At 35.4% G+C, this 108,242-nt stretch overlaps 7 protein-coding genes across 20 annotated transcripts; 3 read left to right on the forward strand and 4 right to left on the reverse strand.

The window, feature by feature from the left end:
* Positions 1–12,025: 12,025 nt before the first annotated feature.
* LOC129809573 (homeobox protein ceh-1) lies at positions 12,026–19,177 on the reverse strand. The gene is made up of 4 exons (XM_055859513.1): positions 19,005–19,177; positions 12,667–12,886; positions 12,413–12,603; positions 12,026–12,341 (listed from the first exon to the last, which is right to left on the reverse strand). Exons 1-4 carry the CDS (start codon positions 19,105–19,107, stop codon positions 12,208–12,210), a joined length of 648 nt encoding a protein of 215 aa, XP_055715488.1. The 5' UTR covers positions 19,108–19,177; the 3' UTR covers positions 12,026–12,207.
* A 73-nt stretch (positions 19,178–19,250) lies between these two features.
* On the reverse strand, positions 19,251–29,868 carry LOC129809571 (folylpolyglutamate synthase, mitochondrial). 2 transcript variants are annotated; one of them, XM_055859511.1, is made up of 5 exons: positions 29,731–29,868; positions 29,479–29,664; positions 28,937–29,116; positions 20,391–20,708; positions 19,251–20,330 (listed from the first exon to the last, which is right to left on the reverse strand). In XM_055859511.1, the coding sequence occupies exons 1-5, from the start codon at positions 29,866–29,868 to the stop codon at positions 19,569–19,571; spliced, it is 1,584 nt and encodes a 527-aa protein (XP_055715486.1). In that variant the 3' UTR covers positions 19,251–19,568. The 2 variants fall into 2 exon arrangements, with proteins under 2 accessions (XP_055715486.1, XP_055715485.1); XM_055859510.1 differs by having other exon boundaries at positions 19,527–20,708.
* Positions 29,869–30,237: 369 nt separating this feature from the next.
* Positions 30,238–31,372, forward strand: LOC129809572 (box C/D snoRNA protein 1). The gene is made up of 2 exons (XM_055859512.1): positions 30,238–30,334; positions 30,445–31,372. Exons 1-2 carry the CDS (start codon positions 30,282–30,284, stop codon positions 31,346–31,348), a joined length of 957 nt encoding a protein of 318 aa, XP_055715487.1. The 5' UTR covers positions 30,238–30,281; the 3' UTR covers positions 31,349–31,372.
* Positions 31,354–36,032, reverse strand: LOC129809575 (vesicle-trafficking protein SEC22b-B). Its single transcript, XM_055859514.1, has 3 exons — positions 35,792–36,032; positions 35,609–35,718; positions 31,354–31,992 (listed from the first exon to the last, which is right to left on the reverse strand). The coding sequence occupies exons 1-3, from the start codon at positions 35,864–35,866 to the stop codon at positions 31,542–31,544; spliced, it is 636 nt and encodes a 211-aa protein (XP_055715489.1). The 5' UTR covers positions 35,867–36,032; the 3' UTR covers positions 31,354–31,541.
* Positions 36,033–36,055: 23 nt separating this feature from the next.
* LOC129809569 (protein transport protein Sec16A) lies at positions 36,056–61,334 on the forward strand. 13 transcript variants are annotated; one of them, XM_055859496.1, is made up of 15 exons: positions 36,056–36,219; positions 36,491–36,579; positions 36,840–39,288; positions 39,349–39,483; positions 39,547–39,708; positions 43,060–43,261; positions 43,639–43,860; positions 44,234–44,657; positions 49,602–50,699; positions 53,303–53,770; positions 53,972–54,091; positions 55,003–55,281; positions 59,973–60,246; positions 60,302–60,471; positions 60,552–61,334. In XM_055859496.1, exons 2-15 carry the CDS (start codon positions 36,505–36,507, stop codon positions 60,600–60,602), a joined length of 6,129 nt encoding a protein of 2,042 aa, XP_055715471.1. In that variant the 5' UTR covers positions 36,056–36,219; positions 36,491–36,504; the 3' UTR covers positions 60,603–61,334. The 13 variants fall into 13 exon arrangements, with proteins under 13 accessions (XP_055715471.1, XP_055715473.1, XP_055715472.1 ...); XM_055859498.1 differs by having other exon boundaries at positions 43,645–43,860; XM_055859497.1 differs by having other exon boundaries at positions 36,056–36,215.
* Positions 61,335–83,497: 22,163 nt separating this feature from the next.
* LOC129809577 (probable cytochrome P450 28a5) lies at positions 83,498–89,803 on the forward strand. The gene is made up of 5 exons (XM_055859516.1): positions 83,498–83,710; positions 83,779–84,541; positions 84,608–84,728; positions 84,791–85,057; positions 89,575–89,803. Exons 1-5 carry the CDS (start codon positions 83,523–83,525, stop codon positions 89,736–89,738), a joined length of 1,503 nt encoding a protein of 500 aa, XP_055715491.1. The 5' UTR covers positions 83,498–83,522; the 3' UTR covers positions 89,739–89,803.
* A 9-nt stretch (positions 89,804–89,812) lies between these two features.
* On the reverse strand, positions 89,813–106,290 carry LOC129809576 (neuroligin-4, X-linked). Its single transcript, XM_055859515.1, has 8 exons — positions 105,454–106,290; positions 98,199–98,393; positions 97,643–98,135; positions 97,440–97,571; positions 97,206–97,373; positions 92,058–92,247; positions 91,847–91,995; positions 89,813–91,774 (listed from the first exon to the last, which is right to left on the reverse strand). The coding sequence occupies exons 1-8, from the start codon at positions 105,830–105,832 to the stop codon at positions 90,091–90,093; spliced, it is 3,390 nt and encodes a 1,129-aa protein (XP_055715490.1). The 5' UTR covers positions 105,833–106,290; the 3' UTR covers positions 89,813–90,090.
* Positions 106,291–108,242: the final 1,952 nt, after the last annotated feature.

The raw sequence follows: 108,242 nt of genomic DNA on the forward strand, positions 1-108,242 counted from the left end.
AACTGGAGTAGAATAGCGTAATTCGGAACCTACTTCAAACGGCAACATTTTTAGCATCGATTAGCACTTGACGAATATTTTTTGTACTTTTTATAAATATTTGTAGATTTTTGTTTGTCTGATAAAGCTTTACAAACTTATGACAAAATTTAACGAACATTTTTTGTGTGTTTACAAACATTTACGAACACGTTTGCAAAAAAAAAAAACAAAAATGCTCGTTAGATGATCATGTTACGAACAATGTTTGTGAAAAAAGTGCAACTATTTACAAACTTTAGTAGGTTTATACGATTTACAAGTATTTTGTAAGTCCCCAGTTGGAATTTACAAACAATTTTACACATTTTTTTCTGTGTAGGGTAAGATGCGATAATTTGGATTCATGTCTAATTTGGAACTGTAAGATTTTCTAACAGTTTTAGATAACAAAAGGAAAAAAACGTCAAAGAAATACTCTTGAATATAAAGACTTGTACTTCGTGGTTCTATTTTTCTCTTTGATCATCTGAAACAGAGAAAATTTGAAAATTCCAAATTACTCCATCTAAATCCCGAGATACAACATTTTGTGTTCGAACGTCGTAGAAAGATCTTAATATTTTGTCATCCAGGGATTAGATAGATAGATAGAGGGATTCACTTTTAACTTACTTTTGGAAATTGCACAATTTTCAAAACATCATCACTGTCTACCCGTTCGTTATTAGAGCTGGAGGCTGAACGGTTAGAGATTGTGACTTAGGGTTCATGGGAGACGTGAGGACCCTACCAAAATTTAACCTACGCCTTATTAAAATACACTTTATTTTTTTACCGCCCCTTCCGGATCCCACCCAGGCATTAATTGCCTAGGTGGACGTTTCATCTACACATGAAAATATTATTGAGCTATTTCTTCTGATCGCTTTTCAAAATGAAAGAATTATTAGCTAACAATCGGTTTCGACTAGTATGATTACTTTTGAAGTATCTTAAAATCCCCGAATTGATAAGTTTGGACCGTTTTCAACTTATAAACTAAATATATTTCATTGACAGTTTATTTTTATAAAACATTAAATTACATTTTGTGCTATTTTGAAAAGGGTGAGAAAAGAAGTGATCGTGTTAAAAGGATTTAAGGTTTGAGGTCCTTAGATAACCCTTTAAAATTTTTTATTAGGGGAGACCGAAGCAGAATTAGTCGAGCATAAAACTAGACACTAGATGGTTATAGGTTTCCTTAGAAAGAATATTGAGCAAACTACTATTCAGAGAATATTTTTCTATATTCCTAATTAAGGATTGTCTTCAGCGGTCGGAAATAGTAGATACAATCGGTGCAGACTATCCGTAAGTACTAGAATTAAAGAAAATCTTACGAACATCAAGGTGGCAAAATCCCCCATATCTACGGTATATAAGATTTATCTTAAACAGTCAGGAAACAACATGTTTTTCCCTGTTGTCAGGTGAGTAAAGCTCGTATTCTCGAAGGCAGGATTTTTGGAAAAATCGGAAAAATTAAGATATGAATTTTTGGAGAATTTTATACAAAAAAAAATTAAAATTTTACACTTATTTGACAACATGCTCCGCACGCTCCGTCTTGTAAAAGGGACAGATAATCCTAACCGGCTTATGTAGGTGAGATTCTTAACGTGAGCTAACTCGGAGTGCATGCAAATTCGATTTGGAGCTGAAATTGTGAGTCGCCATTCAGTTATCTTGAATCAAATTCGTGAAATTATACAAATTTTGTATTTAAACCAAAATATCAAGGATTTGGATGAACTGACAGAAAAGTGTTATATGGGTGAAATGTAGACCAGAATGTTCTCTATAATTTTGCCGTAGAACTTGAACTCATCGATTACTCAGAAGCCAAGATAAGCGAGGTTTTTTGTTTCTTAACTCGTTTTTTGATCCAGAGTTCCCCAAGTAGTCATTTGTTGAACTTCAACTATATCAAAGAATTGTTGTATTTTGCGGGACTTTCCATTTAAAACCCTATTTTAAGTGTCTTGGTGGAGTAGAGGCAGTCAAATTGGCATCTGAGTGATTTCAAAGCGTTATTATTGGAAAAATCAATTTTTTCACACTTAAACGGCAAAATCGGAGTGATAGCGTAGTCTGAGCGGAAAATGATGTATGGACGAAATGTAGAGACAAATGTGCTCTACAATTATGTTGAAGTAATCATCAAAATCGGTTCAGCGACAGTCGAGATAATTGAGGTTATGTGATATTGAAATTGGTTTTTCGACTGTGGCGCCCCTGGTGTTGGTCCCACGAAGTTCAAATATTCTAGAAAGTTGTAGCATTTGGTGAGATCTTTCGTTTAAGCCCTCATTCATCAAAATCGGTCACATAGAACCGGAGATATGATTTTTTGAATTTCGTGAACTTTGATCCCTCATATCTCCAGTTCTATTGAAACCACAGCGCGCATACGCACCATTTTGGAAACGTCCTAGACTGGACTACAACATACTAAAATTTCATTAACTTGCACAATGCCGTTTTTGAGAAAAGTGACTTTGAATTTCGATGAATTTTGATGCTATCACAGCGTCACCTGTGGTGACTTTTTGAACTTCCATCTGAAAGTGCTCATCGAGACGAAACCAAAAAGGTAAAATTTATGTCGCTATGTTAATTATAACCGGAGATAGAGGCCGGTCAATGTTCAAACTTTGACCCCTTATAGCTCGGGTCAGGGGTTTTAGATCGACTTAAGGTTTTTTTTGTTTGATAGGTATAATCAACGGCTACAACATACTAAAATTTCAGCCCGATGCACAATGGAATTTTTGAGTTATTTAACTTATAAGATTTAAAAATTTTCTTTTTAATAATAGCGCCCCTAGCGGTGGTTTTATGAACTTGCCATGTTAGAAGGGGAAGTGGCATTTCACGAGAGCTTTCCAAAAAGCCCTCACTTTTTAAATTCTGACAATTAGAACCGGAGTTATGGCTATTTTAAGAAATTTTTTTTGGACCCTTATAGCTCGGGTCAGGGGGGTCGGGGGACCTTAAGTTTGGTATTGATGGAAAGCTCTAAGGCCCAGCTATAACATACTAAAATTTGAGCCCGATCGATGCCATAGGGGCGGAGCTATTGAGAAAACAAAAAAAGGGGGGTCTTCAAAATGGCGGAAGGAGGGGTGGGGGGTGGGGGGTCGATACACCAAGTTGCAATTTTCACCCGATATATAACCTTTGCCGAAAACCGCAAGTCGATATCTTTTTTAGTTTAGGAGCTATTAAGCTCCAAAGAGCGGCCGGGAACGTAAATTAGCCACATATATATTCGTGATCAGGAAGTGCTGAAACACATTTTGGCCAAGTTTGAGGTCGATCGGACGACATGAAATTTTGTTAGGATTATAGTAGGTGAGATTGTTAAGAATCTCACCTAATAATGATCTGATCAAGGAAATAAACTGAGATTGTAAAGAATTTCAGCTAAAAAGCGTTTGTTCAAGAGGAAATAATCCTTTCTTAAATCGATCTAATAATCTTTGTTTTGATTTAGGGGAAAATGCTTTCCTTTCGAACGTTCATGCCTTCGAATAATGTGAATTTCTTTTGTTTTTCGTAAGAGATTTACCCTAAATTATCATGGAATTATCAACAATTGATGATAAGGCAACTAATATTTAATAGAAATGTGTAAGTCTCTTAGGAAACCTAAAAGAAAATTCACATTATTCGAAGGGAGAGTACTTTCCCCTACTTCGAAAGGAAATTTAATCCTTTAATATGCTATTTTTTATCCTGACAGAAAAATATAGATATAGTTACAGACTCAGGTGAATCAACTCGGAATATAATTTTGACTACTGAGAAGTAAGTTTTTTAAGGTGTCCGAAATTCAAGACTCAACGGCAGAACTTTTGAATGAAAATTTTAGAAAATATATATCATAAGTGCAGGTAACTTTGTCCTCTGCGGGTAACTTTGACACACCCCTGTTCGTAAGCTCTTCTTTATTTTTAGAACTGAAGAATGGTCTTTGTCGATCCGATCTACCATATCTGATGGGAAAAGACCATCTATTAATCTATTAATTCTAGAAATATAGAAAAGTTTACGAACAGGGGGTGTCAAAGTCACCCGCAGGGGACAAAGTCACTCGCATTTACGGTAGTGTAAATGTTATATTAGGTGAGATTCTTAACAATCTCACCTACTATAATCCTAACAAAATTTCATGTCGTCCGATCGACCTCAAACTTGGCCAAAATGTGTTTCGCCACTTCCTGATCACGAATATATATGTGGCTATTTTACGTTCCCGGCCGGCCGGCCGCTCTTTGGAGCTTAATAGCTCCTAAACTAAAAAAGATATCGACTTGCGGTTTTCGGCAAAGGTTATATATCGGGTGAAAATTGCAACTTGGTGCATTGACCCCCCACCCCCCACCCCTCCTTCCGCCATTTTGAAGACCCCCCTTTTTTTGTTTTCTCAATAGCTCAGCCCCTATGGCATCGAGCGGGCTCAAATTTTAGTATGTTATAGCTGGGCCTTAGGGCTTTCCATCAATACCAAACTTAAGGTCCCCCGACCCCCCTGACCCGAGCTATAAGGGTCCAAAAAAAATTTCTTAAAATGACCATAACTCCGGCTATAATTGTCAGAATTTAAAAAGTGAGGGCTTTTTGGAAAGCTCTCGTGAAATGCTACTTCCCCTTCTAACATCGCAAGTTCATAAAACCACCGCTAGGGGCGCTATTATTAAAAAGAAATTTTTTAAATCTTAAAAGTTAAATAACTCAAAAATTCCATTGTGCATCGGGCTGAAAATTTAGTATGTTGTAGCCGTTGATTATACCTATCAAACAAAAAAAACCTTAAGTCGATCTAAAACCCCTGACCCGAGCTATAAGGGGTCAAAGTTCGAACATTGACCGGCCTCTATCTCCGGTTCTAACTAACATAGCGACCTAAATTTTACCTTTTTGGTTTCGTCTCGATGAGCACTTTCAGATGGAAGTTCAAAAAGTCACCACAGGTGGCGCTGTGATAGCGTCAAAATTCATCGAAATTCAAAGTCACTTTTCTCAAAAACGGCATTGTGCAAGTTAATGAAATTTTAGTATGTTGTAGTCCAGTCTAGGACGTTTCCAAAATGGTGCGTATGTGCGCTGTGGTTTCAATAGAACCGGAGATATGAGGGGTCAAAGTTCACGAAATTCAAAAAATCATATCTCCGGTTCTATGTGACCGATTTTGATGAATGAGGGCTTAAACGAAAGATCTCACCAAATACTACAACTTTCTAAAATATTTGAACTTCGTGGGACCAACACCAGGGGCGCCACAGTCGAAAAACCAATTTCAATATCACATAACCTCAATTATATCGACACGTGCTTAACCGATTTTGATGATTACTTCAACATAATTGTAGAGGACATTTGTCTCTACATTTCGTCCATACATCATTTTCCGCTCAGACTACGCTATCACTCATATTTTGCCGTTTAAGTGTGAAAAAATTGATTTTTCCCATAATAACGCTTTGAAATCACTCAGATGCCAATTTGACTGCCTCTACTCCACCAAGACACTTAAAATAGGGTTTTAAATGAAGAGTCTCACAAAATACAACAATTCTTTGATATAGTTGAAGTTCAACAAATGACTACTTGGGGCACTCTGGATGAAAAAACAAGTTAAGAAACAAAAAACCTCGCTTATCTTGGCTTCTGAGTAATCGATGAGATCATGTTCTATAGGAAAATTATAGAGTACATTCTGGTCTACATTTCACCCATATATCACTTTTGTGTCAGTTCATCCAAATCCTTGATATTTTGGTTTAAATACAAAATTTGTATAATTTCACGAATTTGATTCAAGATAACTGAATGGCGACTCACAATTTCAGCTCTAAATCGAATTTGCATGCACTCCGAGCTAGCTCACGTTAAGAATCTCACCTACATAAGCCGGTTAGGATTATCTGTCCCTTTTTTATATATTTAAGAACTTGAGTTATATTTTGTAACCTCTTAAGGACTAAACAAAACATAGAAACCTGTATGTATGCCATATCTCTAGCTTATAAGCTAACGTTTCAGGCACGGTACTGTACGTCGAGACTCAGACATCCAAGATAAATTGGAACTTGTGGTCGAAAAGGGATCTGCTCTTGAGTTGGAAAAGAGTCAAGAAGATGGTTTTTGCAAAACGAGAACGCTTTGTGAAAAATATTCTCTCTGTCTTGTGATATTGTGGTGAGATAACAAGCTTTGCTAATTAATGTCTGGATAAAAAAATATTTAAAGGGCGGAAAATCAGAATTTTTTCCACTGTGAGGTAAAAAAAAGCACTTTTCTTTTGTATGAGCTACATTTTCGCGTCCATTTGAGTGCTTTCTCTTAATAAAGGGAAAAATGTTAGAGATGAATAGCAAGTGCAATTTGCAGAGTTTTATTTTACAAATACAATGTCTATATACATAAGTGGAGTTTATATCATTTATAATTGGATGGGGCGTAGATTTTTGCTCGCTGTTATGATGGTAAATTGGGAAGATATCGAAATTTTCCATATTTGTTGGGGTATTTTTGCGCACGATTATTGCAAAAAAGGGGCGTGTTCTTCGATGTTTTTACCCCATTTCAATTTATTTCCCTTTCTCATGTGTTTACGGTCGAAATGATTGAAATACCACAAAATCGTACAACTTCGAGATGGATTTAATGATTTTTTATTTCTATCAGAGGAAAAAAAATCCTTGGGACAGAAGAAAACTCCTCAAGCTTTGATGGGAGTTCTTTTATTCTGGTGTGCAGGCAGGATCAGTTCAGGAATTGAGGCTCAATTTGAAGTGGTTGTATGTCATTTTGCCCTCATTAAAATTAATATGGCTGGGATACCATTTTTTCTCCTTGAAATCTTCCTCATTACGCGACTTCCTTTTCATCACCACCAATTCACTCCACAATTTTCATGAATTATTCAAATCCATCAAGTACATGTGTGTTCTTTTCATGTGCTGGCATAAATTATATTTCTTTCATTTTTACATTTTCCAACCACTTCTGAGGCGCTTTTTTGCAATCATAAGAAGTTACAAGAGAAAAGAACCAGATCCACTCATTAGAACGTTCTCTTCAGAATAAATATACCTAGCAAAAATGTGTAATTTTAATTGTTTGTTAGGGAAATATATTTGTGGTGATATAAAGAAAATTTATGCAAAAGACTTTTCACAGTTCCCAAATATTCTTTTTTAGTATTTTCATCTCAGCAGGAGTATAAATATTTTCTGTATTGTTTTGCACAGTCAGTGGGCAAATTTAAGGAGGGAACTTTTGATTCCAAATTATTTCTTACCCTCGAGCTACTCGTCGATTTATTTGTCTCTCCACACTTTGTCAAGTGTTTCAACTTGCAAATTGCTTACAAATCTGTCCTGTTTTGTAAGCTGATTCGTTCAGGAGCAAGTTTTTTTCTGGGGAATGAAATTTCACTTGAAAAATATGAAAAGTGTCATGAAAGCATAAATAAAGGAGTTGGTGAATTGCAATTACGATACTAATGAGCATAATTCATCCTATTAGACTCCTTAAACTATTGGAATCCCAAAAAGAGCCATAAATTTAAACAGTAAGACTCTTTACTTCTATGCAAAAGATTTAGTGAAAAAATTAGAAAAATTATTTTATACGAAAAGATCAATGGCCCCATGAGGCTTCTATACAGTGCGATTCCTGTAATGTCAATCTTCAGTTCCAGTATAGTGTAAATCTGGATTCCAAAAGGTCAATATTTCATTCAAATAATATTTTTTAAGTTATAGCACACCGAACAGACTAGGCTTTTTTACATGGTCATTGCTCTTTACGACTTCATTGCTTTTTTACACGTGGAACAAATAATCAAAAAATTGAGGCACCAAACCAATTTTTGCACTAATTTGATATTTTTTACGCCTTCTTATAAGACAATATTCTTTAAAAAGAAAGTGATGTATATTAGTAAAATTGTCCGTTTATTATAAGTACCTTGAGAAAAGAGCAAAGAGCAATTGACCGGTCAATTGCTTTTTGCTCTTGATTCGAGGTGTTTAGATTTGGCAAATTTTACTAAAGGTGTCTACACATTGAGAACAATTTTCGTCAAAAATTGCTTTTTTGAAGGAAATTGGCTGCAGTGCTGTAGGCAGAAACGTCAAAATTCTGTCAAAAATGCAATTTTTGACAAAAATTGCTCCCAATGTGTTGCCTTAATAAATCATTTTCTTTTTAAAGAATATTGTCTCAGAGAATGGAAAAAATATCCAATTGGTGCAAAAATTGGTTTGGTGCCGCAATTTTTTGAATAGTTTTTCCACGTGTAAAAAAGCAATGAAGGCGTAAAAAAGCAATGACCATGTAGAAAAGCCTAGTCTGTTCGGTGTGAATGTGTCTTTTTTGTACCAAAATTTTACTGTTAATATAAAATGATTTGTAGGAATCTAGCACTTTCATGATGAAATTTGGATCCTAACAATTTATGAACGAAAGAGTTTTTTTTTCATAATTTTAAGCCTCTTAACTGTTTATAGAAACTGTAATGTTATGTACGAATATACGCAAGAAACATTGACAGCAAAATACTAAAAGTAGCCCAATAGATATTTTGCGAAAGGTATAATACGAAGAAAAGCCCAGATAAGCTTATGGTAGCTGAGATGTGGAGTTGAATTTTGGGAGTAAAGAATCCCGTCAAGAAAACTGTTCTTGTCGGCCGAAACGGAGAAAATTGGCTAGACTCGATTCTTTACCCCAAAATTTTCAATACACCTAAAATTATTATTCATTGGTTTTGTCACAAAAATTATTACTATTAAATTACTATGGGGTATATTTGTCCCTATCGCCCATAGAGGTTAAAATTACGAGTCCCGGTCAAAATCCCGAAAGCCAAAATCCCGAAAGCCAAAATCCCGAATTCTTAAAAGTGTCATAGCTACTCCCGCGATTTCACTCGCGCTTGCTGGAGGCAAAGGGAAATCTTCTGTGTCTTGGAAAATTATTCTAAACATTTTCCTTCATATAATTTCATCCCTTTCAGGATTTTAAAAATTCGGGATTTTGGCCTTTTCGGGATTTTGGCGTTCGGGATTTTGGCTTTCGGGATTTTGGCTTTCGGGATTATGGCTGCCACCGAAAATTACACCGAATCGTACTCTGTTAGATTTTTAAAAATTAGATTTAAGACGTTTCACTGACTTTGTTTATTAGTTTCATTTTTATTGTTGTTTTTCGGCCAGTCAAAAGTGTCTTGTCCTTTAAGAGTTAAATGTTGGACTCTTACATGTCAGAGCTTGAATTAAGTATTTTTATTAGTTATCTTTAAAAAAAAATGAGAAAAAAATATGCTGTTTTTCTAAAGTCTTTTTGACCCACGTAACCTCTTATTCGATACTACTGGAGCCTCACTGTACTAAATTTAACAACAAAATTATCGTTTTCTCTATTAGAGTTCAAGGGACAGCATAACTAATAATAATACAAAGAATAATATTGGCAAACTTCAAAGGAATTGGTTTCTAGAAATTATCCCTTTGGTACTAACAACTTACGGTCTATCGTTATTGAGGATAAAAAAGTTTCATAAAACATAATTTCTTAAATTCGAAGTTTAAACTAATATAAGTCTCTCCGGGAAGTATAGTGAAGTCGGTCAAGTCAAGACACACCAAGGAAAGACTCCATAAATACCAATGGTGATGGTTTCCCATTACACGAAAAAAATCATTTTATTGCCCTGTAATGGCTTTAAAAAGCTATTACTTTGTGTGTGAGCTCCCAAAACAGTCATACATGAAATCAAAAAATCTTAAGTCATAGATCGACTTTAAGCCGTATTTCATTAAAATCGGTTAGGTCGTTTTCGAGAAATAAAATCTAAATTTTATAAATTTTCAGAAGCATTATCATTAATTTCCCAAGAACTGACAGTCCTTTTTGGCTTGGGTCTCAATAATTATTAAATCACGATACAAGTACCTACAATATGGTTCTAGTCCCATCTCTGCCGAATGATTGGATCAACTCCCATACATTTTTGCTTATTGTTCTTTATGTATTAGAAAAATAATTGAAAAAATATAAATTTTATTTTTTTTAAAATTGTTTTCTTACCATTCGGCCCATTTTTCCGTTGTGCAAATATTTCTTTAGATTAGAAAAAACGAAAAGAGATATTAATGGCTCCGGCACACCTTTTAGATCAGGAAAATTTCATGAAGTCGAAATTCAAAAGCCTTTCTTTCTCACATGTTTTGCATATGATTATCTCATTCTTTCTCATACCAAATTCGATTGAGCTAAATTGAATTTCGTCGGTTCCGAAGAAGACTATTGTAAGTCTACTTACAATAGTATAAAAAGATGGTATCATTGGATGCAGAAAACTTAGATCTATATCACCACAAAATTTTATGTTGATTAAGATATTCCTGCAAAAGTTACAAGAAAAAAACTTAAAATCAGCGTGCCCAATTATTCAGTTTTTTGCCCACAATTTTGCTAAAATTAATTTAAAAGTAGTGTTACCTAGAAGATATTCAATGCGTAAGTATGATAGAATAGTTTTAAAAGCTGAAAGTATACTAATTGCAGTGAAATTAATAAAATATAAATTTTAGCTGTAAAACTTTAAATCTCTTTCCTGAAAAGTTTACATTTTGGACTTACATAGTCTTCTTCGGAACCGACGATTTGAAGTGATGTTTAAAGGCGTCTACACATTGGGAGCGATTTTCGTCAAAAATTGCGTTTTTGACAGAAATTTGACGTTTCCCCCTACAACGCTGCAGGAATTTCCTTCAAAAAAGCAATTTTTGACAAAAATTTCTCCCAATGTGTAGAGGCCATAAGAGAAGAAAAAGAGTGCCAGATAATGAGGGATAGACTATGCAAAACATGTGAGAAAGAAAGGGATACGAATTTCGACTTCATGAAATTTTCCTGATCTAAAAGGTGTGCCGGAGCCATAACTTTTGGTTTTGAAATTTGAATGCCACAAAGTTGCTGATGTTAAATGGATCCCACAAACGTAAAATTACTCCGATTTTGTTTTCTCAGATAACACCAAATTTTAAGTGATATTAGTTTAGGAAAGATAAATAAATTTTTACAGTGTTTTGCATTGAGTCTTTAAATTAACTTTATATTGAACTTTAATTTATTAAAAGAGAAAAAACAGAAAATATACCACGAAAATTGGTTTAAAGACTACAGTTTCTCATTAATTCAGAAAATTAATGAAAATTAATAAATAAAAAATTATTATACATTCTATTTAAGTCAATTTAATTTAATTACCCAGAAAAAGCATTTTAAATCTTAAAATTTTACAAACAAAATTTCTTTCATAAAGTTTTAAATTGCATGCCAACATGAATCCTTTTATCTAAAGTTTTGCCCGAGGTGTATCTTCAACTGAGCTGAGAGTCTGTAAATTAAGATGAGGGTTGGCTCTCAACAATCCGATTTCTGAAACTTCCATTATCCTCCCATTTTCCTTGGTCAAATTGAAGAGGATCTTCTTGGCGGTAAAATTAGAGACTTCACCAGACAGTTCATCCCCCAAAAATTGTTGAATACTTTGTGGAGGGACTGAAGTCGTGACTTTTTACCGTTTTCGAGTAAAAGGGAACTTTACTGGAGAATCAAACCCTAAATCCACTCCTGCTAATTGGCTCTAAACAATTTCAAATTGAGTCGTTATTGTTGTTTTATCTCCTGCTGTGATGTGCAAATTGATAATCTCACACACTTTGAGATTAGAGTTGGGAAGAGTATAGAGAGGGTGTATTGACTAACGATAGGCATGAGTAACATCATCTCATTTGCAAATCCCACCCTTGTGAATAATAGTCTGAACAAGTGGATGATTTTGTCGTCACTGTGGCATGATTTGGTAATTGATCCAATTCATGGGAAAAACACCCAGAATAGAAGCCTTTGTCGGGGGACTCTTTGAGGGTAATTTTAGGGGGATGGATGTTGAAAGAGCAAACAATTTTCTAGCCACATGAATAAGATGTATTTTCTTCTTTAACTAATTTAGACATAACGTTGATAATCTTCTCAATTTAGCTTCTTTTTCTCAATGAAAAGGTTTTATTTGGTTCTTCATCTATCATCCTTATTTTACAATTGCACCCAATTTTGAGACTTTCCCTCGCATTAGTACGATGAGTCAGTTGGTGAGTCTTAGAGAGGGCAACCTGGGACGTATCCTACATTTCGGAAAATTGCTGCAGCCGCTGCACTTGTGAGAAAATTGCACGGAGATTGGGAAAAGGATGAAAGTGATGTCGTGGGACAGCATGAAATTGATGGTTGAGCTTCAAAATCAAATTTAAAAAAAAAGATTAAAATGTAAAACTGACGATTGTAAATTTTATAAATTACTGACCAAGTTGCGATTCACTCCCAATGAGATCCTTCTCCATTGATGCTTGGTGCCGGAGCTGTTCCAAACGTAGCTGATTCTGCCTCTTCCACTTGGTTCTCCGATTCTGATACCATGTTTTCACCTGTGTCTCCGACAGATTCAACGAATCCGCTACATCACTACGGTCCGCCACGGATAAATATTTCTGACATCTGCATGGAGAGCAAATTGCCCGGTAAATTTCCATAATTCAATCAGAAAGGTAGAAAATTTACCGGAATTTGCGTTCGAGGAATGCCAATTGGGCATGTGTGAAGGCTGTTCGTCGTCTCCGAGGTTTCCGGCCCACCTTTCCGTGCAGGATGCCCATTTCAGAGCTCGTGGACACAATTGATGCCTGCGGGAAGTTACCGGTGATGGTGGATTCAGGTGAGGAGCGATCTTCTATATCAATCTCCATGTTGTCTTCATCTGTACATCCTGATTGTTGAGATTCTGTTCAACAAAATTTGGCGGTAAGTTTAATCATTTTAATTTCTTCATGGACTTTCTTAATTTCTCAAGAGCATCACATCTAATAGATCCTAGAAGAACTATTGCAAAATATTATGAGACTCGATATATTAGAGGATAAACATTTTTGGTCTGTAAATTAACAATTTGGTCGGTAAAAAGTCAAAGGACCAGCAAAGAAACATATTTTTTCTCAAAAAATTCTGAATTTTCTCCTTTGTCAAGGATATTCCAGTACCTTATATATCTTAGCCTTTTATTATATACTACTGTATAAATTTAATTTTTACCAATCATTTTTATCAAAATATTAATTTAATATGCTATGCCTATAAAGCAGAGAAAAGTAAATTATTTCTAAAATATGCCAAAATTCCTTTTCTTTGTTGTCATCATCAATCGATAAAATTATTTTTTTTGTCAAATGGTGATGTAGAAACAATATATAACAAAAAGGGGGACCCGAGACATTATTATCCGTACTACCCAAAATTCCAAAAATAGAAAATTGTTCTTTACTCTTACGTAATTAAAGTTACACAGAAATTAACTCCAGGACAATCATCTTATAGATTGATCCCTAATAAAATTTAAAAAAAAATTAAGGACGTAAGGGTGTAGCTAAGTAGGGGAAAAGAGAGGCCGTTACCCCCTGCCCAGAGATATTCAAAAAATAAAAGCTTTAAGGATTTAGCTAAGTCTAAGGACATTTTTAACCAAAGAAAAACACTCTTCTTGTCTTTGGAAAAATCATTTGTTGAATCATTTGAGCTTTTCAAATTATTCGAATTAAAAAGAAAATGGATTATTGATGATTTTTCCAAAGAAAAGTTGCACTAAATCTAATTTAAAACTTTTTAAAAACTGGTTTTTAGGAGACTTACCCCAATTTTGCAGATATTGCATGGGTATTTAAACAAATTTGCTCGTGGTTTTTGTATTATTCGGCCAACATTAAGAAATATGTATTTTTAGATAGCTTTTAACGCACAATTTCAAAATATTTCAGACTGAGTCAATTCCCTTTAGGAAAAAACTGGCCATTAGGTTTTGTGCCTTTATGCAAAACCGTATGGAAAAATGAATATCAAGGGGCACCTGCTTGGACTTATGTTGACCATTTCTTAAGTGGCCAAGGAGCCCTATTATCTATGAATTCTTCACATAGGTCTCTTTCTCTGAAGTCTCTAATTTTAAAAGTCGTAGTGTATGGAGCTCTGGAGCTACCCCGTGTTTACTACTACCCCCGTTTCTCCAACAAGGTTCATTAAGATTTGGTTTAAATTAAAATTTAAAACAGAAAAACAAGAAAAGGACATTTGGAAGGTTTGGAAGTGTTTCTGAAAATTTTGTTGTAAAAATGTTCTTGTCTTTTTCAAATAAATTAGAGATTAGAAAAAATCGAAATGAGTAAATACATTTATGGTGAATTTGAAAAAGAAAAAAAAAACCTTTTAGAAAATTTAAAAAAAAATCAAAAGAAATAAATTGAACTTCTTTTTAATGCCTTTTCCTTTAAAAATAATACTCATTCTTTATTATGATATCATATGAGCTATATCCAAATCATTTAATATTATCAAAATCGGGTTAAAAAAGGATTTATGCTATTTTTTTTCTAGTAAAGTTAAAAAGCATTTTTTCATCAAAGAATTTCTCTTGGGATACTATTCTCAAGTTATAATGGAATTTCCTACAAGAAAAGATACTTACTAACTAGAACGTTTTTTGTACCCCTTTGTCCAAATCTATCAAAATCGTCAAAATTGGTAAAGAAATGGATCAAAGGACAGAATTTTATCAAGAAACAATTCTTTTTGATGATTTTCAATGAACCAATGAACCAATGAAAAACCAATGAAATGATTTCATTGGTTTTTCAAGTTCAAATTTATAAAGATTAGAATAAAATAAGATTTTTTTTTCGAGAAACTGTTGGTTCCTTGCGATAGAAAAACGAAAGATATTACTTCAAAAATATTCTTTCCAAATAAATTCAAATTTGGCCCGCACTTACTAAAATCTTGACTTTAGTCAAATCATTAGAATGGATGGAGATTTCATGAAATGTACATAAAATATTAACAAGATATTTCAAAAAAATTAACTTAGGGAGTTGAGGGAAGCAAATGATTCATTACTTTTTAGAACTTTTAGGAAAACCACCGAAATTTGTTACCTATATTAAGGACTTGGAGGCATTCGGGAACTGGGCCAAACCTCTAGTCTGAAACGCAAGCTCGTGTTATCATGTGAAAGTGTCATGGAACAAATTTTTAGAATCAAATTGATTAGAATTACAAAACGTTTCCAATCTTAAATTAATAGGTGTTCAATTACTCATTCCTTATTTTCGATCAAAAGCATCGGATAAGCCTTATAAATTATTTAACACGAGTTTAAAAAACAACAACATTTCCAAGCTTTATAACTTCATTTAGATTTACATTTTTTTATTAATTTAACTATTATAAACCCTGTCTTTATTTGAAATTAGAAAAAGGGAAAAAAGTAGAAAAAGGAAGTAACCGAAATAACATATAAAACGAATAATGCTATACTTACTAATTTATCACACATTCTAGAATCTAGTAGAGAATATTCCCAAATTAACGCTGAATTTACTGATTTTATTCTTTCCATAACTATTTCATGAACAATGCAAAAACATCTTAAGACAAACATATTTCAAGTAAAACAATTAATGCCATGTCGTGCATGAAAATCCTAGAAATTTATCACGTTCCACCACTTCAGGAGTGGGTTGAAAGAAAAATAGAATCCATTAAAAAATTCACATTGGCACAACAATTGAAGTTGTTTTCCAATTAGAATGACGAAAAAAATCTTTTAAATTCACATTTTCTACACAACATCATTCACATATTGTGTGAGCTCTAACAAAAGGGATTCTGAAGGGAAGTGCGAGATATACGTGGGAATCTTGAAAAGGAAAAGGTTAAGAGAAGCACTTGACTTGAGATACGAAAAAGGGATGTTACGGAAAATACTGCAGAATTTTGATTTCCCATTATATTTCCTCTCTTCTCAATCGCATTTTTCCACTTGTGAGTCCTGTTTTTTTTCTCGGATTCCTTCAAGTGTGTTCACGTGTTAATCTTAGGATTACAATACACGTGTCTTTTGGCATTGTTCCCTGCTGCTTTTGAGTATCTCTAGGGATATGCGAATCAATCAGGTTTTTTCTCTGGATGGATATTTTATTAGCCAATTTATAGAAATTCATGTTCTGAATAAGATATTGAATAGATTAAATTGATTTCAAGTGTAAGGCATTTGAAATGCACTTTGCTATTTAGGGTAGGATCATATTGACCGTCAAATCCTTACATTTGCCTTACATTTGACTATTTTCGTCTATCTCGAAAGGAAAATTACTTTTCAAGAAATGTTTAAAAAAAAGATTTTGTAGAAGTCCTCAAAAACGTTGGGGCAAATATTGATAAGCATGAGGGAATTTGTAGTTTGGATATGTTTAATAAAAAATAGGAAATTTATATGTCTACAACTTTTTCAAACACCACTTTTCTCTATTTTTAAGAAGAATGTGCTATTCAAAGCATTTTTTAGAAGCCTTTTGGCAAGAAAAGTCTCTGCACTGGTTTAAGGCACATAGTGGGAAGTGGGGCACCTTTGTAAGTGAGGCACCTTTGAAATTCGGATTTTTCTCTTATGTTTAAGTGGAACTGAGCCATATCATAATGTAATTTATTTTCTCCATCTATTTGTTTGACTGTTTTTGGATCCTAAGACAATGGTACTAACTCTAAATTGCTTGCATATTTTTACATGAATCGCTTCAAAATATTTCATTTTGATGAAAATTTCTCATAATATGTAAAGCCCATTATGATTTTCTGCACACTATAAGAAATGTTTGTCAATATTTTGTACTTAAAAGATGATTATTTACTCCTGATAGAGGAAACCGTAAATTTTTTTCAATACAGTAGAATCGCTAATTTTGCTCTTTTATTTGAATATTCATAAATCATTGTTTGATTATGATTATCAAATAAAGCAATTATACTCAAATTTGCCATCGTTTGTGTTTGTCTTAGTTTTGATGTGATTTTGCATTATTAAGGGATTTTAATGAAATTAGGGATTTTAATGAAGTTTAAATACTCATAAACTCAATATATGTATGCAGATGAATGAAAAATCGTTGCATTTCAAGAAGTTTGTCACCCAAATTTCTCTCTAATTCGGGTGACATTTTGGACCCAAATTCCCGAATTTGAGAGAGTCTACTGTAATCCAAATATGGGCGTCAATTTCTCTAGTATTATAGGAGCAAATGAGCTTCACAGATTAGATTATGCTTCAAAGAAGATTAAACTGGAAACTAGTGAACCGACAAAGGCCTCCACACATTGGGAATAATTTTCATCAAAAATTGCATTTTCGACAGAATCTTGACATCAACCTGCAACACTGCAAACAATTTCCTTCAAAAAAGCAATTTTTTGACGAAAATTGCTCCCAATGTGTAGATGCCTTTACGCGTTTCTCAAGCCTTCTAACATTTTAACCCAAAAGGTATTTTTTAATTAATGAATTCCTGGATAGAAAATTCTTTGAAAATGCTCAAATGACCTCTCCAAATTTTGAGAAAATTTTGTCAAAATGGAACATTTTGAAGTTGTCGAATTGAAACGTTTCTTTTTGATGAAAATTTCACACATGGAATCAAAGGTGAGCAAGAATCCATTGAAACCGAACAAATGTTAAATGAAAATTGTATGTCAATGGTCAAAACAAAACACTATCTGCTGGACAAACTTATTTTGACATTTATTCGGTTTCAAACGGTTATTGCTCACCCTTGCATGAAATGGACAAAATTTCTGCTACCTCTAAGAAATATTTTGAAAGGAATACTAAATCTTAGTATTTTTATTTTCATAATCCTTGATCAAATCCGCATTGAGTGACAATTGCTTGAATGACTTTCATATGAATTGTCTACTACACTCAGTCCCGGCATTATGCACTTCGGGATTATGCACCTGACGAGATTATGCACATACAATTATGCAAGTTTGCCTATATTTGATTTGGGCGTCAATTTATAAAATAATTTTTGAAATACGCCTGAATGTATACTATTTCGTGACACGGAAAATTTGAAGATATTGTGCTTATTTTTCAGTATAATACTTTAATTTCTTTTATTAAGGTAAAAATTTTAAATATACTAACAATTTATTGAAAGACTCTGCCCAAAGTGTCAGAGTGTTTATTGATGAATTTATTTTAAACAGTTGAATCTTTTTGTTTTGACTATTTTTACTCCGCGAGAAATTCGTTCTACGGCCGATTCATTCAAAAGAAATCTCCTGCGGGTATGCAAATTTTCTCGATGCATAAAGCCATTTCGCGCGTTTTTTTCGATCGCGAAAATGTGCATAATCCCGGGACAGAGTGTATTGGGACCTAATTTATTTATAAAATCATTTTTGAAATGCCCTTTATTTCTTATGAACAATTGGCACTGAAAGTAGGTTGAAAAAGTGATTCCGAGATTTTTTTGCATACTTCGCGGCGTTTTCGTAACTTATTTCAAAGATATCTCATGTAGGTATGTAATTTTTCTGTGTCAGTGAAGTAAATTTATGGGCTCTCTTCGGTCCATAAAATGTCACTTAAAACGGAACTCCCTGTATTTTGAAGGATAGGGGTCAGTGAAGCACCTTTGAATTGGGGTAGCTTTGAAATTGGGTCTTTTCTCTTATTTTTAAATTAAGATGGATCTTATTATGTTTTATTTTAGCTCCACAAATCAATTTTATGAAGCTTAATACATAATGATAAGGCTCAATTCAATTTAAAAATAAGAGAAAAAACCCAATTTCAGAGGTGCACCACTTTCCCCTATTAAACTTTGAAATATTCAATGTGTCACATTTTACCCCAGCGCAGTGTTTTTCTACTGATCAAATTTGATTTTCTATTGAATTCTTAGTTTGATTGTAACACTCACCGTTCTAATAAATTTTCAATAATTTTCTTAATAAATTTTGACGGTGACGATAAGCATTTGACTGTCAATGTGATTGAACCTTAATTCACAAACCTTCATTGGGATTTTCTCGTTGACTCATCAAGTGGCTTCGGTGGGATCCTATTAAATCTCCCAGAAGGTCTCTGATGAGGAAGGACTTTGAACTATCCTGCATTTTAATTTTTATTTCAAAACAAATTTTTCACGAGATTTGCATTAAAAAAAAGCACAATTCCTCAAGAGAAATCACACTGAAGATATATCCTTTTAATCCTTAATCCACTTTGTGAGTTATCCAAGAGTTAGAAGAACGAACTATTCACTTTGTGAGACAATTTATTAATGATGATAAAGTTATTTGACAAAATTGACTTTGGCTGGGAATAGAGAATTTCCATCTCCTTTTTTCGCCTTTCCGTGCACTTTCCCCATGTTTTCTGCCAAAGTATCCATGGCAGGAAAATATTCAAGGGCGGAGCTTGGGAATTCTTTCATGGATCCTATTGGTGTAGCACGAGGACTTTCTATTGGTGCCCTAGTCCAATTGGAATGGGATATATAATGGGGTTCATATATGGAAATGCCATTAAGGAATTTGTATGAAATCTAAAATGTTTTTATTCAACCAAATTGCTCTCACTTTTTACCATCAACATGTTCAAGTGCCAATAAACTAGCGCCCACTAAGTAGAGAGATCCTGTAATAAGAATATCAATATCCTTTTCTTGTCCAAATGTTTTGTCCAAGTAGGTAAAGGCATCGGATACACTGCTTAAGACTTGGGAATTTAATTTCGCAATCCCATTTAGTCCATTTAAACTGTTTTTTGTGTATTTCTCCACAAGGATGTCATACAAGTCCTTCTCGTTTTTCCTGCATCTCTCGAGAGCCTCATTAGTTCCAGTTAGAACAGATGTATTGTCGGTGCTGTGATATGTATTCGAGGCGATATTTGGAGTAAAGATAATTGTTGCAAAGTTAATTTTCTTCAAAAGGATTCTCAGGAGCTTTTTCGTATCCCTCGAACCTGTGACGTTGAATATCAGACACTTTGGATTATTGCTTTTAGTTGTATTATCAGCAAACCAATCTGCACATACTTCAATGCTTTCAACTGTATGTGCCCCATCTAGAAAGATTCTCCTTCGATGGAAGGGAATTACTTGGCATCTTCCTGGCCACTTTGTTCCCTCGATTCCCATTGAGATTTCTTCAGGCATCTCCTTTATGAGATTCACTTTACGCGGTAGACGCGTCAATCGGTGGCGTTGTAGCCAATCGTGGCTCAACTGAATGGCTAGAGATGCATTTAATCGCTGAACATGAGTCTCTACATTTCTCCGAGGAAACTGAGTCCAGCTGTATGTAGAAAAATCTGGTACTACTGTGAAAGTGGCCTGAAAAGCAACGTTTCCTTTATCATTCACCCCAAAGCTAAACTTTAGAATGCAACTCACATTCTTCTCCTGTGCACGCTTTTCAATAACTTCAAGACACCCCGGTGGTTGAGTTACAGTGAATACATGGGATTGTGGCTTTATAATACCAGCTTTCTGCCATGCAATCTCTTCGAGAGTATTACCCAGGATTTGAGTATGATCGTATCCAAGGGACGTAATTCCTACAGTTTTGGTATTCCTCACGATATTAGTACAATCATACTCTCCTCCAATTCCCACTTCCACAATGGCCACGTCCACATTCTCCTCCAGGAAGACATTGAATGCCATGATTGTGAGGAATTTAAAGTACGTGGGCATATCCTTTTCATGCTCCTGTAAACAAACATTTACAGGGTAAATTAAGCTAATATTCAAAATCTGCTCCAAATGGAAATTTTTCGCTACTCCAAATGGAAACGTCATTGTTTTCATGATAAATAGGGTAAGTGTGCCAAATTCCGGCCAGCTTCCAATTTCGGCCACCTTTTTTGTTCCTCGAATTTCTATGAACTTTTAGATTTTACGTACTCTAGAGATTATACAATGCAAAAGAATAACAAAAAAAGTAGCTTCGACAAACGAGATGACGTGAAAAAGATATTGGAAGAATTCCCGAAGGGCAAGAAACTATGAGAATGAAGGTGGCCGAAATAGGGCACCAAAGCTATATCTATATTTTTATTCATTTTAAAATGTATTAAGAATGATTAGAGTAAATCAAGACGGTAAACTCTTTACAAGGTTCCAAGCAACACTTTTTCAGAAGAAAGAATAAAACAAAATCAATTTGTATTTAAAATATTACATTTCAAACTTGAGACTTTGACGCTTGCATGCAACTATGCCGCAATTTGGCACACTTACTCTACAGTATTAAATTATTATATTTATATATTTTCTATACCACAGTTTCATTATTTAGTTAATTTTGCTCCAAATAAAGCGAAAATCCATTTATATTCACTAATTTTAATTTGTTAATTTCTCAGAAAAATTAAAAGTGTACCTTTTCACCATTGAATTTTTCAGCGTTCGACCATGTTTTCCCATGAAAAACACAATAAGGTGACTGTTGTTTATTCATTTCGTTCAACATTTATGTCATATTTCTCACTAATTTTAGTTAAATTAAGTGCTAATCTTTATTGTTAACGGTACGTGAAGTTTTTGAATGAAATAATTACCTATTTCGTGAACAATAAGGATTTTTCTAAAGTGTCTGCAAATGCTTCAATAGGAAACCCCGGAAATATGATTATTTTGGAGAGATTTTCTTACTATTTTAGATGGGAAAGGAAAAAAAGACGAGAAATAAGAACAAATCCTGCACTCAAGAGCAACTCAACAAGGTTTTGGAAGCCTTTCGTCGCGGTTTCACTTACACTGTTTGTGTCCAATTAGAAACTTTCCCTTGTCTCCATTTGGATTAATTTGTTTCCAATAGAAGCATTTTAGGCTCGCGTATTTTTCTTGTATTTAAGAAGTTTTAAAATTATTTCTAAAGAATTTTCACTAAACAGTAACATTCTAGAAGAGTCAAGGAGCAAATTTATGTAATTCTCTTTAGAAAAAATATGAACTTAATGTGTTGAATCTTCTGTCAAAGTTAAAGCGTCTGGAAATGGTTTTGAATTAGGACATTTACCCTAACATATTGTCTTATAGGGCCAATCCATCTCAAGACGACCATAGGGGTACCCTTCATGGTCTTAGATGTTTCTGAATTTTACATATGTTAAAGTACACGATAAAATAATATACCCCTATTTTTTTTTTCGTCTGAAAAAAATTCCTGGCCGGAGATACATGGCGTCAAAGATGGCGCCTCGCGCTTCATTCCTCAATTGCGATTTTTAGCAAATATTTTAAAATGCTCTATTTTGGGAACGGGTTGGGATTTCTTCTTACTCTTTTTTTTATTTGAAAGATAATTTTATACTCTTTAAAACGATATACTTGATTTTGCATTATCTGCTTAAGTTTTTTTGTAACGGTATTTTAAAAAATTTTTAAAAAAATTTAAAAATTAATTTTTCTCAAAAACCCCATTCTCAAAAATTTTGATTTTTTTACTGTTGATCAGTAACATTGAGTACTACATTCCCTGAAAAGGCGAGCTTCCACTTTTGCACTTACTTTTTTTTAAAAATATTTGAAAAATTACCATATTTTCAAAATTAAAAATAACCAGTTAAACTCAAATTTTTGAGTTCAACTTTTCAGGGAATATAGTACTCCACAATACTTATAAACAGCCAAAAAATCAAAATTTTTCGAAATCAAGTTTTTGAAAAAAAAAAAATTTTTTTTGAGTTTTAAATAAAAATGTCTTTTATTGACAAAAATAAGCCTTTAAATCGTATTAAACACATGTACTAATTATGTTTTTTTTGTTTTCTTTTAGTTTTTCAAAAAAAAAAAATATTTTGGAAATTTTTTTGGATTATTTTTGAAAAAATTAAAAAAAAAATTTTTGAAATTCCGTTTAAAAAAAAATCTACATATTGACACATGTGTCAAATGTATCTTAAAGTTTGATTCTCCAGAAAGTTCAAACTTGAAAATTTGTAAACAAGTGTGTTTTTATTACTTAAATTATTGCTTATTGCTGATTAAGAAAATTGTAAAATAAATGAATTGATAAGGTCAATAATAATGAATACCGAAATACCCTAAAATCAATACCAAAATGAGATAAAATCAACACCGAAATACCCTAAAATCAATACCAAAATGGGATAAAATCAACACAGAAATACCCTAAAATCAATATCAAAAAGGGATATAATCAACACCGAAATACCCTAAAATCAATACCAAAATAGGATAAAATCAATACCGAAAAACCATATAATCAATACTGATTGCGATTGAAAATTAATGAAATTATGATACTGAATCAATGACAAAGGATTTCTTGAAATGTATCCCAAAATTCCCTAGAATTTAATACTTACTCACGAGGAATTGGAGCTCTTTTAATACCAAAAGTATCCCAAAAATGTATTGATTCTAGGGTATTTTTTCTCTGTGATGGAATGTAGGAACGAAATATTCGCCTAGCCTAGACACTCTTATAAATCAGACACAAAATTTAAAGAAATCGCTAGAACTGTTTACGAAATATTCTATAGGTGGGATTATATTGGATTCAGATCTTCCGGTATTCGTCAAGGGCAGCTTCTTTTCATCAATCATAAACTCAAAATTTTTCTAGACAAAGTGATTAAGAGTGAACCAACAACAGAAGTTGAAAAGTACTAGTGGTGATGTGTGGAAGTAGGTAAACGTTAGAGGTTTCCCAATTGATTAAAAAATTCTAAATTGACCAACTGAGGAAAACCCATACCAAGGGTCGAAAGCTTTGGAGAAACCAAAGTAAGATAATTTTGGTGCAGCTGGAAGAAGTATGAGAGAAAGAGGGAAAAAACGCTTATAGATATATGCATTTATACTATAAAATAAATTATAACAACATTTATACTATAAAATTTTATAGGAAGGTCACCGAAGAACACAAGGCGATATATCATACCGTTTAGTCCTAGGTTTAAGGCCGAAAGAAAAAACTGTAGTATAAAATTCGAACAAAATAAATCAACTATCGATAGTTTACCGACTTTACCGATTTATTAGTAATTGAGACTAATGTGTTGGAAATTTCAAAACTTTCCTAAAAAAATCCAAATTTCAGCAAATCGGTTAAAAAATCAGCCCTCCAGAATGGCTTGAACTTTCACATTTTACAAATTCGAAATTGAGAATTTTCCAGTGTGAAAAAATATTTGTCTAGGCTAAACCTAATACATTCAAGAACTATTGAAAAAGCGTGAGCTAGTTCTGAGAAAAACTAAAAAAAAATGATTTTAGAGAGGATGGAGAAGGTTAGTGAAAAAAGGGAAGGATACCGTTCGAGATAATGTCTACTTTTAAGGTAAATCACCGAAAATCGGAAGTCGATAATCTCTTACAGTTTATCTCTATCTCGGGAACATGCATACGGCCAAATAAAAAAAAACAATTTACGAAAAAAAATAAATTAATTACCGGTACTTAACCGATTCAAGTAACTTAACCGATTTAAGTAAATTGTCCAGACTAAATAGTTGAACTGTGATTGATCTTAAAAAAATCCAAAAGTCTAGTCTAGAGCATTCTTAAGGAATTGAAAAAATAAATCTAAAAAATGAGCTCCTATCATCTTAAATTATTACCATCAACAACATGGAACTTTTATATTCTCTCCGCTTTTCTTCGCTTATTAATGACTTCTTGTCTGTTCTGTGCGACCATTCTTATTACCCCTATGCAGACGACCAGTAAATATTCTCTAATGAAATCTAAACGATTTCACCGGTACTTTTAACCACCTAAACATAATATTAGATCACATTGAATCCTAGACCATCCATAACACATTCTCAACTATAGAAAAACGATTTAGGATAATTTATTTCTACGCAACTGTGATATCCGGATCGATGCTGGAAAAGTATTTTTAGTAAGTTTATTTAGTTTTTCAATGATTTAGGAAAATAGCCTAACAGGGACATAAGTACATTTTCTTGCTCTTTTCTCGCTTCGTGAAAAGTCATGGAAAGTTTGCACCCGAAATCTTACATTGAAAGTTTGACATTGCCTCGATTTTGATAATATTTTCCTTTATTTTCTTTTCTGATTTGTAGTCTGCACGACAAATTCTTTTCTTAGCTAGTTACAGTATATAAAAAAATATTTCCTATAAATTAATATAAAAAATTGAAATTTAGTAGGGGGAGGTGGGGCTGTTTTGAGCAGTGGAGCTACATTGATATATGATTTTTTTTGCATATTTCTGAAGGATACTAGGCTTTAACGTAATGTAATTTAGATAGACAAAACAATGGTGGAACTACATTAAATTATGGTAAGGCCAGTTTCCTTTCTTTCCACTACACACTAGATAAATTTATGTCCATATTGAAACAAATTCCCCACAGGTTCTCTTCCGGTCTCTTCAAGTCCCTTTAATAAATATATTTCTTCTTTTCCTAACAATCTTCTGTTAATTTTTATGGGACTCATTCGAAAATATGAATATTCTGTCTCAAGTATTTCTTGTACGTTGACTGAATCACACGCCAATTTACGCATTCATTCTCTTGGCCAGACCCGCCAGACCATATTTCTTTCAATAACCAAAAAGTTTACTCTATGCTCAGTCAGAATATTTCAAAGGTAGAGAAAGCATATGCCGATAAATATTCATTTTACTATAAACCTTGTAAACATTGTAAAAAATACTATCAGTAAAAACTAATTTTAATCTTAATTACTTTAATAAACCTTAGTATGTATAAAAATATACTCGCACTATGTTCAGATTGTGATATAGGTAGATAAGTAGGTGCTAAATTTGTTGCGATTGTTGAGATCTTGAGTTGTGAAGTCCAATGAAGCAACCTAAACGTCTCTAATAGAAATTCACAAATGTAGATAATTTACCGTTATCATAGAAAAATCATTCAAGAATTTAGACTTGCTAATTTTTTGGAAATTTATGAATCATGTAAAATAATATTTCCGATTATAAAAGATAAAGTAGGTAAAGAAGTTGTTACGTAAGATGTGGCAATGAAACATATTTATCACATGCTTTTTTCTATTTATCATAATTCTAGAATTCAACAAAATAGATTTATAATCCACTCATTTTTCGGCTTGTTATTGAATAAGAGATAGAACGGTGAGGGAGTGAGGGTTACTAACTTGCGGGATATACTAACCCCTTCTATAACAACAATATTTTAATACACTTTATTTTTCTTTATTTCCCCTATATGCTCTTTTTCACCTTTAAAATGTTTACAATATTCTTTTATTTTTAGTTTTTCGAAAATGGCTGTACATATTTCTTTAATTTTCAAATAGTTTTTACGGATCGGCCGGATAAATGTTTTGTCCGTAAATACCTATCACCGGAATATTCGTTTTTTTAGTTTTTCAAGGTTCAATGTTAATTTCTAAACCGAATTAGACAAATTTGGATTTTTTAAAAGATCTTGAAATTTTGAATTCGGCTGCATCATTCACAATCGGTAATAAATCTATAAAGTATTCGTAATTATACTTTATGCTTCTCTAACATTTTATTTTTCTCTTCGAAAGGTTATTATTGGAATACAGGTCAAACGGGGAGAGATATCGCCTTTCGGGCTTTATCAGCAATAGTTTCAATTGTATGTTTCAAAATTCAATTGAACATTTTATTCATATGTGCCAATGCCCTCAATTCATTTATTCTACCATATTCTTAATAATCAAATATTTAATTAGATCGTGCAAAATTGTTACACAACCAATATGTGCGTGCGGCTTCAATGAAAATGTTCAAAACTTTCGATATTATGTGGAATTATGTGAGAATCACACCTGAATCCACACTTTTCCACCAATTTTTATTTTAAAGTGGATTTCTGTTTATTTATGAGCGAGTTTATTTCATTAACAAACTCAAAAAAATTATAATGGAATGATAATTCATGAAAAACTCTATTTCGTGAGTTCGAGTATTTCGCAAAGCTATTAATAAGTATTGAAAAAAGATCAAATAAGGCGCCCTATTTGGTCATTTCTACTTACAGAGAGTTCCGGCTCAAGTGAAAACCGATTGAAAGAATTTGATATGAATTGCCTTACTATTAACTCATTTATAAAATAATTTTGAAATAATTTTTTGAACCGTTTGCGCTGAAAATAAGCTAAAAAATTGGCGCCGAAAATATTTGGCATAGGGGAAAGTACTCTCCCTTCGAACGTTCATGCCTTCGAATAATGTGATTTTTCTTCAATTTTTCCTAAGAAATTTACGCATTTCTATTAAATATTAGATAGCTTATTATAAATTATCGATAATTAACTGTGTGATAATTATGTACACGTCTCTTAGGAAAAAAAGGGAAATTCACATGATTCGAAGGCATGAACGTTCGAAGGGAGAGTAATTTCTCCTACATCACGGCGTTTCCGTAACTTATTCCACAGACCTCTCCTGTGGGTATGCAAGTTTTCTGTGTCACTGGAGTGAATTCACGGGCTTTCTGTCGGTCCCGAGAGTTTCTTTGAAAGCGAAACTCCCTGTAATTTCCTCGAAAATAATAAAAATAAACACTTCTAAACAATTTCATTTTTAGGTGAGATTCTGTAAAATCTCTTTTCTTTCTTTTCTCATAAAAAATCTCTAGAAGGGAACTGTGAATTAATATAGTCAGCAATTTTATTTAATTTTGTGAATGAAAGATAAAATGAAAACTTTTTTCTGTTCTGTTCCGAATAAACATCAATTTCACTTTAGAAATCTTTACTAATAAGAAATGATTGTGGTAATTCAATGACAAATGAACATTTTTTTACGACTTTACTGTTCTCACGTACTGCAACCTAGACCCCGGCCGCTGCTACATAATCGACTTTTCTTTTTTGGTTCTTGTAACAATTGTTCGTGATTTTGGAACACAACGAGGAATGGGGAAAACAGTTTAGACAGGAACCTACACAGAGGAAAGTCGATAATGTAGAAACACTTGAGAACAGTAAAGTTCCAAGAAAATTTTTCAAGAGAAAGATTTCCCCTTTTCATTTTCATTTGGAATAGCACCATAATATTGTTATTCATTTTATGAATTTGAATAATAAAAAATATATATAACTTTCGGTCAATATAAATCAATAAATAATACTGAAATGAAATCCCTTAACTTGATGATTTTATGAAAATAAAGTACGTCTTGGTTAATTTGTTTAACAACATTCATTGTCATTTGAATTGCCAGAAATCTCAAATATGTGACTTCTGACAATGCCACGTGAGCTAAAATGGCAATGTCACGGCTACAGAATCGCATTTTCGAAAAAAGCTCTCCTAAGATTCGAACCCAATTTGTCACATGGCATTGCCAGAGCGTTACAGAATTCCCCTCCTGGAATGGAATTCTGTAAGAATATGACAATGTCATATGACAAATTAAAAATTAAAATTTGTGATATGACATTCTCATACTGCAGAATTCCCACACTGGTTTATGCTTGGCGCACAATAACTATTGTTTTGCAAACATATTTTTGACATTTTAATGAGAGTGAGTGAGATCTACATCTAGTCATCTCGCTCACTCTCATAGAAAATTTTGAAAACATGTTTATAAATAAAAGTTATTATGCACTGGGCATTATACGCCCTTTGCCGCCTATGAAGGAGTTTTTCCACTGTTTGGCTCTGTGGTTCTGAAGGGTTACCAACTAAACTAAGGGCCTTGACAGACCTGAGGATTAGCCGAGAGACGGCTTAGTATAATTATATTAGAAATAATGGTCAAACTACATTTCCGACATTTTCCACTAAGTCGTCTCTCGGCTTAAATCGTAAGTGTATCTAGGGCATAAGACGGCAGCGAACGCAATAAGCATTTTATCGACGAATAAAATTAACTCTCTGTCTTATCAAATAAAATATTTTCAAGGGTACACAAGAAATTGCAAATTATCCGCCCCTTGCATTCACAGTTTCCATTCATAATACTCACTTGAGATTTACGCAACGTGTTATAAATCCGCCAGAAGTATTTGACAAAATTCTCCTCACTGATAGGAATTCCATTGAGACGAATTCTCTCTGTGGCTGAGATGAGATGAGGTGAGCTGAAGAATCCCGTTCTAATGCCATGGGAGTGGAGAATTGAATCAACAAGAGCACATGTTGAGCCCTACAAATAAAAAAAACATTTTATTCAAAAAATTGCATTATCACGATTATCACTTAAAAATCTCAAGGAAAAGCAAATAAATTGTAAATCCAGAGAGAAAGAGATAAGGATTTATTAGAGCTAAGCTGGGGGCATGCTTAGTATGACCTTCTTTCTAGTTTTCTTTTTAAAGATCTTCTCGAGAGGCGCAATTAATTGTGGCTTGGGATAGAACGAATACATCAGCTTCTGCTGAATCACATTCATAAGCTGGATTGATCTCTTGTGAACCCTAAGATTACTATAGAAATCGCGAGACAATGTTGCTGAAAAGCTGGCTAGAACTGGTTTTGGTAAAAAATAAATGTAGGCTATTTCATCACCTTTCCTTTTGTTCCCGCCACGTGGATCACGGACAAGGTATCCAGCCTTTCGAGGGGGACTCCTGTTTTCTTGAGGAATTTCTCTACTTCTTGAAAACGTTGTTTCTCGAAGTCAGCGGAATTCCTCACTGTCTGCTGGATGGTCTCGGCGTTGCTCTGGAGTGTATTGAGTGTCTTGATAGCTTCCTTCAATAAAAAGATAATACCGTATTAAATCAAACAAACCACTCATCAGGTTCAGGTAGTACTTACGTCATAATTCTCGGCGATTGATTGTGTTTCGGATGCGATGTGTATGGATCTCACTATTCCCACACTTTTGGCAGCATCGAAGACCATCTTGCGGCACCAGATGCTGCTCTCAAGAACGCTCAACACTGAATGCATCATTTTTATTTTTTCCCAGAAAACCTTCCCGCTATGGAAGTGTTTTTTGTTCGCGCGTTTCTAGCGATAACTCTCGCACTCGTAAAGGTCTCTTTTGGAACTGTTTTCACTGATGTCAGTGGTAGGAAATATTGCTGGAAAATCGGGGAATGTCATAGTTCAACACTGATAATTTCTCCTTATCAAATACACTCCTTGTTACCCACAATTTTCCCTGTGAATATTGTCCAGTGACAGTGAGGGAAAGAGCGCGAACTATGCGTTGACTGCGATTTGACGGATTATCACGTGGGCGCGATAAAATCAAAACAAAGCATAAAAAGTTGTTTTTGTCGAATTTTTTGTGGATTTTCACGCTAAAAATAAAGTGATTGCTTGTGAAATTGATGTAAAAAGATATACAGAGCAAACCTACAATGGAAACTTTAGAAATTCACATGGAAAATCCATCAAAATCACTTACAAGTCGGTGAGTAACGTTTCCTTATTTCTCCTTATAAAAACCAACTGATAAACAGTTCTTTTCTTATCAAAATTACATTATAAATTCCACTTAGGCTTGTTTCTTTTATATTGCAGTTTGGGAATGTGCGAGGTTTGCCAGAAGACCGAAGCAAAATATACTTGTCCGAAATGTGAGGTTAGGACATGTTCCCTGCCGTGCCTCAATATTCACAAGAAGGAACTCGAATGCGATGGGATTCGAGACAAAACACGGTATATTCCAATTAAAAAGATGACGACAATGGACTATATGAGTGATTACAATTTTCTCGAAGAGTGCACACGCTTTGTGCATGCGAGAAGACGACCAAATATGAAGAATTTCCATGGTGATTTGCCCAAATACTTGCACCGCCTTCGTGTGATTGCCCGCCAAAGGAGGATTCACTTGCAATTCCTCGGGCAGAATTTCACCAGACGGAAGATGAATAGCACGTTCTTCGATGGGAAGAATCAGAGGATCTTCTGGTGTGTCGAATGGGTTTTTGTCAATGCGGAAAATAGGAAGTTCCTGGAGAGAAAATGCTGCGAAAAAGTGGCCTTGGGGAGCCTTCTTTCCAAGTATATTGGTACTGAAGTCACCGATCCCGATAAGGAGTCCTTAGAGCACTACAGAAGTCGAGGATTTGGCGGAATTAAAGTCCTAATGAAGACTGAAAGAATCCAGAATTGCGGGAAGAAATTTTACGAGATGGATTTGAAGAAATCTCTAGAAGAAAATCTCAGGAAGAAGAATATAATCGAGTTTCCCACATTCCTGGTGATTTTTAGAGAATTGGAAACTGAATTTGATATAATCGATAGCGATGAAGATGAGAAAAAATCCCTGAAAGAGGAAGAAATGGAAAATTCTCCTGAAAAGGTCTCCAAGCCGGAACCGGACCATGTAGGTCGCACGAATTTCCTATTCACAGATGAAAGCCTCTGGAACAACCTCTCATCCGACGAGGAAGATGGCCAACAAAATATTAAAAAATAAATAAATTTCTGAAATGTCTCTCAATATATTTTCTTTTACCTCAAATTGCCCCATTTCGATTGGAACTTTTTACCTCAACTTTTGAAGACAAAATTGTGAATAATGGATATCCCCCCAAAAAATAATTAATGATGAATGATTGCCGATGACTAAGGATGATATTTCAAAATACAATTCATTGGTCAGTGCGATGTTACAGAACCCAGAAATACAGGATGACAAAGATGAGCAGGACCAATCCACAAACAGCTTTAACGTACATCGATTTTCTATTGAGATACGTGGCATCTTTTTTATATTTCTGCGACAGCATCGAAAGATTTTGTGTCTTTGTATCCAGTTCAGAGAGAACTGTACCCCTCTGAAGGACATCATCAATATTCTGAACCATAATTCTCTGGACATCCTGGAGTTGTGTGTTAATGGTATTGATATTCCGGCGACGATCAGTGAGGGATTTCTTGGCTTTCTGGATGTACACATCGAATTCAATGAAGGCATAGGGTCTCGTCACAGAATTCACTTTTCTCCCGTAATTCTTGTGAAATTCCTGCGCAATATCTTCCAAATAGTTGAATGCCAAGCGCTTGGAGTACATTTTATCACATAGAACCAAGTAGCAGACCTCATTTTCTATTAAATAGCTGCAAAAAAAATAGGAAGTAAAACAGACATTGAAATATTGATCAATAAAGCAATGGCATAAGGAAAAGTGGGGCAGATATAAATTAAGGAAAATTTGTAATCGGACTTTTCTCCTAATTTTAGGTGGAATTAAGCCTTATCATAATATAATTTAGCTTTACAATTGATCACAGTAAAATTCAATTCTATTAAAAAGAAAAACGAGAAAAAAACCCTTTTTTTAAGTGCCCCAATTTAAAGATGTTCCACATTTCTCTAAGTAAGATTTTAATTATTCTTGTAAATTGATAAATGCGCGTCCCCTCGGATATATATTTTTAAGTCTTGAAAATTTTTACAATTCCTAGACTTAGCAACACAGCTTAATGTAAAAATATAAAAAAGGTGTAAATCCCTCACGAAGTCTGAGAAAATGCAAGGGGTGACTCATACGGAGGATTCTGTTACATTTGAAATGTTTCAAGAAACTCCATAGAACTCAAGGGGTAACTCATTATCTCTTCGACTAACTTCCGGTTTCTCGGATTTCATGAAACATTCCTCACGGAAACTTTGCAACCCGGGATTCTCCATATGAGTTACTTCTTTTTGAAAAAACGAACAAGTGTAAGAGCAATATTTCAGTACAAGTGTATGCACTTCTTAGCTTTGGAAATTTTTAATTCATTCGTGGCGTTGTTAATCTCATTCATAATACTGGAAGGTCTGAAGAATGCAAACCTCAACGACTAGGAATAGGAAATAGATAAATTGTTCTTGTTCTCTTCCCCGCAATCATGGAGTATGAACAGCAGATGTGCTTAAAGGGATAGGCCATCTCACAGAAAAATTAAATTTTGTCAGTAATAAAAAAGAACATTAAAATGATTAAAACTAATCATGTAAGAATTTGCAAAAAAAAGTTTTTCTTTTCGTTTCAACTTGGATTCATCTTACATGTCAACGATTTCACTCCATATCCACACTATTCTAACACGATTTAATTTTTTAGACCTTTTTTACTCCGTAAGATATGTTGTTCCTGAGATCGAGATCTACATCTCCCGAAAATTTGGTGATCATCCAACGTTTGAATAAGAGATATTCAATATCTTTGAAAAAAAAATAAACAAGCAATTTAGAAATTTGCCAATCTTAAATGGCACTTTTTAAAAAGGACATTGTATAAATGAGAAGTAAAAAATTAAAATTTAGCAGTAACAAAAGAATTTGAAACAGTGATATTACCGTCCAAATTTTGGCAAAGGGATAATAAAGGGCTTTTCATTCAATCTCCAATAATATTAAATGTTTAATGTATAAATTAGGCCCATTTTTTGTAAAGATTTAGGTATTTTACTCACCATAATTAGATATTCTATTGCTCATTTACAATTTTTTACTACACTTTTTGAATCTTTTACTGCTCGTTTGTTTTTTGCCTTTAAAAAGTTGTCATTCTGAGATTGTACACTACGGAATGGAATTGTCAATGCTAACTATAGAGACCCATTTTTGCAAAATGTTAGGAGACCAAAATCTGATATGATATTATATCTGATATATGATTTACTCATGATTAAACTTTGTAATAAAATTAAGAATAATTAATATATGTCGCTCATAATATAAAAAAAATTGAAAATTTCTGCAGAACCCAAGAAACTTTAAAAAATGCAACATTTTGGGGAAACCGGTAAAGTATTTACGGAGGAGTCATCACTTAGGACAGCCTAAATAGTTTGCAAAAATCTTAAGTTCTGACCTAAACAGATTTCAAAAAATCATAATATTTTCAGTTTATGACGTTAATGATGTTATTAAAAATTTTGTGATGTTTCAGAATGTATCTCAGATAAGAACTTTAGATCATTGCAAGCTGTACATAAGTGTAGATGTAAACGTCCATGAGGAATTATTCGATCGTATAATAATTATACGAAACCAGACAATTTCCTGATATTTTACGTGAGACTGTAGATGTAGAGAAATTTTGCGAATTTCGAAAAATCTAAAAAAAAATCAAGTAATCATACAAGGTTAGACACCAACTCTAAGACGACGGTGGACGCTGAAAACTACACGGGATCTCATTAAAACAAAACTGTACTTCGAAAGCATTGTTGATGAATAAATTTATCTATCTGCCCAACGCACAATAACTTTTGTTTAATAAACATGTTTTTGACATTTCAATGAGAGTGAGTGAGATCTAGATCTCGTCATCTCGCTCTATCTCATAAGAAAATTTGAAAACATGCTTACAAACAAAAGTAATTGTGCGCTGGTCATAATTTAAAAAAAAAAACTCAAGTGTTTGTAAAATCTGAGAAATCGTATTACTTTACGAAAAACCGATTTATAACTCTGTGTATATCAAGAAATCAAAAAAAGTCTCGTAAAACTCAAGACAATAAAATGGCGAAACCGGTTAATCCATTAGGAAATCAAATACGTGAAAGCAAAAGCCTTTTTTAAAATTTTAATTAACCCAAAATATTTTATTTAAGAAAATTTTCGTGAAACTTTTCCGGGGTTTAGTAGACTTTTAAAAACTTCAAAAGTCTAATAAACTCGGATGTACCAAAAATCATTATCACTTCGGGGTATGGTTACTCCTTGTGAAAAGATATTATATTATTTTTTTACAATATCCCTTTCACTTGCTTCACGATAAATTTTTATAACAAAAAGGAGCACAAGTAACGCGTGTAAAATATCATTAACTTAAAAAACAACAAATAATCTTTTTTTTTTATTTCAAGGTTGTCAAAATAAGAAATTGCCTTGCAAGATTCATTGCAAGGAGTTCAATGTCTATTCATTGATTAATACCAATAAAGGAATTGGAATTGTAAGCTCATGCTACAAATGTTCAATATCAGTTCTTGGCTCTAACAAGCCTCGGATGATTTTTTTTAAATCGTTAATTTTATCTGGAACGTTTTCTATCAAGCTGAGAGAGAAACAGTTTTAGAAATGCGGAGCCGCATTCTAGAATCGCAAAAGCATGGATTTAAATATAAGAATCATCAATAATTATTGTCAATTTCTCTTTTTAGAAACAGAAACAGCGATAAAACCCCATGTTTCAAATGTTTCTAGAAACAGGACTTAGATGTATCTTTCTTCTTATATGAGCTACCCCTTGAGTTTTACCATTTTAAACAAAATATCACAGCAAAATTTGATATCGTTTTCATTACCAAAAACACTTTTATAGGCAATAAAACTAATCCAATTTCTCATATTTTTACTAAATTAAATCTTTTTGAAGAAATTATTGTAATATTTTTAGAGGTTTCATCATATCAAAATCTGAACAATTTATTTGTCAGATGTGAAATTTTCTAGAGTTTCTGATTGTAACTAAATTTCGTCTAATTCTAATTGCGATATTTTCACAGAAAATTGCTTAGTTACTCAAGCTGAAGGATGAAAAGCCTTTTCTATTTTTCTGGATAAACCGTGGAATAGTTTCAGAGCAAACTTTTCCTTTTTTTGCTTCATGACACAGTATTACTCATTCCATGCATCTCATGTCTCTGATACCCTTCGAGACTAAGTGCTTCAAGCAAAAATCTTTCCCAAATATCTTATAGTTACGCCAGTGCAAGGAGTTTCCGGGAAACTTACTGGAATAAATAGGGTCCTGTCTCAATGGTGCATCGTGCCGGAGAGTGAGGACCTAACTTTCTAAACAGCATCTTTGCCTGATTCTGATACTCAAGTACACTCCGACCAGACTGAAAAATATCAAATTGAAAGAGATTAGATGGATAATCCAATTGGATTTCGAAAATAAAAACAATTTTTTACCTGCTCATCTTCCTGCATTGTCCCCACTAGCGGTAATCCATCGATTACCCGAGCAATCATTGTCATCTGCGCCATGGTGATTAGTTAAACACTTGCCCCACAATTTCACGATACTATCACGGTTGTTTTCTGTGTAAAATTTACCCAAAAAAATATTAAGAAAAATTTCTCAATTAAAATCCCGAACACGTCACGTCATTTTTCAAATTTTTACACGTCACTTGACACCTGACTTTCAGTTTTTATCCACCAGAGTGCAGATGGCAACGACACCTATGTGCAAATTGGAGAAATACAGTGTAAAAATGAAAGTTCCAAGTTGGCAGTGTTCGTGAAAAGGCAAAATTTTCAACATTTTCGTGGTGTTTTGTGAATATTTGTTACTGTTTCCACATAGTAGAATGTTTATTTAAGTGATATTGTTGTGAGTAAGTTTTCCACAGTTGCTATTTCACGTAGTTTTTTCCATTTGCAAAAATCCCCTCCGCAGAGAAGAGAAAATGTGTCAGTGTGACAGATGGTTGTTCGACTTTTTTTTGGGGGAGAGGAAAATTTTCTGAATTATTTTGTTACTTTATAATGGGTTATTTTGGGGATGAATGGGGCTTTAAATTGATCTATGGATTGTTGGTAGAGGAAGAATGAGATATTTGGGTGAAATTGGCTTAACTCATAGTTGCAATTTTGCGGTGTTTTTAGAGAGAGAGAACACAATGTCTTGGCAACCGGGGCTTCCGCCCCCTCAAACTTCGCAGTCTGTGCCACTTGCACCTTTTAATCAGCAGCAGGTAATGGAAAAAATTAAATAATATTGAAAAATACCTTCCGAAATAACTGACTTTCTGGCGGTCGATAGTCGATAGCTAATTAAATTGCGTATAAAAGAGGATTATGCTAATTTGGATCAATTTTATGTGCTGCTTCTTTATCGCTTTTTGAATTTCTCTCCTTTCACTTTCTCGCACACACTGCCATACATTTTTTTTAGACAAATTGATTTATGATTGGGGGTCTTGGGGGGGCTTTTTTTGTTGTGGTCTGGCAGCAGAATCAGTCACAGCAGTGGCAACAGGTGAATCAGCAGCCGGTGAATCCACCTTCTGGGCACCTGTGGCAGGGTAATAGTGGCAATCCCGGCTGGCAGGCAGATCTGCAACGTCAGCAAGTGTCCGGTGGGCTCGTGGCCAAAGCACCACATCAGCAAAACACAACGTCAAACAGTGGTGGTGCACCTTATCAGCCACAGAGCATGACTTCTAAACACTTTCAAACGGTGGATGCTTTTGACAATCCCGGAGATGGTTGGGGCGATTGGGATTGGAATGACAATCAGCAGCAGCCGCACGGACAGCAGAATTACCAACCTTTTCAGCATCAGCAGCAATTTCAGCAAACGCAGCAACCTTCTGTTCAGAGTCCCAATAACAATAGATTCATTCAGTCCGTTCCGGAAGTCAATGCTTTCCCGCAGGCACCTCCGCAGGTGCCACAGGTGCCTCAGAATATGTTCAGTCAGCCACCAGTGAGCTTTACACCGTCTCCACAGCAAAATCCACCACAGAATCCTCAGAGTAATTTTCCCAATCCTCCCGCCTTTGTCCATCAAGTCAATCAGAATGTCATTGAGGATAGTTTTTCCACGGACCATGGCAGTTGGAATTGGAGTCTGGATGCCTCAACGGGTCAGAAGACTTCGCCAAAGACATCACAGTCCAATCACTCGAGAAATGCCTCAATGGGCGGCGGCGGGGAATTGGTGGAGAATCAACAGCAATTGCCGGAAAATATTTTAGCCAGTCTACCTGATGAAGCTAGAAATACTCAGGGAAATCTCCCCAATCCACTTTTGTCGCGTGTCATGAAGAGTGATCATCAATTGACACCACAGTGGTCAACTGAGAGTCAGATGTCCCATTCGTCGAGTGATCGTTCGGGAGAGAGTGAAAATCTAGATTCCAGAAGTAGTATGACAACTTCTGAAGAACCCCATAATGATTCCAGTCGATCATTTTCACCCAAAAAAGTGGAATACAATCATCAGATTTTGGACAAACAGCCTGATAAATTGGATGAGACTCTGATGGCACTCAGTGTAGCCACAGCACCGCCAAAAGTTGATTCGCCCAAAAGTCCTCCACTCGAGAGGCAGACACAGTCTCCAGGAATACTTCCCACGCCGCCTCAGACCAATTTGGCCAGAGCCTCACCAGGTCCACCGCCTCCAGTGGCGTCAGCGCAGAGATCAAATGATAGGAATCCCTTCAAGAGATCCGGAATGGCTGTTCACAAAACACTCCAGTTTCAGGCAGCGTCCAAACCGACAGTTTCTCCAGATAATTTCTATCAGCCACCTCTTCCTGTGTCCCAGGAGACGATAAACCAGGAAACTCTGGTACCGGACAATGCCGAAGTTGTTCCACAGGTCACCAATCAATTTCCCCCAATTCGATCAGGACCAGAAGTTGAAAATCACGAAATTGCTCCAAATAACGATCGCAATCAATTCCTAGAGACCGGGCATTTGGCAGAGGAGAATCTTAGTGTTCCAGCTCCGGCCACAAATTCCCCTCCTTCTGAGGCAGTTGACAGTCTGCCCCCTCCGGGACTCTCCCGATATGTCCTTGGAGAACCCGAAGTGAGACCAAGTGGAGGAATGGATGTGCCTGAACCACCACCAGGACTCGATAGAATGGTTCCCGGAACAGATTTAGCCAATGCATCGAACTTGAGTATGGAACGTCAGGCTGATGGTCAAGTGTCCAATTTACTGTCAACGACCACCAATCGACGGATGGTGCAACAAGTGCCTGATAACACTTCGAGCCTCCAAGAGAGGAATCTCTATCTTGCCTCCAGTGAGACGGAGATTCAGCCCCAGAGTCAGCGAGTTGTTACAGGGGATGAGAGTGGTCGACATACTTTCACACCAATTGTCCAATCGCGTGACCATGAAATGGTGATCAATGATCAGAGGCGGGATCTCGAGGTGGATGGGGAAAATTTGCAGGATCAACAGCCACAGAGAATTGATCGACTGCGTGATGAGCCAATAGAGGGAGCCAATACAGGGGATGATGATCAAACGGGCAATGTTGTTGGCAATAATGCAACAGAAGCCGAATCCGTTGCAACAAATGATACAGGACGCAAGGATGCCTCAAATGTTTCCACATGCGATGACAGTGATAAAGATCGCAATTACTACAAGTCAGGAAGTCGCAGGGATGACAGGAGAAAACCCAAGGAACGGTATGATTCGGAGGATTCGGAGTATGGAAGTGATCATGGACGTCGACGGTATAGGGAGGGTAGTAATCGAGATGATCGCTATGAGAGAGATCGTGATAAGTATGGAAGATACGAGGGGAGATACTCTTCCAGAGAAGAATACAATCGCCGACGCGATGATCGGGATGATATTGATTCACGAAGAGATGAAAAAGGTAGAAGATACAGACGGGAATATGATCGAGATCGCAGAGATGATCGACGCAAAGGTAAAGCTATACGAGCCCTGTGTGAAAATTTCCATCCCTAAAATGCCTATTTTCTTCCAGATGACAGATATAGAGATCGCGATGAAAAGGATCGCGATCGTCGGAGGGGCAGAAGATATGACTACGATGATGATTATTCGAGAAGAGACAGAGATATGGAACGAGAACGAGGAGTTAGAGATGATCGTCGTAAAGGTGAGTTCAATTTTTTTTTCAGAAAGTTTTTTTTATAATTAAACATTTTATTTCCTCATTAAGATGATCGCTATAGAGATCGTGAGGAGAAAGATCGCGATCGTCGACGAGGTGATCGAAGATACGACTATGAAGATCCATATCATAGGAGTGGGAGCAGGAATACTGATCGTGATCGTATGCGTGAAAAAGATCCAAGATATAATCAAGGATACTATCAACAAGGTAAGATTTGTAATTTTTAATTGTTAAAAAAATGATTAGGGGAAAGTGCTCTCCCGTCGAACGTTCATGCCTTCGAATAATGTGAATTTCTTTTGTTTTTCGTAAGAGATTTACACTAAATTATCATGGAATTGTCAACAATTGATGATAAGCCAACTAATATTTAATAGAAATGCTAGGAATGTGTAAGTCTCTTAGGAAACCTAAAAGAAAATTCACATTATTCGAAGGTATGAACGTTCGAAGGGAGAGTACTTTCCCCTATTGCCATTTATGAATTTAATTCACCTCATATATGGGAAAGTGGCCTGCCTTTGAATGCGGCAGCCTTTGAATATTTCAATTTTTCTCTTACTTTCCAAAGCAAAAACCCTTTTCTTTAAACTATAGTCAATACAGCTAACTATCTTTTACACTGAGAGAAATCCGAAAAATTCAAAATAACATTTCGGAAATGGTAATTTTACCCTGCAGTATTGATCCGAAAACGGTGTAAATTTTACCATTTTTAGGTGTATTAGGGGTTAAAGTTACCCTTCTTTCATGTTGATTTTACCCTTAAAATGTGTAAAATTAACATTAAAAAATGTTAATATGTTTTTACACCCAAAAAGTATTAAAGTTATGACGAGAAAAAGTTAATCGTAGCCTCTTTTTTTTCAGTGTATTAACTTCGATTAACAAAATAGAATTTTTGCTTTGGGAAATAAGAGAAAAAAATAAATGTTCAAAGGCTGCCGCATTCAAAGGCAGACCACTTTTCCCTATACGTTCTTGTCCTATTTGGAGTCGAACTGGGTGAGACTTCTTCATATAAACACCTTATTTATTAAAAAAAGGGTTACAGTGACAAAGCGTTCCATATATTGCGAACGGTTCGAACTCGTGATTTAGATCTACACTTCAAAGTACCTTATTGTTTCCTTATTCACAACCGATTTGAACCGATTCATAAATTAACCAAAGTATTTTCCAAAATAGCTTAAGAGCAATAAAATTTATTCTATGACCTTTCCAATGAGGCCAAGCAATGAGTAATTTAATTGAATTTCGGATAAAAATTGGTTACTGGTTATAAATCGGTTTAGAACCGATTTAAAGTGCTTCAGAGCTATTGAAAATTCCAAGACCTTTCCAACTTTGACTGTTGCTTGGAACCTTGTAAAGAGTATACCGTCTTTATTTACTCTAAAATCATTCTTAATATATTTTAAAATGAATAAAAATATAGACATAGCTTTGGTGCCCTATTTTGGCCACCTTCTTCTCATAGTTCCTTGCCCTTCGGGAATTCTTCCAATATCTTTTTCACGTCATCTCGTTTGTCGAAGCTACATTTTTTGTTATTCTTTTGCATTGTATAATCTCTAGAGTACGTAAAATCTAAAAGTTCATGGAAATTCGAGGAACAAAAAAGGTGGCCGAAATTGCAAGCTGGCCGGAATTTGGCACACTTACCCTATGGCACTTTTAAAATGCGATTTTTGATTCTGTATAGTTCGAGTTAGAGGGGCTTCAGATTTTTTTTAGTCAAAAGCATTTTGGCACAGCTATAACATACTAAAATTTGAGATCGACCAAAGCAATACGGGTTGAATTAATGAGAAAAGAAAATTTGGTGATGTTTAATAGCGGAAGGGAACGGGGATGAGGGTTAGGTATGATATCAACAACTTTTAGGCACTTATCGACATTCAAGATGGCGATTTTTTTAAAGTCATATGTGTTCGCCTGGACCACCTCCAAAATATATCCAAAAGTAAAATAAATCGTAGGAGCCGCTTTTGAGAAAAACCGAAAAACATGGTTTCCCCTCAAGAAGGGTAAAAATTTTACGGACAGATAAAAGAATATTTAAAAAATATTGGTCATTTACGGATACTTAACCGATTCATTACCGATTGCCATCGATGTTATCGGGTTGGAAATTTCAAGACCTTTCCAAAAAGTTCAAATTTATCCAAATCGGTTGAGAAATAGACCATCTGAAATAGTAAAAACTTTTTTCTTCAAAAATTTAAGACGGCGATTTTTTAACATCATAGATATGTTTGGACGAAATGTTCGCTTGGACAACCTCTACAATATATCCAAAAATAAAAGAAATCCTCCAAAACAAAAAAAAAATGGTTTTTGGAGGGCGTCAGTGAAGACCGGAAGTTGATATATCTTACCGTTGTTTAAGGTCTAGGACGGTGACAAGTTGAAAAAAAGTTGATAATATAACTGAACTTTTTTGAGTACAATACAAAAAAATGCTCGTCGAGGGCACGTTAACAGTCCTTGAGTCAACTTATGAGGGGGTCCTTCAAAGATCCCAAGTCCCTATCTCTTGCCGCTTAGTCTCTACATGGTAAAACATTTCGGCACATATTTGTTCCAAAAATTAGCTCGTCTACGGACACCATAATTTTTGGCATAATCTTGTTCATTTTACGAGACTCAAAAAGATACCCAATATTAGTAACGAATTTATCTGATTTAATTTATTTATTAAATCTGTGGCAATTTTCGTGCTACATGGTTTCACTTTTTTAATTCGAGATTCCTTTCCCCTCTTGCTGCCAGCACTCGCATATGATTTCGTCATGCACGCGTCTGTATAAAACACTCTTAAGTTGATTTTTATTTGATGTTTCTTATTAACTTTCGCCACTGAAATCCATCTTAACTGAAGTATAGGCCTTAACTGTAAGACGAAATCACTTACACGGATTTGTTCCCGACAATGGGAACAAAAAAAATCCCGATATGAGTAACAATTTCCTTCCAAAAATTACCTCATCCACTGACATCGAAAATTTGTGGAACAAATATGTTACACATGTAGGAATAATATTGTTATAAAAAATATGTACCAATTTATTCCTGACAGTGGGAACAAAACAGCCGAGTGCAACAAATTCTGTTCCAAATTTCAGGAACAAATTTGTATAAAACGAATTCAACTAAAATTTGTAGACATTCCGTCGTATCAAAACGGTTCCAAAAGAAAACTAACAAAATTGTAACTGCATTTCATAACAAAACTATAAAGAAAACTTTTTGGAACAAAAAATATCTTTTCTAGGTGCAAATCGATTTCAAAAAAATTTGTTCCAAGGAAACCTTTTTCCAATATTTTGGTCAGTGTCCAAAAGTTTTTACCGTGTAGGTGTGGTAACGCCTGGACGGACAGACGCACGTGATGTCAAAAAACTCAACACTTCAGATTTCCCAAATTCGACCCCTTGGTTGGTAAAGAGTTGAAATATATATAACTCAAAATCGAGGGTTTATATACTGCTCTCTCTCTGGTCGAACAATGAACATACAAACTTCTTTCAGTTGAATTTTCAATTGCATTTCCAGGCTATGGATATGACTATTCGTACTACTCTCAACAACAGATGCAATACTACGAAGCTCTCCGTCGAACTAATCCCCAAGCCTATGCCGAATGGTATAGGAAATACTATGCTCAGATGCAGCCCCAGATTGCTGTGAGTGATATTCCAACGGATGGGAGAGAATCTGTACATTCCGGACGCAGTTCAGCCAACGATAAGGAGCGGTAAGTTCTCAATTTCCTTTGCTATTTCTTGTTGGATATTTAAGAATTTCTACTGGTTTTTATGTTTCTGTGTCGTGTATTTTTTTAAATTTTTTTTTGAAAAATTTCTTGTGAATGTTTCAATTAACCAAAACACCCATAAAAAATTACAAAATTATACACAGATCAAAAAATGTATTTTGTACATGTGAAAAAAAGAAAAATTGGATCTTTGCACATATTTACACGGACAAAATCTTTATACTAACATCATCATCTCAATCATGATCATCACCTTTCTTTTTTTTCCTTGTTAAATGAAATTGTGAAATTTGTGATGGCATTTAGAAAAAAAAGAAATGAAGAAAATCAATCAAAATTGAATATTGAATCACAAGGTACAGTCGATCGATGCAGCAATTCTATCAGCCGCATGATTATCAGCGATCATTCAGTCAATCGAATAATTCAACAATTATGGATGGGAGCTATGTGGGTGGAAATTCTGGCAGTTTTCATCAGCAGCAGCCTTCGTCTCTTCCCTATCAGCAGCCACAATCATTCTATGTACCGAATTCCGGTCGACAGTTTTATTCTCAAAGTGACTATTCCGAATCCAGGTGCTTGAGAATTCCATTTATTATCTTTATAAACAAAAAAAGTATATTTATATATTCTTTCCTCTTGTAATAGTAAAAAGAAATTTAATATTCAGTGGTAGAATTAATTGGTTAGACATAAAAAAGGGTATATTTATGGTAATTTTAAAAAAAATATCTCTCTGGTTCATTAAATTCATTGTGCTTTACTGCTTTCATTTCTAAATATTTTTTTTTTGATACAATTTATTGGATAATGCTTTCTCTGCTTGATAATATTTTTTAATTAATTTTTTTTTGGAGGCTTTGATTGTTTCAATGAATATCAAACTAACGTGCTTTAAATGGATAAAAAAGGCACTTTACAAATAAACAACAAAAAAAACTGTTACAGATTCGAAAATACTTACAATTTGGAGAAGACATCAGAGAGCGCCGAAGTGGCCAGATTGACCCCAAAGAAGTTTACAAATGAGCACACAAGTGCATCATTGTCAGCTGCTGGATTACTGGTGTGCATTAAGCCACGGTATACAGCAACGGGTGTCAGTAATTTGGTGAAAATTCTCAATTTGGGTGCTAATGATGCAACAAGGAAGCTGTTTCATGCCTATCCGGGTCCACTTGTGCGTGGCACAACACACAAGAAGACTGTTATTGAGTTCTGTGAGGATCAAATACGTCTTGGACCACCGTCGGATGCTGTATTACGCTCCCGCGGTAACTCCATGAGTAGTTTGTGCTCACAGCAATCTGCAAACAGAGCTTCTTTCACGCTGCTTTGGAATCTACTAATTCTTCTGCTCAGACAAAATGGGGTAAGTTTTTTTTCTTATTTATTTATTTTTTTTGTAAAAATAACAGAGGAAAATATCAGATATTTTGCTCAAAAGAGTCTGAAATGGAAGGTTTTTGTAAAATTAAACAACTTTCTAAGATATTTCAAGCTCTACAGATTAATGCCAAGGTCAAATTTCATTGCAAATGCCAAAAACACAATTTTTATAGCACTTTTACTAGCAAAGCAACAGTCATAAAATGCACAAAGACAATTTTTTCAAATTTTAATTATCTGTTGCATTTGAATGTGCCCAGTTTTCATACTTCGCTCATTTGAAGTTAGCAATATAGTACAAGTTTGTAAAGGAGTCTTCTGAAAAGGTCCAAAAAACCAGTGATAGGCCCAGATAAGCTTATAGTAGCTGAGAATCTTTACAGGTGACCTCGAAATTCGTGCAACTCGGGATGCCTGCAATTTGGAATGCGTGAAAATTTGATTGTGAGTTGAATTTCGAAGGTAATGGCTCCGGCACACCTTTTAGATCAGGAAAATTTCATGAACTCGAAATTCGAAACCCTTTCTTTCTCACATGTTTTGCATATGACTATCTCATTTTTTCGCACACCAAATTCGATTGAGCTAAATTGAATTTGGAGTGATGTTTAAGAGAAGAAGAAGAGTGCGAAAGAATAAGTTAGACATATGCAAAACATGTGAAAAGGAAAGGGATCTTCATGAAATTTTCTTGATCTAAATGGTGTGTCCGAGCTATAAGGAATCGCGTCGAGTGAACTGTACTTGTCGGACGAAATGAATAAAATTCGCTCGACGCGATTTTTTACCCCCAAAATTCAACTCACAATCGAATTTTCACGCATTCCGAGTTGCACGCATCCCGAGTTGCACGTATATCGAGGTCACCTGTAAAGAATCTCAGCTGCCATAAGCTTATCTGGGCTTATTTTTAACTTATGACTGATTTTGATTTACAGGAATCATAAAATATAATTGTTACGACGCCCAAGCAACTTTTTGTAAAATTCGTGGATACTGACACTTAAAGCCAAACAGCTGACTACATTGCCAATATATTATCAGAGACTACTAACAAGTACGATGTGCAAAAATTTTTTGCTGTTGTCACTGACAATTGTTCTGTGAATAAAAAGGCATGGAAATCCTTCAACAAAAAAAAATCCTTCAAAACCAAAATAAATTCCAACACTTGGTGTGTTATGGATGTGTTTCGCATTGCCTTAATTTAATACTGACTGATTTTTTTAATTTGCCCATTATAACCGAATATGTGACATAAGGGAAGTCAGTTGTCATGGAAATTAATAAAATCCAAGTAATAAAGGCGACATTGTCCAACTAATCAACAGTAACATTGAAATTACTCGTAAAAAGACATTATTGGCTAAGTTTGCCTGGGTTTCTCAATAGCCTGTTGAGAAATGAAAAAAAAGTCCAGATAAGCATATGGTAGCTGAGATGCTTTGCAGGTGACCTCGAAATGCGTGCAACTCGGGGTGTTTGCAAATCGGAAACTTTAAAAATTTAACTGTAAGTCGAATTTTGGGGGTAAAAAATCACGTCGGACAAACAGATCCCGTCGGCCCAAACGGATAAATTTGGCTCGACGCGGTTCTTTACTTCCAAAGTTCAACTCAAAATCCAATTTTCACGCATTCTGAGTTGCAAGCACCTCAACCTGCAAACATTTCGAGGTGGCCTGTAAGGAATCTCAGCTACCATAAACTTATCTGGGCTTATTACTGGTCATTTTCCATTTTAAATAGTCTGAGTGCGGAAGACCAAGAAGAAAGTTCATTGATATCGGTTAATAAACATTAGAGATACGGTCCGATTAATTTCGATATAGGGTAACGTGTGGTATTTCGGGACACTTTTTAGCACTTTCAAGTTTCAAACAGCTTAACGACTTCTCAAATTATTTTTTTCTTTTTTGATATAAATATTTATGTTCCTTATTCTATCCAGAATAAGATTCTTGTAAAGTAAAAAAAAATGTAAAGTAGTAAGAATAGTATATTTCGGGACAATTGGGTATTTCGGGACAATTGGGTATTTCGGGACAGAGAAAAGTCGCTATTATGCAAATATATTGAACTGAGCCTGGTTATTTACCTTTAAGTAGAAGGTTTAAGCTTCACTTTTTCACAAAAATTTTGTTTAAATTTCATTTGTAAAGTGGCTTAAATAAAAAAAAACTCAGCACTGTTTGTGTTGACATCTATGCAAAATTGACCACACTGACGGTTTTGTAAAAAAAGTGGAATGTGACACTCACAATTCACACGTATTTTACGAAATTAAATAAAATTTCAGAAGTTTTATGTTTATCTGATACGTAGAGCTCAATATTTCATATAGAACTTAAAAATAATAAGAAAATGAATATTTATAGGATTTTTGATGTGTCCAAAAATACCCACATTATGTCCCGAAAAGCACCTTGTCCAGAAATACTACACGTTACCCTAGTGATCTATGAATACCAAATAATTTGGGCACGATCTGACAAGGTGGGATTACACCTGAGACTACAAAAGGTGAGATTGCAAAGAATCTCAGTTAATTAGCTTTCTTTTGGGGAAGCTCTTGACTTTCCTTTTTGCATTGTTTTAGGAAAGCCAAGAGAAAAGCATTGAGGATTTGTTAACAAATTTGAAGAAGAAAGATTCAGGATTTGATTAAGAAACTCTGGAATATACTTTAGAAAGGCTAAAAGTCGATATTCAAGCTTTACCGCAAACCGCATGTCGATATCTCTCTCCATAGTCTCTCCAGAAATGCCACGCAAAATTAATTTTTAGCGCATGTCATAAACGTTATTTAGAAGTCTTAAAATTCGTTTATACAAAGTTTATGCGCGGTCGGCCAAAGTCGCATTTTACCTCGGACTACAGAAGCTGAGATTGTGAAGAATCTCAGATTAAACACTTCATAGAAATCGATTAATAAACCGATGAAACAGATTATAGCATCGGCCTATTTTAAAATAGTAATGGTCATGTACATTTTTATGATGTAGGGCCGAATGCAACTTATCGTTAAAAAAGTCTCGATTTTGGATTTCAGATGCAATACCATAAAACCAGGTGATCAACACCAAAAATATTGTCTGGTCAATTTATATTTGAATACGTTTGCTTCATCCAGGGGTAGGGCAAAGTGTGACCTATCATTAGAAAGATCTCGACTTTAGCTACGATATAGTCGAATTTAATTGAAATCGGTAATAGGGATTTCAAGATATTCGACATTAAATTTTCGAAAATTATGTTTTGGATTTCAGCGAACCTAGTGGTAGTTTTATAACGTTAGGATGTTCTGAACGGTTGTATCTTTTAACGAGCATTAAATTTAATCCAAATATAGTCAAGTGTGCTAATCCGGGCGCTTCGCTATGAGGGGGTGACATTAGCTCTGAAAAGTGCGACCGGTTTTAGTGCATTTTTTCCCTGTTTTCGTACACATTTCACGAGATATCTCCAAAACCACGTAGGTTGACAATTTGAGGTTTTCGGTTGCCTCGTCGTTATTAAATTGGACTTTATTTTGTGTTAGTATTTTTTGCTAATTCATTCTACAACGACAGGAAACAGCTAATAAACTCAAAAGTTTTTTTTTCGGCTCGCTAGAAACATATGGGAATATAGGAAATGTCATGCCCCTGGGATATACGTTTATCGAGCAAATTTCTAAAAGGTAATTTTGTGACTATTCTCAAAAATGCTGGGGCAAATAGTACCAGAATTGGGTATTATCATATTTGGATTCGCTTTATTACGAGCTTCCGTAAATTTGAAAAAAATACCTAGAGAACATATTTTCATAGAAAATTTATTCATCTACACCTTTGTAAAATACCGTTTTCTCTACGAGAAAAGTAAGAAAACGAGAAAAGCGCTTTTCAAGTTATTTTAGTTATCAAGTTATACACACAAGGAACTGCAAATCGTTTGACCAATGCACACAACAAGCGGCGAGACATGATAATGACATTTCTTTTCGCCGTGAGACATCAGAAATTGCTTCGCTTTTTGTTACTTTTTGCTCTATACCTTTTGTTACTTTTTACCCCAAGTGGCCATTTTTAATAAAAGGATTTCTGGAGAAAAGAACTTTTGTAAAATTCTAAAATAGATACCGGATTCGTATTCAAAAAATCCAAAGTATTTAGAAAATATTCACCAATGCATAAATTTTGGAAAATAAGTTGGTAATAATTGTTATCTTCTGCAAGGAAAATATTTCAAAAATAGGGCTAAAAATTTCGATATTTTTTATTTTCTAAATTCCTTGTTCGAATTCTAAGAAACTTATGATATTAAAGAAGGTCTATGGAGGCTATCTTTAGAAAAAAATTTGAGCAGCTATCTTTTTTAACTTGGAAGATATTGAATTTTGAATTTTTCGATTTGTGACTTTTTGCCCCAGTCTCCCCTATTTAATAAATTTTCTTTAATATTTTTGATATTTTTTTTATATTATGTTTCTGAATGAAACAGTGAATAATTCTATGGACTTAGATGAAGTAAAAAAGAATTTCATCAGTTCAAAAACAAGCGTTGGAAAATGATCTAGTTGCCCCACCTTACTATAGAGGTATTTTGCAAAAAAAACCGACTCTATGAAGAGATATCTGAAAATCTAATAATTCCAATAGCGGTTTTAGAGTAGTAATTTGCCTAAATCTATTCTAAATTGTAGACCTTGAGCATTTTACCTTTAGACGTTAAGATCTTCATTGTCGTTTAACCCTTTAACGAAGAGAGAGTCAAAAATCGGGAGTTCGAAAGAAATATTTTTTTCTGACTTTTTTGAGCAAAACGATGAGTTTTTTTTAAAGATAAATAAAATAAATTAACTCCAGATATTTTCCTCTTGCCCTTTGGTATAAGTTTGTACAGCCAACAGGGGTGATTAACTCTTCCCTTACTTTGTCTTTTAGATGGTTGTTGGAACAGATATTTCGGAGTTGTTGATGAAGAATAAGTCCGAATTCCCCTATGAGTTTGATCAGTCACAACCAACTGCAAAAATTTCAAGTGATCGTAATTCTGTGCAATCTGACTCGAAGAAATCTCGTGACAATAGTGATGGTGATGTCGATGAGAGTGCTGATGAGGATGAACGTCAGGCATCGGAAGAGAAGCAAACACTGTCACCGGAGGAAGTTACTAATAAATTTCGCAACTATCTGCTGTACGGAAATGTAAATGAGGCCCTGGATTGGGCAACGGAGAACAATTTATGGGGTCATGCTCTGTTTCTCGCATCGAAAGTTGATCGTCGATCTCATGCCAATGTTATGATGAAATTTGCCAATAAACTTCCACTCAGTGATCCACTGCAGACACTGTATCAACTGATGAGTTTGAGAACACCGTCCTCAGTTACGAGTGCTGTAGATGAAAAATGGGGAGATTGGCGTCCTCATCTGGCTATGATCATCTCAAATACATCGCAGAAGCCAGAGCTCAATATTAAGGCCATTACAACACTCGGTGATTCACTTTACAATCGTGGTGATGTTTTTGGGGCACATTTTTGCTATCTCATGGCTCAGGTGAATTTCGGAAAGTATCGAAATGTCAATCAGGATTCATCAATTATGGCCAATTCATCGACATCACCACGTTTGATCCTTCTGGGATCATCACCACATCGGACTTTTAGGCAATTTGCTACAAATGAAGCGATCATGATGACTGAAATTTACGAATATGCTTGTACGCTGAATGACGAAAAGTTCTCCGTGACGGAATTTCAGCCGTACAAATATATTTTGGCATCGAGAATGATTGACTATGGGATGCAATTGAAGGCATTGTTGTACATGGAACAGATCTCAAGGCATATTCAGAAAGATCCCAGCAAATATGAAGAGGAATTCATTGAGAGAGTGTTTGTTATGGCTGATCGATTGAAGTACTATGATCCTATGCACGAGAAATCACTCGATGATACTTCTCCAGATGCCCAAGAGGGTGGTGTTGATGGACAAAATTGGCTCAGTGATCTCCAATCTGTTTTACGTCAATTCAATGTAAGTGATTTTTTTTTTGATATTTGGTAGATGGGATTCTTATATCTCTCATGAAAAGTCCTTTTTATGCCCTTATTTAAGAAATTATCAGGAAAAAATTAAAAAAAAATTAGCAGTAAAAAGGTAAAAAAGGGCAGTACATAAATTAAAAAGATCAGTGCTTTCAGTAAAAGCGGTCAGTAAAAAATTAAAACTGGGCAGTAAATTTGTAATGTGTTTATAAAGGAAAAGAGATGGCAAAGCGTCCCATCTCACGAGATGCTCGAACTCACGAGATAGAGCTCTCCGTAAATTAATTTTTCGCATGATCTTTTGGTGCTTAACTGATCTTACTAGAAATCAAATTGATTCATAAATCACAAAAGCATTTCATAATCAAAAATTGGTAACTAAAAGATCGTTTTAGAATGTTCTGGCATGAGTTACAAGCATAATGGACAAACAAAAAATGTAAACACGAGAAAAATAAGTCACTCACGGATATTCAACCGATTCATTAAATACTGATTTCAAAACCAGTTAAACTTTGACTTTCGAAAATTCAAGATGGCGATTTTTTGGATGAAATGTTCGCCTGGACCACCTCTAAAACATATCCGAAAATAAAAGAAATCGTAGGAGTCGTTTTCGAGAAAACCAAGAAACATGATTTTTGAGGGAAGGAGGGTGGTGGAGGAAAAATAAAAAAGAAAACGTCTGCTTGGAGATATTGTTTTTTTTTTATTGGGGGTCACCGAAGACCGAAAGTTGATATCTCTCACGGCTTAAGGTCTAGGACGGTGACAAGTTGAAAAAAGTCGATTATATAGCTGCTCTCTCTTTGAGTTCAAGCAGTAAAAATAAAACATGATCAGCAAAAAATAAAAACTGGTCAGTAAAAAAATAAAATACGATCAGTAAAAAGTAAAAGATGATTAGTGAAAAATTAAAAAAAAACAGCAATAAAAAATTAAAATGAGAAGTAAAAACTAAAAAGTGGGCAGCCTAAAATTAAAAATGACATCTAAAAATATTCGGATTGATCATCGAAAATATTAAAAAATGATCAGTAAAAAAATAAAAATCAGTAAAAAATTAAAAGTGGTCAGCAAAAAATTAAAAATGTGCAGTAAAAAATAAAAACTGAACACTTTATTTTTTAGTGACCGCTTTTTATTTTCTACTGACCACATTTTATATTTCTCTGCTCACTTAATTTTTTGCTGAACAATTTTTATATTTTACTGCTCATTATTAATTTTTTGCTGATCAACTGAAATATTTCTATACTGCTCATTTTCAATTTTTGCTGATTACTTTTTCATTTTTATTGCTCAACTTGAGTATTTCTACTGATCGATTCGAAGTTTTTACTGACTAAATTTAACTTTTTACTGACAAAATTGAAAATTCTTACTGATCATTTTAGCTGATCATATTTAATTTTTTGCTGACCTTTGGCTTTTTACTGCTCATTTATTTTTTCCCGTTGAAAATCAATGAAAGAATTTATAGTCTTCTCACGCGTCTTCTCACAAAAAATCAGTTTTACTGCTCGAACTCCACGGAGAGAGCAGCCTATATCGACGGTTCCATTCCATACTATGCTATCTCAGAATGACAACTTTTCAGGAGAGCCATTTGAAGTTTGCGATTTCCTATGCTGTCCGTGTAAATTTTTTTCGAAAAAATTGAATATCTCGTTACCCGAACGCCGGATGACCACCAAATTTTCACCAGTTGTAGATCTCAGGAACAACCTCTCGGAGTAATATAAAGCTAAGTCGACTTAGCATAGTATGGAATGGAGCCGTCGATATAATCCCTCGATATTTTCACCCCCTCAAAATTTTCACCTTCCACGCCCCCCCCCCCCCCCGGAGACCACTTTTGTCAACATATCTTCACGTTTCAGACGATTTTTGAGAAATGTCGTCATACTGTTTGTCCGTCCGGCTGTCGCCAGCTCTAGAGGCCAAACGGTTAGAGATAGCGACTTGGAACCTGAGGGGGATCCCCCTTAAGTCGACCCAAGGATCGTTAACATGCCCTTCATTTTCCCGCACCCCTCCCCTTCCCCTACAAGACCATGTTTTTTGGGATTTCTGGAAAACGCGTCGTGTGATTTTCTTCAAAGTTTTTCAAGGTTTTTCAAACGTTTTTTTTTTAAGGTCAAAGGTTAAAAAGGCACTAGAGAGCGAATTTATCAAGCGAATGGTGTCATGTTTGGGCTCGTTGGAAAGGTCTTGGATTTTCCCATAAAACTGAACCGGTTTAAATCGGTTCTGAACCGGTAATGAACCAGTTCATAGCCGACAACTAATTTTTATCCGAAAATCGATATTTTTAAAACAATTTTGGAGGATATTTTGAATGATATATGAATCGGTTCAAATCGGTTGAGAACCGGTAAATGGTAAATGATGCAAATGTACTTGTGAGGTATATAGAAACTAAGTCACGAGTTTGAGCATTTTGCAAAGCCTGCGATGCTTTGCTACCTCTTTATATAAATTTCATCAAATTTTAATTTCATAGAATTTTTAAGAACTGGCGAAGAATGAGAACCTCTTTTGCCAAAAGTAGAAAAACAATATCAACGAATTGCCTTTAATACTTTCCAGAGTGGAGTTTTGTCATATCATTCGTCTTCTGTGCAGAATTTAACTCATGATCCTCAAGTATCTAAAATTAATACGGGTTATGCTCCAGCTCAGACAGTTGATTACTCCAAGTCTGAAATAGATGAACAATTTAGGGAGATAAATCAGCAATTTAATCAACTGAATCTGCAGTATCAGGCTGAACAGCAGCAGCAGCAGAATCAACCAATTTCTCTGGATTACAGTGCACCGGCGATGAATCCTCCTGTTCCAGATTATCAGTCGCAACAATTGGGAGATCCCTATCAAAATCAGTATCCATCAATGCCCTATGGAGGTGGTGGTGGTGGTATTGATCAAGGAAATCCAGTGGCATCAATGGATAGTCCCAATTACTACGATCCATCGCAATTTGGATCTGTTGCGCAGCACAATGTGGATAATACATCGAATTATGACTACTACGGCCAATCTCAGTCAAATACCGAGGTATAGTGATTTATTTTTAAAGATCATTCACTAATCATTTTGCGATATTGCGTTATTTCTATTTTACATATGCAAACACTCAAAAACAAAAAAAAATAAAAAGAAAAAGAAAAAAGAAAAAAAAAGATGAATTGAAAAAAAAAACATTAAACTTATGACATGACGAAATCATGCTCCAAAAATTTGTACACTCGGACGCAGCCTCTTCCACCATCATCTCAGACACCATCGAGTGTTGAGGGCAAGAGTGGGGAGGAAGTGCCTGAAATTGCGGAATTGCAAGAATCGCCCAAACGGCTCCAGAGACAGCCGGTTGAAGATGTAAGTAGGTGTGTCCTCGTGTGTGACACTAACTCACAACAATTGCGGGGATATCGGCAGGCATCTCTGGCCCTGACACGCTCACAGAGGGTGACGTTTCGGCAAGAGAAGCACGGCGGGGGTGGGATGCAATTGAAAAAAGTGATCTACAATGGGACATATCCTATTGATGATCCGCTATCGAGTCGCTTTGATGAGGGATCGGGAATGGAGTTAGTGCATCACAGGGAGGATGACAATGACAATGATGATGATGATGAGGAAGATGAGAAAGAAAGTATCTCAATTCGCGATTTAATTGAAGATGAGAGTATTGATATAAATTATTCACGCATGAAACTCGAATTTCAGCGAAGTTGTACAGAATTTGAGACATTTTTGAAGAAGCGCGAAATGAAGGAGAAGCAAAAGAAATTTTGGCTAACATTTGATGTTGATACATAGAATAGTGTGTAGCTTGTGTGTGCACTTGCTATAAAAGTTCAGTAGATAGCTTTAAAAAAAACAACTAACGTCTAGAAATTTTTCCCCTTGCAAAAAAGTAGGTATTTACGTGGACAATTGATGTAAGAACCAATAAATTTGCAACCAAAAATAAAGTGGTTACAAATATTGATGATTGAGTTATTTACTGTTTAGTTGATTTTCTTTTGTTCTTGAGTTTGTTTCTTAATCAATAGAATTATACCGCAACAGGACTCAATAGTTAACAAAAAAAGAAAAACACTTCAAAACCAATATAAAGAAAGTTCAGTGATTTATTGATTCGCTTCCATCATGTTCTTGGCACAAAAGCAGGAAGGCTCTCATTTATTAACAGCTGACAAAATATTTGTGTGCTTTTTATTCAGCTAAATACAGAAATAGACTAATAGGTGATTATATGTTGCTCTATCTCTTTCTCTTTGTAGATGCCAAAACCACAAATAACAATGCCAAATTCTTTTTCAAACAAACCCGGCTTCTACGAGGATGGCCCACAGGATCACGACATAAAGGGAAAGCAGAATGATGGTGCTGGAAGTAAGGGTCAAGTGAATGAGAATAATGCAAAAAAGGTGTCTGGAAAGGAGAGTAAGAATGTGGGTCCGCAGAATAATCAATCTAGTGGATGGTTTGGGGGAATATGGGGAAAGTTCTCCCTGAAGCCCAAAAACCAAATGATTCTGCCCGACGATAAAAATCCCACGGTAAGTTTCAATGGAATTTTCACAAAAATTTATATCATTCAATGACTTTTAGCCATTCTAATGCCCAGCGCGCAATAACTTTTGTTTGTAAACATGTTTTCAAAATTTCCTATGAGAGTGAGTGAGATCACTAGATCTAGATCTCACTTACTCCCATTGAAATGTCAAAAACTTATTTACTAAACAAAATTTATTGTGCGTTGGGCATAAACCATCTTACCAGATTTTCATAATCAAATTCCTCAAAGGTTTTACCTTGTCTTTCCCAAAGGAATTCAAAAAAGGAAAGTCAAGAGAAAACGATTAGAATTTTTCTATCCGATCTTCTCCTTCAAATCATATCCTTATCAATGAATGCAAACTGGTCAAGAAAAACCATTCCAGTGAATTTACAGCTCAGTGAAAACAAATAAAAAAATGAAAATAAGTTTAGTTCCCCCAAATGGTATCACCTTCTGTTCGCTAGGTCTTGTAGGCCGAGCTTCGTACAATCCCAAGCTTCATACACTAAAAAAAAAGATGGTGCGATTAACTTTTTTTGCTCATAACTTTAACACTTTTTAGGTGTAAAAATATATCATTTTTTAATGTTAATTTTACACCTTTTTAAGGGTAAAATTAACATGAAAAAGGATATCTTTAACCCCTAAAAAATAGTCAAAAAAAGATAGGCAAAAGTCGATGAATAAAAAAAAGTAAGATGTCCAAAAAAAAAGTTTCTTCCACAAATTATACCCTTTGAGTTCCTCTAACAAATAGTCCTTGTGCGAGAATTGTGGGTTACTCCTGGTCCCAGCAGTAGATGGCCAAAAAAGATGTTGCAAAATGTGTCTTCTTCGACATAAATGGTTCTGAATGACCATAGTTTATCCATAGCAGATTAAGTATACCAGATTCTAAAAGCTAATGAACCAAGCTTTCCAACAATAGTTCACTCATCCAATTATGTTCATTAGGAGCTGAGTTATACCACTCCAAACTTTCGACCTCTTCTAGTGACAGAATATATGTGCTCATCTAATATTTACACAGAGTTTTGGATCAATACTGCAGGGTAAAATTAACATTTCCGGAATGCTATTTTAACTTTTTCGGATTTCTCTCAGTGTAGTGACTAAATTTTTCCTGTGTTTCTTTCAAAATATGACTCCGCAATATAATTTAAAAACTGGGAATTTTCCACTACTTTTTTTTTAAACTACTGATAAGCCTAGATCAGCTTATTGTAGGTAAAATTCTTAAAGTGAGCAAACTCGGATTGCATACAAATTCTATTTGGAACTAAAGATGATAGATATTATACAGCAATTTGGAATCAAATTTCTGCAAAATTGCAAACTTTTTATTTAAATCAAAATATCTAGGATGTAAATGAACTGGCAGAAAGTTGACTGTGGAATATAGACAAGAATCTCCTCTATAATTTTGACTGAAAACTTGATTTTATCTGTTGCTCGGTCGCCGAGATAATTTCAAATTATTTGTTATGGAACACGTTTTTTGACCACAGCGGACTTATTGTCCATGTGACGAACTACGACATTATCGAAGAATGATTGAATTCTGTAAGAATTTTCTTTTAAACCTTTATTTCAAATAACGTAGTCGAGTAAAAGCGGTCATATCAGCACCTGCGTACTTTCGCAGCATTATTGTGGGAAAAAAATCATGTTTTTCACACTAAAACTACAAAATCGAACATATTGCATAAAATCTGAGCAAAAAATAATAATTTGGACGAAATATAGATGTAAATGTCCTCTAAAATTGTGCTCAAATAATCATCAAAATCGTTTGAGCAAGAGTCGAGATAATTGAGTTTATGTACAGTCGAGTTCCTCAAATTTGAACTCCTCAAATTTGAACGACGGTTTGCATTCAAAATGTAAAAGGGACAGATAATCCTAACCGGCTTATGTAGGTGAGAATCTTAACGTGAGCTAACTCGGAATGCATGCAAATTCGATTTAGAGCTGAAGTTGGGGGACGCCATTCAGTTATCTTGAATCAAATTCGTGAAATTTTACAAACTTTGTATTAAAACCAAAATATCAAAGATTTGGATGGAGTGACAGAAAAGTGATATATGGGTGAAATGTAGACCAGAATGTTCTCTATAATTTTGCAGTAGAACTTGATCTCATCGATTAATCAGAAGCCGAGATAATCGAGGTTGTTTGTTTCTGAACTCGTTTTTTCGACCAGAGCGCCCCAAGTGTTCATTTGATGAACTTCAACTATATCCAAATAATTGTTGTATTTTGTGAGACTTTCCATTTAAAACCCTATTTTAAGTGTATTGGTGGAGTAGAGGCAGTCAAATTGGCATCTGAGTGGTTTCAAAGGGTTATTATGGGAAAAATTAATTTTTTCACACTTAAACGGCAAAATCGGACATATTGCATTATCTGATCGAAAAATGATGTATTGACGAAATGTAGACACAAATGTCCTCTACAATTATGCTGAAGTAATCATCAAAATCGGTTCAGTGAAAGTCGAGATAATTGAGGTTATGTGATATTGAAATTGTTTTTTCGACTGTGGCGCCCCTGATGTTGGTCCCACGAAGTTCAAATATTCCAGAAAGTTGTAGCATTTGAAGAGGTCTTTCGTTTAAGCCCTCACTCATGAAAATCGGTCAAATAGAACCGGAGATATGATTTTTTGAATTTTGTGAACTTTGACCCCTCATATCTCCGGTTCTAATATAACCGCAGCGCACTTACGCCACATTTTGGAAACGTACTAGACTAGTCTACAACATTCTAAAATTTGATTAACTTGCACAATGCCGTTTTTGAGAAAAACGAGTTTCAATTTTGATGAATTTTAACGCTATCGCAGCGCCACCTGTGGTGACTTTTTGAACTTCCATCTGAAAGTGCTCATCGAGACGAAACCAAAAAGCCAAAATTTAGGTCGATATGTTAATTAGAACCGGAGATAGAGGCCGATCAATATTCGAACTTTGACCCCTTATAGCTCGGGTCAGGGGTTTTAGATCGACTTAAGGTTTTTTTTGTTTGGTAGGTATAATCAAGGGCTACAACATACTAAAATTTCAGCCCGATGCACAAAGGAATTTTTGAATTATTTAACTTAGAAAATTGAAAAACTTCATTTTAATAATAGCGCCCCTAGCGGTTGTTTTATGAACTTGCGATTAAACTTGCTTTTAAAAATCTAACAATTGGAATCGGAGTTATGGCTATTTTAAGAAATTTTTTTGGACCCTTATAGCTCGGGTCAGGGGGGTCGGGGACCTTAAGTTTGGTATTGATGGAAAGCCCTAAGGCCCAGCTATAACATACTAAAATTTGAGCCCGATCAATGCCATAGGGGCTGAGCTATTGAGAAAACAAAAAAAGGGGGGGTATTCAAAATGGTGGAAGGTGGGGTGGGGGGTGGGGGGTCCATGCACCAAATTGCAATTTTCATACGATATATAACCTTTGCCGAAAACCGCAAGTCGATATCCCTTTTAGTTTAGGAGCTATTAAGCTTCAAAGACCGGACGGACGGACGGGAGCGTAACTTAGCCATCCATATATTCGTGATCAGGAAGTGGCGAAACACATTTTGGCCAAGTTTGAGCGCGATCGGACGACATGAAATTTTGTTAGGATTACAGTAGGTGTGATTATTAAGAATCTCACCTAATATTTAATAGAAATTTGTAGGGGAAAGACTCATAATTTTGTCCAGTTTCTTATTTTGGACACTTTGAGGATAAAATTGGACACTAAAAATAAATTGATTAAAATGATGGATTTTTATTCCAATATTTGATGAATAATGAATTCTATCTAAATATTTGTTCTTTTTGGAAGATTTTGACACTAAATACGTTAAATTTTGAATATGATTTGAGTTGAAATTGCTTTGTTGAAAATTCAGTGTGAAAAATTGCTTACAAGAAACATGACAGAACTTCGTGTTTACTTCAGTTTTATTTAGCTGTGGTGAAGTACTAACAATGTTTCTTCGCTTTTTTTGAGTGATATTATTGAATATTCATTGAAAATTGTGTTGATTCCGTTGTTTTTACGTTCCTATAGGGGAAAGTACTCTCCCTTCGAACGTTCATGCCTTTGAATCATGTGAATTTATCTTATTATTCCTTAGAGATTTATACATAATTATCACATAATTATCGATAATTGATAATAAGCTAACTAATATTTAATAGAAATGCGTAAATTTCTTAGGATAAATTGAAGAAAAATCACATTATTCGAAGGCATGAACGTCCGAAGGGAAAGATACTTTCCCCTACCATCCTCAAATTAAATTTATTCTTTAACGACACTGAGAAAAAATGGGGGTGCAATTAACATTTTTTCCTCAGAAATTTATCACTTTTTAAGTGTAAAAATATATCACCATTTTTAATGTTAATTTTACACCTTTTTAAGGGTAAAATTAACATGAAAAGGGTAACTTTAACCCCTAATACACCTAAAAAGGGTAATATTTACACCGATTTTGGATCAATACTGCAGGGTAAAATAAACATTTCCGGAATGTTATTTTAAATTTTTCGAATTTCTCTCAGTGGATCCAAATAAACTTAATCCTAAACGCATTTTAAACTCATTAAAATTCAGTAATTACATTTACTATAGAAATGTTTTAGGATTTATCTTTGGGCTTTTAATTAATTTTGTGTAAAAATTTCCTTGGAATAGATTGTTTGGGATCCTGAAAAGAAGAAATGGGTTAACACTGATGGAGAAGCTGATGAAGGGGAAAGCTTTAAGCCTCCGCCCAAAATGTCTGATCTTGCTCCACAATCCAATCATGAATATTCAATTCCACACCAAGATGCACATCCACCACAGATTTCTCAGCCTATTGCTCAGACTACACCAGTTCCAGCTGCAACACCTGCAACAGATGGGACTCCGGTGCCCAAAGGCAATAATCTTCAGTCGAATATGTTCAAGATGCAGCGAAATAGGAGTAAGATTCACTCAGAATTATTTTTATGTTTTTTGACAAATCTTTTAAACTGAAGACAATTTTGCAGCTCTTAAGAATTCGTATGTGGACGTTTTCAATCCAAGTGGTGCCCCAATGAAGCCGGTGCAGCCAGTTTTGGCACCGACACTGCCTTCAGTTCCGCAGACTGGCTTTTTTGTTCCTCCAACTGGAAGTGGTGCTACCGTATCGACGGAACAAACAGATGTAAATGGAATTTACTAATTTCCTGACATTTTCTCCGTGAGTAATAAATTTTATTTATTTATTTTTTTTATTTTTTGCAGAATACACCCCAATTTTACAATCCAAATCAATTTGGTAATTTTCAACAGTAGCCAACAAATTGCGTATTTAAAGGAAAATATAGATAAAAAAACACAATTTATAAAATATTGTAATATTTCTTATATAATAGCCATAGGGTAGAATTGTAATAGAAAATAGGGTTGTGTCTGAAGTGAGTATGGTTGGGGTGTATTTCTTTTGCAGTTGCATTAAATAATAACAATATTTTGATCTTAATTATCTGTTTTGACTAAAAAAAAGAAAATGGTGAAGACTTGATAGCTATTACACAAATTAGTCGAATTTAGTTGACATCCTATTTTGTGATTTAAAAGTGTGTTTTGTTGGTTGGTAAGGTACTGGTGAGGAACATCAAGTATTAAAAGTTTGGAAGGGAAGTGTTTTCGTGTTTAAATTTCTTTTTTTTTTAATTTAATATTTTTTTCTGTGACACGGAAGTACTAAGAAGTTTTAGGGAGTTATTACAATGGATTGGAAACGAGACAGACCTAAGTTGATTTATTTTTTAAATATTGGCAAAATCTACATAATTGTTTACTATTATAAGTCTTTTTTTTTGTATAAATTGAAGCAAGGAAAAACAGTCGTTTCTATATAATAATTGTGTATATGCTGCTGTTTAGACATGTTTTTTCTCCCCCTTTATGAATTATAAATTATGTACAAGTTATTCAGTTGTGTGTAGATAGCACTGGGTTGGAAAATTTATATACGAAAATATTATTACTATAAATAAACAATGTATATCATAGAGAGACAAACTAATTTTCCATTTAATTTCTTCGTAAAACTTTTTTTCTTTGGATGTCTCCTGATAAGAATGAGTTAGCTGCGATACTTTCGCGATTACAGCTTATGTGATGCTGCATTTCAGTGAATCATCAATGATTCAACTCATACTCACAGGGTAGGTACTTGAATATCACTGATTTTGAATGGGTTCCTGCTGTTCCTGCAATTTTGAAACATTCGCAAAAAAAAGATAACTTAAAGCACTTTTAAGCATCGTTTTACTATTTCAAGTATTGATGCCGGATAGTTTAAATGGATGGCAAAGCATCCAAGGTTTTGCGAGCTGTTCGAATTCTCGAGGAGCTCTATCTTATTTTTTTTTGCAATGTTTTTGGGTACATATAGGGGAAAGTACTCTCCCTTCGAACGTTCATGCCTTCAAATAATGTGAGTTTTATTTTTCTTAAGGGACTTACATATTTCTATTAAATATTCGTTAGCTTATCATCAATTTCATTGATAATGATTATTATGTGTAATGGCCTCTACACATTGGGAGCAATTTTTGTCAAAAATTGCTTTTTTGAAGGAAAATCCCTGCAGCGTTGTAGGGGGAAACTTTCTGTCAAAAACGCAATTTTTGACGAAAATTGCTCCCAATGTGTAGACACCTTAAGTCTCTTAGAGAAGATAATAGAAATTCACATTATTCGAAGGCATGAATGTTCGAAGGGAGAGTACTTTTCCCTAAGATTAATATCGATTTAGGGGAAAGTAGGGGATACTGGGGCAAAATTTGTCAAAACGAAAATTTTAATACTCACTATTTTCTAAAATAAAAGAGACTGAGGCTTGAAATTTTTAGTATAGATAGCCTTCATGAACCTTCTTAAATTTACAAAGTTTCAAGGGATTCGAGGAATATTTGACTTACAGAAAATATCAATACTGATTAGCTCAATTTAAGCACATTTCTCGTTAAGATAGAGAAAAATTATCTTCGACAAAGTTGTAGAGGAATAAATTTCCTATAAAAATATGTCTATTTGATTTTTTTAACGTTTGCGAGAGTAAAACGTCACAAAATATCTGAAGACTGACAAAATTTGCCCCAGAAATTTTGAGAATCTCCATAAAATCGACTTTTACAAAATGATTCGATAATCATGTTTCTTTCGAGATAGAGGGAAATAATCTTCTGCAATGTTGTAGAGCAGTAAATTTCCTATAAGAATATGTTCATTATAAAACATTATTATTAGTTTTCTCAGAGCTCGTGAAAGAATTAAATATGCGTTTTGACAAGTTTTACCCCAGTCTCCCCTACTTTCCCTTCGAACGTTCATGCCTTCGAATCATGTGAATTTCTCTTATTTTTCCTAAGAGACTTATACATAATTATCACATAATTAACGATATTGATAAAAAGGTAACTAATATTTAATAGAAATGCGTAAATTTCTTAGGAAAAATTGAAGAAAAATCACATTATTTGAAGGCATTAAAATTAAACGTTCGAAGGGAGAGCACTTTCCCCTAAACTTGTCTAAAAATCATCTTAAAACCATGTTGAAAAATTATTTAAGAAACTTAAAATATCTTTAACATTTTATTTAATTATTTGACCAACCCCGGTTAAAATTGGGCCCTTTGACCTTGAATAATTTAAGACAGCGATTTTTCCGGTAAAAGGTGTCGATGTCGAAATGTTCAGCTAGACTAGGGTGTATGCCCCGAATGATGCCACTATCTCATTTGATGCCACCTTGAATAAAAGGGTATTTTTTCAATATTACGTTATTATCGAATTATGATAAGGGAAAACGCGCTACCATCGGACGACTCAAGCTTCGAACAACTGATTTTTTTTAAAATATGTTTTTAATACATTTATCTCATTATAATGCTATATTTTAATAGCTACCCTAGTACATGTAATTTTCTGAAAAGGGCCATGTGTCAAATCCAAAATGCAAAAATTCAGTTGTCCGAAGCTTGAGTCGTCTGAAGGTAGCGCGCTTTCCCCTATACAATAGTGGTTATCTCGACTATGTTTCATAATTTGAAAATATCGTTATATTGAAAAAATATCTTTTTATTCAAGGTGAAATCATTCGGGATATCCATCCTACTTCCAAACCATATCAAAAACTGAATGAAATCCCAAGGGCCAATTTTGAGAAGAATTAAAAGAAAACTTAATTTTTGACGTATTTTTGGGGGATAGGGAACGCATGAAGGGGGAGGGAGAATGAAAGAGATTAGTTTCGAGATTAAGTACCCATTTATAGCTATGTAATACAATTTTGAACTTGGAATACAACGTAGAAATTGTATTACATCGTAGAAGTTGGAATACATCGTAGAAATTGTATTACATCTTTGAAGTTGGAATATCATCATCATCATCAATCATCATCATCATTTCAACCACTTATCACAATTGGGGGGCGGGGAAGTTGGAATCCAACGTAGAAATTGTAATACAATTTTGAAGTTGGAATACAACGTAGAAATTGTATTACAATTTTGAACTTGGAATACAACGTAGAAATTGTATTACAATTTTGAACTTGGAATACAACGTAGAAATTGTATTACATCGTAGAAGTTGGAATACAACGTAGAAATTGTATTACATCTTTGAAGTTGGAATATCATCATCATCATTAATCATCATCATCGTTTCCTACCGCTTATCACTATTGGGGTGGCGGGGAAGTTGGAATACAACGTAGAAATTGTATTACAATTTTGAACTTGGAATACAACGTAGAAATTGTATTACAATTTTGAACTTGGAATACAACGTAGAAATTGTATTACAATTTTGAACTTGGAATACAACGTAGAAATTGTATTACATCGTAGAAGTTGGAATACAACTTTCAAAATATCATGTCAGTGGATTCCCTATCTCCTCTCTAGGAAATCCCAGATCCTCTGGGATTTTCTTGCATATTATGCCCAAGACTCTTCAGATACCTTCCGTGGTCAGAGGATTTCTGGAGCTTCCTCCAAGAAATCCCAGATCTTTTGGGATTTTCTTGCATATTATGCCCAAGACTCTTCAGATACCTTCCGTGGTCAGAGGATTTCTGGAGCTTCCTCCAAGAAATCCCAGATCTTTTGGGATTTTCTTGCATATTATGCCCAAGACTCTTCAGATACCTTCCGTGGTCAGAGGATTTCTGGAGCTTCCTCCAAGAAATCCCAGATCTTTTGGGATTTTCTTGCATATTATGCCCAAGACTTTTCAGATACCTTCCGTGGTCAGAGGATTTCTGGAGCTTCCTCCAAGAAATCCCAGATCTTTTGGGATTTTCTTGCATATTATGCCCAAGACTCTTCAGATACCTTCCGTGGTCAGAGGATTTCTGGAGCTTCCTCCAAGAAATCCCAGATCTTTTGGGATTTTCTTGCATATTATGCCCAAGACTCTTCAGATACCTTCCGTGGTCAGAGGATTTCTGGAGCTTCCTCCAAGAAATCCTAGATCTTTTGGGATTTTCTTGCATATTATGCCCAAGACTCTTCAGATACCTTCCGTGGTCAGAGGATTTCTGGAGCTTCCTCCAAGAAATCCTAGATCTTTTGGGATTTTCTTGCATATTATGCCCAAGACTCTTCAGATACCTTCCGTGGTCAGAGGATTTCTGGAGCTTCCTCCAAGAAATCCCAGATCTTTTGGGATTTTCTTGCATATTATGCCCAAGACTCTTCAGATACCTTCCGTGGTCAGAGGATTTCTGGAGCTTCCTCCAAGAAATCCCAGATCTTTTGGGATTTTCTTGCATATTATGCCCAAGACTCTTCAGATACCTTCCGTGGTCAGAGGATTTCTGGAGCTTCCTCCAAGAAATCCCAGATCTTTTGGGATTTTCTTGCATATTATGCCCAAGACTCTTCAGATACCTTCCGTGGTCAGAGGATTTCTGGAGCTTCCTCCAAGAAATCCTAGATCTTTTGGGATTTTCTTGCATATTATGCCCAAGACTCTTCAGATACCTTCCGTGGTCAGAGGATTTCTGGAGCTTCCTCCAAGAAATCCCAGATCTTTTGGGATTTTCTTGCATATTATGCCCAAGACTCTTCAGATACCTTCCGTGGTCAGAGGATTTCTGGAGCTTCCTCCAAGAAATCCCAGATCTTTTGGGATTTTCTTGCATATTATGCCCATGACTTTTCAGATACCTTCCGTGGTCAGAGGATTTCTGGAGCTTCCTCCAAGAAATCCTAGATCTTTTGGGATTTTCTTGCATATTATGCCCAAGACTCTTCAGATACCTTCCGTGGTCAGAGGATTTCTGGAGCTTCCTCCAAGAAATCCCAGATCTTTTGGGATTTTCTTGCATATTATGCCCAAGACTCTTCAGATACCTTCCGTGGTCAGAGGATTTCTGGAGCTTCCTCCAAGAAATCCCAGATCTTTTGGGATTTTCTTGCATATTATGCCCAAGACTTTTCAGATACCTTCCGTGGTCAGAGGATTTCTGGAGCTTCCTCCAAGAAATCCCAGATCTTTTGGGATTTTCTTGCATATTATGCCCAAGACTCTTCAGATACCTTCCGTGGTCAGAGGATTTCTGGAGCTTCCTCCAAGAAATCCCAGATCTTTTGGGATTTTCTTGCATATTATGCCCAAGACTCTTCAGATACCTTCCGTGGCCAGAGGATTTCTGGAGCTTCCTCCAAGAAATCCTAGATCTTTTGGGATTTTCTTGCATATTATGCCCAAGACTCTTCAGATACCTTCCGTGGCCAGAGGATTTCTGGAGCTTCCTCCAAGAAATCCTAGATCTTTTGGGATTTTCTTGCATATTATGCCCAAGACTCTTCAGATACCTTCCGTGGTCAGAGGATTTCTGGAGCTTCCTCCAAGAAATCCCAGATCTTTTGGGATTTTCTTGCATATTATGCCCAAGACTTTTCAGATACCTTCCGTGGTCAGAGGATTTCTGGAGCTTCCTCCAAGAAATCCTAGATCTTTTGGGATTTTCTTGCATATTATGCCCAAGACTCTTCAGATACCTTCCGTGGTCAGAGGATTTCTGGAGCTTCCTCCAAGAAATCCCAGATCTTTTGGGATTTTCTTGCATATTATGCCCAAGACTCTTCAGATACCTTCCGTGGTCAGAGGATTTCTGGAGCTTCCTCCAAGAAATCCCAGATCTTTTGGGATTTTCTTGCATATTATGCCCAAGACTTTTCAGATACCTTCCGTGGTCAGAGGATTTCTGGAGCTTCCTCCAAGAAATCCCAGATCTTTTGGGATTTTCTTGCATATTATGCCCAAGACTCTTCAGATACCTTCCGTGGTCAGAGGATTTCTGGAGCTTCCTCCAAGAAATCCCAGATCTTTTGGGATTTTCTTGCATATTATGCCCAAGACTCTTCAGATACCTTCCGTGGCCAGAGGATTTCTGGAGCTTCCTCCAAGAAATCCTAGATCTTTTGGGATTTTCTTGCATATTATGCCCAAGACTCTTCAGATACCTTCCGTGGTCAGAGGATTTCTGGAGCTTCCTCCAAGAAATCCTAGATCTTTTGGGATTTTCTTGCATATTATGCCCAAGACTCTTCAGATACCTTCCGTGGTCAGAGGATTTCTGGAGCTTCCTCCAAGAAATCCTAGATCTTTTGGGATTTTCTTGCATATTATGCCCAAGACTCTTCAGATACCTTCCGTGGTCAGAGGATTTCTGGAGCTTCCTCCAAGAAATCCTAGATCTTTTGGGATTTTCTTGCATATTATGCCCAAGACTCTTCAGATACCTTCCGTGGTCAGAGGATTTCTGGAGCTTCCTCCAAGAAATCCTAGATCTTTTGGGATTTTCTTGCATATTATGCCCAAGACTCTTCAGATACCTTCCGTGGTCAGAGGATTTCTGGAGCTTCCTCCAAGAAATCCTAGATCTTTTGGGATTTTCTTGCATATTATGCCCAAGACTCTTCAGATACCTTCCGTGGTCAGAGGATTTCTGGAGCTTCCTCCAAGAAATCCCAGATCTTTTGGGATTTTCTTGCATATTATGCCCAAGACTCTTCAGATACCTTCCGTGGTCAGAGGATTTCTGGAGCTTCCTCCAAGAAATCCTAGATCTTTTGGGATTTTCTTGCATATTATGCCCAAGACTCTTCAGATACCTTCCGTGGTCAGAGGATTTCTGGAGCTTCCTCCAAGAAATCCTAGATCTTTTGGGATTTTCTTGCATATTATGCCCAAGACTCTTCAGATACCTTCCGTGGTCAGAGGATTTCTGGAGCTTCCTCCAAGAAATCCCAGATCTTTTGGGATTTTCTTGCATATTATGCCCAAGACTCTTCAGATACCTTCCGTGGTCAGAGGATTTCTGGAGCTTCCTCCAAGAAATCCTAGATCTTTTGGGATTTTCTTGCATATTATGCCCAAGACTCTTCAGATACCTTCCGTGGTCAGAGGATTTCTGGAGCTTCCTCCAAGAAATCCCAGATCTTTTGGGATTTTCTTGCATATTATGCCCAAGACTCTTCAGATACCTTCCGTGGTCAGAGGATTTCTGGAGCTTCCTCCAAGAAATCCTAGATCTTTTGGGATTTTCTTGCATATTATGCCCAAGACTCTTCAGATACCTTCCGTGGTCAGAGGATTTCTGGAGCTTCCTCCAAGAAATCCTAGATCTTTTGGGATTTTCTTGCATATTATGCCCAAGACTCTTCAGATACCTTCCGTGGTCAGAGGATTTCTGGAGCTTCCTCCAAGAAATCCCAGATCTTTTGGGATTTTCTTGCATATTATGCCCAAGACTCTTCAGATACCTTCCGTGGTCAGAGGATTTCTGGAGCTTCCTCCAAGAAATCCCAGATCTTTTGGGATTTTCTTGCATATTATGCCCAAGACTCTTCAGATACCTTCCGTGGTCAGAGGATTTCTGGAGCTTCCTCCAAGAAATCCCAGATCTTTTGGGATTTTCTTGCATATTATGCCCAAGACTTTTCAGATACCTTCCGTGGTCAGAGGATTTCTGGAGCTTCCTCCAAGAAATCCCAGATCTTTTGGGATTTTCTTGCATATTATGCCCAAGACTCTTCAGATACCTTCCGTGGTCAGAGGATTTCTGGAGCTTCCTCCAAGAAATCCCAGATCTTTTGGGATTTTCTTGCATATTATGCCCAAGACTCTTCAGATACCTTCCGTGGTCAGAGGATTTCTGGGGCTTCCTCCAAGAAATCCCAGATCTTTTGGGATTTTCTTGCATATTATGCCCAAGACTCTTCAGATACCTTCCGTGGCCAGAGGATTTCTGGAGCTTCCTCCAAGAAATCCTAGATCTTTTGGGATTTTCTTGCATATTATGCCCAAGACTCTTCAGATACCTTCCGTGGTCAGAGGATTTCTGGAGCTTCCTCCAAGAAATCCTAGATCTTTTGGGATTTTCTTGCATATTATGCCCAAGACTCTTCAGATACCTTCCGTGGTCAGAGGATTTCTGGAGCTTCCTCCAAGAAATCCTAGATCTTTTGGGATTTTCTTGCATATTATGCCCAAGACTCTTCAGATACCTTCCGTGGTCAGAGGATTTCTGGAGCTTCCTCCAAGAAATCCTAGATCTTTTGGGATTTTCTTGCATATTATGCCCAAGACTCTTCAGATACCTTCCGTGGTCAGAGGATTTCTGGAGCTTCCTCCAAGAAATCCTAGATCTTTTGGGATTTTCTTGCATATTATGCCCAAGACTCTTCAGATACCTTCCGTGGTCAGAGGATTTCTGGAGCTTCCTCCAAGAAATCCTAGATCTTTTGGGATTTTCTTGCATATTATGCCCAAGACTCTTCAGATACCTTCCGTGGTCAGAGGATTTCTGGAGCTTCCTCCAAGAAATCCTAGATCTTTTGGGATTTTCTTGCATATTATGCCCAAGACTCTTCAGATACCTTCCGTGGTCAGAGGATTTCTGGAGCTTCCTCCAAGAAATCCTAGATCTTTTGGGATTTTCTTGCATATTATGCCCAAGACTCTTCAGATACCTTCCGTGGTCAGAGGATTTCTGGAGCTTCCTCCAAGAAATCCCAGATCTTTTGGGATTTTCTTGCATATTATGCCCAAGACTCTTCAGATACCTTCCGTGGTCAGAGGATTTCTGGAGCTTCCTCCAAGAAATCCTAGATCTTTTGGGATTTTCTTGCATATTATGCCCAAGACTCTTCAGATACCTTCCGTGGTCAGAGGATTTCTGGAGCTTCCTCCAAGAAATCCTAGATCTTTTGGGATTTTCTTGCATATTATGCCCAAGACTCTTCAGATACCTTCCGTGGTCAGAGGATTTCTGGAGCTTCCTCCAAGAAATCCCAGATCTTTTGGGATTTTCTTGCATATTATGCCCAAGACTCTTCAGATACCTTCCGTGGTCAGAGGATTTCTGGAGCTTCCTCCAAGAAATCCTAGATCTTTTGGGATTTTCTTGCATATTATGCCCAAGACTCTTCAGATACCTTCCGTGGTCAGAGGATTTCTGGAGCTTCCTCCAAGAAATCCCAGATCTTTTGGGATTTTCTTGCATATTATGCCCAAGACTCTTCAGATACCTTCCGTGGTCAGAGGATTTCTGGAGCTTCCTCCAAGAAATCCTAGATCTTTTGGGATTTTCTTGCATATTATGCCCAAGACTCTTCAGATACCTTCCGTGGTCAGAGGATTTCTGGAGCTTCCTCCAAGAAATCCCAGATCTTTTGGGATTTTCTTGCATATTATGCCCAAGACTCTTCAGATACCTTCCGTGGTCAGAGGATTTCTGGAGCTTCCTCCAAGAAATCCTAGATCTTTTGGGATTTTCTTGCATATTATGCCCAAGACTCTTCAGATACCTTCCGTGGTCAGAGGATTTCTGGAGCTTCCTCCAAGAAATCCCAGATCTTTTGGGATTTTCTTGCATATTATGCCCAAGACTCTTCAGATACCTTCTGTGGTCAGAGGATTCCTGGAGCTTTCTCCAGGAAATCCCAGATCTTTTGGTATTTTCTTGCATATTATGCCCAAGACTCTTCAGATACCTTCCGTGGTCAGAGGATTTCTGGAGCTTCCTCCAAGAAATCCCAGATCTTTTGGGATTTTCTTGCATATTATGCCCAAGACTCTTCAGATACCTTCTGTGGTCAGAGGATTCCTGGAGCTTTCTCCAGGAAATCCCAGAAATTTTGGGATTTTCTTGCATATTATGCCCAAGACTTTTCAGATACCTTCTGTGGTCAGAGGATTCCTGGAGCTTCCTCCAAGAAATACCAGATCTTTTGGGATTTTCTTGCATAGTATGACCAAGACTCTTCAGATACCTTCTGTGGTCAGAGGATTCCTGGAGATTTCTCCAGTAAATCCCAGTCTTCCGTGATTTTCTTGCATATTATGCCCGAGACTCTTCAGATCCCTTCTGTGGTCAGAGGATTCCTGGAGTTTCCTCCAGCAAATCCCAGATCTTTTGGGATTGCTTTTCTCTTCCAATTTTCCTCATTTCCAAGTGAAATTTTGCACATCTCAAGCTTGAAGGAGGCTCTAAACAGATGTAAAGTTTGAGGTCCCTATCTCTCATAGTTTCCGAGATAATCGACTTTAAAGATTTTCTGACACTTGTATGCATTTCTCGCCCAATTTTCCTCATTTCCAAGTGAGATTTTGCACATCTCAAGCTTGAAGGAGGCTCTATACAGATGTAAAGTTTGAGGTCCCTATCTCTCATAGTTTCCGAGATAATCGACTTTAAAGATTTTCTGACACTTGTATGCATTTCTCGCCCAATTTTCCTCATTTCCGAGTGAAATTTCGCACATCTCAAGCTTGAAGGAGGCTCTAAACAGATGTAAAGTTTAAGGTCCCTATCTCTCATAGTTTCCGAGATAATCGACTTTAAAGATTTTCTGACACTTGTATGCATTTCTCGCCCAATTTTCCTCATTTCCAAGTGAAATTTTGCACATCTCAAGCTTGAAGGAGGCTCTAAACAGATGTAAAGTTTGAGGTCCCTATCTCCCATAGTTTCCGAGATAATCGACTTTAAAGATTTTCTGACACTTATATGCATTTCTCTTCCAATTTTCCTCATTTCCGAGTGAAATTTTGCACATCTCAAGCTTGAAGGAGGCTCTATACAGATGTGAAGTTTGAGGTCCCTATCTCTCATAGTTTCCGAGATAATCGACTTTAAAGATTTTCTGACACTTATATGCATTTCTCGCCCAATTTTCCTCATTTCCAAGTGAAATTTCGCACATCTCAAGCTTGAAGGAGGCTCTAAACAGATATAAAGTTTGAGGTCCCTATCTCTCATAGTTTCCGAGATAATCGACTTTAAAGATTTTTAAGTGAAATTTCACTTGGAAATGGGGAAAATTGGGCGAGAAATGCATACAAGTGTCAGAAAATCTTTAAAGTCGATTATCTCGGAAACTATGAGGGATAGGGACCTTAAACTTTACATCTGTTTAGAGCCTCCTTCAGGCTTGAGATGTGCAAAATTTCACTTGGAAATGAGGAAAATTGGGCGAGAAATGCATGCAAGTGTCAGAAAATCTTTAAAGTCGATTATCTCGGAAACTATGAGAGATAGGGACCTTAAACTTTACATCTGTTTAGAGCCTCCTTCAGGCTTGAGATGTGCAAAATTTCACTTGGAAATGAGGAAAATTGGGCGAGAAATGCATGCAAGTGTCTGGAAATCTTTAAAGTCGATTATCTCGGAAACTATGAGGGATATGGACCTCAAACTTTACATCTGTTTAGAGCCTCCTTCAAGCTTGAGATGTGCAAAATTTCACTTGGAAATGAGGAAAATTGGGCGAGAAATGCATGCAAGTGTCTGGAAATCTTTAAAGTCGATTATCTCGGAAACTATGAGGGATAGGGACCTCAAACTTTACATCTGTTTAGAGCCTCCTTCAAGCTTGAGATGTGCAAAATTTCACTTGGAAATGAGGAAAATTGGGCGAGAAATGCATGCAAGTGTCTGGAAATCTTTAAAGTCGATTATCTCGGAAACTATGAGGATAGGGACCTCAAACTTTACATCTGTTTAGAGCCTCCTTCAAGCTTGAGATGTGCAAAATTTCACTTGGAAATGAGGAAAATTGGGCGAGAAATGCATACAAGTGTCAGAAAATCTTTAAAATTCGATTATCTCGGAAACTATGAGGGATATGGACCTCAAACTTTACATCTGTTTAGAGCCTCCTTCAAGCTTGAGATGTGCAAAATTTCACTTGGAAATGAGGAAAATTGGGCGAGAAATGCATAAAATAAATGCATCTGGGAAAGAAGATCTGGGATTTCCTGGAGGAAGCTCCAGGAATCCTCTGACCACAGAAGGTATCTGAAGAGTCTTGGGCATAATATGCAAGAAAATCCCAAAAGATCTAGGATTTCTTGGAGGAAGCTCCAGAAATCCTCTGACCACGGAAGGTATCTGAAGAGTCTTGAGCATAATATGCAAGAAAATCCCAAAAGATCTGGGATTTCTTGGAGGAAGCTCCAGAAATCCTCTGACCACGGAAGGTATCTGAAGAGTCTTGGGCATAATATGCAAGAAAATCCCAAAAGATCTAGGATTTCTTGGAGGAAGCTCCAGAAATCCTCTGACCACGGAAGGTATCTGAAGAGTCTTGGGCATAATATGCAAGAAAATCCCAAAAGATCTGGGATTTCTTGGAGGAAGCTCCAGAAATCCTCTGACCACGGAAGGTATCTGAAGAGTCTTGGGCATAATATGCAAGAAAATCTCAAAAGATCTGGGATTTCTTGGAGGAAGCTCCAGAAATCCTCTGACCACGGAAGGTATCTGAAGAGTCTTGGGCATAATATGCAAGAAAATCCCAAAAGATCTAGGATTTCTTGGAGGAAGCTCCAGAAATCCTCTGACCACGGAAGGTATCTGAAGAGTCTTGGGCATAATATGCAAGAAAATCCCAAAAGATCTGGGATTTCTTGGAGGAAGCTCCAGAAATCCTCTGACCACGGAAGGTATCTGAAGAGTCTTGGGCATAATATGCAAGAAAATCCCAAAAGATCTGGGATTTCTTGGAGGAAGCTCCAGAAATCCTCTGACCACGGAAGGTATCTGAAGAGTCTTGGGCATAATATGCAAGAAAATCCCAAAAGATCTGGGATTTCTTGGAGGAAGCTCCAGAAATCCTCTGACCACGGAAGGTATCTGAAGAGTCTTGGGCATAATATGCAAGAAAATCCCAAAAGATCTGGGATTTCTTGGAGGAAGCTCCAGAAATCCTCTGACCACGGAAGGTATCTGAAGAGTCTTGGGCATAATATGCAAGAAAATCCCAAAAGATCTGGGATTTCTTGGAGGAAGCTCCAGAAATCCTCTGACCACGGAAGGTATCTGAAGAGTCTTGGGCATAATATGCAAGAAAATCCCAAAAGATCTGGGATTTCTTGGAGGAAGCTCCAGAAATCCTCTGACCACGGAAGGTATCTGAAGAGTCTTGGGCATAATATGCAAGAAAATCCCAAAAGATCTGGGATTTCTTGGAGGAAGCTCCAGAAATCCTCTGACCACGGAAGGTATCTGAAGAGTCTTGGGCATAATATGCAAGAAAATCCCAAAAGATCTGGGATTTCTTGGAGGAAGCTCCAGAAATCCTCTGACCACAGAAGGTATCTGAAGAGTCTTGGGCATAATATGCAAGAAAATCCCAAAAGATCTAGGATTTCTTGGAGGAAGCTCCAGAAATCCTCTGACCACGGAAGGTATCTGAAGAGTCTTGGGCATAATATGCAAGAAAATCCCAAAAGATCTGGGATTTCTTGGAGGAAGCTCCAGAAATCCTCTGACCACGGAAGGTATCTGAAGAGTCTTGGGCATAATATGCAAGAAAATCCCAAAAGATCTAGGATTTCTTGGAGGAAGCTCCAGAAATCCTCTGACCACGGAAGGTATCTGAAGAGTCTTGGGCATAATATGCAAGAAAATCCCAAAAGATCTGGGATTTCTTGGAGGAAGCTCCAGAAATCCTCTGACCACGGAAGGTATCTGAAGAGTCTTGGGCATAATATGCAAGAAAATCCCAAAAGATCTGGGATTTCTTGGAGGAAGCTCCAGAAATCCTCTGACCACGGAAGGTATCTGAAGAGTCTTGGGCATAATATGCAAGAAAATCCCAAAAGATCTGGGATTTCTTGGAGGAAGCTCCAGAAATCCTCTGACCACGGAAGGTATCTGAAGAGTCTTGGGCATAATATGCAAGAAAATCCCAAAAGATCTGGGATTTCTTGGAGGAAGCTCCAGAAATCCTCTGACCACGGAAGGTATCTGAAGAGTCTTGGGCATAATATGCAAGAAAATCCCAAAAGATCTGGGATTTCTTGGAGGAAGCTCCAGAAATCCTCTGACCACGGAAGGTATCTGAAGAGTCTTGGGCATAATATGCAAGAAAATCCCAAAAGATCTGGGATTTCTTGGAGGAAGCTCCAGAAATCCTCTGACCACGGAAGGTATCTGAAGAGTCTTGGGCATAATATGCAAGAAAATCCCAAAAGATCTGGGATTTCTTGGAGGAAGCTCCAGAAATCCTCTGACCACGGAAGGTATCTGAAGAGTCTTGGGCATAATATGCAAGAAAATCCCAAAAGATCTGGGATTTCTTGGAGGAAGCTCCAGAAATCCTCTGACCACGGAAGGTATCTGAAGAGTCTTGGGCATAATATGCAAGAAAATCCCAAAAGATCTGGGATTTCTTGGAGGAAGCTCCAGAAATCCTCTGACCACGGAAGGTATCTGAAGAGTCTTGGGCATAATATGCAAGAAAATCCCAAAAGATCTGGGATTTCTTGGAGGAAGCTCCAGAAATCCTCTGACCACGGAAGGTATCTGAAGAGTCTTGGGCATAATATGCAAGAAAATCCCAAAAGATCTGGGATTTCTTGGAGGAAGCTCCAGAAATCCTCTGACCACGGAAGGTATCTGAAGAGTCTTGGGCATAATATGCAAGAAAATCCCAAAAGATCTGGGATTTCTTGGAGGAAGCTCCAGAAATCCTCTGACCACGGAAGGTATCTGAAGAGTCTTGGGCATAATATGCAAGAAAATCCCAAAAGATCTGGGATTTCTTGGAGGAAGCTCCAGAAATCCTCTGACCACGGAAGGTATCTGAAGAGTCTTGGGCATAATATGCAAGAAAATCCCAAAAGATCTGGGATTTCTTGGAGGAAGCTCCAGAAATCCTCTGACCACGGAAGGTATCTGAAGAGTCTTGGGCATAATATGCAAGAAAATCCCAAAAGATCTGGGATTTCTTGGAGGAAGCTCCAGAAATCCTCTGACCACGGAAGGTATCTGAAGAGTCTTGGGCATAATATGCAAGAAAATCCCAAAAGATCTGGGATTTCTTGGAGGAAGCTCCAGAAATCCTCTGACCACGGAAGGTATCTGAAGAGTCTTGGGCATAATATGCAAGAAAATCCCAAAAGATCTGGGATTTCTTGGAGGAAGCTCCAGAAATCCTCTGACCACGGAAGGTATCTGAAGAGTCTTGGGCATAATATGCAAGAAAATCCCAAAAGATCTGGGATTTCTTGGAGGAAGCTCCAGAAATCCTCTGACCACGGAAGGTATCTGAAGAGTCTTGGGCATAATATGCAAGAAAATCCCAAAAGATCTGGGATTTCTTGGAGGAAGCTCCAGAAATCCTCTGACCACGGAAGGTATCTGAAGAGTCTTGGGCATAATATGCAAGAAAATCCCAAAAGATCTGGGATTTCTTGGAGGAAGCTCCAGAAATCCTCTGACCACGGAAGGTATCTGAAGAGTCTTGGGCATAATATGCAAGAAAATCCCAAAAGATCTGGGATTTCTTGGAGGAAGCTCCAGAAATCCTCTGACCACGGAAGGTATCTGAAGAGTCTTGGGCATAATATGCAAGAAAATCCCAAAAGATCTGGGATTTCTTGGAGGAAGCTCCAGAAATCCTCTGACCACGGAAGGTATCTGAAGAGTCTTGGGCATAATATGCAAGAAAATCCCAAAAGATCTGGGATTTCTTGGAGGAAGCTCCAGAAATCCTCTGACCACGGAAGGTATCTGAAGAGTCTTGGGCATAATATGCAAGAAAATCCCAAAAGATCTGGGATTTCTTGGAGGAAGCTCCAGAAATCCTCTGACCACGGAAGGTATCTGAAGAGTCTTGGGCATAATATGCAAGAAAATCCCAAAAGATCTGGGATTTCTTGGAGGAAGCTCCAGAAATCCTCTGACCACGGAAGGTATCTGAAGAGTCTTGGGCATAATATGCAAGAAAATCCCAAAAGATCTGGGATTTCTTGGAGGAAGCTCCAGAAATCCTCTGACCACGGAAGGTATCTGAAGAGTCTTGGGCATAATATGCAAGAAAATCCCAAAAGATCTGGGATTTCTTGGAGGAAGCTCCAGAAATCCTCTGACCACGGAAGGTATCTGAAGAGTCTTGGGCATAATATGCAAGAAAATCCCAAAAGATCTGGGATTTCTTGGAGGAAGCTCCAGAAATCCTCTGACCACGGAAGGTATCTGAAGAGTCTTGGGCATAATATGCAAGAAAATCCCAAAAGATCTGGGATTTCTTGGAGGAAGCTCCAGAAATCCTCTGACCACGGAAGGTATCTGAAGAGTCTTGGGCATAATATGCAAGAAAATCCCAAAAGATCTGGGATTTCTTGGAGGAAGCTCCAGAAATCCTCTGACCACGGAAGGTATCTGAAGAGTCTTGGGCATAATATGCAAGAAAATCCCAAAAGATCTGGGATTTCTTGGAGGAAGCTCCAGAAATCCTCTGACCACGGAAGGTATCTGAAGAGTCTTGGGCATAATATGCAAGAAAATCCCAAAAGATCTGGGATTTCTTGGAGGAAGCTCCAGAAATCCTCTGACCACGGAAGGTATCTGAAGAGTCTTGGGCATAATATGCAAGAAAATCCCAAAAGATCTGGGATTTCTTGGAGGAAGCTCCAGAAATCCTCTGACCACGGAAGGTATCTGAAGAGTCTTGGGCATAATATGCAAGAAAATCCCAAAAGATCTGGGATTTCTTGGAGGAAGCTCCAGAAATCCTCTGACCACGGAAGGTATCTGAAGAGTCTTGGGCATAATATGCAAGAAAATCCCAAAAGATCTGGGATTTCTTGGAGGAAGCTCCAGAAATCCTCTGACCACGGAAGGTATCTGAAGAGTCTTGGGCATAATATGCAAGAAAATCCCAAAAGATCTGGGATTTCTTGGAGGAAGCTCCAGAAATCCTCTGACCACGGAAGGTATCTGAAGAGTCTTGGGCATAATATGCAAGAAAATCCCAAAAGATCTGGGATTTCTTGGAGGAAGCTCCAGAAATCCTCTGACCACGGAAGGTATCTGAAGAGTCTTGGGCATAATATGCAAGAAAATCCCAAAAGATCTGGGATTTCTTGGAGGAAGCTCCAGAAATCCTCTGACCACGGAAGGTATCTGAAGAGTCTTGGGCATAATATGCAAGAAAATCCCAAAAGATCTGGGATTTCTTGGAGGAAGCTCCAGAAATCCTCTGACCACGGAAGGTATCTGAAGAGTCTTGGGCATAATATGCAAGAAAATCCCAAAAGATCTGGGATTTCTTGGAGGAAGCTCCAGAAATCCTCTGACCACGGAAGGTATCTGAAGAGTCTTGGGCATAATATGCAAGAAAATCCCAAAAGATCTGGGATTTCTTGGAGGAAGCTCCAGAAATCCTCTGACCACGGAAGGTATCTGAAGAGTCTTGGGCATAATATGCAAGAAAATCCCAAAAGATCTGGGATTTCTTGGAGGAAGCTCCAGAAATCCTCTGACCACGGAAGGTATCTGAAAAGTCTTGGGCATAATATGCAAGAAAATCCCAAAAGATCTGGGATTTCTTGGAGGAAGCTCCAGAAATCCTCTGACCACGGAAGGTATCTGAAGAGTCTTGGGCATAATATGCAAGAAAATCCCAAAAGATCTGGGATTTCTTGGAGGAAGCTCCAGAAATCCTCTGACCACGGAAGGTATCTGAAGAGTCTTGGGCATAATATGCAAGAAAATCCCAAAAGATCTGGGATTTCTTGGAGGAAGCTCCAGAAATCCTCTGACCACGGAAGGTATCTGAAGAGTCTTGGGCATAATATGCAAGAAAATCCCAAAAGATCTGGGATTTCTTGGAGGAAGCTCCAGAAATCCTCTGACCACGGAAGGTATCTGAAGAGTCTTGGGCATAATATGCAAGAAAATCCCAAAAGATCTGGGATTTCTTGGAGGAAGCTCCAGAAATCCTCTGACCACGGAAGGTATCTGAAGAGTCTTGGGCATAATATGCAAGAAAATCCCAAAAGATCTAGGATTTCTTGGAGGAAGCTCCAGAAATCCTCTGACCACGGAAGGTATCTGAAGAGTCTTGGGCATAATATGCAAGAAAATCCCAAAAGATCTGGGATTTCTTGGAGGAAGCTCCAGAAATCCTCTGACCACGGAAGGTATCTGAAGAGTCTTGGGCATAATATGCAAGAAAATCCCAAAAGATCTGGGATTTCTTGGAGGAAGCTCCAGAAATCCTCTGACCACGGAAGGTATCTGAAAAGTCTTGGGCATAATATGCAAGAAAATCCCAAAAGATCTGGGATTTCTTGGAGGAAGCTCCAGAAATCCTCTGACCACGGAAGGTATCTGAAAAGTCTTGGGCATAATATGCAAGAAAATCCCAAAAGATCTGGGATTTCTTGGAGGAAGCTCCAGAAATCCTCTGACCACGGAAGGTATCTGAAGAGTCTTGGGCATAATATGCAAGAAAATCCCAAAAGATCTGGGATTTCTTGGAGGAAGCTCCAGAAATCCTCTGACCACGGAAGGTATCTGAAAAGTCTTGGGCATAATATGCAAGAAAATCCCAAAAGATCTGGGATTTCTTGGAGGAAGCTCCAGAAATCCTCTGACCACGGAAGGTATCTGAAGAGTCTTGGGCATAATATGCAAGAAAATCCCAAAAGATCTGGGATTTCTTGGAGGAAGCTCCAGAAATCCTCTGACCACGGAAGGTATCTGAAGAGTCTTGGGCATAATATGCAAGAAAATCCCAAAAGATCTGGGATTTCTTGGAGGAAGCTCCAGAAATCCTCTGACCACGGAAGGTATCTGAAGAGTCTTGGGCATAATATGCAAGAAAATCCCAAAAGATCTGGGATTTCTTGGAGGAAGCTCCAGAAATCCTCTGACCACGGAAGGTATCTGAAAAGTCTTGGGCATAATATGCAAGAAAATCCCAAAAGATCTGGGATTTCTTGGAGGAAGCTCCAGAAATCCTCTGACCACGGAAGGTATCTGAAGAGTCTTGGGCATAATATGCAAGAAAATCCCAAAAGATCTGGGATTTCTTGGAGGAAGCTCCAGAAATCCTCTGACCACGGAAGGTATCTGAAGAGTCTTGGGCATAATATGCAAGAAAATCCCAAAAGATCTGGGATTTCTTGGAGGAAGCTCCAGAAATCCTCTGACCACGGAAGGTATCTGAAGAGTCTTGGGCATAATATGCAAGAAAATCCCAAAAGATCTGGGATTTCTTGGAGGAAGCTCCAGAAATCCTCTGACCACGGAAGGTATCTGAAGAGTCTTGGGCATAATATGCAAGAAAATCCCAAAAGATCTAGGATTTCTTGGAGGAAGCTCCAGAAATCCTCTGACCACGGAAGGTATCTGAAGAGTCTTGGGCATAATATGCAAGAAAATCCCAAAAGATCTGGGATTTCTTGGAGGAAGCTCCAGAAATCCTCTGACCACGGAAGGTATCTGAAGAGTCTTGGGCATAATATGCAAGAAAATCCCAAAAGATCTGAGATTTCTTGGAGGAAGCTCCAGAAATCCTCTGACCACGGAAGGTATCTGAAAAGTCTTGGGCATAATATGCAAGAAAATCCCAAAAGATCTGGGATTTCTTGGAGGAAGCTCCAGAAATCCTCTGACCACGGAAGGTATCTGAAGAGTCTTGGGCATAATATGCAAGAAAATCCCAAAAGATCTGGGATTTCTTGGAGGAAGCTCCAGAAATCCTCTGACCACGGAAGGTATCTGAAGAGTCTTGGGCATAATATGCAAGAAAATCCCAAAAGATCTGGGATTTCTTGGAGGAAGCTCCAGAAATCCTCTGACCACGGAAGGTATCTGAAGAGTCTTGGGCATAATATGCAAGAAAATCCCAGAGGATCTGGGATTTCCTAGAGAGGAGATAGGGAATCCACTGACATGATATTTTGAAAGTTGTATTCCAACTTCTACGATGTAATACAATTTCTACGTTGTATTCCAAGTTCAAAATTGTAATACAATTTCTACGTTGTATTCCAAGTTCAAAATTGTAATACAATTTCTACGTTGTATTCCAACTTCCCCGCCACCCCAATAGTGATAAGCGGTAGGAAACGATGATGATGATTAATGATGATGATGATATTCCAACTTCAAAGATGTAATACAATTTCTACGTTGTATTCCAACTTCTACGATGTAATACAATTTCTACGTTGTATTCCAAGTTCAAAATTGTAATACAATTTCTACGTTGTATTCCAAGTTCAAAATTGTAATACAATTTCTACGTTGTATTCCAACTTCCCCACCACCCCAATAGTGATAAGCGGTAGGAAACGATGATGATGATTAATGATGATGATGATATTCCAACTTCAAAGATGTAATACAATTTCTACGTTGTATTCCAAGTTCAAAATTGTAATACAATTTCTACGTTGTATTCCAACTTCAAAATTGTATTACAATTTCTACGTTGGATTCCAACTTCCCCGCCCCCCAATTGTGATAAGTGGTTGAAATGATGATGATGATTGATGATGATGATGATATTCCAACTTCAAAGATGTAATACAATTTCTACGATGTATTCCAACTTCTACGATGTAATACAATTTCTACGTTGTATTCCAAGTTCAAAATTGTATTACATAGCTATAAATGGGCCCTAAGTCATTTTAAAAAGATCATCGCAGACCGGAAGTCAATATCTCTTACACTCTTAGAAAAGTTTAGACATCATTACTAATGAAAATTAGTTGATCGGGTGATTATTATCAAATCTATTTAAAATGGTTCTCATAATCTTAAAGAAATTTCTCATAATAATTTTATTAGTAGTGAGAACATAAGGCAATATTTACGTGGATAAGTTGCGGCAATTACTTCACAATGGTTTCATACAATTGTATTTGCTTATGTTAATTAAATGAAATCGATATCTCAAATCCCAACTAATTCATTAATTCCTAGGTCATTAATTCCTTTTAGTTCTCACATCTAATGCAAAAAATGGGCCTATATTTTCATAAAGTTCTGACAACTTTTTCAATAGTAAAAAGTGGTTTTTTTTATGCGTTGAAGCTTTTTCGAGTTCCAAGCACCCACCGTGCTTCAGTCTTACGGAAGAAGTGCATGTGAAAAGATGTCGCGTCTTTCAAGTATTTCATTTAGTTACCTTACCTAAATATATAGTTGGGTCTATGCTTACTATATTTCATGGGCGTACCCAGATAGGGGCAGGGGGGGCAGCTGCCCCCCCTAGAAGCGTCAAAGAAGACAAAAATAAATGAGAAGTAAAAAATGTATATTTGGTTAGCAAAAAAAAATTAAGTTTGATCAGTAAAAAAATAAAAATCTTTTTAAAAATGGGCTTAATTTTTCAATCCATAATGATCGAAAGTTGCATGAAAATTCTACTGCTTTTAAAGTTGTAAATTAAGTCACTTCTCAAATTTGATGTTTTACTGCTCGTTTGTAGTGTCAATACAAGAAGAAGCTTATAGAAATTCAAAAACAATTAAAAACCCAATGGAAGAGGGGGCAGGGCAAGGCTGTTGCCCTACTCTACATTGAAAAATTAAAAAAAAGCGTAAAAATGGGCAAATATTTCGTAACTCATTTTGATTTCTTTTTATAACGTTTCAGTTATATTAGTTTCAGTAATAAATTTATTCAGTAATATATTTTTTGAAAAGAAAGAAGTCACGTAATCTTTTTCATAGAATAAAAGGATATTTAAGGATTTATAACGAAAATATAAAAAGCCACGCATAAAGTAAAAGGACCAGGACCGAAAGCTCTGGGAAAGATTAAAAAAGTGTTTTTCTTTGTGAAGTGACTTCAAATCCACTGGCCACCACCGGAGAGTCCCCTATCAATTTTAGATTTTACGTACTCTAGAGATTATACAATGCAAAAGAATAACAAAAAAATGTAGCTTCGACAAACGAGATGACGTGAAAAAGATAGTGGAAGAATTTTCGAAGGGCAAGGAACTATGAGAATGAAGGTGGCCGAAATAGGGTACCAAAGCTATGTCTATGTTTTTATTTATTTTAAAATGTATTAAGAATGATTTTAGAGTAAATAAAAACGGTAAACTCTTTACAAAGTTCCAAGCAACACTCTTTCAGAAGAAAGAATAAAAAAATCAATTTATATTTAAAATATTACATTTCAAACTTGAGACCTTGACGCTTGCATGCAACTATGCCAAATGTGGCACACTTACCCTAAGTTTAAAAATTAATACGGTGCAATTGAACTGCAACTTTTTTTGAAAGTGCTGTATTTTTCTAAATTTGAAAATGAAATATATATTGACTTAAACGACTTAAACGATAGACAGTCAGAAAATAGCCTAAACCTTTAGATAAAACCATTTTTGGAATGGATAATAGCCCGAGCCCTGCATTGATCAATTAACGTATCGCGCGCTACCCGAAGGTGAGTCTCCGGAATGTGAGCCCATTTAAGACGAAGGGCTGCCTTCAGCAGATCGACACTTTGGTAGTTGATAGTCTAGCGTAGGGGATAGTGCCCATGCTTTGTAATTACTAATTTTTTCCTATTTTTCTGAATTAATATGACTTCACAATATATTTTAAAAACTGGGCATTTTCCCCTATTTTCTATATTTGAGATCTCAAGCAATAAATTTAATAAAGCATGTCTATAAATTAATATTGCTTACGAGAAGGAATCATTTAATGAAATTTTATGGCACATAATTAATATATGGATTGAATCTCTCGGATAAAATCATATCTTCTATAAACCAATATGACCATATCACTATCTTTGCTTAGAGTTCAAGAAGATAAGCTTTGAACTGAACCCGACCACATGGTGATTACCGATTACAGCTTTGGTTTAAATGCAATTCAAGCTTAGTTTGTTGGTGATCTTCGTGAAGGAATCATGATTTTAATAATTCTTGGTGGTGCTTTAGTGTTTGGCTTGACTTTCTGTGTCTTCTGGACATGGAATTTCGGGTACTGGCAGAGAAAGGGAGTTCCAGGTCCTAAACCATCTCTGATTTATGGGAATGCGAAAAGTTTAGTAGCTGAAAAAGTGTCTGCTGCTTATGAATTTGATAAGTTTTACAGGTATATTTGGAGAGATATCAATATTTCTTGTGATTCCTAGTGCTAAGTGTTGGAGAGATTCTTTGCAGGGAATTCTATGGAAAGACTCCCTTTATTGGGGTCTATTTATTGAGATCACCTCACATTTTGGCTATTGATCCTGACTTTGTGAAGTTTGTTCTTGTGGAAAATTTCAAACAATTCAACGACAATTTAATATCCGATATGACCACTACCAAGTCTGAGCCATATATCGGACACAGTCCTTTTATGCTGAAGAATAAGGAGTGGAAAGAGATAAGAACCCAATGGGGACCGGCTTTTACTAGTGGCAAAATGAAGGCAATGTTCCCAATCATCGAGAATACGTGCTTGAAGATGTCTAATTTCCTCAAGCATGAAGTCGCCAATCAGTCCAAGGATGGGGTTCATTTTCGTGATGTTACAGCGAGATTCACCACAGAAGTTGTGACTGATACAATTTTTGGAGTTGAAGCAGGAACTTTTGCTCAAGAAAAAGCTCTATTGTGCGATTTGGGCGCCAAACTTCTCGATTGCTTTGAGAATGTTGTGAATTTCTTCATAATAACATCAATTTTTCCATTCCTGAAGCGCTTCCGGTGCTTCTGGATTGTCAGCAAGACTGTGGGTAGGGGTTTTGAGGAGCTAATGAAGAAAGGAATGCAATTTCGAAGTCAAAGCAATAGTCAGAGAAGTGATTTCTTATCGTTTATCATGGATCTCGGAAGTCGCCAAAATCTCTCACTAACTGAGATGACTTCACATGCCCTCACAGTTTATCTGGATGGTTATGAAACAACAAGCATAACAATTCCTCTGGTTCTCTATCAAGTAAATGCTGGAAAAAATTTCGTCATTCCATGTGATAAAAGAAATTATTATGATTCTTTTTTATAGTTGGCCAAAAATCAGCAAGCTCAAGAAAAACTCCGAAATGAAATTCGTGAATATGAGTTGAATGGAGGAATCAATTATGAAGCTATCCAGGAGATGGAATATTTGGATCAAGTGGTTAATGGTGAGAAATTATGCAATGCTGGAAAGTTTTCTAAGTAAGATATTTTGGAAAAATATTTCCAGAAACTATGAGGGTACATCCCCCAATCATAATTATCAATAAGCTCTGTACTGAGAGTGTGAAGTATCCAGTGAATGGGAGGCAAGTGGAAATACCTCGGGGGATGACTGTACATATTCCCATTTTCTCAATTCATCGCAATGAGAATAACTTTCCGAATCCTGAAGAATTTATACCAGAGAGATTCGATAAGGAACGTGGGGGATCGAAGGTGTTCAAGGAAAAGTGTTCGTTTCTTCCATTTGGAAATGGACCAAGGATCTGTTTAGGTAAGACAAGACTCAGACAATAAACATTGCTATTTTTTGATCCTCAGGGTCAGGATGGGAGATGGGGTCGATTTTCTGACTCCCTTTTATTTTATTTTCAAAAGAAAATTATTACTGGTTAACTGTCAAGATGACAAAATTAGTAACTACTGAGATTACGCAGACGTCTCACAAAAATTAAATATTTATAAAAAATTATAACCAAAATCGTGGTAATACACTTTACAATTTTTTGTGTGTTACCACTATGTTATTTTTTCTTCAAATTCTCGTTTGACAAGAAATCAAAGGTTAAACTCAAGTTTGCAGACCGGTTTTTAAACGGTCTTTATACGGGCATCGGACCTAAGGCTTAGTCATATGGCTTAACTTCTTTAATATATTTTCAGTCAAGATTTTTTGGAAAATTTTGACTTAGGATTGGATTATTAAGGGCAAATGACCTATTACATTTTGAAAAATCAATAAAATTGGTTGCTGTTTAAGGTTTTGAGACCCTCGGGAACTGGGTTAAACCTCTAGCCTGAAGACGGTTTTAGACTATGTTATGAGTTAAGACTACTCTAATTTTTAAATTCGCAAAATTTTTGGGCATTTAAAAAAAATAAATGTAATAAACTTTAAAAAGTGTCCGAACAAATTGATCTGTATTGAATTTTGTTGATTGATTGAAAAATTGATCGGGATCTGTATTGAACGTTTTTAACTCTTTCGCATCTTTTGGGACTCTGAGTACCCCAAATGAATAAAAAAAATGAAATAAATAATCCAATAAAAATCCCAATTTTGTGAATAATTAAAGTATAAGAATGTCTAAATCTAGGATGTTATTTAGGAGTTCGATTAATAATTTCTGAGTTAAGATATTTTTGATCAAATAATTGTGAAATAAATTTGAGCATATTCAGCGGTCCCGAAAGAGTTTAAACTTTTAGTCTAAAACGTAAGGCTGATTTTGGGCTGGAGATTTAGCTTATTTTCCGATGACGTTGCATTCCTAAAATATAAAAAAAGAAAGTTATTAGTTTCTCAAAATCTAGTGGATCATGCCCTTAATAAATGAATTCTAAATCAAAATTTTTCCAATAGTTGTCGTATCAGAAAATAGAGAATCTAGCCTTAGGGATAAACCGTAGATCTGAAGCCCATATAAGTCAGGGCTGTTTAGTGTAATGAATACAAACAGATTATTATTATTTGAAATATTCAGTATAATAAAATAATTTGTTCCAGTAGCTTTAAAATATTATTATATACTCCCTCCGTTCCGAAATAAGTCATACGTTTGGGAAAAATTGGGATTAAAGGAAAGTTTGTTGGCAAATGTTTTGTGTATCAACAATTATCTCTTGTAAAGAACTATTGCTAATGTCCAGTACTAAAATTGGGGTCCAGTATTGATGGTATCTTGAGGATCTTGAGGAATGAATGTTTTAAAAATATCTTATTTTTGGCGTTTTATTTTCAATCTAAAATAAGTACAGAATGGTGAGAGATACAGACTTGGGACCTTCGGGAGACCCCCCTATAAGTTGACTCTGGGACCATTAATATGTCCTTTATTTTGCCCCCGATCCTTCCCTTCCCCTCCAAAATCATGTTTTTTAGGATTGCTCGAAAACGCGTCGTGCGAATTTTTTCTTCAATTCTGGATATGTTTTAGAGAAACATATAAATTATAAATGGTCCCAGGGTCAACTTATGGGGGGTCCGCTGAAGGTTTCAAGTCCCTATCTCTCACCATTTTGCATCCAGATATTCGAAAACGTAAAAAATGATGTTCTTTTTATTGCTCATTCTGCAAAATTTGAAATATAAAAAATGTCATATCAGTAATAACTATTGATTTCTACTTGTGCATACTAAAAATTTAGAACAAATTCTAACCTGTAATGTTAATCATAGTCCATCTTGTAGTAATTAACTATCTACCGGAGCTCTTTGAAAAAAACGCGAAAAATGGACAACTTCAACATATCGATTCCTCAACTTACCATCGTGATCGGATCCTCATATTATCCCTGAACATGGAGGATAGTTCATACACAAGATATTTGCAAATAACAAAAACATTCTCTGAAACCAATCCTTAATCCCTAATTTTTCGCAAAACGTACGACTTATTTCAGAACGGAGGGAGTATTATTTATATATTTATAAAACGAAAATCAAGGCATAAATAAATTTCTAATAATAAGTTTCGAGGAACTCGAGCAAATTTGGCTAGGGAACCCATGGGAAAACCAGGGAACTCACGGGGATTTGGGGAACCCATACATTTTTAAGGGAATCCGGAAAACCCATATATAGGGGAATGTAGGCATGGTTCGCACAGAGTGAACCTTCAAACTATGCGAATTTTCTCTTTGTTTGCAAGGAGCTGACCTACCATTTTTCATCTCGTTTCATGAACTTAATAACACTGTGCAACAAAATGAAAACTTTTTCCGTGTGATTTCAAATGACCGGTATTTTCGGATTCCTTGGTAACTCCTGAGTGATAACTATCTATCACGTCTAGTTTCTGAGCTAGATTAAGATGAAAATCTTTAAGAAATTGGTTAGAAATATTTACAAATCTATCTTCTGGCTAAGAAATGACGAACTAGGTCTTTGCAAATAAAGAGAAAATTTGCGTTGTACGAAGGTTCACTCTGTGCGAACCATGCCAACATTTCCATACATATATTTTTCAGGGAACCCATGGGGAACTCGGGAAAACCGTTTTGAGATTGAGAGACCAAGAAATCGGGTCGTTGTTTGCTTATGATCCCTTGTAAATTTCCACACTTTATTCTTAATGAGTTTTTAAAGGTAGGGTGGAGTCGAGGCTTATAGACAGATCTTAGAAATCTTCAATTTTTACCCAAATCAGATTTCTAAAAATTACAAAATTGAATCTTACTGAACCCATGTCACTCATCCAGATCTAAAAAAGTTGTTTTTATTAAATTTTTAAGTCTGTCTTAGATAAAAATTAGGCGTTGCTCTTTTGGCTCTTTTTCGTTGTGATTTTCGATTAACTATATTTTAGAGTTGATTTTATTTTTATTTATGTGCAATATTCGGAAGAGTTTTTTTTAAAACTTTTTTGTCCTAAAATTTACAAGACAAAAGAGTGTAAATAACTCTTTTTTAAGATTGAACATAACTCGTTTTAAGAGTTAAAATAACTCGTTCCAAGTGTTAAAAAAATCTTTTTTGGAGTTAAAAAACTTTTTCAAATCCTAAAATGGATAGATTTTGCAATTTTATGTTTTTTTTTTTTAAATTTATCATTTTCTTTATTAATATTTTCTTGGTCTCAAGTTCCCTATATTCCGAGCGAAATATCACGTATGATGCACATGTCTTCATAAAACACTGTTAGGTATATTTCTAGTTGATGATCCATATGAACTTTGACACACGAAAATCTTCTTGACTGAAGTATATTCATAAAACGAAAACACTTAAGCATATACTTCAGTCGAGATGAAATTTTACATTGAAAAAGAGTAATAATTACATCGATATCCGACGAATTAATTCAACTTGCACGAAGAGTTGTTTCAACTCTTATTTACTAAATTTTACAACGAAAAAGAGTAATAATTACATCGATATTCGTAGAGTTAATTCAACTCTGCCATAGAGTTGTTTTAACTTTTTAGGTTTTTTCTTAGTGTACCTAAAGTTACATAAAATGTTTGATTTACCTGTTAATATAATCAGTTTCCCATTATCTATTCCGTTCCTCGACTTAATCCAAGAGACGAATTAGTGAGAAACTGACGGAAATATAATCTGATCATTATTTTGATTATCCACGTACAAATTGTTATTTCGATTTAGATATTTAAGGTTTCTTTTTCTAAACAGGTATAGCTAGAATTGTTAATGAATTGTAGTCTTCTAATGTACCTGATTTTTATATGCATATGGCAACTTGCCGTTGCATTAATAAAAAAATATAATAATATATTATTTTGATTATAATTACGTTAAGCCGTCTCTCGACTAAAGTCGTTAGTGTGATTAGGACATAATTCTGAATTTTAAGATTTTCTCTCTGTTTCGGATGTGTAAAAGAAAAAGGCCAAGGCGACCAAGAAGAAGTGTTATTGAATGTACTTCTTCACTGAGAAAAAAAAAGAGGGTGCGATTAACTTTTTTTCCTCATAACTTTAACACTTTTTAGGTGTAAAAATATATCAACATTTTTTAATGTTAATTTTACACCTTTTTAAGGGTAAAATTAAAATAGAAAAGGGTAACTTTAACCCCCAATACACCTAAAAAGGGTAATATTTACACCGATTTTGGATCAATACTGCAGGGTAAAATTAACATTTCCGGAATGTTATTTTAACTTTTTCGGATTTCTCTCAATGGTGTACTTCTTTGGGATTTTCTTTTTTTTTGCCAATCTGAAAGAGTAAGGATATCTCAAAATTCACAAATAGATTCTGGTCAGAATTACCTTATTGGATCTTAGCTCTTAAATAATTCTTTCTAATGATATTTCCTTTGGCCAGGAATGCGATTTGCTCTGCTCCAAGTGAAAACGGCCGTTGTGGAGGTAATTAGGCAGTACAATGTGACGGTGAATGAAAAGACCAAGGAGCCACTGAAGTTGGATGTTGGACAATTTTTCAGCTATCCTAGGCATGGGATTTATCTGAATTTGAAGCCAGTGTAAGTTTTTCATTTTTTTCCGTGTAAGAAGTTGAATAAAATCTTTCGTTACCAAACCAACTGAAGAAAGACACCAAATTCATTTCAATAGCATTCTCTATTTCAATAAAAGTCTTGTAGTACAATTGTTGTGATAAAAGATATAGCGAAGTAAAAAAAACGACTTCGTGGAGTGCTCAAACTCATGAAGTCAATGCTATTTACAGGAGTTTGTTCGGGCAATATAAAGGAGAGAAAAAATCATCTTAAGAATTTAAATATTATTTTTTTGTGTATACTGCGTGTTTATTATTACATTAAGTACTATCTTGCTCATGTATAGGAATTATCTGGTGCATAGTGCTACATTTTGCAGACTAAATATTTGTTTCATTGGCTTCAGCAGGGTTTGTGGTCGTTGATGACGCAGGAATCCGACGTGCACTGAACTTATTGGCCTTCTCAGAGGTAGATCTTGAGATTTGAGGCTTTATAATTATGTTGGGTTCATTGCGCGACGTTGATTTCTTCTTGCTCCTGCTGAGAGCGTTGTACTTGGTGGTGGAGGATGTGCCACTGAGGGTAGCTTCGGCGGATTCACCCTCATCACTGGCATCAGAACTCTTCCCTTTGGGACCCTTTGAGGGGATTAGAGGTCCAACGATGAGGGTATTTGAGGTGATTACCTCATCTTCGAGGTTACTGCTTGGCGGAAGAGTGGCCAGCATGTGTTGAGGTGGATGTGGTAGAATCTCCTCGGGAACTGTGGGATTCTGTCGGCGAGTCAAGGTGGACACTGTACGAGGAGGTGGCACTGGAGGAACTTTTGTCCAGCCCATGGCAAAATCCAATTGATTCTGGGCAGGAAGTGATCTCCGGCGCATTTTCATGGAGTCCAGAGAATTTGTCTTCCTGGCAAATGTTGATGGGAGCTCTCCACATTTTTGGGTATCTGAGAAATTTCTCACGTGCCCATTGCCCAGGGTGCTGAAACCGCTATCAGGTGGTTTTCTTACATAATCATCCTCGTCACAAAGATCATTGCCATAATACGCAGAAATTCGAGGATTATCCAGTTCTTGGCAGATGATTTTGGTCTCTGGTGCTAGCATAACACGAGATTTGGTCACTTCAATGGGTTCTTGCTTCAGAACACTCCCACTTCTGGCTTGTGGAGTGGCATCAATGGCCACACTCACTTGTCCTGGTTTCATAAAACAATCAGATTGATTGTCTGGATCCTCGAAGCTGCATCTTTTAGGTAGAGTTCTCCAGGGTGCTTTGATGACTGTGGTGGGATAATTGATTCCATCTGAATGGATCGAGTCGATTTTTGAACCCCTCTCAATCCTCACCATGTCATAGGAGTTATTGGACATCTCACTCAGATCATTGTCACTGCGATAAAACATCTTCGGTGGTGTGGATCTTTTCAAGTTCTTGAGCATCTTCTCCGTGGGAGATGATCTCTTGTAGGATCTCTTGAGGATGTAACCAAAAATGATGATCAATATCGACAAGATTACCACAATAATGATCAGAAGATTGAGGGTAAGATTGGCTGAATTGGGTATATAGGATTCAGGATCAAAAGGTGATACATCTCCAACCTCAGTGGATACTTTGTCTTCAAAAGAATGAATTTCAGGAGTTGGTCGTGGACTTTTATTGAGGAGCCTCAGGATTGTCATAGGATTGTCAGTCTTGGAGTACATCCTGTCATCCGGATGTGTTTTTATCTCTCCACCACCCCCAAAATGTTTGGTATGTGTCGAGAAGTTCCCATAGATCTCTCTCCGTGGAACATCAGGACTTGGAATATTTGGTGGTATCATGTGGACACTCGATCTCGATGTTGTCAACTTGTGCAGCTCACTAGGTAGATTCTGATTCCAGAATTTTATGAATATATGACGATATTGGTGCCCAATAGCAGGATGAGAGTTCAGATGCAAATAACTCTGATTTATCTGATTGTATTCTGGCCAATCGATATCGAATCTGGCCCATTCAATAGGATTTCCATTGAGAAATTTATCCCGCCAGGGAGCCTTTGGATTTCTAGAATTCAGTGGAAATCATTAATTTAGTTAATTACTTCCGGATATTGCGAAAGCGATCATGTCTACTCACCCAGTTTTGGCAAAATTTGTCCAGTACTTCATTACTGCCTCCGATAGAAGCCTCTCTTGGGAATTATAGAATGGCTGAAAGGGTCCTGATGAACTCAGAGGAGCTCCAAAGACATAAGCCAATTCTTCTCCAATAATACTCTGCGAAAGCTAAAAGCGAATTTGCCTCTTGAAAATCCATTTCAAGGTCTCTATTAATAAAAATTACTTACATAAGCATACTCTCCAGCTTCGCTGTTATGAGCAAAGACATACATAAAACTTCTGGGATTGCTTTTAGCATGGAATAATCCAGTCTGTACGAGTGGTCCAGCAACTCTGGCATCGGAGAAGATTTCAAGAACCTTATCTCGATGGTAATTTGCGTTCTGAGTCTTCTCGGTCGCATAAATATTGGAGTATCTATGTCCAAAAAGAGGGGTAAATTAGATCTTTTTTAAGCATTTCTACTCAGAAAAAAAAGTTTTGTCAAATTAACAAGACAAGTTTGTCAGAAGTAAGTTCTTCTATACAGAATATGGAAAAGTTTTGTCAAATCGGTGGCCAACTGGATTTTGTTAAAAGTTTGTCAAAATGGTGTTTTCCCATATAAAATGCGAGAAAAAGTTTTGTCAAATTGGTAAATAACATCCTTTTGACAAAATTTGAACAAAATCCATTTGTTCGTTTAACAAAACTTTTGTTTTTCAGAGTACGCACAAAAGAATGCAATAAAATGGTCAGAAAATTAATATTATCAGATCCGGTAAGTTCAGGAGAGATGAGATAAAATCGATTTTTCCCAAAGCTTTTGAATCGGACTCCAAATCTTCCTCAATGGTCCGCGATTTAATATTTTCTTGCTTTGTCATGGGTTACAGAACACAGCCCCTGAGATACTTGGAACAAGCACAAAAACTAGATTTGAACATTCTGTGGAAGGCTTTGATGACCTGCGCCGAAAGCTTTGGGAAAAAACGAAACGAGGAGTGCTTAAAGGCCTTAAAAGTGTTTAGATTACAGATAGAGGGTAAGTGTGCCAAATTCCGGCCAGCTTGCAATTCCGACCATCTTTTTTGTTCCTCGGATTTCCATGAATTTTTAGTTTTTGTATACTCTAGACTCTAGAGATTATACAATGCAAAAGAATAACAAAAAATGTAGCTTCGACAAACAAGATGACGTGAAAAAGGCATTTGAAGAATTCTCGATGGGCAAAAAACTATGAGAATGAAGGTGGCCGAAATAAGGCATCAAGGCTATGTCAACATTTTTATTTATTTTAAAATGTATTAAGAATGATTTTAGAGTAAATAAAGACGATAAACTGTCTGCAAAGTTCCAACACTGAGAGAAATCCGAAAAAGTTAAAATAACATTCTGGAAATGTTAATTTTACCCTGCATTATTGATCCGAAATCGGTGTAAATATTATGCTTTTTAGATGTATTATGGGTTAAAGTTCCCCTTTTCATGTTAGTTTTACACTTAAAAAGGTGTAAAATTAACATTAAAAAATGTTGATATATTTTTATACCTAAAAAGTGTTAAAGTTACGAGGAAAAAAAGTTAATCGCACCCCCTTTTTTCTCAGTGAAGCAACACTCCTTAAGAAAAAGTAATAAAAATATTCAATTTGTATTAATAATATAGCATTTAATTTAAAACATGAGACCTCAGCGCTTGCATGCAACTATGCCGAAATTTGGCACACTTACCATATGTTATTTATTTATTTATTTTATTTTTACAATTTTATTTTTTTATCTAACATAGTATTACTGAACTGAGTAGCGACAACACAAAATTACATAACAAATTTAAGTCGCTACTTAGCCCTCGAAGTCCGGTATAAAGTTAATTTTAAATTTTGCATAACCGTGTTTAAGGGATGTTGTTATGTCATATATCAAGAATTGTTAATTATGTATCCTATTAATGATTGGTATATACAAACTGTGAATGAGTTTTCCACCGTTTTCACTCCGGAGGTTGGTCATAAACGCTAAGACGGCGGTGGCCGCATACACGCAAAACATATAATTACTTGAAAACGACTCGAATGTAAGCACAATAAATAAATAAAATAAATAAATAAATTTTTATTTAAGTGGTTGTGTGTTAGTAACAGTTGTTTCACCGTGTAGGTTTTCGGTCATGATAGGCCTAGGGCCTGAGACCTGGGTATAGAGCGGGAACGGTGGAGATATAAAAAAAGAATTTGAAAATACTAAAATAACCCGGCGGAAAATATCAACAACGGTCATCAAGTAATTCGAAAATAAATTAACATTGAATGGTTGATATTATTTTCCAAAAAAATTGAAATGTCTATTTATAACCGATTGTCGCTGATTCATTTTTTCAGGGATTCCAAGACCTTTCCAACAATACCAAATTTGCCTAAATCTGTTAAGAAACATGCTCTTTAGAGCACTTTAATTCTTTATATTTGGAAATAGGTATATAATTATGATAGATTCACATCGAGAAACCGTTATGAATATTGATTTATGATCATTTTCGTGAATTTAATAAATGTTCTCCTAGACCATTTCATTGGTTTCGTAAAATAATAAATTGGCAGTTGGTAATTTGATCAATCAAAAGATCACATTTGGATGATAAGAAAATCGAATTTGGTTCATTACAATTTTTCCTGACCACTTTTACTGGGCAATCTACTGCCGCTAATAATATTGATTATATTTTCAATTAGTGTATTAAATTGATAAACGGAATTTATGAAAAAACTTCATACATTTTATTAAAATTCAAAAGAAGAAAATTAAATTAAATTAGATAAAGTCTTTAAAATATGCAGCAATTTATAGAAATTAAAGTAAAGATTATAAGGGCATTGAATAAACGAGCAGTAAAAAGTCAAATTTAGTCAGCAAAAAATTCGAAATGATCATTAAAAAATAAAAAAATGATCAGTAAAAAATAAAAAAAGGGCAGCAAAAAGTTTAAAAATAAAAAATGAAAAGTAAAAAATGAAAAGTGGTAAGCAAAAAATTAAACATGATCAGTAAAAAGTAAAAGATGATCAGTAGAAAACAAAAAGTGGTCAGTAAAAAATAAAAAGTGGTCAGTAAAAAAGTTTAAAATGAGCAGTAAAAATATTGAATTTGGTCAGCAAAAAATTAAAAATGATCAGTAAAAATATTTTTAAAAAACAGCAAAAAATTAAGACCACTTTAAAACCACTTTAATTTTTTACTGCTCGTTTTTAATTTTTTACTGACCGATTTTTTTTTTTACTGATCACTATTAATTTTTTACTGACCTTTTTTAAGTTTTTGCTGACCAATTTTTATTTTTTACTGCCTCTTTTTAATTTTTTGCTGACCACTTTTTAATATTTTACTGATCAATACGAATATTTCTACTGATCATTTTTAATTTTTTTGCTGCTCATTTTTAATTTTTTGCTGATCAACTCGAATATTTTTACTGCTCATTTTTAATTTTTTTACTGACCATATTTTCTTTTTACTGACCATTTTCAATTTTTTGCTGATTAATTTTTAATTTTTTACTGATCAACTCGAATATATCTACTGATCAATTCGAAGTTTTTACTGACCAAATTTAACTTTTTACTGACAAAATTGAAAATTTTTGCTGATTTATTTCGAATTATTTGCTGATCAAATTTGATTTTCTGCTGACCACTTTTGACTTTTTACTGACCATTTGTTTTTTGCCGATTATAAGTGACTTCTATAAGAAAATGTGCATTTTTTTATAACCGAAATCTTAACAAGTGAAAACCAGTAAGCGTCAAAGAAACAGTCTCATAAAAAAATCTCTGAGGAAAAACGTCGAAAAATTTGAAGGTAATAGCCAATATTGACTGAAAATATCCAGAAATTGGAGTGTGGTGCCCCTAATCTAATATCTTGTGAGTTCAGAAAATAAACAAAGCGAGAAATGACAAAATTTGACCATTTAGCAAGACTTGGAGTCTGAGCTGAAAGTTTTGGAAAAAATCAGAATTTTCTTTTTTCCCCGACGCTCTACGGCTTTTCCATTTGGCTCAATCAGCCGTCGCAAAATATTCTTGAATTTTAAATTTTTGTATAAATTGAATACATATTTGTATCATTTTTGGCCATTGAATGATCCAAGAGTGATTGATAGAACGATTGATTTTTTCACAGAAAAGGTTTATTAAAATCATTTTGAATTTTTAAATTTTTAATTGTCTTTATTATTTATTGAATTTTTAAATTTTGCATTGGGCTTCTTCTTAACAGTTAAATTTCCTGATGGTATTTTAATTGACATCATAGAAGTCTTTCGGAGCAGTGCTGATTTCTCCTAAAACATTCCTAATGTTAGCCTGTGGATTACCCGTAAGGGAAGAGATCGTTAGGAGGAACAATTAGGGTTCTGAAGAAACCCCTGGCGATTAAGGCGCTCTTCCATGCGATTATTCGAAGAGCTTTCACCCTTACCACCCTTACAGATTCTCTGAACGGATCTAACATTATTTTATAATTATTTTTTAAAATTACTTTTAATTTTTTTTCTTACTAAATAAATAATTACTTCATTCTAAATTATGTTAAAATGTTTAAAAAGAACATCACGACAATTATCTTAGTTAGAAACTAAAAGATATTAGAGTTCTTTCGTTTTTTTTTAACAAAAACCCTAAACTTTATTTGATTTGATTTGTTTAAAAGAGTATAAGAATTAGACATTTTTTTTCAATCAAGATCTTATTGGTTATTACAACAAAATTACCACACGTAAACACGTAATAAATCAATTTGTTACACTTGTATTAAATAAATATAAAATTAAAATTATCAAATTATTCAATTTTGCTAAATGTTTAGATAATTTGCGTAAATTTTGAAAAAAGACTTCCTTTCCATTTTCTATTATTAAATATTGAACGAAAGACGTAGACAGATACAAAATATTTTTTTAAACTTTATATTTAAATATTTAAATAATAATAATATATTATAATAATAATATTTAGTTATTTAAATATTTAAATAACTTACTTTATGGCTGCTATTTTCACTTTACAAAATTTATTAATTTAGCCAATTTTTTCGCTTGTTTTTTTTATTTTTATTTCTGATTTTTTTTACTGAAAATTATTAAACAAATGCTTTTGAAGCTTTTAAATATTATGTGACTTTAATTAATTAAATTAAACAAAATAATATCTCCTAAAATTAAATTCAACTTATTTCATCTTCTTGCTCCCTTCCCATGCGACTATCGCCGTCTTAACGTTGATTCCAACCTTCGAGGTAAAAAATATTCAAAAATCCCTTTTCCACTGATTGTATGTTTTATGTTACAATATCAATTGATACAATTTTATTAGTATAGAAATTAGAAAAGAAACTTACTCTTTGAGAGTGGCTGCTAGAGCCAAATCTGGACGAATCTCGAAGCGATTCTGGAGGTAGAAGCGCAGCAGAGTGTCTCTCTCATTTTCCAGCAGACCATACATCAGCTCAATGGCGTTGAGCATGTGATAGGATTCGACTTCAGTCATGCCAAAGAGCAAATCGTACCTAAAATTGGGATGAGATGCAATTTATGAAAGGGCAGAGTTTCACATGCGGGCACACTGCACTTACTTGCTGAATGTGTCAGTGGATTGACTCATGATTGAGGCTGGTTCATTGGGAATCACCAGCCCATCAATTAGGGGACCGAAAATTGTAGAAAATTTTGGTGAAGATACTTTTGCTCTCAGCATTTCGCTGTATCTAAAAAAAAAGGCATTGGAAGACTATAATTTAGAGATATGGGGATTTGAAAGGGTTGCAGAGGACTTCACCTCTTCTTCCTCAGGCATGCGACGAGTTCATCATCGGCAATGGGACAATGGACACTCTGAGCCACTTGCATGGTGAATTGAGTGGGATGCTTAGAGGTGGCCCAATCTGAGAGAGCTGATCCAGACATAAGAATGGCTCGATGGAAGAGTCCCTTGGCCACTGGCGATACCATAAGAAAGTTTATGCAAGCAGCACCAGTACTGTGTCCCATGAGCGTGACTGAAGAACTGTCTCCACCAAAAGCCTCAATGTTCTCCTTGATCCACTGAAGTGCAGCAATTTGATCCAAAAGACCAAAATTGCTCACTACTTCCTCACTCACGCCCGGTCTCATAAATCCCAAGATACCCAGACGGTAGTTTACAGTGATCACAATGACCCTCCCATAGCTGGCCAGTACAGAACCATCATAGGGATTTCCACTGTTCCACTCAAAGGACTCTCCGTGAATGAACACAATCACGGGAAATTTTGCTTGGAAGATAGATCCCTCTGTAAAATTTTCCTATTTATTGATAGTCGTTTGGTTTGGGGGATGATCAAGGAAGTACTCACCCCAAGTTGGCATGTAAATGTTGAGATAGAGGCAGTCTTCTCTCTCGGATTTTAGATATGGCAAAAGCCTCTTGAGCTGATTGTAACGTCCCTTTGATAGCGTCCCATTGGTTGCTTGCAGATTGGGTAGATTCTGAGGACAAACTGGAGGCAACTCAGAGAATACCCTCACATCTGACCAAGGTAATGGGGCACCTACAATGGATTTATAATGATATAGTAAATTTTTCTTAAAGTTATGTCTCCCCGTCGGCATTTTTACAACGGAATGATGAAACCAAAGATGATAAAATGCGAGATAAGAATAATGCAAGAAACAGATAAATTATTGAAAAAAATGTTTTCTTATTTAAATTTAGGACCTTGTAAACAGTAGGAGAGACTGGGGCAAAAAGTCACAAATCGAAAACTTGAAAATTTAATATCTTCCAAGATATAAGAGATAGCGGCTTGAAATTTTTTCCATAGATGGCCTCCATAGACCGTCTTCAAAGTCATAAGTTTCTTGAAATTCGAACAAGGAATTCAGAAAATAAAAAATATTGAAATTTTTAGCCCTATTTTCGAAATGTTTTCCTTGCAACAGATATCAATTTTTACCTATTTATTTTCCAAAATTGATGCACTAGTAAGTATTTCCTAAATAATTTGGATTCTTTGAATACGAAACCACTATCTATTTTAGAATTTTACAAAGATTCTTTTCTCCAGAAATCCTTTTATTAAAAATTACCACTTGGGGTAAAAAGTAACAAAAGGTATGGAGCAAAAAATAACAAAGACCGAAGCAATTTCTGACGTCTCACGGCAAGAAGAAACATAATTTTCGCATCTCGCCGCTTTTTGTTTTCATTGGTCAAACGATTAGCAGTCTCTTGTGTGTTTTTCTAAAATAGCTTGAAAAGCGCTTTTCTCGTTCAGATAGAGAAAATTGTGTTTTAAAAAGGTGTAGAGGAATAAATTTCCTAAAAAAAATATGTCACCTAGCTATTTTTTTAAATTTACGAAAGCTAGTAATAAAGAAAATCAAAATGTGATAATATCCCATGGCTGTTACTATTTGCTCCAGCATTTTTGGGAATGGTCACAAAATTACTTTTAGAAAACAGCTCGATAAATGTATTTCCTTACAAAATAGAGGAAAATGACTTTCACAAAGTTGTAGAGCAGTAAATTTCCTATAAAACTGCACTAATTAGACATTTCTGGGGCGCTAGGGTAGCTTGTAAAAAAAATAAAATATCCATTTTGTTACTTTTTGCCCCAGTCTCCCCTAAAATCTTCATTGAAATTTAGAAAGAAAGATGTATCAAAGCGTCCCATAGTTTGCCAAATGCTCGAACTCATAGCATAGATGCTATAAATTAAAAATACTATAACTGGTTCATAAATTACTCATAATATCGTCCAAAATACCCTACACAGAAAAAATATTTCGTTAAATTATTTGTAAAAGTTTGTGAATTCTTACTAGAGACTTACGAAATGCTCGTGAATCGTATAATCCACAAACAAGTTCGTAAAAGTTTGTACGTTTTCTACAAACATTCTTAGTGAGATGATTACTTCACGAGCATTTTTTTGTACTTTTACAAACATTTGTTCGTAAACGTTCGTAAACAAATAAAAAATTGTTCGTGCAATTTTGTCATTTGTTCGTAATTTTTTGTTAGAGGAACAAAAATTTACGAACAAAAGTATGTTAACTGAACAAAAAATGCTCGTCAAGTGATGATGTTACGAACAATATTTGTGAAAAGTATGTATAAACTTCTTTGAACTTTTTTTTGGATTATACGATTTACAAGCATTTCGTAAATTCCCAGTAGAAATTCACAAGAATTTACGCACAATTTTACAAAATATTTTTTTTCTGTGTAGGAGTAACGCGATAGATTTTCGGATAAAAATTACTTATCGGTTCACAACTGGTTCATTATCGGTTCAAACCGATTGCAGTTGGTTTGGTCTTGTCAGAAAATCCAAGACCTTTCCAACAAACCCAAAAATTACCCCATTTGGTTGATAAATAGGCTCTAATTAGTCCCTTTTTTCCAAAACAAAAAATTACTTCTAAGAAAAAGGGGAGTTGATACAACATTAATTATTACTGATATACATAAAACCGAGTTATTATTTGAAACATTAAAAAAATCTTTTTAAATTCTTTATTTTTTTTAACGAAACCCCTAAAAATAATAATTTTAACAGAAAAAATTTCTACTTTACATGTAGATCGATATCGATAATATGAAAATTTCGTTGTGTTGTTTGCATTTATAAATGCAAAATAAACTGCGGCACAATTTAAGAAAGAGCTGAATTGGACCATTATGAGTGTTACATCATAAAATAAAGTAAATTTCGCACATAAAATTCAATTGGATTGTCATAAAATCCAATAATCACTTTCTTGATGTTTAAAAGATCAATTATTGCGTAAGATATTTCAAACATTTATTGCATTTGATTAATTAAAGCTTTGAGAGAAATCCTTTATGTTCCTATTCCAATAACACTTTACTACTGCATCGATGTGAGGAATTATGTTAAGAATAATTTCCATGGAATTTCAAACGATAGCGCAGATTTCTTGCAAATTTTAATGAAAACATGAAAAATTTGTCTCTCATGTCACTTGAGCAGAAATATATTAAATTTTGCCGGGTTTATTTTAACTTATTTTGGCTCATTTACAATTTTGAGACGACAACTTATTTATGTTGTAAAATATCTGATATGATTGATTGTGTCTTTGTTGACAAAAATATCAATTTTCCACTGAGTGTGTGGCTTTTGGGGATTTTCGGGAGGAATTTTAGCATCAAAATTCTCATGAGAATCATTCGACAACTGCGAGGAAGTATCCGTATTTATTGCAAATTATTGTGGTAGGAATTTTCATTGCTGTTGAAATGCACAAAGCCGCAAGAGAGTGTGAAGAACATGAAGAGAAATTGGTGAAAACAAGGGGAAAATTCTCATATCTATAAATTGCATTAAAGGGGCTCTTAAATGAGAAATTTTTATGTTGAATTTTAGTTTAAATCAGGATTCTTTTCTAGAATTAACGGAGTCTAATTAATTGCTCTTGAACTATTGTAAAATTATAATTTGGTCTAATTATTAGGTTATTAGACGATTATAATTGTATTTGATTCATTTGATCTAATAAAATTGATTGCTCAATTTTAACTCGTTAGGATAGAAAGAGTTTCAATAATTTTAAAGAGTTTCATTGATTTATTTTGCTCAGATATCAGTTATCTTTAGAAAATAATTAAATATTCAAAAATTAGGAGTGGAACTCCAAAACTTTCAGATTCTAGATCGTAAACTTTCAATACCTCAAAAGAGCAATCAATTTTATTCGGGTAAATTAATTTGATCTTTTTTTACTCAATAAAGTATTTCGAAAAATAGTGCAAATCTTATACCTATTGTTCTTCAATGGGAATGAAAAGGAATGAGAATTAAAATAGGGGAAATAACGTTAGCTTCGGACAACTCAAGCTTCGAACTATACATGTTTTTAATAAATTTGTCCCAATATAATATTACATTTTAATACATATTCTAATGCCTTAATTTTTCTGGAAAGGGCCATGGGTCAAATTTATTAGGAACATAGGAAAAAAATGAGTTCTCCGAAACTTAAGACGTCCGAAGTTAGCTTTTCCGGCTTTTCCTTATTTGCGTTAAAATAAATTTAATTGTTAGATCCATTCAGGAAAACTGTAAGGGCGAAAGCCCTTAAGACAAACGTGCAGATGAACACCTTGACCACTAGAGATTACATCAGTACCCTGAGCGTTCCTTCTAACGATCTATTCCCCATGACGATCCAACATGAACTTTATTAATAAATTTCTCTGCGATACCTTTCTGGAAGTAGCATAACTCAAACGATGAAAATTTTCTCTTTGTTTGCAAAGATCTAATTCGGATTTTTTTTAGCCATCAGATAGATAATTCATAAAACGAGAAGAGAAATGGCAAACTAGCTTTGTAAATATAGAGAAAATTTTCATCGTTTGAAACTTCACTTTGGGAACCACATTCCGTTATTTAAAATATTAACACTAAAAATAAGAATATAAAAAGAAAGATATTTTTTTCTAAACTGTTCTCTAAGTGTTCTAAACATTTTAGCTTATATTCTTTTTTTTCAATTCAATTGAATAGATTTTATTGTCATATGTGATTTATATCCTTAACATGTCCATTGTTATCTTAGTGGGTATTTCAACTCCCAAGATAAAACGAATAAGCTACGTAATTTTATCGTTAGAGCTTGTAAAACTGATAGAACCGATAGAACTAATAGAGTGTGAGGGTTACTTATTTTAATGATTGTATTACATATCTCTAATTTTCCTATATAAAATATGACTCACATTAAAAATAATTCCTGACTAAACACGCTGGTAAAATTCGGAATAGGTACCATAGTATAGTACAAGAATGCTTTATCTAAATAATTTTACTCTGAGAAAAATTCGTGTTTGCATGACATTGCGTAATAAGAGACAAAACTGTTAATCGTAATATTCTCATAAGATATTATTAATTAAATTTTCAATAGTAAATTGTAGAATATTTGTCACATTTTAATTTCAATTGTGTTATTAATTTAATACTTCGATAAAAAAAGTATTCAATTGTTGTTTGATTTTGTTATAAATTTGTGAAAAGGATGTTGTTTTCTCATAAAAGAAAATCTTTTGCAAATTCTTTATGGGAAGACAATTTTTTAACAAACTTACTACAAGATCCAGTTGCATACCAATTTAACAAAAAGATTTTCATACTTTGGAAAGAAAGTTTTGTTAAATTGACCAGAAAAGTTTGTCAAAAGGATGCTCTTCTATACAAAATACTGAAAAGTTTTGTCAAATTGGTATACAACATCCTTTTGACAAAATTTTAACAAGATCCATTTGTTCCTTTAACGTTTACAAAACTTTGTTTCAGGCTACGCAATATAAAAGAACACCCTTACCACAAAATTTTCGAAAAACAGTGTACAAACTTTTCCGAAGTAGGGCAGACCAAAATTTCGATCACGGACACAAGGAAAAAGTATGAATTATTCCCAATTTCATCTAATTGAAGGTTAACCCTTTAACGACGAGACACTTTTTACGGACTGAAAATCAACAATAAAAATTAAACTGAGAAACATAATCAATGATAAGTTTTACATCTAAACTTAGAAAGTCCAACAGAGTCTGATTCGGTGTATTTTGTGCTTCTATGAGCGATAGGGACAAAAATAGCCCAAAAATTTAAGTAATATTTCTGACAATACCAATGAAATATTTTTTGCTTTAATGAAAAATATTACGTATGAGTACTGTAGTTTTTATTGCCAAAAGGGTTTTTCTTAAAAAAATTAGAAGTATAAAAAATAAATAAAATCAATTATGAATTTGAGAATTTAAAAATTCGCCATTTTTGAGCTTAAATATTTACTACATAGCAAATCGCTAGAGACTTGCAAAAAAGATTCTAGATTTCTTCAACCTTCTACTTTAAAATTATATACAGACATAAGAAAAAAAATAACTTTGAGGTAGTCAGGAAAAATTATTTTCATTATGGGACACCGGTGTTCCTATCGCCCATAAAGGTTTACCCGAAGAACATAATTTCCCGATAGGTCAATTTTTCTCATATTTTAAGTGAAAGAACATCCTTCTGATAGAGTCAAAGTAGAGACAGTTGGTTAAATATGACAAAACTTTTTCGTATTCTAAAGGAACAGCTTTTTGACAAACTTTTAATAAGTGAATAATTTTTCTTTCAAAATTGTAGAATACAGTAATGTTCCATTGTAATGTCCATCTTGCGAGAAAATAAATACATAACCCCTTTAACTCTATAAAATATTTGTGTTCCATCTCGTTCTCTGACCACAATTCGAAAGCATTTTTAAGAGATTTTATGGAACTAGGGTAAAGTGGTACAAGTTGGACAGTGGTACAAGTTGGACAATGGTACAATTTGGACAGGGTTTTTTATCTTGATAAATTTAACACTTAATTTTTATTTGTATGTTTTTAATGCTGTAGTTTTATAATTTGGTTCCTTGTGCTTAAAAACAAATTTTGTACTATATTTATCAAGAAAAAAGCCATGTCCAACTTGTACCGGCGAATTGTCCAACTTGTAACACTAATTCCAAATTATATCACTTTACCCTACAATATTTTTTATGAATGCGTTATGCCCAACGCACAATAACTTTTGTTTAGTAAACATATTTTTGACATTTCAATGAGAGGAAGTGAAACCTAGATCTAGTCATCTCGCTCACTCTCATAGGAAATTTTGAAAACATGTTTATAAACAAAAGCAATTGTGCATTGAACATTAGACCAAAAAAATAGTTGCAATGGATTAATAGCCGTACTCACTATGGCGTTGTTATCTCGTAATCTCCGTAATTTGTTATCTTGTTATAATTTTTCATTTAGCCGTACTCACTATGGCGCTGTTATCTTGTAATATCGTTATCTCGTTATCTCGTTATGTTCTCGTAATGTATTTTATAAATGAAAAATTATAACAAGATAACAGATTACGGAGATTACGAGATAACAACGCCATAGTGAGTACGGCTATTTATAAAATACATTACGAGAACATAACGAGATAACGAGATAACGATATTACAAGATAACAGCGCCATAGTGAGTACGGCTAATGTTTTAACAAACTCCTACTTATCTCATAAATTGCGACATTTAAAAATTTTCCATTTGAGTGAATATGAGACAATAGCCGTACTCACTATGGCGCTGTTATCTTGTAATATCGTTATCTCGTTATGTTCTCGTAATGTATTTTATAAATAAAAAATTATAACAAGATAACAGATTACGGAGATTACGAGATAACAACGCCATAGTGAGTACGGCTAATGTAAAGTTCTGCAAGTGTTAAAATATAATTTTTCCTCTCCTTTACTTATTTTGAAGCTAGTTTTCAGCCCCTTGGTTGCAGTTGTGTGTGATCATCACTTTCGTGCAAATTCCCGCCTTTCTTGGATTACGCGCTCAAAAGCAAGCTCGGGAAACACAAAACCTCCTCGAAATGTTTGGGGAGCGGGAAAATGAAGCAACAGGGACCGATTTCCAAGAGTGATAGTGGGAAAAAACACAGAAAATGGCTAAAAATAAACCCATGGGATGAACAGGAAAAAAAAATGTTTGGGTGGAAAAATGCGTGGATGGGAGTGTGATCTCATTACCTGGCGGCATGAAGCGTTTATTGTTGATTGGCGGCTCCGCATATGGCACTCCTAGGAACTGATCTACATCCCTGAGGCCTGAATGTGGGTGCATGTGCCGGACAACACCCCGCAGGATGCCCTGTTTAATGGCAATCTGCCGTGTTAGGGTGATATTCCGTTGCGATTGCCGGCGACTCTTTTGCGTCGGTGATGATTTTGCGACTCTTTCGGTGGCCTGGAGATTGATCTCCCTGTTTGTCCCACGGGATGTTTTTGTCGTGTCACTGTTTTGGACCGTGCTTGCCAAATTCTCGGTGCTGGCGTCGATCATTCCACAGCTGAGCGATACACACAGTGCCAAGAATAAAATCATCGTAGGAAATCTTAATTGAGCCATTTTCGTATTTGTGCCGTATTGAGGAAAAAATGCGCATATTAGGTTGATTTTTACATTCACTTGATCACTCTTGAAATCACTAAAGAAAGCTTATTTTTCTGCACATTGTTTTAGGATCTTAACTAAGAATATTTTATGCATTCTTCCTGATTATTTCAACATCACACGGAATTCCTGTTCAGTAAATTCCACAAGAACCGCCATCATAGTTACACTAAATCTAGTCATTTTCATCCAATTTGATCTCAATTTTGTGGTGTTAAATTGAAATCTGGGAGAAATTTAACATCACAATCACTTCAATAAGTTGATCACTTGTAATATGAGTGTGTCACACCACAATTCAGCAATTAAAAGTAGATGAAGTGCGTTCAAATACAATCATTAAATGATTGAGAAGACTCTCCCATATGAGCGTGCCTTCTTGCGTTAATCTCAACACACTGATGAGCATCTTGTACTCATGAACTAAAGTCAAATGACGATTGAAAATAGAATCACCCTAAAAATAGCACTTTTAACCATCTTTTTCACGTACAAATGCATAACATTACACATCTCCAACACATGTACGTATGCTGAGGAGTTTGTAAATTTGTAAAATTCTATTTTCATTTAAGCAAAAGTTAATCTATCATGCAATATTTACTGCATTTTATGCTTTAAGTGATCTTTTTTTTTAAGACTTTCTATCTTCTAGAATTACTCCTAGCTCTCCTATGGCGCATCTTTAGCATATACCTTTGAAAACTTTGCAAGTACATCACCCCTTGGACTCTTCTAAATGCCATATGGATTTCCGCGAGATCGATTGTTGTTAAAAGAATTTCACGCTTCTGGCAAATTCCTTGAAAAAAAAATTTAAAAGAAAAAGAAGCACACGAAAATGATTCACCAATGACTAAAGAGGATGGAATGGAATGTTTCATCACATAAAATTTACCGGGAAAAACGTTGTCAATTCAGAAAAGTTCTAAGCGATCAGCAATCCTATTTATTTAGATCAATTCTAATTAAATTACTCCGGCTCTGCAATTGCCATATACATTTTCATCTGCACAATAGTTGGTACAGCTTATTTTTTTCTGTGTTCAAAGATAGCAATTTAGCGTGATTTATGAGTCTCTGTGACATTCTTCCAGATTGGATGATTACAGGGCATCATTCTTATCAACTCATGGAAAAAAATTGCTCCTTCAGCTTTTGAAATGAATGTTTAACATGGAAACTATTTCAAAATGTGCTCACAAAAGATTTCTTGAATCACAATCTACGCAAAAATTTGAGATTTATGAGAGACTTATTCAGAATTTAAAATGTTTTATAATTGTTTTATTAAATTTAAAAGAATGATTTCTATAAAAAATAGGAAAAACTGGAGAATTTTTGTGAAAAAAGCTTGGGTTAAGTTGATAAATAAATTCAGAAAACAGGGGAATATGTTCTTAGTTTGTTAAAATGTTTGATTGTGTTCTTAGTTAAAATTTACCAATATTGTTTAATTTTACCTCTGGCAATTAGCAATTCTATCCAGAGGAGCCATGCCATGATAACTTATTTTTGATAGTATCGGCTATCAATTGTGAAAACTTTAAACGATAGCAGCACTTTTTGTACTTAAGATATTTATCAGCAGTCACATTTTTTTTAATAATAAATAAATGGTCCAATTATGCGTAAAATGTCATCATTCACTTAACCTAACTACTTAACTTAACTTAACTTAACTTAACTTATACAAAATTATCGATACTATCGATTCCATCGATTCGATAGTATCGAAAAGGTAGTAGGGTAAGTGTGCCAAATTTCGGCATAGTTGCATGCAAGCGTCAAAGTCTTAAGTTTGAAATTTAATATTTCAAATTCAAATTGATTTTTTTATTCTTTCTTCTGAAAGAGTGTTGCTTGGTACCTTGTAAAGAGTTTACCGTCTTTATTTACTGTAAAATCATTCTTAAAACATTTTAAAATGAATAAAAATATAGACATAGCTTTGGTGCCCTATTTCGGCCACACTCTTAGAGAAAATTAGTTCGTACAAGCTCATATGCAGTTATTAGAACTATAAAATATAGTAAATATAGACCCAACTATATATTTAGTTTGGGTAACTAAATGAAATAGTTGACCACAGTTAGTTAAAGTATCCTTTTCATTTAGTTATCACAACTAAATCAAAATAGTAATGGGTACTATAACATATTAGTTCCAATTACTAAAAAAAATGGGGTTGATACCCATCTTATTGGCTGTAATAACTATATCATATTAGTTGTGGTTACTATATAGCATTCATTGTGATGCATATTTCTTATTAGTTGCTTAAAATTCGAAAGAGCTTCAACGCATTACTAAAATAAAAACCACTCTTTACTATTGGAAAAGTAGTCATAACTTTATGAAAATA

The sequence above is a fragment of the Phlebotomus papatasi genome, chromosome 1 (assembly GCF_024763615.1).
Source record: "Phlebotomus papatasi isolate M1 chromosome 1, Ppap_2.1, whole genome shotgun sequence".
Classification (NCBI taxonomy): domain Eukaryota; kingdom Metazoa; phylum Arthropoda; class Insecta; order Diptera; family Psychodidae; genus Phlebotomus; species Phlebotomus papatasi.

Coding starts and splice junctions, on each gene's coding strand:
- LOC129809573 (XM_055859513.1), bottom strand. CDS start 19,107: ATGCAGGATAGTTCAAAGTCCTTCCTCATCAGAGACCTTCTGGGAGAT. Junction 12,887..19,004: donor ACGAGAAAATCCCAATGAAG/GTTTGTGAATTA, acceptor TTTGTTGAACAG/AATCTCAACAATCAGGATGT. Junction 12,342..12,412: donor TGGGAGTGAATCGCAACTTG/GTCAGTAATTTA, acceptor TTGATTTTGAAG/CTCAACCATCAATTTCATGC.
- LOC129809571 (XM_055859510.1), bottom strand. CDS start 29,868: ATGATGCATTCAGTGTTGAGCGTTCTTGAGAGCAGCATCTGGTGCCGC. Junction 29,665..29,730: donor CAATCGCCGAGAATTATGAC/GTAAGTACTACC, acceptor TTTTTATTGAAG/GAAGCTATCAAGACACTCAA. Junction 20,709..28,936: donor ACACGTTGCGTAAATCTCAA/GTGAGTATTATG, acceptor GTTTGTTTACAG/GAGCATGAAAAGGATATGCC.
- LOC129809572 (XM_055859512.1), top strand. CDS start 30,282: ATGGAAACTTTAGAAATTCACATGGAAAATCCATCAAAATCACTTACA. Junction 30,335..30,444: donor TCAAAATCACTTACAAGTCG/GTGAGTAACGTT, acceptor TTTATATTGCAG/TTTGGGAATGTGCGAGGTTT.
- LOC129809575 (XM_055859514.1), bottom strand. CDS start 35,866: ATGGCGCAGATGACAATGATTGCTCGGGTAATCGATGGATTACCGCTA. Junction 35,719..35,791: donor CAATGCAGGAAGATGAGCAG/GTAAAAAATTGT, acceptor GATATTTTTCAG/TCTGGTCGGAGTGTACTTGA. Junction 31,993..35,608: donor ACAGGACCCTATTTATTCCA/GTAAGTTTCCCG, acceptor TTTTTTTTGCAG/CTATTTAATAGAAAATGAGG.
- LOC129809569 (XM_055859496.1), top strand. CDS start 36,505: ATGTCTTGGCAACCGGGGCTTCCGCCCCCTCAAACTTCGCAGTCTGTG. Junction 44,658..49,601: donor TTCTGCTCAGACAAAATGGG/GTAAGTTTTTTT, acceptor TTTGTCTTTTAG/ATGGTTGTTGGAACAGATAT. Junction 54,092..55,002: donor AGAGACAGCCGGTTGAAGAT/GTAAGTAGGTGT, acceptor TTCTCTTTGTAG/ATGCCAAAACCACAAATAAC.
- LOC129809577 (XM_055859516.1), top strand. CDS start 83,523: ATGATTTTAATAATTCTTGGTGGTGCTTTAGTGTTTGGCTTGACTTTC. Junction 83,711..83,778: donor GAATTTGATAAGTTTTACAG/GTATATTTGGAG, acceptor GATTCTTTGCAG/GGAATTCTATGGAAAGACTC. Junction 84,729..84,790: donor TTTGGATCAAGTGGTTAATG/GTGAGAAATTAT, acceptor AAATATTTCCAG/AAACTATGAGGGTACATCCC.
- LOC129809576 (XM_055859515.1), bottom strand. CDS start 105,832: ATGGCTCAATTAAGATTTCCTACGATGATTTTATTCTTGGCACTGTGT. Junction 97,374..97,439: donor TCCACTGACACATTCAGCAA/GTAAGTGCAGTG, acceptor TCCCAATTTTAG/GTACGATTTGCTCTTTGGCA. Junction 91,996..92,057: donor AAGCTGGAGAGTATGCTTAT/GTAAGTAATTTT, acceptor ATTCGCTTTTAG/CTTTCGCAGAGTATTATTGG.